Here is a 115,813-nt window from a genome sequence, read left to right as displayed (position 1 = left end):
AGCTGACTAAACCCTTCCACAGAGAGGAGTACCTTGTCTCCCTATTGGATGATGCCCACATGTCCTTCAAAATGACATTTTCTTGTGATCAGACCTTCAAAGCAGGATGAAGGTAACATGAAGAAAGTAGCACAAATTATTCTGTTTGTGTATACTTTTTTTTCCCCTATTTGGTTCTACATCACGTATATGCTGATTGCCTGTTTTCCAATTTTGGTACAATGAATTCCACATTATTTTTTGAAAAAGAAGAAAAATTAGCACAATATTTTTCCCCCAAAACAGTGATGTTACATGAAGTAAAACATACATGACAACAGTGTAGGGTACAGCAGAGCTAGTAACTCAAGAAAGCAAGATCTAGGGTGATAGGAGGCAACATTTGCATGACTCAAGAAGGTATAGAAATTTCTACAGGGCATGGATTCATGAACCAGAATTATATATATAAAATAAGCAATGGACAAATTTTGATTTATAGAGATATTATTCTGTTGAGAGTTCTAAGTGAACCATAAGCTATCTGAACTTCACTTCTGTGCTTTATAACGTCACCAAAACCTCTCGTTATATTCTGTGTCTTTATTTTCCCTCATATTCTCGCACACAAATGTAGGAGTCTGCAGGACCTGAAGGATTATTTAAATACTGAAAGGATGTAATTTATCACATTTCTAATTGCATCCCATTTAGAAGTATTTTAGTTCAAGACGTTATGTAAAGAAAAAAGTTCAAAAAACCAATCATAAAATAGTCCACTGGACAACACATAGCAGTTGTAGTAGGTTCTATGAAATCAGCTGATGGCTGAGAATAGGATTTACCAAATCCTCTAAGCACCAGATATGAACAAATAGAGGAAAAGCTAAATTAACCTGCTTAATTCTAAGTACAGTAGAATACAAATTGCCAGAATTATGCAAAGTACAAACACACGCGTGCATGCACACACACCCCACACAGAGGCAAACGCACATTCTTCCCCATTTCTGAACCTGGTACCTTGCTGAGTTGGGTTGCTTAGGAGACTCTGATCCAAAGTTATGTCAGCAGGATTATGTAAGCTCCCGACAGGTCTACCAAGGCTGGGTAAATCAAAGACAGAGGCCAGACAGAAATTTCTCTCTTGATTCTTCAATTCGATTCCTCAAGCTGGATGCAAGGCTGACCACCTTCCTCTTTAGAAATATTACTGGCTAAGCCTTCATTTTGTCTCTGTGACAATTTCCATCTCAGTTCCTTGGATCAGTGGATAGCCCCAAATGAATCTGTGCAACAAGCATCAGTCCAATCCCATCTCAGCAAGGAGCTCAAACCTTGAAGTAGCTGCTGCCCCATGTTATGTACAAGATCCTGGCATGTACATACAATGCTGCAAGCTGGAAAAATCAGCTCAAGTTATGAGGGAGACGGAAAATTACAGTATTGATATTCTCAGCATGAGTGGGTGCAGATGGTCGGGAACAGATTGTATCAAATTGAAGAACAATAATAAAATCATGAACTACTGAGGTTCCCCTGCTGGAGGAAAACAGAAGTTGAACTGATTGTGAGTGACATCACATAAAGAGCCCCGTGAGACTGATGAGGAGCCAATTAGCAGCAAGGCAGCAGGTATGCAGTTCAAGTAGGTGAGGATGAAAACCCTTCAAATGCTACCATGATACAAAACCACTTTCTAAAACATCTTACAGAACCTTTTTAGCAGCAGCATGCCCTCATTGACATGGCTGGGCAAAATGGGAAAGTAGGAAGAACTAATTATGGACTGAACATGACTTGGATATCTGGAATCTGTTCACACAGCAGCTCCAATAAAGACATTACCCAACTTTGGTAACTAAATTATCTCTTGATGGCAAGAACATCTTCTTCTGCCCACAAAATCACATCAGACTGGTTGTAATAAAATATGGGCACAACATGGTTTTAACCTATAGTAATTTTTATTTGTTCATCTGAATGTTTAGGCATGTAAGTTTTAGGTGCCAACGGTGAGTGTGACATATATGCTGCCATTGTGGAAAATAAATTTAAATTAAATACTTGCAAAAGAAGTGAATAAGAAAATAGCCACTGAAATGCATGGTGTTTAAATGTCTTTAAAAAGCAATTTTTCCATTGAAAGGCATAATTTTCAGGTTTCACAGAAATTAATTTTGAGTATCATCAGCAAAATACATTAGTAGAACTAAGACTTTTCTGGTATTTTTCAATAAAAAAAGGAGGGCTGGGTCACTGCAATGCTGTAGAGTGGCAGTGTCAGACAGGGACCAGCAAAGCAGAACTTCCCAAATTCTCAGGAAAAAATCCCATTAAAATGGAAAAAGGGAATAAACCTTTATGAAGAAAAGACAGTCACATTGTCAGGTAGCAAAAAGGGGGCTCCTGATTTCAATAATAGCTAGAATTAAGTAATAAAAAACAAAGGAGGAAATACCATTACCATAAAAGAAACCCTGCCCCAAATTAAAGAAGAGACTTCCACTTCATACTCAAACTGTCATATCAATCGAAAAATAATCTATTTGGCTAATTTAAATAAGACAATAACTGTGAGAAATTAATCTTGCATTAAGATGAAAATACCTTAAAAGTGGAGAACTGGAAGGCACGACACAATGTAGGGTAAAACAGATCAGGTCTGCTCAAAGGCAGCAAAAAGGATCACAAAATGATGCTCTAAGTCTTGAACTGAGCACAAGAGGATGAATTCACTTTAGAATAATGTAGAAGAAAAACTTACAAAACTACCTGAAAATTTTAGTGGCTGTAAGACTGACATAGCATCACAGTCCTCTCCAGAAAATTATTCTACATACTTACATTGAATTGGATTTGCAATATCCCTGCATCTTCAGCTACTTTAAGAACAACAGATTACTTCTGGCAGCTGATCTTGTGCTGACCATATTCTCAGGCTGTGCACTGTCACTGAACAACCAGTGCACAGCAGGACACATGGCACATACCAAACATACCTAGACTGTGTTGACTTTCAGAAAGCTTTCAAGAGGATCTCTGAATTTTTTTGGTGAATCTGTACAATACCCAAAAAATTGTTATGGTTTTCATTAGGATATCACAAGGACCAAGATCTCTAACCAGCTGTCTTGAAGTTAATACTGAATTTACTGTATTTTGGAGCTAACGCATCTTCAGGAAATTCTGTGATCAGATCACGCACGTGTAGGTCTGGACATTGCTGATGGTATCTGCTTCCTGGAGACATTGATAAAAAACATGCTGCTTAAGAACTGTCAGGACTGAATAAAATGTCCTGAAGTCAGAAAGTTAATAAAGGTGGTAAAAACCAGTGTGACCTCAGATAATTGTATTGGTCCATAAGAGGGAAGTCTTAAGTATTATTGCCTCACAAAAACAGCAACTTTTGCATGATTTCAACTGTGAGCAAATGACTCAAGTGGAAAGCTTTGCTTGGCCATGGCTGGCCTCCAGCAGGGAAATCTAACGCCCTCCGTGACAAGCTGAGAGTCTTTTGTTGCTATGCATTAAACATATCTGCAGGTCAGGAAGGAACGGATGGTAAACTGGCTACTCAGAAACAGTTGCACAGAGTAAAGCAGGCCCTGATCCTGGACTGGACATTGTGGCCCAAGACACCTGACCTTTGGCATCCCCAAAGACAAGAAAACCAGAGAGACATTTTCAGCAGAGTATTCACTAAAGCAGCAGTTTTGCAAGAAAATTTTGGAAATTGTGACGGCATTGGCTTCTGATAGTACTTCTTCAAGGCAGCTGAATTCTTATGCTTCTGGTGATATGAAAAGTAGGTTGAACTAAGACAGATAAATTGAGAACCTGACAGATTCGCAGCTTCTTCCTCCATTTATCTCTCACTGAAATATTTAACTCCTTAGTTTAACAATCCGCTGCATACTATTTTAGCTTTTCCTATCTTCTGAATAAAATCTTTGGTTACTAAACATTTTAACAAAACTCATTTTAATAGATTTTTTGAGAATTTAGTTCTGATCTGTTCTGCCACATTTTTCTGTGTCTGCTACTGTGACTGCATCCTTTAGTGTGACTATCAATTTAAATTTTGTCTTGGTCCAAAATTCACTATGACATTTCTTCAACATACAGAGTTCAGTCAAAATCTCTGTCTAGGGCTGTTCACACAAAAGACTCTCCACAGAATAAGGCACAAAACACATAAAGGTATTTGTCTTTTGAAGCAAATTACTACATATTGTCCATAATTTAAACAATTGTCACTGAGCCAGATTTCTGGTTTTATTCCTTTATTCCCAGGGGAAAAAAACCCTTTTCTGACTAAACCTTAGTTTCAAATCACATTTAGACACCCAATTACTGTATTAAGTTTATTCCACAGTTTGACATCAGTATCATAATCCAGTTACTTACCTCATGCTGCTTTAACTTGTGATAGTGAACATTTTCTGTTTGAGATATTGTACCGCAGCTACTGGACAGCCATAACTGATAGGATTATGTAAAAACAGCAGCTTATCATGAATGTCCTAACGTTTTCAGATGTTAAATACTCACTTGAGAATGACGCAACTGCAAATATTGCCAGTGGTTTTGTTTGCCAAGGTTATATTTTGCCTTAAGTGATGCAAAAGAACACAGGCTCTATTCCTGAAATAGCTGGTCTATAAATATGATACCTTTAGATACCCAGCTGAGCCAATGATTCTTTTGCGTTCAGACTTAAATGCTGGATTATCCCATTTGTGAGAAAAAAAAATAGGCATTTTAGATATTTCACCTTACATTCTTATAGCATAAGAGGGATTGAATTTTCCCTTTCGTCTTCATTCCAACTGAGCAAGAAAACTGCTGACATACTCCGTTCTTTCTGATCTGTGCCTTACAGCTCCCCCATCTCCTGCCACACCCAACTGCACCCCTTTGGCCAGTGTGCAATTATATTCTGGTAACAATCTTTCCTCTTTGGCTCTCCTGGCTTCTCATCCGCCAAACATTTTTGAGTCCAGGTTTCCTTTCCCTGAACACATCCCAAATACTATGCATACCATAGTGCAGGTTCGTAGGCATCTGCAAATTATTAAAGCAACCACAGGTCTTTAAAAGCTTAACAATCCTCATTTTTGTAGGGATTCAGGGTAATGTTGCCCCAGATATTATATGGTAGAAATAACCTTAAGAAAGAAGTATTTATATTTTCTGAATAGCAAAACCTAAGTCATACAGCCAAGTCAATGATGACCACTGAGAAAGCAAGAATTTCTGAAGTGCTATTTTGGGAAGCAGGGATGTGAAGAGAACAAAAACAGAAGAGAAAGAAAACCATAATGCTGGAAAATCTGGAATCCTCAGATCAAAACAGCTTTACAAATAGGAAGAAGTGATTTCATCCTCAGGTACTGTTCAATCTCTACCCTGGATCTCAAAGTGCAGAAAAACAGCAAACAGCTGTTCTCACAGGACAGAGTGAAAGGGAAATGAGTAATGACCAAATGCTGCTGCTTAGCTATGCAGGGATGTTTGCCCCAGATAGCAAAAGCAGGAGCACCCACACTGAGACTCTGCAGTTGTTGATAAGGATTGGCTCTGTCATGAACTAGTGGACTTGTTTCAGGCAGTTGTTTGATGCAATGGCCTCTCTTAGCAGGTGCAACAGATCCATTGCTACATCCCACAGTCCGCTTGTAGCTTATGCCACGACAGTTTTCATACACGGTTTTGTAAATGAATGACATTTTTCAGGTTGCTCAAAAAAATTGTCATATTCTACAATAAGGCTCTTAGAAAAAAAGCCGTATCTTCAAATAATTCCACTCTGACGGAATACAAGTTAGAGGCTTGGATGTCAGTATTGTAATAAATACATGAACCCAATATGTCTACCGAATCTATATTAAATCTGTGGGTTTCTATCATATTGTGGTTTTTAATCACATTTTTACAATGACAGTCAAAATACCATCTCCATCCATTTATCTTTTTAATAATCAGCAATGCTCTTTTGTCTGCTGAAAGATCTTTGGTTTTGCCCACACAAGCCATAAAAGTAGAAAACATGATGCAACATGCTATAAGCTCCTGATCATTTCCACCTACCCACCAAGCACACATTGTTTGCACCTACTGAAACTGCTCCAGCCCTGGACAAAATTAAATCATTACAGATACTAACATTCATTACTATAAGAAAAACTTTAAAACTTAAGATATTCCGCTATGTATTCTAAAAACCTCAGAGATCACAGATCAAACTTTGAAGGCACTGGAAAACAGCAGCTCTGCCTTAAGTTACTCTAACAGTAATTACTCATTACCTTTGAAAATAAGTCCCTAAATTTGCTTTGAACTATGTATCGACTACATCATCTTCAACTGAGAGGAAGTGTGTATTTTTTTCATTTAATATAGCAAGCAATGACACTTCCAGCAGTTTTTAGTTGGTGGTATTTGAACTGTGATCTTTGAGTTTGTCCTAGAATTCTTCACATACCTTCTAAAGCCCTTCTAAAGAAGTCCTAGGTGAGCACATCACAGTCTTTCTAATTAAAGTCCCTTTTCTTCAAACATCTTTCCATCTTTCTCTAGTTTAACACTGAGCTTGTTTCCCACAAACCATTATCCACAGAAATTTCTTTGTCCACAGTTACAAAACCTCATTCATCTCTCTTCAAACATTTTTAGACTTTTAGGTGCAGAATAGCAGAAGGTGCAGAAGGTATTCACTTGTCACTGGTTTTGCTCATCTTAAACCTAACTGCCTCTGTGTGCAAATCTGTCCAAACCTAGACAGATACTCGTAATTAGTCATATTTCACATCATAACATTAAGTATAAAAATAAACAAAGTTTTGACTAAAATATAAATGTCTGAAGCATGGGATAAACATCTCCTGAAATAAGTATTTACCTTGACCAAGTACAGATCAGGTATGCAAAGCTGTTCACTGGGCCTGCACTGTAGACATCTAAGGTCAAGCAAGATGAATTCTACTACCTCCACCCATTCTGCAGAGATCTTTCCATATAACCGAGCGTGCTACCTGACTAAGGGATAAGCAATTAAACTCAAAGCCACAACAAGGATCAGAACGATTAGCGAAAACCAAGTGCACAGACTCACCGATCTGAAAAACACGGAAGGGGAATGATACAGATGACTGCTCCTAGCACAAAACCCACTAAACAAATGTAGGAAACTCCCTAGGAAACTGAGGGATTACCTAAAGGTTGTAAGACTTCAAAGGAGTAAGAATTTAGGGACTGTGTAAAATTTATTAGAGGATTTTTTTTTGTGGATTGCAGCAATGTGCCAAACTTACTCTGGGATGTTTAAGGGAACTACCAGAAGTGTGTAAAGGGAGTGACTAAGGTAGACTGAAGAGAAAGAGGCATAGAAAAACCAAGGACAAAGAGGATAAGGGGGACCAGTCCCATGTAGACAGCTTACCAATTACACTCCACTGCTGCAGTCCATCCCATATTATTATTGCACCCTATTTCTAACTAGTCTAGTGTGCATGTACCTGTCAAGGCTAGCAAACTTCAAGTGGGACTAGCCCACAAGCACGACAATAAGAGTATGAGCCACTGGAGCAGGACCACATGTCTGAGGGACTTGAAGGTCCAGGGGCCTGCAAAGGGGAAACACGGGCTGGATGCCAGTCAGTGCCTGGAGCGTCTGACAGAGCAGCTACCAGAGCCCCACCCTGCAGCTGTGTGCACACCCACAGGAGAGGCTCGGCCCTGGAGAAGGAAGGGGGGAGAAGGAAGAGGGTGGAGCAGCAATACCCAGCACAGCCCCTGTTTACACAGGTGCCAGAACAGGCACTGCACTCTGCCCCTGTGGATTTGCAGCTGGCAGTGTGTTTGTTGTTCATATTGTAAGGTGTACACACAGGTGTTGTTTTATATTGTTACGAGCTTGATGGTACAGAATCACAACAGCCTGGGGTCCTTTGGCTTGGGAGGGGAAAATGTACAAAAATCCCTGGTCCCAAAAGTCAGGGAATTCTGTTACCATGAGCAAAGTGAAGAAGGGCCAAACGGACATTGGCAAAAAAACCTCCTGTTGAAATTTTTAGTTGGTCTAAAAGGTTTATATATTTTCACATACCTACGTGGCCATGTAGTTTGTGTTAGGTATCTGTAACGTATGGAGGGTAAAAGAAATTATTTTATTCAAATATCCGTTTCATTACATAGTCTGGCTATGATAAAATAGAAATAAAACATTGATGACTCCATAGCTGCTGTATCATGAAACAGCTAAAATTCACCAAGGCTATGAATACTGATTTAAGTATTTATGCAATAAAGAAATTCTTTTTCTTTCAAGCCACTTCTTAAGTATCTTCCCAAAGAAAGAACATATACAGAAGTTAACTTTTTTTTTTAATCACCAGGTCTGTAGGCAATGCATTGGTTTAGAAAATAATCTATCATCTTCCTTTTTTCCTCAATCGACACCACCAACATTTTGAAGGGAAACACTACCAGTTTCCTTAGATTTTCAGTATTTTATGTGGTGCTAAGGATTTTATTTTGCATACACTTGAGTACACATACATGCATGTATCCACAGTCTTTTTACATATAATCATTTTGATAAATCTAGGTAACTCCATTAAGGTGATTAAGGTCTGATTACACCTCTCAAATTACCAAGGGGGAAAAATAATAAAAAGCCCTGCCAAATAAAAAATTATTAAGGGCTTCAGCTCCTTTATTTTAATTTCTAAACCATTTCAGCAATGGCCTGTAACAGACTTACATGAGCACTTCTTGCAAGCACAGCTACCACTTGGCAACTACTACATTTAAATAAATTTGAAAACCCCTACTCTGAGTATTGTGGGATTATGTACTTTTGGTGGATGACCACAAAAAGTGTCAAACTGTAAGGGTTTCCAAAAGGGATAAATCAACAGTGTACAAATCCATGGCCAGGGATCCTCTGAACTGACGGACTGCAACTGCCACCTGCAAAATTCCAAATGACTGATTTCCAACCAGAAAGCCCCAGCTCAGACCTACACGGGTTTTACAACGCACATGTTTCTAGGAGTCACAGCAAGATTTGACTTTGGAAAACAGACTTTTTCCTGGAATGCTAAGAGGGTGCCCCGCTTGATGCCAAGACCAATCTCTGTGTAAAACTATACCTAATGATTTTGGAAAAGGAATTCATAACCAAATGCAGATTCCAAGTATCCTCCTAACTTTAAAATTCCTTTTTTTAGCATAGTTACAACCTTTCTAGCAATTTTTAGCCAACCCTGATCCGCTGAGTTGCACCACTCGGGTCCTCTCTGAAAGCAACAGTGCACAAAGGTGTTGGAACATGAGGAGATCCTTTGGACATGGCTCATACCGATTGCTCCACACCAATACCACACCACAAACTAACCAACTTCTGAACTGAACGTTCTTGTTACATTCACAGCTCTGCACAAAAGCTAATAAATTGCAAGCAGCAGGGCTTGTTCACACCAGAGGTTATCATGACTCAACAAATCAATAATCTACAACTTCAACTCAAGCTAAACTGACAAGGCCGAAAATTTTTAATCACATTTCAGGAGATTAGTCTGGTTTTGCAAATTGTGCAAGACTTGACTACAGCTGTGTCACGAGCCATACTTTGGACTGCATATTCTCCCTCAATTTTTTCAGTATTTCAGGAAGAAAATAAACTGTATTTGGCACAGAGTGCACTGTATTAGTACAACAGGCACACAGCCAGCATCAGCTATTCCGTGATCTGTTCCACTTCTTCTCATCATCCTACTGATAGCTCTTCAGCTCTGCTTCTCTTCCTGCATCACCCCATAACCTAAGTGATCCAGAGATTAAAAGAGACCTTATGGCCAAAGAGCCATAATTTTGCCATGATGATTCAGGAATCTTGCCTAGACAGCACTGCAAGAGACAAGTTAAGGAGTAAGAACCAGAAATGCATATGGATTAGTGTCAGTAGATACATTAAACAGGACATTACATGAAGGCAAGTGCTCCAAGTGCTCAATTTCCAGATTATAAAAAAAATTGAGTATTAAGTTTACTAATAGAGTTCATAATTTTTTTTTTTGGTGCATAAGCTCAGGGAAAGGGGAGTGTCATTACAGACTGTAGTGCTAAGACTTTAAAAGATCTTTTCGTACAGATGATGTTAAGCAACATAAGGGTTATTACATATCTCATAGCTCTCTTCAGTCTAGACAGCCTAGTTTAATTCCGGCATAGCTTTCTGATCACCTTGGTATCTTCAGTAAAAGGCTGTTTATCCCACTGGAAGAGAAGCAGGGCATTTCCCAGGCAAACTGTAAAGGAGCTTTGGGCTACATATACCTTGTGAAATGTGAAACTTCCATTTTTCTTCTATAAAGCTGAAATAGAAAGCGTATAATAAATCTCATCTAAAGGAGTTTCTGCGGTTTATACAATCTATATCATTTTTCATCCAGATTTTGTAAGTTTTAAAGAGAAAAAAATATTCAACTATGTCATTATCAATATTAGCAACTCAACAGTCAGAATTTTGGTCAAGTTATATAACAATAGTTAAGAAGCCAGAGAAAAATTATAAATACGTTTACAGATGCCTGAAAATCCTGATGAATTTCTTTTTTGATAAAAGAAAAATAATATATTGTGGTGTAAGAAGTATAATGCAAGATATTTGGAATAATCAGTTAGAATAATCAAAATCTAGTCTACTGCTTAAGGTCACTTGTTTATTAAATTTGTTTAAATAAAAATTAAAAACAGACAGCGTAAGGACAATAATTTTTGTAACTCTGTATGGAGCAGGATTTTTTGCTTTGACAAATACTAACCTATTTCATCCTTTTTTTGTAGTAACAGTACCAAGGAATAGAACTGGAATTACAGATATCCTCCACCAAGTAATCTGCTTCTATCAAAAGGGTCAAACTCCACTGCAATACGCAGTGTTGGGCCAGGAACGTCAGACAAATGGCAATAAAAGATTACTGGGGAAATTCCTGTAACTACTCAAAGCAAAGAATGACTTGAGAAGTCAGAGGATGCACAACCTTGGAAGAAAAGTCCTGTTTCTGGAACCATATGCTGTCTTACCAATGTCCATTAAATTTTCTACAGTGTATTCTCTCAATAGTGACATTTTTCTTTCATTGTGACATTTTGTACATGTGAAAACAATTATTTCACTACTGCCACAATATGCTTCTTCCTCTCTGACACAAATGGCACAGATCCCGGCTTGCTGTGCTTACGACGATTCAGTTCCCTAGAAACAAAAAAAAACAGAAAAATGAAACTCAGTAGTCAGCACAAATGTTTAAGAAATACTGGCTTCCTCCTCAAGCTACTAATGGAGTTATCCTACACAGAAAACCAAAAAAGTTTAGAATTTCTCTTTCTATTACTCAAAAGCCATGTACTCCTTTTGGAAGAAGGATCAGCCCTTTTAGAAGTAACTTTAAAGTTGGCTAATTTAGAAAGGTTTCAAATTGAGCCTTTCCTTGGGAGCTCAGCTTGGTTTTCATCTCAACAGGATCAGCTGCTCAAGTCTGTAGAGTTTTTTAGCTAATGACAATGACTAGGGCCCACCACTTTACTGTTAATTCAGTGGCACAGCAAAATATGGCACCTCCTGCTCCTAGAAATTCCAATATGGCAATGATCCAGGTGGCATAAAACATTCATTCTGGAATTTGACATTATTTAAAAAAACCAAAACCACAAACCCACAAAAAACCAAACGAAAACAAAAAACCCACCACACACCCAAAACAGCCCATCCTATTTCCAGTGCGATGGGGCATCATGTCATGCTTAACCAAGCACTGTGGCTCCTTACAACATGGTATCTGTTGCCATGTTCTCATTGTACTTTTGGGAAGCAGCCAGTCCTCACTGACGCTGGCACTTGTCTGCATTTTCCTTAGAATCAATCCAGTAGCTCATGGATCACTCATTCAGATGTTAGAAGGAGCTCTATCACTCCTATACGCTGCTGCTCAAGCAGCACTGCAGTGATGCATTTTATTAAGAGGAAGAGAAAGCAAAGCCAGAAGAGCACAAGAGGAACACGTACTTCCGCCGCCGAGCCTCCCTCATGATCCGCTGCTCCTTGATTTGGCAATAAATACTCTTGGGCAAGTGTCGGTGCTGAGCTATGCGCCGGATCTGAGGGTGAAACTGGAACTTCTCCTTCAGTTTCTGATTGTAATTCATAGCTGCCCTCTCTCGGGGTGCAAGCTACAGGGAGAACAACACAGACAAGCACATTATAGAAGAACAGAGATTTAACTGTCAGTCTTCTCTACAAATTTTAACTCTTCATTCAAATGGCTTCCTTCTAGCAAATTCCTTCAGAATAAGGGTAGGTAAGTATTAAAAAACCTAAAATTCCAACAATATCCCAATGCTCAAGCACAAAAATTTATCATCATTTTAAAGTTGAGTGAAGTAACCACATTTAATTCCCAAGAATTAGATTTTAATGTGCTGTCGAGAACAAAAGAGAACATAAATAGCTGACAGTAAACACTCTTTGATTAGTCTTTCCTAACCTCTGATGATGATCAACTTTCCCTGTAAAACTAAGATTTGCAGGCATTTTAATCACTAGGCAGTGTAATTATAAATGCTGTAGAGGAACTGTCTTCATTAACAGCTTTACAGACAGCTCTTCAGGTGGCCTAAATCTTACCCAGCACCTCGATCCCTTGGGAAGCACAATGCACGTATCAGATTTCAAGTATTACCTTGACTATACGGTACACAGGGAGTTCCAACTTTCATCAAGCAGCTAAAAAAAGTCTTAGTATCACAAACACATGAAATACAGGCGAGCTGATATTGCCACAAAAGACTAATTTTTAATTCACGTTTAAAATTCTGTCCGAGCCACCATTAACAACACTGAAAGTAAGAAACACCTTCTCCTCACAGCCAATCTACAGAAGATGGTTTTTTTCAATTAGGTTTTTTTCTTTTGGTCCTAATGTTTATTTATCAAAAGGAAAAAAACCTGTTTGCTATTACTCATGAAGCAATGCACACTTTAAACAAAAATGCAGCAATCTCTATGTATTTTGGATTTACTTGGATCTTTGGGAATTTCAGCTGCATTTCAGTCAAGTGATCTTTCACATAAACATAAAATCTGTTAGTATTAAATATGGGATGATGATAATCCCATCCTCTTTTTCCTACTCTACTGCCCAAACTCTGTAACTCCCATACTTCAAACATCTTAAAACCCTTCATATTTTCAATTAAACCATGGCACCAGTCTTGCGCCATTTCACATTTATGTCATAAACTACTATCTCCATTTAAAATATTAAAAGTAAAACAATAGTTCAGGAAACTTCTATATATTCAGCTTCGTAAACGACTCAGTGTCACTAATTTCTCACTTTCAAGAAAAGACAGAAACTGATGCTAACAAAAAAAGCAGTAAAAAACCCAACAACTTTATTACACACACACTTGGAAATTCCACTTAAAATATAATGAAATGTGTTTTCCCCCTGTGAAATCAGTAACTGGCTATTTATTCTCCACTCTGGAGATCACTTTTGTATGTGACTTCTGGTAGAATTTTTCATGAATTCTGAATAAATAAGTATCACACTCAGATGATTTTGGTCCAGACTACCATAAATGGTCTGAAAACAAGTATTGATAAAACATACCACAAAGGAGCTTCTGATTTGGGAAAATAAAGAAACCAGGTACAGAACTGCTCATGGCTCAGAAAATTCTTATTCAGACATCAGAAATACGTGATGCTCTTAACCTGGTCTCCACACCCTCTTCTTCGTAAAACCCAAATCCTTCTGCTTTACTTACATTCATTGTGGCCTCTGAAATTGAAATTGCATAAATTTTACGGTCTTAGCCCACTAAAGCTACCCTACCCCTTTTACTGAAATTCTTTCTTGTGAGCCAGCCTGTGAATAGCTGGTTCACTCTCAGTAAATCCCAGGTGTTCCCACTCTGCAGAAAACTGCCAACATAATCCAAATTAAAGAGCTTTATTTTAATTAAATGCAATGATTTTCCTTTAATTTTAGAAGAGCAAATTGCTGCCGATTTAGTATAACCTTGATGATTCTACAGACAAGAGGTGAATCTGTAAATTAAAGATAAATCCAGGACATCTTATTTAAATAATTAATATAGATTAAGAGGTGTTGGAGCCTGACTCCATTTTTAGGGGTAATGTGGTATAGAGGAAAGGCACACAGCTGGTGACTTTCCATCCAACTACCGGATGCCAGCGGCCAGTACACCCGGCTGTGCTAAGTGCACCCTCATCCACACAATTGTACAAGAAAATTCTGCAGTAATGACAAGTTTCCTTTATGAGAGATAGCAGATAGCTAAGAAAGCACACTGCAATAATGCACTGAATTCCAACTCTCTCTTGCAAGTCACTTTACAAAGGTCAGTGTGAACAGCTGAAGAGAACAGTGTTACTTCCCATTCTGTTTTGGACTGGAGAAGATGCACTACATGATTTGCAGTACTAGAGATTTCATTTATAGGGACTAATAAATTAGGATTTATGTCACATCATGAGGGGAAGACATGCTTAAAGGTGACATATGACTGTTTTTTCATATGTTCCAAAAATGAACTTGCAATTTCTTTCCTACTTGAGGAAAATGAAGATTATGTGGCAGAAACATAGCTGGTTTGTGTCACTGCCACAGAAGGACTTCACGGCAAATACTTAGGGTGAAAAAAGGGGAAAAAAAACTCTTTAAATGCAACAAAGTTGTCAGTAAATGCCTCCTCAAGGAAACTGCCCATGCCTCTTCTCCTCCCTCCTGATGACACTGACTGCTTATTTTTCCATCTAAGCAGAAGGAAAGTAAGCATTTTTGCAGAGCCCTGATTAAAAGCTAAAACCACCCTTAAAGAAAAAAATTCTCCTCTTCAAGAGGGCTGTATTTAAAACTCCACACTATTAAGACTTCTGTAATTCAGCATGAGAATACAAAACGAATGTTTATCTGTCCTCTTCAGGTTGCCCTTCTAGGTTAGGGCAGGCAACAGCACAGATGCAATATATTTTTAGAATGCAGATATATCCCAGCAGTTTTCTACACCATAGCTTGTATTTATTTATTTTTGTATTGCTCTGCTGAAAACACCTTCCTTAAATTTATTCCCATGAAGTTCATTATTCATTCTTTCCTGGACCAGAAATTTTGATCTCTTTACATCTAAATGGATGACAAAAGCAAAAAACAGAAAGGTAATATAAAGCAATGTAGATGCAAAGAGCATAAAATCATAGCTATAGGGCTGAAGTTACAGGTGCACTGAATCACGAGCCCAAAATCACTATGAAAAGAATGCCACGTCCTACACTATCTGGTAGTGCTTGTTATCAGGATTATCTCAGAAAATGGAACCACATACTAGAAACAGACTGAAAGGATAAACAATGGCTAAAGACAGTTTTGATGTGCTCCTGCTAACGCACTTTGTTAGATGAAAACCAAGATTTCTAACTGCACTTTCTCCTATCTCTACCAGCCCATACTCAAAATCTGCTATTTCTGCATTTAAGAAAGCAGTTAACCTATTATTTACTTATAAGCAGTAAACTGCTTTTTAAGAAAGCAGTAAACCTATTATGCTCCACTATTGTTCACTCACTCATCAGTAGTTTTACTAAAATACTAAGCATCCTAAGCCACTGCTCTGTTCTAATTCATAAAAGTAACAGAGATGAAATTTTGCAGCTGTTACTCCCAGAAGTAATGTTACTAAGAATTCACACTCTAAGAAGTGTAGTTTCTTTTTTAATGTGGCAGTAGACTGAAGAGCAATGCAGCTTTTACAAGTCTTACTGATGATTCATTGCTTTCAGTACAATTTAAAAAAACCTAGTCTATCCCTTTCTTTCTATTAATTACATTAACTGTACACGATTAACTGAAATCTGCTCTATCACTGCTGCTTTTTCAGCCTTTCCACTCAGATGAGGCTCTATTTTCCTCCTCAAAAGTCAAAATCATTTACCTTTTCATAAATCCCAAACTTCTTCAAAAGCACAGGTAAAAGCATCAAACATACTTAAGTCGTATTTTATGTATTTGAACAGTCTAGAGTTTCTCAAGTCTTAACTGAGTCTTTTGCTTCTGAGCATGCAGAGATAGATGTTTACTGCCTTAAAAATAACACCTGTTATGTCCTATTTAATAATACATTTTGATCAATTAAGGAAATTTCATTAAAACCTAAATGCTGAAAATTATTTTAAAGCAACCGCTGCAGTAGCTCCAACAGAGAGATTTGGGTTTTGTTACCCCTATGTAAAACCTGTGCAGACTTAATTGTCAGTGGATAGAGACACAAGATGCCTTGGGCTCCTCCAGAGACTTTTCTTCTTTCTTTCATGTTTCACTGATTTTGAATAATGAGTGCAGTGCCAAAGACATTAAAACCCAAAAGAAACATGCATGTCAGAACTGATGACTTCTCGGGTAGCTGCGGTTCAGAAAGTACAACATTCCAACTGGATAAATGTTCACCAGCCGTAGCATGAGTACTGTATATTCACTGTAACTTCTCTGGAACACAGCAATGCAAAAAACCAACTAAGTACTCACCAAAGGAAACAAAAAATGTTAGATGACTATTTTTCTTTCTTTTTCAGGATGTTGGTTTCTACGCACCCCAGCACAAAAATATCCATCTTAAAATACAATGTATTGCAAGATTTTAGCATTATAACAGAAATACAGTGACCTTTGGATGAGTCATTCAATCAAATCTTCTCAGCAAAGAAAAATAGCAGACCAAGCAACTAAGCATTTAAGACATACTTTGACACTTCTGACAGAATTACTGAATGTTCAGCTTTGAATATTCAAAACATTCAAAAAATAGCCACAGACTGTGGAAGAACTGGACATTCATAAAATGAGCAAGCATATGCCTGTGAAGATAAGAACACCAATACTCTAAAAAAGAAGCAGATACTGAAAAAAATCAGTGGAACCTGCTAAATAGCCATTAACAGTTGCAGTGTTAAGAATCACAGGAACTACCAGGTTGGATCAAACAGGGATTGGCACAGTTGCCTGAATCCAAGCAACATTTCCAAGATATATCCAAGAGCGTGATAAGCCATGAGGACTCCTGAGTCCTATTAGCTACAATTACTCTCTAAATATCTAAAAATTAAAATTTCATACTGCTTCTAAAAAAAAAACTTTTAACAACTATAGCCACTTCAGGCAGCTTCAAATTCTGAGTCTTGCTAAATGCATGGCTTCAACAAAACCATGCTTGAACACATTTCCATATAAGATACGGGGATGTGAAACGTTCTCTTCCCATTATAATGTAATTCTTCACAAGTTCATCACTGTCCTGTGAAGTGAGAGCAATTTTTCTATGTAATACACTATGTCCATTTTAAGTTCTTTCTCTATTTCTAAATAATTTTGCTTTCTTAAGTTGTGTTTTGATGTTGCGAGGTGTTTTTTCTAAGATAGGATGATAAATTCTGTATTCTAAATTATGGGAGGACTTTCACTTCTGAGAGTAAAAAAAATCCCCAACCAAAAAAAAATCCCCCCAAAAAAACCTCAAAAAATGGGGGGTGGGGGGGTGGGGGGAGGGGAAACAAACCACATGTCACTTGACCTGTGTCATAGATAGTTATTGATTTGCTTCTCTTGGGAGCCAAGAGCCAAAGCGCTTTGACAGAAATACACCCTTACACATGTTACAAAAGCTTTACTGGAAGAAGAGCAGAACTGAATCACGGGCACAGACTCCAAGGGGCAAAGCAAGCAACAACACGAAGGAAACAACAAAGGCTGTTTTGTGTAGGACTCCTGTCAGGTCAAAGAACACAAGAGTATTAATGTGCAGACCATATCCAATACCCAGTAGTCACAACTACTAGTGCCTTTTTTTAGGCCCATCCATGGCCAGTTTTCACTGACACAAATACTACAGAAAACAGCAGAATGTCACTTATCAGTCTACATTCTGAACACTTCAACAATAGCTAAGTTGTCCTTTTGGTATGCCATATTTCTGCAATGCAGGAGTAGCTGTGTTTGCCTATTACTTCCCAGAGACAATTATCCTTACTCTTTCACAAGAAAAGAAGCCAATGCCATCTAGTAGTCAATAAAGTCAACTTTTTATTCACATCTGAAAATATTAGGAACCCTTCTACATGAAAATGGTATTTGTGACATTCTTTTTACCCACTTGTCCTTCACGCAAAGGGCTCAGAGTAAAGATGAACATACCAGACAATTGTTACAGAACAGCATCTTAGAGAGAAACATCATGATCTCTCACTAAAAATATAGTGAGTAAATGGAGAAAGTTTCAGTTAATATCATAAAATCAGGTGAAAAGGGTGTTGCCATGAGCATATGGATATAACAGAAGGAAAACAGATAGTATTTCTATCCAACACTGCACTATCTAAACAAATTCAACACAAAAGTTAAATCCAAAAGTAAAGTCTCTAATGAGCTTTGTGGAATCCCCGAAATTAGCAACTATGGAACTGGTATTTAGGTGTTTGACCAAAGCACCACATGGGAAAATCCCAAGAACCAATGCAGAAGAAAAAAAAAAAAAAGAGGTATCCTTTAAAAAATTAAAATTTAAAAAATTCAACCTAAACAGTAGTTTGTGATCACAATTACTGCAGAGACCACAAAGCTGTGGGTTTCTTCATCTACTGCTCTATAGCAAAAATGAGAATAACAGATTTCCCAATACCTATGGTGGGTCATGGCTGAAGATATACATACATGTTATTTTAGCTGTGCTACTCCGTATCCAGTGTTTCACAGCGCACAGGAGTCCATCAATTATCCTGTTTCCAGTGTAGCCCTAAGAATTCCTATCACTCCCTCCACCTGCCAGCTCTTGCAGCTCTGCTTCACTTCCCTCCTACAGATACTTAAAGTTGATGGAGCTTCAGGTAATCATAAGCAGTTCCAGACATAAATATGCAACAGATCCATCATCTCAACTGTACCACATTCTTCCCTAAATCACAGCTTCCCTTTCATCTCTTCGCATCCTTTCATAAGATCAAGCAGAAATTCCCCCAGACATTATCTGACAGCTCTGCCAATGGGCTCAGAAAAGGTAGTGTAAGCACCTCCAAAATACCATAACAATATAAAGCCACATAAAGGGATTACTCCCAGCAGGCAAAGTGCCAAATTCATTCTCCTAAGTCACTCAATACTTTGATACAACTATGCATATGAATCTATGCAGCTGGTAACTGAAAGGGAACATTTGGGCTTCACCTGTACATAAACATTTGAACAAGTGTAACTGGAAAGACTTATTTAATGAGGCTGGTGATTGTTCACACTAGGAACACCTCAATCAAACAGACTTACATTGAATTAAGTGGACTTCAGATATCACACTAGTTTGCCCACTTGGTATCTGAGAGTTAGACAGGTAAATGACAATCTCAGTGTCAAACTACACATCAGTGCCAACAGTCTATTTTACAATACATATGCTTATCACAGCATGATTTTTTTTTTTACTTTTATACCTTTTTTTTTAAGCAAACAAACTGAATGAATGAACATGAACTAATCACATGCCAGTCAAAATCTCTGAAAGCAGAAACTCTAAACTTAAATAGAATTAATTAAATATGGCTAAACAGAATTTATTACCTTCTTTCCAGTGGTAAGGGATGGATTCTAACCATTAGCACACAGGTAAAAAATCTAGTTTAGATAGAACTGATGATTGTTGTTAACATTAAACAAGACCAAAAAAGGTCATCTTGTGTAGCAATCAGGAGGCATGTCATTTATTATTATTGTAAGCTGCAGTAAATGCAATGAGCTACACTGCACAGCAGTCTGCAAATTAAACACAAATGTCAAACATTTTACAGCCTCCCTTTAGAAACAAGTTTTCAAAAGTTGAAGAGGCTAACTGGTTGTAATAACAATGAAAAATCCCAAACATCTCATGATAACAAAAAGCAAAATGCAACTCTTACCACTCCCAGTTTTTCAGAAGCATTAGCTTTCCACAGGCGAATATTCATCTCATCTGAGCCACACAGAATGTATTTGTTATCTGAAGTCCATTTTACAGTGATGACATGCTGCATTCGTTTGGTATGATAAACCTCCCTAAAGCAAAGAGAAACATTTTAAAGTCATCTATCATCACTTTTCTCACCATTACCTTTCAAATAGCAGAAAGCATTCTGTTCAAGGCAAATTTTTTTTTTTACTTTTTCTTGCTGTTGTTTTTTAAAAAATCTGACTTTTTAAAACACTGTGCTGATCTTATCTTTCTACAGATAGAGATACAAATGAAGTGTGACAGACTGATAAAGGACCACCTAGGATAAGATGCTTTTTAAATAAGTGCTTTCATAGAAATTACAGTAAAGAGTTAAATAATAACACTCTTTGCAAAACATGCCAAAGGTATACAGTATGAAATGCATACCGTTCCTGAAATAATTTTGATTAATATGCTTTTACATTGAGAGTATTACAAAATGGGAATGCAGAAAAATAGATGCCAAAGAATCTGACACCACCCTAACAAATAAGAGAAAGAACACCAAAGAAACACCTCCCAGATGTCCATTTATGATACAGCAATGGATTTGCTACTCTTCATTGTGATTTCCCTCCTTTACCCAAAAATGGACTCCATTTCTTTTTTAATTTCTGCTGATCAGACTCCTGCTCAACAAGTGCTGTTGAAAAATGTTCCTGCATGCTACATTTAAACCAATATTTAAGTTAAACTCTTGTCTAATTTTCATTGAGTAGGTATCAAACAAATTTATTCTTTTATTTCTGCTATAAAAATAAAGGACTAAATACACTTTTCTGGGAATTTTAGCTATTTATTAGCATTCTGGAAGGAAAGAAAAAGTAAGGCCTATTTACTGTCCACCAATAAATAGATGCATCAGTCAGGCACTACAGCTTATTCTCTATCTTCCACTCAATTATTTTTGCAAGGAAAATCCAAGTAATAATGTAAAAGACACACAAAAACAGCATCTATTCAGGTGCTGTGGAGAAACTAGACAGGGGCTGAGCTAAAATGGTTGTGAGAAAAAGGAAAGTAATCAATATATCAGAATAAATAAGCTTTAATAAGCTTAATCACCTCTTGTAATTCACCAGCAAGCAATAATCTACAAGAACAATTATGTGGAAGAATTAGTACAAGTACCATCAGAAAACATTAATACTCACATCAGCTTTTCACTCTTTAATAGCATGTGTGCACATCTGCACTTTCACAAGAATTTCTATGTTTACTTTCCTTCTACTACATGAGTCAATAACAAACCTTTTCTTCACCCACCTTTGGGGAACTAAGTCCTTTTCCTTTCTATACTTTAAATTTGCAGCTGTTGCCTATTCTATGTCTGTGATCACAAGGTATTAAATATCATTTTTCAGGGACAGAAAAAAAAGAAAACATGGTGAAATAACCTGGATCTGTCATTTAAAAGTTCACACAGAAATACAGTTCTGTTTACTAAGCATTTACTAAATTTAATCAACTTCATAGTAACTCTTTATTTCTTAGGGCTGAACAATTTCATTATTTAAATTCTCATTTAAAAATCAAATAGAAAGCAATTGAATTAGGAGTTTTTCAGATTGGCAGGACATCAGAAGTTAAAACTAGACTAGCATCAGGATCTTTATTTACAGATATTCTTAACCACCCTCTCAGTTTTCCAAGTAGGATAAGATCTTCTATTTACAGACTTTTCTCCATTCCATGAGATTAATATGAACTATGCAATTCTAAAGAAGCCCAGCTTCTAAAGAATTTTAAGTGTACCAGAACACTGTAATCAGCTTACATGAAGCAAAATTTTTCATTTGTAAGGCTTCTCCTCACTAAATTTATGGCTACTACACAAAAAGGGGAAAAAGTGGGGACAAAGAGAAAAAACTCTTCCACAGGCCTTGGCAACAATCTGCTGAAATGTGAAATAAAGCCTTTTATTGTTGCATTATGGGGCCTGCAAACTTCTCCTCAGTGATGCGTGTTAATTTTGCATATCAGCACTTTTGTGAACATTGTTAATGCATACAAAGAAGCTGCTAACCATATTGTTTAATAATGCAAGAATCAGTAAAAGAACCAAAACAAACCTACAAAGGAACTGCACTACCTAATCACATTTAAAGTATTATTGCAAGAGAAAAAGAAAATGAAAACTATCTGTAGATTAGAGGAAATGTAAACAGCCCCTCCCACTTTTTAATGCAGCACAGGAGCACAGTTACACAGCATGCATAATTTCATCAATCAATAATAAAAATATACTCCTTCACCAACCAATATTTCAACATTTTTGCCCACAAACCACCTAGAACTTGACTAAGTAACAAATTTGTAGGGGGACAAGGTTGGAGAGAGGAAGTCAAGCAGAAGTAAAATAAAATTAAGAATAAAGTAAAAGGAGGGAGAAAGAATAACGAAGGCAGGTTTATGAAGATCAAATTATACCACAAAGATCAAATAACTTGCTTCAGTTTTCATCAAACTGAAAGAAAAATAAAAAATATTGGAGACAGAGTAGATTCAATCTGAACTCCAGCAAAATATTTAATATACTGACTTACGAAACCCTACATGAAAAATTAAATCCAAGTGAATTGTACTCAAAGCACTGTATTACAAATCAAAACCAGGTTAACCAAATATGAACAAAAGGTAGTAAGCGCACTGAAACAGAGCACAAAAGGGTCCCAAACTGATTCTCAGGAATTCACACAGCAGTCAATTTTACATAATGTCTTTAGCAATCATCCATATAAGATGAAGACAACCCCTCGGAAACCAAATGCTACAATGTTGTAATACACTGCAAACTTAAGTGGTGACAGAAACAGTATAAAGCAACCTAAAACCATTAAAGATGCATAGAGAGGGAGATCAAATGAGATTCACCTTGGTAAAATATGAATGACCTAAGCACAATAATCCACTCTAATTTTAATTCCATATTGTGGAAGTACTGCTACTTGTTAAGTAATTTCACTCTTGATCCATACCCCAGAGTTATGTCAACTACACAGCCTATCAGCTTCAAGCTACTGACAGCATAAGATTTCGACATTCACAGGAAGTGAATGCCCCAATGAAGATGTTAATGAATGAATCAGTAATTTTGAGGATTTGGGAGGAAGTTACTGGAATGAATGACAGCAAGAGAGAAAGGTGTAAAACTACTCACCTGCTGTGACCTTTGTCTACAGGAAAAATGCGGATGGACTTATCAAAGCTGGCAGACACAAATTCTTTCCCAGTGGGTGAATAATCCACATCAAGAACAGCAGACACATGATCCATATGCACCATCACAGGTGATTCAAGAAAGCGCATATCAAAAGTATATAAGCTTTAAAATAAATACATCAACATCTTAGTATCATAATAAGTCCTAAGTAAACAGCACATTTTTACAGAAACCACACTTGAGGATAGACCCATATTGCAGAGGGAACTCCTTAAAGCAGCTCATAGTTGAAAAGAAAGAAAACTGCACTGTTTAGGGTTTGAAAGGAGTTTGTTAACCACAAGGTTTAGTTATTGGATCAGACCTAGGTTTCTTGCTCACTATCAAAGGACAGACAGGCTCCACTATTCCCTTCATCATCTGTTCATGGGTCACTGACTCCAAGCATCACACTGGACTCCTTTACTCCATCTTCAGATGTTAAGTATGCACCCTGTACTTGTAGAAGCATCTCTGAATCATTACAGTAAGCCTACCAATTCTGGAAGGTTTCTAAATATTCCATATTGTGAACTCCTAGTAATTCAGAGTCTACTGTAAAGTTCCATTTGTTTGGCACCCTCTCTTACTGCCTATCTTAGGCCAGACAAGTGCAAGGAAAGCTTGGTGCAGCAAGTGTAGGAGTGCAGGGAAAGCTTGGTCCTTACACATGGAGATGCTAGCTCAGCAGAGCCCACTGTCCATAGAAAAGCATTATGTTAAAAAGTAAACACCCAGCTGCTGGACCACAGCTGGTTTGCTCTTAAGGACTTCAAAGCTCAGATAAAGTCTACCTCTACTCCCTTTGAATAAAGAAGCTAAGTGGCACAAGCTAGGAATAATCACTGTGTAGACCATCAAAAAAGCGTATGTGTTTTACAGACAATGCATTTATTGAAACCTGCTTAAGATATACTATTTAGTAGAACTATTATGTTAAAAAAATTTAATTCACCAGGTTTCTCCCCCTCCTTTCTGCAGATGAATGCATAACTGAAATTAAATGTATCTTACTGAACACTATAATAGTGATTATTGCTTTTTCCTTCTAAATTCCCCAAAAGAAAGCATGCAGCATCTTATTCAATACTGCTACTCCATATAATCAGCAAATACTTGCATATGCATTGTTGATATATGCATTTGCCTTTGCACACTAAGTGCTTCAGGCTGCAAGAGGACAGTTGTCCCTGACAGTAATTTTTTAGTTTAGCAAGAGGAAGAAAACAAAAAAAATTTAAAAACCCCAAGCCAACCAAAATGCAAATTCATAAACAAAAACCCCAAACTTATAAACAAATAGATTAGGTAGTCTAATAGTTTTACCATAACATAACACAAATACTAGAAAAACAGCACATTGAATATACTACTACTTTCAAGGTCTGAGTCAGATTCCATTTCCTTAGAAAAACAGCCTTAAGATAAGTGATAAAATGCTTATGTTCTAGAAGAAAACAGTGATCTATTGTTAGATCAGTGACTTCCTGGAAAAAAGGATATGGAGCACATTTGAAATGGCCTAGTTTTGAAGAGACAGCTTTTTCAATATCAGATTAGCTGTTCACATGAATAGTATTGTTCAAAAGTAAAAAACTGCTCCGAGACATCGAAAGGATAAGTACTGCAGTCTACAGAACTCAGAACTGTCTCACAAAAGATTAATCTGGGGTTTTTTTAAGAAATGTTCTCATCAAAGTAGCTGATCAGTACAATGCATCAAGCTTCACAAGAGCTGGCAAGAAAATGAACACTTGTATTGCCTCAGACTAGACCAACAGTATTTATTTTCGAGGTTTCAAGTTACACTTGCACTGGTTCAGCTGCATTTATTCTAAGTTACACTACTTTTTACCCCCCAAGTACTGAGACATACAGAAAGAGGTAGTTTACTGTCAATTAATATTTCTTAAAATCAGTATGCCTATAATTCTCTAGATTATTAAGCGATTCAAATTTAGAGTTTGAGTAGTGTTTAAAAAATTTATTTTAGCATGATCATAAATCACCAAGATAGAGGTTAAGAATATAGCATGTCCAGGATTATCAAAAAGCAAGGTTACACTTACTTGTAATCTTCATTTGCTGCAGTAAAAATAAAAGCTTCCATAGGGTTCCAACACAGTGTATTTGTCCTCATGTTCAAGATAACCTGAAATATATTTACACATTGCTACCTTGTTATAGGCAGTAAAATACTCACTATAGTTCAAAACTTCTTATACACAACTGCAGACAAGTACTTTGTAGATAGAGAATTATGGCAGAGGAATAGTACATGACAGAAGTTTCCCCAGCAGTGTTAGAAGTGAAACCCAAGAACCTCCTGTTTCTCATCGTATGCTTACTGCTTTGGGCTATACAACAATTAAGCTTTCCTCTGTAAACCACCTTAGAATCAAACTCTTCAAAGTGGTCATTTAACATAGCAACCTGCTAGTGGTCAACAAGTAAATCTGGAACTTCCAAAAAATTTCACTTCTCTATCCTATTTACAGGAACCTTTAGTTAAGTAATCGATAGACATACCTAATTAAATTATTATTTCAAGGGATATAGTCATTAATTGAAGCTGTGAACCAGCATTTGCAAAGCAGTTGTAGTATTTTTATGTTCTCCCAGTTATTACCCCTTCATTATTTGATGTCTGAAATTGTAGTTCATGAATTCTCCTGGACAGCTGCCATTTCTTGCAGAAGTGCCAGCAAAGCGCACAGAAGTTACTGTGTTGTCATCTACTCAGCACTATCACTGTAGCAGCAGTGAATCATCCTCACACATTTGTAAGATTTGCTTGCTGCTTGTAAGCATATGGCCAACAAAGAGGCCAGTTGGCCCTGAAGTGGGAGGAAGGCAGCTGACAGGAGACTAGTAAGACCCTTCTACTATGCTAACTGCAGACAAGAGGCATTAGGAAGACGTACGTTGGATGTCCCCACCCTGGAGGACAGCTAGGCCCCTGTGGGACAAGGCAAGGCAGGGAGGAGGTCACCTGACACACCAGACACAGCAGCTTTGGTTTGTGCCAAGCCTGAGAGGAACTTCCAACCATCTATTTAAAAATAAGAACTATACTCAGTATGCCTGACACAAAGTGGATGTGTAATTGCAGAGCAACTTATTAACAAACTGAAAAACTCTAAACAGGATTGTCTACAATGCTCCAGGCCAGCTATAATCCTACTTAAAAATCCTGAAATTTGGGTGTTTAACACTATGGTACTCAAATCTCATTTTTGTTCTTGGCTTACTAGACCAAACACCATAAATTTACACACATATTTCAGAATATACTTGTACAATTATAACCCTTACAGTAATGAACACAGTCTCAAAACAAATTAATAGTGATGACTTTACTGAACACCCCTCCAAAAGATTACAATGAACGTGTGCCTATGCTCATAACTCTCCCTAAGTCCTCAATTCCTAGGCGACACCACCCTGCTCATTATAAAGTCTGTGCTGCAGAACACCGCTCATTTTCAGGAACTACATTCAGCCAGCACTGAATGTAATCAGATGTCTAAAGTGATCTCTAGTTTAAGAAGTGGCCACTGAAATGCCTTGTTTACACTAATGTGACAACTAGAATTTGCTCAAGATTTCAGTATTGTTCTAGTTATAAATCTTGCACAAATCTGGGAAGTTAATAATCAAGGACTGTTCTTTATTCCTTCCTGTACAAGTTCATCAGCCACTGCAAAATAAGCACACAATTAATGTTAACCCCTCATACATATAATAAGTACTTTAAATCATGTCACAAAATAACTTCAATATTGCCAAAAAATCCAGCTCTTTCAAAAGGAGTCAAGTTCGGTCATGCTCCAAATCTTTTGGTTTTTCACCGAAATTTACAAGCCTTCAGTTCATTTCAGCAGCGGCTTTTGGAATTAAAACAGTGCCTAAGAAATGAGATTGTCTCTCATTTCTCATTTGTCTCACAGTTCTAGCATTAGGTTTAGTAACAACTATGTAAGGCAACCTGGGCTGGAAGTAATTTAAGTTGCTGTAAATACATCAATAATGGCATTTCAGAACTATCTAAACCCATACCAGAGCCATAATTTACTGTTACTTTTAATCTATTGTACGTCATCTTATAAAATGGGTAAGTTAAAGTCCTTATTAAGACCAGTCAAAATTGTCAAGTCCCTGACACTTGGTTCTCTTGGTTTATTTATTTTACCTGTGAACACTTGCTCACAAAGAGTGCCAGCCTGGAAATGTTGAGATTAACACAAAAACAGATTACCCAAATAATTAACCTGTCTTCCTTTACTACCTACAAGGTATTTGGTTGAGATGAACACCTAAGAATGTAACAAGCAAGAGAAAACACAGTTCCTGTCAGCTGTTTAAATGCTAAAGTCTATCTTTAAAACACCCTAAGCTTCCCTGATCCCACAGGTTGCACAAGAATGACTTTTAAAGTGCACCAACTCCTACCAAAACCTTTTCCTCGTCTTTCAACAGAATTGCTTTCATTCATGTTTTCCAGCTTTTTTAGACCAGTTCTTATCATGAACTTAGGTAGCATCTCACTATCTCATCCCTCCCTTTTTAAAACTTAAGGCTTCAAAACCCACACCCAGGACAAACAGGCAACAGAGCTACTGCTTCATGATGTGAGAAGCTGTACTCCTATTTCCATTAATGAAGGGACTCCCACTGACTTCCAGCTGCTTTGCTGATCAAATCCTAGGAACTCAGCAGTGCCAGAAACCAATGCCCATACATAAGTAAGGTACCTCTAATAAGCAAAACCTTTCTCTTCAGAGTTCCAGAGCTCTTGGCTCTCAATGCAGAAATGGACATTTCACTTCCTCTCCACAGCAGAATTACCCCTATCCCAGGAAGAAACCCAGTACTGTGTCCATGGAAGCAAGGAAGTACTAATCAGTGTTTTATTCCTAGAAGAGGAAATGCACCTCAGCACGCTGCTTACATGAGGTACACAAACACGTGCACACAGGTCTATATGCACATGTATGTACAGTCATATATTTAGCATATATCCATATGTAAAATTCTGTTAGATTTAAACTTAGTTCACAAAGGATCAAACTGCATCCTTTGACCTCGCAACTGCAGCTCTGCAGCACTAGCTGAGCTCATTTCAACATTCAGGTCTTCAGCTGGCATCTCTGACAAGTTTTTATAAGCACTGCTTCAGTAGTCCAAGTCAAACTTCACTGAAAATTCTTGGGGTACAGGGAGAGAAAGAAATATTGTTATGCCAACAGCATTCCTATTTTATAACTAAATACGATTATCCTGTTCTAGTGTGTATCAAATCAATGACACTGGAGACAGTATGTAACACACGAGAACACTGAGTGCATATTCACAAGCCAGAACATTGTATTTCAAGAAGAATATTGTTAAGATAGTTCTGGGGCTCAGAACTACTGAACTTGATAGAGATTTGATATGTGTGTATGAATTACCAGCTTCTTAGCTAAAATAAATACATATATTCTGTTAAATAGGAATCTATGTCATCGGTAAGTTCCACATATAAATACTATTTTGATTACACTGCAAAAGAGTTCTGAATGTTTATAGTAGGGAAGGGTTTAGCTCCCTACAAAGGAAAAACACATTTTCAAATGCAGAGCAAGGCTCTCCAGTAGTGAAGCTACTTTTTTTCCTTCTGGCAAGGAGAAGAAAAAAAAATTTTAAAAACATACATACATAGACAGAACACAATACAGGAACATAAAGTTCTTATTGTGAAATTGCTGTCAAGTCAGGCACTTGATCAAGAATTACAACAGAGAGAGCATGACAGCCCGTCTGAATGCAGAAAAAGGCCCTTCTAACTCTGCACTGTTTAAATCCCAACATTAATTCAAACTCAGAAGACTCAGACATTGAAAATTCAGTGAACTCACAGTTCAGAGCTTTCCGTTCTCTACTGTCACCAACAGTTACAGGCTATTAACATATTCAGGATGATTATTAGTGCCATTAATTACTCTTAAAAATATTACCTTCTTTAATGGAGTTGATTTTCTCATATCATACAGCACAATATTTCTGTCAGAAGCACAGCTTCCCAAAAGGTAAGTCTGAAAAAAAAAAAACCAAAACCAGTGTGTATGGTCTTTGAAATACTTCTGGAGAGTGGTTAACAGCTTACATTAGATACCTAAGCTATTTCACAAAGCTGGTCATCAGTTTCTTTTTCAGCCAATCAGTTTCTTTTTCTGTGCAGGTAATTACTCAGCACAAACATTATAAATAGCTTTTTCTGTAAGATTCAAAATACATGCAGTGCCCTCTACTTTAAAACTAACAGGCAAATCCTCATAAACACTTATTCTATGAACATAGCCCAGTCAAAGGGTGTAATAGGAAGTGCTGTAAAAGATCAAATGCAATTGTTTTGCCATGGAGAGGGTGAGAAGTCTCAGTCAGAGGTAGCAGAATACTGGAATAGACGAACTGGCAGCTCCACAGCCAGATAACTGCTACACTGTATGACTGAGGTACCAGATATGTATTGTTGTGGGCAGAATGGAGACTGCCCTGCTTTTGTTCCTCCTCTCCCCCACCAAAAGAGACAAAAGATAGGAAGATAAAATATATGGTACTACATTCCAAAATAATATAACCATAAAAATGTATGTATACCTCCCCCTAAATATTGCATTAAACATAAAATCTAAATTTAGAAGAAAAAAATTCAAGATGGTGTAAACAGAGTTTAGATCTCATACTGCTCAAGGAAAATACTGGTTTCCAACATGCAACACAAGCATTACCTCAATGGGATTAAATTTTACACTGCTTATGCTATCAAAACCCCAAGTCAGAGAACACTTGGGGCTTGTCCTCTGTTCATCCCAAATGTCCACTTGATGGCCACAGGTGGCGAAAACAGGTTCCTTCCAGTGGTGATCAATTCCTGTATACACTGTCTTTAAGGAAAAAAAAAAAACAAAAAACCAAACAAAAATTTAAAAACCCAATTGTATGCATAAATACTCAAGTATGTTCTGTTAGAAAAAAGATCAACAAATCATCGCATATGGAGTCTCACATGGTTTTACTCATTTATATTACTGAAAATTACGTCACCAGTGCTACCAGAAACTAAGTCTTATCAGACGTACCCCTACCAGTAGGCAAGCTTTCTTTTTCATTTAAGGTGCATGTATGCAGTTCTTGTTAATTTACAATGGAGTTGGCAATAAAGGCATATTTACAAAATCCTGGCTGTCTTTAAAGCAAATGAAAATTTTAAGAGTGCAACTGAATTTTCAGTGGGGACTTCAATGGATTCCGTAGACATTGCAATAACTAAAGAGTTTCAAACTATGTATTTGGAAAAAACTTTAATGTTTTTCCTAACAAAGCTTACCATAAATTCAAGGTGCCAAAGTATATATTTTTAGACTACTTTTGTCAAAAAGAAAGATGTAAAGTTAATATTTTGTATTGAATGGCTGCGAAGTATCAGCATGAAAAGAAAGTTATTTAATGCAGACTAAGCACTGACAACATGTCTGAGGAGACTACAAAGAAATGTGACCAGTTTGCAGGAAAGGGATAATTAGTACAGACAGAGCTAAGCAGTGTCTGATGGCATTTGAGGTAGTCCTTTCTGGTCACATGTAAAATAAATGTAATAAAAATGTGAAGATACTTTAAAAGTGCCATTATAAAATTTGATCCCATCACCTTACAACCCATAATGATAACAGGTGATATCACATTATTTCTCTCTCCTTCAAAAACTAGATAAAAAATGATTCAAACTTAATTCAAAAGAAGAGGTATGGGAAAATCAAAACCCAGATTTACTACCTTTCCAAGAATTGTGTGAATAGGTTCTTCTTCTTCTCCATATTCTGGGCTCTCCATTTTCCACTGCTTCACGGTTTTGTCATCGCCAACCTGGAAATATTGGAGAAATCAAGTACAGTTTTATGTAAATATATTCCCTTTTATTTTGCTAGATGTGCTTTGCAATTAAATACAGGCATCCTTTCAAAAAAAAAAAAACCAAAACATTCTGTGACATACACAAACGCTTCCTCCTGCCCGTTCACTGTTCCATTTTTTAACTCCAAGCTACAGATTAGCTTTCCTGGTCATAATATGTTGTTAAAACATGTACATGGTCTGGCTGGAGTGAACATTCTTCATAGCAGCCCACCTGGCAGTGTGTTTCTGATTTGTGGCTAAAACAGTGCTGATACAGCACCCAAGCCTTGGCTGTTGCTGAACAATGGTTGCACGGTGCTGAGGCATTTCCCCCTGCTCCCACTCTGTCTCCATCACCCCTGCCTCACCAACCAGCAAACAGGCTTGGTGTGGGCAGCAGACTGGGAGGGATGCAGGCATGACAGATGTCCTGAACTGGCCAAAGGAGGATTCCATACACAGAACAATGATCTGCAATAAAAACTGCGGTAGTGGGAGCAGAAAGAGGAGGTGGGGGCTGCTGCTCAGAGATTGTCTGGGGATCTGTCTGCTTCTGAGAGCAGGCTACTGATTCTCAGTTTGCCACTTGTTTCCCATCACCACCTTTCCTTCATCTATTCAACTGTCTATCTTCATCCACAAGGCTTTTCCACTTTCCAAAATAGACAGCTAAATAGGAAAAAGGTGAGCTGGAATGATGGCTATTTTGTAAGGCTACATTTTGTGATTTTTAATCAACTGGCACCTTAAACTGCAAATCATCTTCTGGAAGTCACTTTGATGAGCCTGTAATCAGTTAAAAGGCAACTTTTCCAGTTGCTCTGGTTGCATGTTCCAAATTTTGCACTAATGCCAGCACAAGCTTTTGCATGGCTGTGCAGTGACCCGGATCGTGCAAACAGGCCTAAAAAAATATTAGCTTTACAAGTTTATCTTCCCCTACCTGACTGCACTACTACTGTTTCTTCTCTCCCTCTCTCAATTTTCAGGCAGAGGGATCGTCAAAAGGGGAGTAACTAACCTGGAGTCACTTAGGATTTTTTATTGTGACTTTCCCTATATCGTAACTACTGTCCCAGTGACCTGGTATATACCTTAGAAAAGACAAATATAATGTAGTGAAAATGGCTCTTCTATGACCAGTTCAAATGAAGCACAACCTCAGGACACCTCAGTTTTCAAAAACAGTTCTTCTTGTTGTCTTATCTTAGAACTGTTTTAATGCCAACAGGAAGACATACTATTTCCAAGCAGTTTACATGCAACTGAATCTGTTGTGGTTGTTATGAATTAATAAAGCTTTATTCACATGAAATGATCTTGACTTAAACAGATTATTTTTAATCATAGTATATGCAAATGGTTACTTTTTTATATGCTTCTATGTCTTTCAATAAACACAATCCATTTACTACTTTAATGAAAACTAGTTTATTCGAGTCTTAATTACATGACCATCTGTTAGCTATTTTCTGGTAGTTATCCCTTGGATGGTCTTGAATGACATCCCTATCACAGCATCAGAAAAAATTTCATTGTAAATAGAACTGTCAAAACATTCAATAAGTGTATTCATACAGTATTTAAATATTTTACAGCAGAGAGCACGTTTCTCAGTGGAAAACAGATGGTGAACAGGTACTCTGTGCTGCTGCACTGGTAAGGAGACATATAATACTTACAGTGAAGAATGACGTACCACAGAAACGGGCACACATGCCTCGAACAAAGCCTTCGTGGGCTTGTATAGTGCGAACACACTGTCGTTTGGTCAAGTTCCAAATTTTAACCTGTTAAAAACAGAGGAGCAAATATTCTGTAAGCTTTCTACAGCCCACAGCTGCAGTTCACAATTCAAGTACAAGAGATCACACATGTGGCAATGAAATGGCAGAGCTGGCTTGGTGTCATAGGTTAGCAAGCATAGTCCCGGAAGGGATGTCCTTGCTAAGGGGTGCTTACAGTTTCCTCTGGGAACTGATAGAACCTATCAGCTGGCCAGTTTGAATATGGACAATTCTCTAAGCCACTTAAAGTTGTGAACACCTCTGTGATCCACATTTAAGAATAGGCAAACTCCCCCTCCAAGCTCTCTCTCGTTTCCGGTGCTGGCACAGGTGGCTGCGGGCCCCGTGTGGGGGCCAGCGGGCCCGGCCAGGCCCTGCTTGGGCCAGGCCGGGCCGGGCCACGGCCATCCTGGAGCCATGGACCTGTTCCAGCCATGGAACCCCCCCCACTGCCTTGCCGTGGGCAGCCGGAGCGGCTCGGCTCTCCCCCCTCTCCACTGCGATAAGAAAAATTCAACATTCCAGCTGCAAAGCTGCAAGGCCGAGGTGAGATTAACCCTTCTACTGCTGTGAAGAGCTGAAAACCTGAGGGAAGAGAAAGAGGAGATGCTTAAAGCTGAAATTCTGTTCTGAAGCTATGATATATCAGAGTACCCATTGTAATTTCATGAAGATATGGGGGATGGAGTGTTCAACTCGTGAGCAAAAGCACCTGCACTGAGATAGGCAGATGCTGACACAGCTGTAATTTCATGAGAAGTTTGGACAGGGAGAGATGAACCAGATGAGGACTTTTGCTCCAAATGGGAAAGGAGAAAACCTCAGTTCCTAGAGATGCTCCCAGAGATAGTCCTAACGATGAAGATGAGGAAGACCCTTTGCTCCCAGGGAAGGATAAGGGCCTCTGTTTTTGTTTCTGAACGGCTCAACCTTAAAATTGTACCCCAAAAAACTTCAAGAGTGGACCCTCGAAAGCAGTTGCGGGAAAAGCTGCAAGTTGAAGGAAGGGACTCACATGCGAGCAGAGAGACTCCTCTTCCTAAATGGACTGAACGATATTTGGAAGTGGGCGGCTGTCTCGTTGTGATAATGTTTTCATTCATAGCATGAGCAAGAAGAGACTTCTCCTTCTAAATGGACTGAACAAGGTTATTATGGAAGTGGTAAACAGACTGAACATCTTAAGAGTTGTCTTTTTACATTGTCAGTGGGAGAAGGGAGGAAGGTGGGGGGAGGAGGAGAGTTCTGAAGGTGGTATAATTTTTTTTCTTTTCTCCCTTCTTTTAGGTCTGTTAATAAACTTCTTTATATTCTTTCAAGTTTGGTGCCTGCTTTGCATTTCTCCTAATTCTTATCTCACAGCAGATAAACAGTAACGAGTATTTTGGACCAAACCACTACACTTGGACACTGGTCAGATTTTATAATGTTAAAAAACTATTTAATTATTCCTTTCTTGAAAAATAATTTTTCAAGTGAGGCTCTTTCCTTCTTATTCTCTCCCCTGACCTAAGCTGTATACTTTCTGCATTTTGCACTCCCCTATTTTTGAACTAGAATTTTTGCTAAAAAACAGCAGCAGTTATAAATTTAGCAAAAAAAATACCCCTTTAAAGACAAAAGCACAAAGAAATTTGAAACCAACAGAGTTTTTTCAGTCCAGTTGCTGTACTACATTGTCTATAGATGTCCAACTCTCACAGAGGTTTCTGTTTCAAAGCTTTTGGGCTCATTTAAAAAAAACAACAACAAAGAAATGGAGGTCAGTTTTTATATTTTTATGTATTTATAGCACCCAGTACTTTATTCGTTCTATCAGTGGATAAGAAATCTGGCTAAACTTTCATAGGAATTAGTTCCACTTCTCTCTGAAAAGGTAAACGTCCCTTATACTACTGCATGACATGCACTTTCTATAAAAAGCAGAAAGCAACCAACTGCCCAGAAGACACCTTTCAAGTACTATCAAACTAGCAATGTAAGGGTGAGAAAAGACAGGGAATTCAGAAAAGACAGGTATTTTTTTCTGCAACTAGTTCCAATTAAAGTGCCCTTGATTGCTACTTATAATTGTTATGTAAAATAATCAAATACATATAGGCTTAGCCTTTTTTAGGTAGTATGAAAAATTGTTATTCCAAAACGTTTTTGGTTGTGTGCCCATTCCCCCTAGCTAATCTGACAGTTTAACTTCTTTAGGGGGAGGAGTGGGGGTGATCATGTGGGCAGCGAAAAGCAATCACAACGTGTATAGGGTTTGCATGGCCAGGTTTTGGTAGTGGGAGTCTACAGGGGTGGCTTCCGTGAGAAGCTGCTGGAATCTTCTCCATGTCCAGCAGAGCCAATGCCAGACAGCTCCCACACAGACCCCCCACTGGCCAAGGCCAAGTTAATAAGAAATGGTGGTAACAACTCTGTGATAACACATTCAAGAAGGAACAAAAATTAGTGGGCAGATGTAACTGTGCTCAGAGAAGAGAGGAATGAGAATACATGAGAGCAATAACTCTGCAGACACCAAGGTGAGGAAAGGAGAGGGAAGAGCTGAGGTTCCCCTGCAGCCTGTCGTGAAGACCATGGTGAGGCAGCTGTGCCCCAGCAGCCCATGGAGGAAGTTAATGGGAGTGCAGAGATCCACCTGCAGCCTGTGGAGAAGACGAGGCCAGATGCACTCAAAGAACGCTGTGATCCATGGCAAGGCCTTACTAAAGTAGGCTCCTGGCAGGGACCTGTGGACCGATGCAGAGAGGAGCCCACAATGGAGCAGGTTTCCCAGCACTTGTGACCCTGTGGGGGACCTACACTGGAGCAGCTTGCTCTTGAAGGACTCCACAGTGTGGAAAAGTCACCCACACAGCAGCAATTTGTGAAAAGCTGCAGCCTGTAGGAACGACTCACGCTGGAGAAGTTAATGAAGAACTGTCTCCCATGGGAGGGGCCCATGGTGGAGCGGTGGAGGGACTCCTCTCTCTGCGTAGAGGCAGGAAAAACTTGTAATGAACTGACTGTAACCCCCTTTCCACATTTACCTATGCTGCTGGGGGGGAGGAAGGAGATCCCAGGAAGGAGGGAGGGGTGGGGGGAAGGTAGTTTTAAGGTTTTATTTTACTTCTCCTTATCCTGCTCTGATTTTGTTAATAATAAGTTCAATTAATATCCCCAAGTTCAGTTTGTTTTGTCTTTGATGGTAATAAGTGAGTTATGTCTCCCAGTCCTTATCTCAACCCATGAACCTTTCTTTACATTTTGTCTCCCCTGTCCAGTGGTAGAGTGACAGAGCAGCAGAAAGTTTCACCTTCTGAGTGAGGATAAAGGTAACATGCTGAACAAAGACAGAAAAGTGTGGCAAAACCAATCAAACCCAACAAAACACAAAAGAGAAAGAAAAAATAAAATAAGAAAGAAAGGTACCTTCTCTGTTGTGGTTTGTAAGCTTACCTCTCCATCACAAGCTCCAGACAGCACTGTAGATAAACTTTTTGGATGTTTGGCCATGCAATTAACTCCATCTCTGTGGCCATCAAGTGAACTAAGAAAGGGTTTTGCAAACACACGTTCCAGCTTTGTGGCATTCAGAGCTCTTACATACTCTCGAGCAACCTCAAATGGATGCAATGCAGGGTCATAGTTCCTTGGAACTGCAACAGAAAGAACATACATTAGAAGCCCATGTTGGAGCAGGTCCAGAGGAGAGACATGATCAGAAGGATGGACTACCCCTCCCATGAGGAAAGGCTGAGAGCTGGGGTTGTTCATTCTGGAGAAGAGAAGGCTCTGGGGAGACTTCATTGTGGCCTTTCAGTACTTAAAGGGGGGCTATGAGAAAGATGTGATATGACAATGAATAGTGGTTTTAAACTTAAAGAGGGTAAATTTAGACTAGATAGAAGTAAGAAATCTTTTACAATGAGATGGCACATGCCTCATCAAGGTTTTGAGCAACCTGATCTAACTGAAGGTGTCCCTGCTCACCGCAGGGGGGGGGGGGGGGGGCGTTGGACTAGATGACCTTTAGAGGTTCCTTCCAACCCACAAAACTCTATTATTCTGTGTGTAAAATCAGCACAATTTTTGGCAGTTTTAATAATGAATGTGCAAAAGCATAACGCGACGTACCAGGACTAAAACAGCATTAAGTGCAAAAAAATGCAAGCGCTAAGCCCGGAAATACTAAGGTCAGGCGCAATCTCGGGGTACCAGAACAGTGGTTAAACCCCCAGCCCCGCACTCCTGCTCTGACACCCCGAGATGCGGCTTCCGGCAGCCGCCCGGCCCCGGGGAGCGGCAAGGGAAGCTCTCCTCCGCAGACGGGCACCGCACGCAATTCCCCGCCGGGGACCGGCACCCGCGCGGGACAGCTCCCGGCGCTCGGAAGGAAGGAAGCCCAAAGCCCACTGCCGGGGCTCTCCGATTCCCGTCGCCGGCGAGCACCAGCCCAGCGGCGAAGGGGAGGGGACCGGGGCGGGGCGCGGCGCGGCCGACGGGAGCCCGAACGCCTTCCTGCCTCCCTCCGCCACGGGCCTCATCCCTTGCGGGCGGGCTGCACCGGGCCCGGCCGGGCCGATCCGATCCGAGGGCCGATCCGAGGGCCGCTCCGGGAGCCCCGCTCACCGCGCTGCAGGTCCAGCTTGGTGTCCCGGACGTAGTCATCGGGGTTGCGGCTCAGCACCTTCACCCGCATCCCGCCGCCCGCTCCGCCGGGAACCGCGCGCTCACGTGACCGGACACGCCGCGCGGGCTGTTCTCGCGCGAGGGGGCGAACCCCGCCCCGGCCCCGCGCCTGCGCGCGCGGCCGGCCATGGGTGGCGCGGGCCCCGCGTGTGCGGCGCGCGAGCCGCCGGCGCGCTCCGTGCTGCGGCACGTGCGGCTGGAGAACCTGGCGGCGGGAGTGAGCGGCGGCGTCCTGTCCACCCTGGTGCTGCACCCGCTGGACCTCGTCAAGATCCGCTTCGCAGGTGAGGCCGGACCGGCCGCCCCCCCGCCGTCCTGAGCTAAAGACGCACCGACGTGCCCGAGCTCGCCGTGCCCGGCCGGGACCTGCCGGGCTTTTTGCCCGAAGCCCGCGCTGCTCTGCCCGACCCCGTGTGCGGCTGCAGCAGCGCGGGTGCCGGCGGGGCAGCCCCGCGGCTTGGAATAAACTGGCCGTAAGCCGAAAGGGACGGTCTCCGATTCTCTTCCCTGCTATCCCAGAGCTTTTTCTTATCACTTCTAGGGACTGTAAAATGTGCTGTGTGCCACGAACTGTTTGCAGGTAGATTCGAGAGCTGGCCAGCCTCCTCCCCCGCTTTCATGACCACCAGTGCCAGGGGACACCGGAGGACTGCCTGCTTTTAACGTTCAAAGTTCATCTTTATTCCACAGATTTTCAACACTCAGAGCATAAGGCTAGCTTTGGAATAACCTTGGTTATTAACAGTAGTGTTATTGTTTCGCAGAAAACTCTTAACTAGTTTGTTTTTCCACAGGGAAACATGACGACTTCTCTTGACTTTTCTGCTAATTTGAGAAACTTGTCCACCATTTATCATACTGTCTTTTAGAGACATTGAACCATTTTACTATATCTTTGGATTCTTTTCTTAAGTAAATACGTGGGTGTTTTAAGATCTCAAAACCAAACCAAAAAATCAGAGAGACATTTTACAAAATTTAAAACGTTGAATGTCCTTGTTGGACGCATCCTGGGCTGCATTGTGAAAAGCATAGCCAGCAGAAGTGTTCTTTTCTCTCTATTTTCCATTTGTAAGACTATGTTGGAAGTACTGTGTCTAGTTTGGGGCTCTCCGGGACAAGAAAGGAAGACAGTTACAGTGGTGTGACTTCAGTGGAGGACACCAGACTGGTGAAGGGGCTGGAGCACATGGCACAGGAGAACAGGCTGACAGAACAGGATCGGTTTGGCCTCAGAAAGGAAAGGCTGAGGGGAGCTAAAATTGCAGTCTGTGACAATGTTATTGGAAAACACAGAGAAGGTAAAGCCAGATTCTTCTTGGAGATAGTTCATAGGCCAGAAAGGAACAGGCACAAGCATAAACATGGAAAATTCCAGTTATTTTTCTGTGAGAGTAGTCAAATACTGGAAAAGGTTGCCCAGGGGCTGTAATCTCTTCAGCCATGGAAACATTCAGGAGTCAACTGGTCATGTCCCTAGGTAACCACATCTAATTAGATCTGGTTTTAGTACGTTTGGATTAGGTGGCTTTTGGAGGTCACGTACTTTCACATGCTTGTTTGGGTTGAAAATAACAGTTCCTACGTTTTGTCTTCAACCAGGGAATAGGAGCTGATATCAGAAATGGATGTTGTGAAGATTCTTGGCAGCATCATTGACAGAAAGACTTGCATTCATGTCTCTGATTTCCCATGTTGTTTAATATGTTTATAAACTTGATCTAGTGGCTGTATGGCAAAAAAAATTGAGAAATGTCTTTGGGAAAGGTCTAGCAGCACTCATTCAGGAGGAAGAAAAGAGGTGTTTGTGTTCTAGTTTTGAGTGGTTGTCTAGGTGCTGAGGCCTTGTCACACTGTGCTCATCAAAAGCATTTTGTCTTTAATGCTGAAGTCTGTCACAATGTGCAGTACCGGACACAAAGTGCAAGGGGAATGAATAATAAATGTGTCACTGAACAGAAAATGCCTGTTTACCAGGGTTAATTTTGATGGGGACACGAAAGCTACAGTCATTGTAAAACTTGGAGATCAATTTTCAGTACAATTGCAGTCTAGCCATACGTCTGTATTAAGAATGAAAGCCGCTGCTATGTTGGCATCATAGAGTAATTTAGGTCCAAAGAGAGCTAAGGAGTTCACCCTCTACTCAGATAACCTCTGCTTAGATCAGTTTGCTCAGTCATGTGTGCTGGAGTTTTGAGTAGTGCCAAAGATGCTCTTCAGGCAGCTCGTTCAAGTATTTGGCCTCTCTGCTGGATAAAAGTTCTGGTCAGAATTCCCTGTGTTTCAGCTTGTGTCTGTTACCTCTTGTCATCTCACCATGCACCATATCACATGTTGTCAGTAATCAACTTACTCCCTTGCTGTTACAGTAGGAGCAATAGTAGTTACCACTCCAAGTTTGGTGGACATCCACGTTCTACATGATCTGTCAAACAAAAACTTGTGTGTTTTCTATATTTTTGAAGTGGCATTTTTTGAATATTTGGACAACCAGCTAACCAATTAGGTTATTAGGTGGGAGAAGAAACCTTTGAGTATTCTGGTAAAAACTGACTTGGGAATCAGTAAGATATGACCCATTGCTTTATAGAACATTTTAAAGAGAAAATTTGAATTTAAGAGTTGTTACTTGGGACTTGTCTAAACAACTTAGAGAAACATGTTGTCAAGGATCCCATTCATATCACTTGACATATGATGCAAAATTGCTGGAGTGCTAAAAAGAAGAGACAGAAAACTTCAAATCTGCTTCTCATCAAAAATGCACGAAAGTGCATTTGTTTAGCCCTGACAGATTGATAGGAACTTTCCTCTTACTGAGCTAAGGAATTATTTTTTTGTTTCTTTCCAACCCCCCCCCCCCCCCCTTTTTTTTCCTAAGTTCTTGAACTCCAGGCTGTAGCAGGTTTGGTTCTGTAACTGGGCGGAAACACCAATTCAGTGTAGTGGTTTCATCCAAAATACTCATTACTGTTTACCTTCTGTGAGATAAGAATTAGGAGAAACGCAAAGCAGGCACCAACTTGAAAGAATATAAAAAAGTTTATTAACAGACGTAAAAGAGGAAAAAAAAATTATACCACATGTTCAGAACTCTCCTCCTCCCCCCACCTTCCTCCCTTCTCCCACTGACAATATAAAAAGACAACCCTTAGGATGTTCAGTCTGTTTACCACTTCCATAATAACCTTGTTCAGTCCATTTAGAAGGAGAAGTCTCTTCTTGCTCGTGCTATGGAAACAGTATCACAACGAGCCAGCCGCCCACTTCCAAATAACTCTGTTCAGTCCATTTAGGAAGAGGAGTCTCTCTTCTCGCCATGTGAGTCACTTCCCCCAACTTGCAGCTTTTCCCACAACTGCTTTCGAGGGTCCACTCTTGAAGGTTTTTGGGGTACAATTTTAAGGTTGAGCCGTTCAGCAACAAAAGTTCTCTTCACCCATCTCTGGGAGCATTTCATCTCTAAGAACAGAGGCCCTTTTCCTTCCCTGGGAGCAAAGGGTCTTCCTCATCTTCATCTTTAGGACTATCTCTGGGAGCATCTCTAGGAACTGAGGTTTTCTCCTTTCCCGTTTGGAGCAAAAGTCCTCATCTGGTCCATCTCTCCCTGTCCAAACTTCTCATGAAATTACAGCTGCTTCAGCATCTGCCTATCTCAGTGCAGGTGCTTTTGCTTACGAGTTGAACACTCCACCCCCCATATCTTCATGAAATTACAACGGGTACTCTGATATATCATAGCTTCCCAGCAGACTTTCAGCTTTAAGCATCTCCTCTTTCTCTTCCCTCAGGTTTTCAGCTCTTCACAACACTAAAAGGGTTAATCTCACCTCGGCCTTGCAGCTGCAATGTGGTTTATCGCAGTGGAGAGGGGGGAGAGCCGAGCCGCTCCAGCTGCCCACAGCAGTGCTGAGGGGGGGGGGGGGTTCCACGGCTGGAACAGGTCCATGGCTCCAGGATGGCCGTGGCCCGGCCCGGCCTGGCCCAAGCAGGGGCTGGGCCCACTGGCCCCCACACGGGGCCCGCAGCCACCTGTGCCAGCACGGGAAATGAAACAGAGCTTGGGGGGGGGGTTTGTCTATTCTTAAGTGTGGATCACAGAGGCGGTCACAATTTTAAGTGGCTTAAAGAATTGTCCATATTCAAACTGGCCAGCTGATAGGTTCTATCAGATCATGGGGGAAGCTGTAAGCACTCCTTTGCAAGAACATCACTTCCGAGACTATGGTAGCTAACCCATGACACAGGCTTATAAAGCTATAAACCTCAACTCTTGCATACTTGTGAAATAATCCTTTTGTAACACAGTTGATCAGCTAGGTTTCGTGTTCATTTGTAGCTTGCTTTGGGCTTCTGTGTTGGCTTGGATGCAGTTAAATTTTATGCTTCCTGAAACGTTTTCCAGTATAATTTCTTTCTTTCTTTCTTTTGTAGTGAGCGATGGATTGGAGCTGAGGCCAAAGTACAATGGGATTCTCCACTGTATGACCACTGTCTGGAAGCATGAAGGACTACGAGGCTTGTATCAAGGGGTAACTCCAAACATGGTGGGAGCAGGGGCTTCCTGGGGACTTTACTTTTTCTTGTAAGTAGAACTGTAAAGTGTGTCATGCCCTGCACGATGTAGTGTTCGGATATACATTGCATCTTCTTTGTGGGTGTAGTGGTTTTGGTTCAAAGTATTCATTACTTACTCATTTTCTTTCTGTGAGATAAGAATTAGGAGAAAAGCAAAGCAGGCACAAACCTTAAACAGTTGCAGTACAATGAAAGAGTTTTATTACTAATAGAATTAAAAGTAAAGAGACAATAACAAAACAAAATTAAAGCAAATCCCCCCCCAGCACTTCTCTCCTTTTACCTAGCTCACACAAGGGATAACAGAACATGGGATGTTAGTCAGCGTTCCAGTTCTTGAAAAGTCTCTCTCTTACGCTTAAGGGAAAAAAGGGTTTTTCCTTCAGTTGCACGTGGTTCCCAAACTGCCACCAACAGCAGATCCGCCCGGAAACAATCAATCTGCTGTGTGTAGAACATCTCTCCCATGAAAAATCTCACAGTTCCTTCACACTGCAAAACATGGGCCATCACATGGGGTTATTCATCTTTTTAAGGATAAGTTCTTTTGGCCTGCACACAAAGGCTCTTCTTCGCCACAAGTCTCTAACAGCCTCTTACTACTATAAAGCCTGGCATCGGCATTCTTCACAATCTTCACAGGCACACGAAGATACTCCATCCCCCCATGTTCTTCAAATGGATTAAAGAGACAAACAGTTTGTGGTATTACAGTTTCTTACCACGGCATGCAAGAGGGTTTCTTTTAAGCTGCGCGCCAGAATCGCGGCACCGCCCTCTTTTCTCCCATCGCCATTTCCAGCTCCGTCCCACGTGACTCACTTCTCTTTCTCTCTGACTCTGACACCGCCATGCTGAAGGGTGTCCTTGTTCAGCCTTTACGGTGGGGAAAGCCTCGCTCCCTTTGTGCTGCTGGCTGCGTGGTGTCTTCTTCAGTTCAGCACGAAGTGTGCTGGCTGCAGACAGGAGGCTCTGCCGGCTCCCGTTGACTCCGCTGGCTCCACATGGAGAGGAGAGGGACCCGCCGGTCCCCAGAAGCCGCGCTGGATGGGTTTAGCTGTGAGCAGTCCATGGCTGGTTTTAGCTGCCTGTGGCTCTGAGGCAGTCCCCCCCAGCCACCCAGGGTCCGTGCCACAGCGTTGGGAAAGGGGGAAAGGGGCAGTGGCCCCGGCCTGGCCCGGCGGGGCCGGGAGGCTCCAGAGCCCCCACCTCCCAGCAGGCGAGCTCCGACCAAAGGGGAAGTCCCGCCTTTCTGTGCAGTTTAAATATGTAAATTGTGAGAAGCGTAATTGGTCTTAAAGACTGTCCATCAACTCAGGGTCAACCCAATACAGTGGGGTATAAAAATGTGCTAAGTGACTTACAAACTTGTGATTCTCTTAGCTAGTCCATGTCTGTTACCCTTTATTATGGTTTACTGTTTTAGAATTTAAGCAGTTTGAGTCAGAGACCTGTTCCTTTGTCGGGTATTACCGCAGGCCTGGTTCCTGTGGTATATCACTGTGTCCTGCAGCCATAGGGAGGAGGAGGAGAGAAGATCCAGCAGGCAGGAGTTGTGCAGCAAGATTGATTTAATTATTTTACAGATTCTTTTATAGACTTTTTTCTTCATAGTCTAATTGGACAAAGGACCAGCCACCCCTTGGGGGTGATTGGCTAAAATCCTAAAGCATCCATTGTCAAAATATTTTCTACTACACCATAAACAAGATTTTTCAAGGTTGCAGGTGGTTTGGTTGTTTACATAACTGCTACCTCTTCTGCGTGAGAGAAAAGTCTCTCACGGACTTAGAAAATAGCAAGAAAATCCTTGCTAGCAGCATTTTTGTATCTACAGTCGGGTACAGTGCATTCCCTTGATGCTGTGAAAGTACTATGGAACTTGAGAGGTGGTGATATTACCCATAAAGAATCCTCTAAAAGTGCCAATACACTGTGGTTAAAACCTCTCAAAAAGCAAGAACCTAAATTGATTTCCTAAGAATTAAAGAACATGACGTTTTCTACTAAAAACTAAATGTTTGATTTTTAATCATTTTAGTGACAATTCTTTCATTGTTTTTGTCTGTTGATGGACTTTGCTTATAAAGCCCATTTGTTAGTATTCTACTTTATTAATTCTGTTACTGGGACTTAATTTACTGCTTATCCCTATTAATTGAAACATTTTAGGGATCAGTTAGTTGGTATGCCTATGCAAAGCTCACATGTCAGTTGTATAGACTGTTATTGTTGTGCTTCAGTCCTTAAGCTTTGCTGTAGATTCCTATTGACAGTTCATCTTCTGTTGACCATTTCTTAATCCACAAAGATTGCAAACGGGATCAAGAGAAGAAAGCTCAGTGGATTTCTGAGCTAGAGGGTAGATACCTAGCACTGTGGCTCCCAATAAAAAAAGAGTTCCTTTAAAAGCTAATTCTTGCTATCTGGTAATTTTCAAGATGCAGTCCCAGCGATACTGACAGCTTAATAATGCAACTTAAATATATATTACCATAGTTCACTTTAAAGACCTAACTGCTCAGAGATCAATTAATCAATTAAACAAAGATAGTTTGGATACCTTTTCTTCAAAGGCTGTGTAGCACCATGATCTTAAGTCAGGTATGTCGTTCTGGGCTTGGGTTTTTTGTGATGTAGGTCTGTTTTCACCTTTACTAAATTGTGTTTTACGTTTTCCAGTTACAATGCCATCAAAGCTTACAAGAAGGAAGGGAAGATGGAAAGTCTCAGTGCAAGCGAACACCTAGTGTCAGCTGCAGAGGCTGGTGAGTTTAAATGCAAAGACTAATGTTCATTTCTAGCGTTTCCATATACTGCTAGCTGCCTTTCTGTGTCAGTGCACCTTTTTCTTAAAGTGGTAAGTGTAAGTGTTCCAGCCCAAATGCAGTCATTTATTGTCTGTACATAAAATGATGATGTCTAGCACATATAGGTCACTGTGGTCCTCAGTTTTGTGCAGAATTAGCAGTTGTCAAAATTTCTTCTGTCCTTGTTTTCATTCTGTTTAAGTGTTTTCCATATTTAGTGCTATACTGGGTCCCAAAATGTAACTATAGAAATCTGCTGCTGTCAGATTGTTAACTTGTTAAATGTTTAACACTTGAACCTGAAAAGGAGAAGGCCTGTTGAATTATGGAATGGTTTGGGTTGGAAGGGACCTTAAAAATAATCTAGTTCCAACCCCCTGTCATGGGCAGGATCACCTTTCACTAGACCAGGTTGATCAAAGCCCCATCCAGCCTGGCCTTGAACACTTCCAGAGATGGGGCATCCACAGCTTCTCTGGGCAAACTGTTCCGATGTCTCTCCACCCTCACAGTAAAGAATTTCTGCCTAATATCTAATCTAAACCTACTCTCTTTCAGTTTGAAGCCATCCACCCTTGTCTGTCACTACATGCTGTACAGGCAATTCAGAAGACTTTTTATTAGGATTTTGAAGCATTCATTTAATGTTGAAATATAAGGCATGTTGTTTGACATGATAAATAGTAATGGATTCTGTTACAATGGTATCTTCAGTAACCTATAAAGCTATAGCAGGTTGTTGCTATTAATTTGTCAATATTATTAAGCAAATTTCTCGTCACAGAGGTGTCCATTAAATTTTGAATTATTGTATACTGAAGAATAACTCGGATAGTCAGTGCTACATTAAGAAATTTCCTATATACAACAGATTGTACTACTAACTCTGCAAAGGTAAAGCAAGAAAGGGGCTGTCCTAGGAATATGCAAAAATACATGCGTTCTGCAAAAGTACCCCCAGCAGGAGTAAATTGGACTTGATTGTGAGCTTTGAAGGGAGAGAGAGGGAGCAATGGAGGGCATAAACTTTCCCTGTTTTAAACAATATGAGTACACTGGTAGGAAAGGTAGTTTTATCATTGTAGAAGCCTGTGTTACACTGGACTGAAAAAACTGGATAAAGCTTTTGGAGTTGGCATAACAGTCAGTGTAACTTCTGTCTGTTCTCAGGAGCCATGACTCTCTGCATTACAAACCCAATATGGGTAACAAAGACTCGACTTGTGCTACAATATAACGCTGGCGTGGATCCATCCAAGCGGCAGTACAGAGGAATGTGTGATGCTCTCATAAAGATATACAAGACAGAGGGCATACGTGGCTTATATAAGGTAACCACACTTAAGAAAAATTCCAGGATTGCCTGGCACCACTCAGTAGCATGGTGAGACTTGTAAATATTTGTCTACAAAAATAAAAAAAATTATAATAGCTCACTTTTATTCTGTGAGTCTTTCCCACTGAAGAACTGCAGCAAAAAGGCTTAATCAGAAGAAAAGCCATTATACTGTTGAAATATAGGAGATCCTGAGGAATACAATGTAAGCTTTATGTATGACTAAATCGTCTTCTGTTGGGTGATAGGAGAGTAAACTATAAAATGCTTTTTAATTTTTTTGAGTCTTCCTATAATTAGAATTTGGATAAGCAGGGCAGCAGTAACGTAACCTGTGTTGTTGGTAGTACTTCCTTCCATTTTATCCCTTATCTCTGTATTTCTAACATCTTCTGGAAGATAACATGACTAAAGTGCTTGCTAATTTTTTCTTCCGCAATGGAAAGTTTCACAACTGCTTATTTTCCCTCTGGTTATTGATGTCATTAATCTGTCAGGTCTAGATACATTAAATTTGCAGACTTCTAAATATGGTCTGCATATGTGTGGGTTTTTTGTTCCCTTTAATTTAGAGAAACATGGCAACTGGATTTAGACTTTTTGCCTCCTCCTCCCTTCAGGTCATGACATCAAGATGCATTCATCAGTGCCTGGAAGTTGTGAAGAAACCTATTTTAATTCAGTCTGGCTCCTCTCCTGCAAGTAATGCTGCAGAATCATAGAATCATAGAATGGCTTGGAAGGGATGTTAAAGATGATCCAGTTCCAATCCCCCTGCCATGGGCAGGGACACCTTCCACTAGACCAGGCTGCTCAGAGCCTCATCCAGCCTGGCCTTGAACACTGCCAGGGATAGGGAAGAAGACCACTTTCTCTTAGAAATTGTCCTGATTACTGAACATTAGCTTCTTTTATTTTCAGTGAAAAACGTGATCTCCCTTGTGCTGTAAGACTTGTGTGCTTCATGGCAATGAATGCCAAATTCTAACACCGGGAACAAGGCACCTTACTTATTCCTACATTGAAATTGTCAGGATTTCTGATTTGCCTGCCAGGATGTCTGCTCTGTTCCATCTCTAATTTCTTGTTCTAATTTCTAAGTTTCTAAGTTCTGTTTCTAAGTTCTAATTTCTTGGATCTGTTAGGTTTTAAGATGTCCTTCCACCCTTCTTCTCAGATTATTCATGCATGTAGCATGTGTTGCCTTTGGCACTAGACACTTCTTTGTAGTGTTAATCTGCAAGTGTGGGACTAAACCAGCTACTTCCTTTGAAAGAGCAAATTATTTGCTTAAATCTGCAAAGAAGGTGACCTAAATAGGTCCTGAGTGACCTACATAAGTATGCATACTGAGCAACTTCCATTTGACGTCAGGACTCTCTCAACCTTGTCTGTACTGGGGGAAAAGGCACCTCTTCAGTCGGCTCTTTGACTTGTACATACTTTAGCCTTCCTCCATTTCCGTGTTTGGGGGAGTTTTTATTTTTCTTGCTCTGCTTGAAATCGCACAGCTAAAGCTTTGTTAATTGCCCTGAGTCACAGGAGCTGTAGTACACACAAATGTCTTCTTTTCCCTCATAGTCTTCATTTTAGATAGCATTCCTTACAGCAAATACGGGGATCTCAGATAGTACCACCTTTTCGCAAATAAGGGGATCTCAGCTAGAACAACTGTCTCAGATAGAATTGGAAATAAAATCTGGAAGGAGGTTTTTTCTGTTTGAGATCTGTCTTCTGAAGAATGGTATTTCTGACCAAGCAGTTTGGTATTGCTCTTTATTGCACAGTCCTTTGAAGCACGAGACTGGTAAAGTCAGGATACATCAATCTTTCTAGCAGGGATCAAAGCTGTCTTTATTAGCTCTGCTGGGTCTTGATTGTTCATTAAATACAGTTCATCTGAATCTGGGTTCCTCAGTAAGTTGTTCCTCTTGAACTTGGCCTGGTTTTGAAAAGGCAGAAGTCTCCTTCACTCATTATCCCCGTAATCATCCAGTCAGTGATCTTCCACACCTTCCATCCATTAGGATTTGTCTTTTGGCCTCCATCCCCCAGATGACTGGGGACAGAGCTGCTCTGCTGCACACTGGGCTGAATTAAAAAACAGCTTGGAGTTATGTACTTTGAACACACCTATGGATCTGTTGGAGACCTGAGCTCTAAAAATTACTTTGCTGTTAAGTTGAATGTCATGCAACCATCTTCATGTTACAAGTGCTGTGTTCTTTTCAATCATAAGGTAGGAAAGACAAAACATGGTAAAATAATTATAACATTGTAGGATTGGTGCTTTTAGGAAAACATAAAATACATCTGAGCTATTGAGAAACTGTTAGATGTATAGTCTAAAGCGACTGACTACTAAGACGTCAGTCAGGAATGCAGCTAGCATCCTTCATGGCCTCCATATTTCTGTATGTGCTTTTTTTGTTCTCTTTTAGTGATGATATAGAAGCAGCAGTTGGAAATAGAGCAATGTTTAATAAACGACAGTAAAATATACAGGAAATGCAGAAAATTTAAAGAGATTAAAGTCCAGGTGCATCAAGACTGAGAATAATAATGTATGCTGACAAAAACAAAAGTCATAGCAGTAATGTGTGCTTGTTACCAAGTGAAATATATTTAGACACTTATGTGTTGTCATTTCACCCTTGGTAGGCAAGATTCTATGGAGAGTAAAGTACTTTTTCTGGTCCCTTAGTGGCTAAGGCACCGAGTTCTCTTTATTTTGCAATGCTTTTGCTTATGTAATTTTTCTTCTTATAAATATGAAGCTTGTAAGGTTTGTGTATCTTTGTACTTGAATGTAGCAAAATCCATTGAGATTTGGCCATCTTGATTTTAACTTAAGTTGCAGGCTCTACAGAGAGACATAAGTAGCTTTCACATAAAAGATGGTAACATTTTTCACCATGAAGGAATCAAGATGATAATGGCAACTTCAGTGTCTTGTCTGCACGAGTTGTTGAAGCAGGGCACTCAGTTAGTACAGGTCTTTGACATACTGAGAGACCAAATGAAGGCAACACTGAAGAGATTACAAGGGGTATTTGCTGCATTCTTCTGAAACATATAGCAGAGGCTGCTCTGGCTTGAGTGCTGTCAGGCAGCGATGTGAGTACCACATCACCAAATGAACCTTGTTCCTTTCTTTACTAAGAAGCACAGGCTTTCCAGTGTGTACATGTGCCTGTGTTTCTTTTTATTGTGATGTGTAACCTTTGAAACACTAACCAACAGGACATTTTCCTCTTGTCACAGATTTTCAGCACTTAAAACTCTTTAAGCCAACTTTAAAATACTTCTTTATTCCCACTGTCTGCTGCTCAGAATTATATGTTTTACCATTTAAATTTCTAATTACATATTTAATTCTGTCTATTGTTCTAGTCCTTTAAAAGAGAACTCAAACAGGACTTCTTTGAGAAACCGTTCATTTTGTCAAGCCCTCATGGCAAAAATCTCCTAAAGGTGTATTTCGAATATTAAAGTAAAAAATAACAAGAAATACATGAAGTTAAATTATTTTAAAATTTATCTTTACAGTCATATTATAGATCAAATAAATATTAAATTCTGTCAAATTTTGTGGCAAGAAGGAATTTTGTATTAAATTATTCTAAGAACAAGAAAATAGAATATGTTTCAAAAACTTCCTCAGCCGAGAAACTTCAGTGCTGCGAAGAAATCAGTTTTGCTTTGAAACATTTTTCCATAAGAATACATTGTTTTCTATGACCAATAGAAGCCTGGATCAGCTCTTATTTTACTGAGGCACGTTGGCTGACAGTCACCTCACTCCGTTCTTGCACTTTTTAATATTGGCCCAACATTAAAAGTCCCTTAGTCTTTGGAAGCTTTTTTCATCAGCACAAGACTTAAAGCATGCTGGTATTTATTTATGAAGTATCAATCAGTAGATGCTTTAGGACTCTTGGGTACAAGTTATCCAAATCTTCTGGCTTAAGTTTAAAAGTTTAGCCCTCTTAAAGGTTGTTCAACATTCTTCTTTTGTTGGCAGGGAAAATGTTGCCTCATTCTTCTATGATATAAATACATCATTCTAATTCTTTCCAAGTGGAGAACAATTGCTTCCACTGTCCTTTAGGAGCTTTACTGTCTAATCACAGGGAAATGTTTGTGAAAATTTTCCCTGCTCTGCCCGTAAGTTTCATACTGTTCCTTTTTCTGGTGACCCAGATAATTTTTTCTTTGACATTTTTCTTTTCTCTCCACCTTCTGTTTTTATATTACTTTTATTTTCTTCTGTGATCCAGGACTTCTGAAAACCAAAGTTGTCCTTTTCCCTCTTTTGGAGCCCTTTGGCTTCAAACTTCACTTCATGCTTACAGCTGACAAAATACAGATCTGTGGTTTAATTCCACTTGTTCTCATATGGGGAAGTGTTTTTCTGGGACTTTCACTAGCCCTTAATGCATTTCATCGGTTTGTGGTCACTGATAATGAGTTCATGACCATTGTTTCCTACTGTGAGAAGAAATTTATCCTCGTTTATCAAAGAAATGCTAAAAAATCATTTCCCAAATGACTGAAATACTTAAGGAATCTGTATGTAGCATTCAGAAAGCTGATCCCTGAAGTGGTATTTTGTGTATTATCTGTGCAATTTTTATGCCTGCTGTAGTTTTAGTTGTTGGGGGTTTTTCTGCAATTAGAAGGAGTTTTATTATTTTGTCTTGTTTTAACACTATTTCAGTGGACTCCTACAGGGATCCCTCTTTTTCTCCTTCTCCAGGCATTTAATCATATACTGATAGGTCTTTATTCAACATTTTGGGCTTCCTTCTTAGTCTAACGAAGAGTTTGGCATCTGGGCACATTTTTAAATTCCTTTTTCTTGCCTGAATGGATCATAGGAAATAAAACTGTTCAGTTTTTGGGTTTGTTGATTTTTTTTTTTTTTTTTTTTTTTTTTTTGAAACTTAGGTTCTTTGAGTGCTTTTAACCACATTTTGATCACTTACTCCATTATAGTTGTCCCCCAACAGTTTGCAGCAAGCTTTTCAGTCCCTTTCTGGCCAAGATGATTAATCCCCCATTTATTCGTTTTATTCAGTGTAGGTGACCAACTCTTCAAAAAGAGGATTAGTGCTTTTCAGAACCTATGCAGCTGGCAGCTCATTGTAGTGGAGCTAATCCTGCTCTTGGGGGAACTCCTGCCTTCTCTTTCTTGTGCAGACAGTTTAGAAAGTACCTGGTTCCCCTCGTCGTTTCAACTTTTTTGAAGCTAAAGGTTGATATATTTTCATGTGTTTGGGTGTGTAAGAAAGACAGTGCTGGAGCAGCTCGCTCTCTTCTCCCACAGGGCCATGGTGTGGTGCTGGATGTGGCAGTGTCAGGTTTATGGTTGGACTTGATAATCTCAAAGGTCTTTTCCAATCAAAATGATTCTATGATTCTATATTGACACAAACATTTTTAGTGTAGAAATATATATATGTATCTCATAGATACACATTTGTACAGAGACACACATGCAAACACATACCTATCTATTTCCAGGGCTCAATCACAATAATTTTGTACCTCTGCTCCTGATGGCCCTTCTCACTGAGTTGCCAGCATCTGTCATTGCCTTACCAGTCTCAGGTGGGAGCCAAACCCCTCAGTGCCAGGTCTCTGGAAAGGGGCAGGCACTGAGCTGCACATTTGCAAGACCACAGCTTGATTTGTGATCTTGCAGTCCTAATCTGCGTTGCCAGCTTGTGCTCTGTGAGGTGGAGTCCCTGGGCCACTTGTTTTATCTCAGTGACTCAGTAGGTGACTTTAGGCTGTATGCCAGAAAAGTAGCATTTATTAAATGTTTGTGTGACGCCTGTCCTTAAGAACACCAACCCAGAACTGGCTCTGAATCAGACTGCAACAGCGACAGCTGTGCGGGCACAGTCTGTACACTGAGGGAGGACAAATGTAGATGTGTGAGCTGTGTTCTGTTAAGGTGTTTAGGTTTTGTGCATTGCCCTTTAACCTTGTTTTATCCTTTTTTTAGGGATTTGTGCCTGGTCTGTTTGGAACATCACATGGAGCACTGCAGTTCATGGCCTATGAGGATTTGAAAGAGAGATACAACAAGTACAGAAACAGAGTATCAGATACAAAATTGGTATGGTGCTGGAGAAAAAAAAGTGTTGTGGCATATGAATAAATAGAAGTTGATTCCATTTGCTGGGTTATACAGCAGCCAAATGTACAAATGATACATTAATTATGATACATTAATTGAAATGCAGACTATATTGAAGGGAATAATACTTTCTCACCTTTTAGGAACAAGCAGCTGGTTTTCACTGTTTTTGAAAACCAACTTCTTATTGTGGCAAGTGTTTTGAGAATTTTAGAGGGAGGGATGAGAGTTTTCTCTTGCTTTGTGGAACCAGAGGGTATGGTACTAATCCCTGGAAAACTGGGTGCAAGTTGGGGAAAGGTAGCTACTTTTGGAAGAAGTGTTTCTCTTGATGGGAATGAGAAGGCACAACACGTGTGTTACAATCAGTTACCTGTAGCACTAATGTAATAAACATTGATGTTTCTTTCAATGTGTTGTATTGTAAGGGGGGGGGAAATCTTGAGTATTTTTAGCAGTACATTTAAAAATCAAATAAAATTTTGGTAAACTGGCTAATTTAAACCATACTTAAGGCAAGCCTGACAATTTTTGTTGCTTTTAGAACACTGTGGAATACATAATGATGGCAGCTGTATCCAAAATATTTGCTGTGTCAGCAACGTATCCCTATCAAGTTGTGCGAGCTCGTCTTCAAGACCAGCATAACACATATTCTGGGGTGTTTGATGTGATCCGCAGGACATGGAGGTAGGTGTGCAAAATTAAAAGCCTACATGTTGGAAACTGAGTTTTACAGAGTCAGAGCTACCTTTACTGGCTTCTGTGCTGACTTGCAGAACCAGTAGAGTTCAGAGCAAACAAAATGTTAGTTGTACAAAATCACACTGTGCAAGATGCCACCAACAGCAGTAAGCTGAGGACAAAGGAGGAGATAGGAGAGGGTCAATGCCCCCCTGCAGGTTTCTGTTGTTTATTCTGTCTCTCTTCTCCAGCAAATTTCACAGGCTAAAAAATAACATTGATATGGCAGGTTTGGGACACTAAATGAAGTCTCACTTGGGCTGTTTTAGCTTTTCCCATAGGACAGGAGCATTGTGCTTCTGGGAGTTGTGGCTAATCCAAATTCCAGGCAAGGTGAAGTGAGCTAGCCAGAGCTGATTATACTGATGTCCCTGGGTTACCCTGGGGCCTGACTGCTTTTGTAGTCTAGTCCCAGCTTCCTGTAGGACCTTGAGAGACCTGTGACCTCACACCTATTCATATCTTCTCACAAACCTTCCCTGAGCTCCACAGTGCAGGGGAGAGTTTTCACACAGAACTGTGTCATTACTAAGGGTGGCCACCTCTGCATGTGCGTCCTGTGCTTTCCTTGCTCTGGGCAGTGCTTCTGGGTTGCAGCATATTGCTGGAGAGATGGGAATGGAGTCGTGGGCTATGAAGAGGTGCCAGCTGAATGAATGGCTGAGGCTGTGTTGTTCCAGGAGCACCCCTGGTTCAGAGGCAGTTACGACCATTTCAGCTGGAGGCAGTTCAGAGCAAAAATAGCTCTGATGTCTCAGTGCTGTGCCCTTCAGTGCTGCAGTCTACAGGAAGGCTTATTAGTTCTGATAAAGTGTAATACAGCTGTTCTGGGGCCACTACTGTGCTCATGATGAAACAAATGCACCTTAGGGAGGGTAGTATAAACCACACCCAAGCACTTCCCAGGATCTCTGTTTACTCATCATTCCAGGTGTCCTAAGCCTGTGAAGCCTGCAACTAAGGAGCTAAGATTTTAATGTCTCTGAAACTTTTTAACAGCCCTAGCATGAACACTGATTCAAATTGGGACAAGTTAGATTCTCATTTATTGGCAAATAGAACCAAAATTCTGGAGAGGGTGCTTAAATTCTCAAAAAATGAATGCTGACTTTCCTTAGCTTTACAAGAACTTTACAAAGTTCTTGTAGCATGAAGAAAGATAGTAAATTGCCTTCTACTTAGACAATACCCACAAAAAACCACTCAAAGCCTAGGCTAAATAACTGATATTATAATACTATTATATGTTCACGAGAAAAAGGATGGGTTAATACTCGATGCACTTTAATCACTGTCTAAGATTGTCATTTGTAACCTGAAGTGAATCTCTCAATGGGAGTGAGAGAAATAAAATGCCAGCCTTTGGTTTATGTCTGATTTTTTCTATTAAAAGACATTAATTAAAACCGAATTTTTTTTGTCTTTAAAGGAAAGAAGGTATTCCTGGATTTTACAAAGGAATTATACCCAATGTGATCAGAGTGACTCCTGCCTGCTGTATTACCTTTGTAGTTTACGAAAATGTGTCTGGCTTTTTACTTGGTTTTAGAAAAGAAAGTAATTAAAGGTATGAACTTGTGTTCCTAGGAAGGAATCTATCCTTTATTTTTTATATTTATGATCTGGGAGAAATTTAGTTCAGCAGTCTTCTTTGACACTGTGAACTGATCTGGTATTTTGAGGAAAGAATGTAGAGACAGTGAAACCCTGCCAACATCTCTCCTGTTGAGTGTTCCTGCATTGCTGCCTTCCTCCCTGAATCAGCTGTGTCTGCTTGAAACAGATGTCTGCAACTGTGAAATAATAGTGCTGTGACTGCACAGCAATTCCATTCATCCTGGCCTGCCTGGAATAACCCTCTGAGCAGTTTCAGCAAGTCTCAAGATGACAGTTGGTGAGATTTTGCTCCTGCACAGGTGGAAAACTTCATATGAAAGCAACTCTGGAGCATGTTAAAACTTTCCTAAGTCTCTGAGTATCATTAAAACAAGGAATGTCATCTGAAGCCACCTCTGTGTTATTTGTCAGATTTTAGGATATGGAATGCTCCAGCCTCCATTGCTCATCCAACACAAAAATGCTGCCTCAGTGGGGTGCAATTTGGAAACCGAAATTGTTTTTTAAAACAGCTGTCCATTCTTGGGTTTGAAGAATTGCAAGTCTGATGAAACTCAGTTCTTGTCTCATACCAGGACAGACTTGCATTGTGGTTTTTGACTTGATTGTAGCACCAGACTGACATATGCTGTGTGCATTGCTGGCCACTTAATTACTTTTCTTTTTCTTCCATTCTCTCTTCCATTCTCTCTCCATCTCTCTCTATGCCAGAGTGTCTCCATTAATGATACATCTGACCAAATATTACTAAGTAAATGCATATTTGAAAGCGGGCTTACATTTTAAAAATGAGGATTTTTTTTCTAGTAATCCCAGAGTGATGCAGTGTTCAAACCAGTGTAATAACAAATAGGACCAAATACTTACTTTCAAGAATATTCTCTGGAAAAAGAAGTTTCTAGTCTAAAAAAATCCTGTGCACAGGACTTTATTCAAAAAAACCAGAACAATCCATTAATGTCTTCTGATTTGGTTTAAGGAAAAGATTGTTAATATATTGATTGCTAACTTAATGATAAATTATAGTCCATCTCAGTATATTTGTATAATAATTATGTTTTTTTCCATACCAATAATTGCCATCAAGGATATGTACTTTTTAGAGTTCTGGGTTTGATGGTTTTGGGTTTTTTTAGTTCTCTAAGAAAATACATTACTGACCATAACATCTGCCTTCTGCTCTTGGTAAGAAGATATTAAGTGGTATCTAGAAAGTATCATTTAACTAGGAAATAAATTAGCAAAGTCTATTCGACAGGTAGTTTCATAGGGAGCAGAATAATCACTTAGAGAAGTTTCCTGTTTACCAGACCAACCTAAAGCAGAAAGAACAATTTTTAATAAAAACTTGACTGATTAGGGGATTGGTTTAAATTTTAAATTAAAATCTGGAAAGCTACAGACACTACTCAGTATTTTGAATCCTCATTCGGCAATCCGCTTGCTTGTTTTTGTAGATACTATTGCCACATACCACATTTTGGGTATAACTAACTTTATTAATAATTTACACTTTCTCTTCCACAATCCCATCCCCTCTACTGATACAGTTGATAATCTCATCAGAAATAATAATCTCATCTGGGGCCTGTATGGCTGGCTTTGGTTTTTATTAAGGAAGGTTTGCGTGTATTTAGCTGAAGATAAATTTACTGGAAGTTTACCATGTATATTATGTAGATCCATAACAGCAACTTCTTCTGCCTTTGGAGGGTACTTCCTTGGGTTTGGGTGTTTTGTGGTACACAGAATGAATTTAATGGAACACTGAGTTAACTCTGCCACCCAGGGTCCAAAATATATTGTGAAGACAAATGCAAAAAGTATAAAAGAAAAAAAGCTGTGCACATACTACCCTGGATTAGTGTGCTCTAGGCCCAGAACAGCTTACTTGTGCTTCAGGATAAATGCAGACTGCGAGCATGGGCACAATCACTTACTGTATGTTAACTGACTTTCTGTAAATTCACACCATAGCTCAGTTCATAGTAACTTGTTTGTGTTCAGATACCTTAAAACCATCGTCCAAGCCAGTGAAAACATTACAGTTCTTCAGAGACAGAATACCAGCTGTGTAGCTTGCTGGCTTGCAGCAAATCTCACACACAGTCTTGCAGTTGGGCAAGCCCAAGTGCTCCCCTCACTGCAGGTGTGCTGCCCTGGTATCTGCAACAACAGCTACCAACAAGAGCTACCAAGCTGAGAGATGCCTGGGGGAGATGTTACAGCCTGTTCAGAAAAGAAGATGAGATTTAATCCTAAATAGCTGAAATAAATTCATTATCTCAGATTTATTGAGTTTTTTTTCCTTTTAATTTCTGGGAAGAATGGAGATTTTTGCATGTTGTACATGCTTTTCATGGGGTTTTTATTTCATTAATGTAAAATTGATTTTGTAATACAAACATGATTATGGTTTCTTTTTATAAAGTGTACAGTTTTAAAAAATATTTGAGTATATCTCTTGCAGCATTTGAAAAAAAATACTTAAAACACTGAAGCTAATGGTCTGTTGGAATGATTGCTGTTGTCACTTGTCAAACAGCTGTGACATCATTGTTTCACTTTACCAGTTCCCTTTTTTGAAAGCCTAGGCATTTGAACCTGCCTTATTTCTGTATCTTCTAAACTATTAACATATCTAGCTTTTAACCAATACCAAAGTGGTTCTATATATATGAAAGGCTAAATCCAGGAGAATTATTTTATTGGAGCAATGAAATTAAGTGCTGTAAGTGTAAAATTATTTTGTGTCTGCATCTTAGTAGCGGAGACCAGTCATAGGTGTTACACTGAAATCCATTCTATCAAGAAGCAAGCAAGGGGAGCTTAGATAGTCTGGTTTTGCTCAGTTGTTCATAGTGAGGTATTTAACATTTACCACATTGTCTAGTCACAGTTAAGTCACCAGGAGTTTGTTGAGAGCCAAGACTGTAACAGCAGTGCATCCTATTCTGCAGTCAGGTTTACAGGAGTGAATTTTATGTATGTTTTCCGAAGGCTAAAGCCAACACCTGATTTTACTTTCTTAGAACTTTATCTCTAAAGCCTTCTAATAAAATCGTGTATCATAACACTGTGTAAAATACCTTAAGCAGATTAATGATCAATAAAACAGCCTGGATTTTTTTTTTTGTAAAAGGTCTCATTTATTTGATACAAAAAGTTATGGTTAATTCTAAAATCAGTGGTGTATTACATCAAAAAAGAAATTTTTAAAGTTAATGAACTTGGTTTTGATATTTGTATTCTAAAATGGTTATTATAAAAAGCCTCTGCCATGGGCAAAACAAGACAAAGGCTACAGATGCAAGGCTTTGGTGCCTTTCAGTCCAGTACTTGCATCCAACTCTATTGAAATAAATTCTGAAGAAAATAGTACAATTTTTTTTTTTTTTTTTTAAAAAAAAGGTATTATAAAAAGGGAGGGAAGTTATTTTGGCAGTTCTTCAATGATGATTCGGGAGACTGAATTCCATCCAGTAGAAGCATCTCCCCGTGGATAATCTGAGCAAGTCCCAACCCAGATGGCAATATCCACCAAGCCAGCATTGATCCCTTCGCACAGACCTTCCACTGGTTAAAGACAAAAATCAGGTTACCTCAGCAGGCACAGTCCCTTTGTATGTCACAACTGAAGGTGGACACGAGTACTTAAGAACAGCAGTTCGTTTCAAGCTTGTACTATTTTGTAAATGTGAACAGTTTTTAGAATTCTAGAACAATTTCAGAAATAAAAACTACTACATAGAGATGTGGCAACATCAGTTACAGCCATGCAGTGCTTCTGACATGCTGCTGCTCGACACTCATTGCAATGCCTGAAGCAATCCACACAATCCACAGGGTAGCTAAATGGGAGGTATACCTGCAGCTTTAAATACCCAAATTTACACACTGGGAGCTGGAATATGGCTCCATACCCTTCCAGCCATCTTTCTAGCAGTGATGGGAGGGGGTGGGGGCACAGCCATACCTGGTTTACAGCTAAGCCCTGTAGAGGTGATTGCTACCCTGTAAGCTTTTCCACTCCTAATTCACTCCTCCTCTGTAAAGTTCCACTCCTGATGCCCCACTAGCACCACTGGTTGGAGGTTGGGTAATGAAGATCAGTCAGCTTTACCCCTATGCTGAAGAAATCCTATGATAGCTCTAGACATTAGATTTCATGTAGTCATGTGGTACAGGGAGGAAAATGGAGAAAGAGCACAGACTTTGCATTCCCTTTTCCTAGTGTCACATCCTTTCATGTTAAATGACTTCACTAATTTGCCTCAGTTTAGCAAATGAATAATTGCTCCTAGGTATTTCACTTTGGAGGTACTTTTGTGCCCCACCTGAAATCAGAGTAGAAATTGCAGGAGGAGCAAGTCTCATTTTGTGCACAGATAATGTGCAAATACCGGTATTTTAAGCCAGGATGACACTGTCTACTTGGCAGTAAGGCTGTTTCTCCATAGGCTAATAATGCACAGAATGTCTCTGTATTCATGTTGTAGCAGAGATCAGTAGAACTGTCTGGATAGAAGTGTTTTCCATTTCTTAATCTCTGGATATAAATACCATGAAAAATAGCACAGCCATAAAGTACCACTTAATAAATGATTATAATTCTGTTACTATCAATAGTCAACTCTGAGGCAGAAGAGTAAGAGGAAAAAGTGTTAGCTGGCCACTCTTCTGCCTCCTGTTTCAGTCCTCTGACCTTGTGAGGCAGATGGCACTCTCTGCCTTTGGTAACTGCTGCTGCTTTCCATCTCTGCTCTCCCGGCGTGCATACCTGAAGAAGTTCGGTGTATGTTAATAGTAGAATTCAGCTCCGGGCTTCCCTGGTCTAGGTAAATGATGGCTTCAATAGGAAGTGGCCCAGCACACTCTGCCCCATTGAAAGTGAAGTACCAGCGCTGGCAGCAGGCGTTCCTGCACTTGAGCCGCAGTGACCCGCTGAAGAGCACGCGCAGAGCGCTGTTCGACCGCATCTTGGTAAAGGTACACTCCTGACGGGAGACAAAACGCTTTGGGACAAACCTCTGGGCTTGAACCTATTCATTTTCTATGTATTTATATTTAGGACACATATTTAGGAATATATTTATTTCAAAATGCTTTGGCTATTCTCTTTAGTCCTCTCTGGGAAAAAAAAACAAAATGTGAGCCTGGCAAATGCCATATGGTGCAAAGATGCAAATCAGAACAGCACGTGCTAGATGGTAAAGCAGAAATGGATTATGGAAATTCTTAACTTTATTTAGATAACACCTGCTGTTAAGTTGGTAGCCTAGTTACCTTCTGGGATTTATGTAAAGGGGTATAAGCTCTCTCAAAGCTGCACTCAAGCCACAGAATCACACAATCATAAGGATTGGAAGGGACCTCTGAAGATCATCTAGTCCAATCCCCAAATCCTTGCATGACAAGACAGCAGTTTCTGTCTCTGCTACCAGAAATCCTGGAGTTAACAATTATCACAAGGCTTTTGAGTGGTTTATACCCTGATAAAAGCTCCACAACTGAAAAATTAGTATTTTCAGGTTTTTAAGTGGCTGTCTTCAAAATGTTGGATATCATGGGGAAAAAAAAGTCTACTAAAAAAGTTGATTCTCCCTCTAGCCACAGCACAGCAACTAAATTGTGTAACCACTCCAGGCTTTGCTTCATAGCTGGGATTGAGGAGGGATTTTTTCTAGGCTTGCACCAATGTGTTTGAAAGTTTTACAGCCAGGGCTTCAGTGGAGGACAGACTGTCAGTCTGGGTGACATTGGCAATTCTGCTCCTGAGCAATGCTGATCCTTTGCAGTGGCATCCTGCAACTGAGTTTCAGTGAACAACCACTTTGAAGCAAGAGTTATAAAGACAGGTACAATTAACAGATTAAAGATGTACAGATTAAACAGATTAAAAAGATGTACAGATTAAACAGAAGAGTTATAAAGTTGTACAATTAACAGATTAAAGATGTACCATTTCAATCCTAAAGATCCTCCTTAGGACTGAAATGGTAAAAACCTTGCCCTGTTTTGGGCAAGCCAGAGGTACTTTTTTGGTATTGTGACTTTCAGCCTTACAGTTACAGATCTGGTCTTCTAAATGTACTCTTACACCAGCCACAAAATTCTTCTGAAACCCTATTACAGAAATGAAACAGGCACATAGCTGAAACACAGCTGAGAGGAACCTGAAGTCACTAAACCTTTGAGAAGGTCACCCTCGCATGCAGAAAAAGGCCCCAGCAGGAAACCTGTATGGTTGGTGCTGCCCAGCTGACAGAGGCAGGCCAGAGGCTGCTGTGGTTGGTGCAGCAGCTCCGGGCAGAGCTGACTTACCGCGATCTTCCCAAGGTCGATGCCGTAATTTAACGCACTCCACGAACACTGCTTGAAGTTGGGTGTCCAGGACTCCTCGACGCTCTCCCGCATGCACTCGCCCTTCTCCCCTTTCAGCCCATCCCGTCCTGGGATCCCAGGTGTCCCAGGGATCCCATTGGCTCCTGGGTTTCCATCCCGTCCAGGAACGCCACTGGGGCCTTGTAAGCACATGCCATTATACTGAAACACAGAACAGATCTTGCTGCTTCCATCCCTTAACTCCAAGGGTAACCAAGTCACAAACACAAATGAATAACAACAAAACACAAAACCCCTGCTGTGCCACAAGTTAATGGGCTATTTCTGCATCTCTGAGAAAATGGTTCCACAGAAGAAAAAAAAAAGGAAGAGTAGATTTTGAAAGATAAGCAGTGCCAGCAGAATTTGCTGTAAAATAAGATGCCATTTTTTAAATGAAAAGATACATAAATCCTAGAATTAAAAATTTACCTAGTCCAAGAATTAAAACCTGTTGGAAAACCTCAGAAGAGTCAAAACATTTCAATACAGAAACAAAAAAAAGAAGTCACATTAGTAGTTACTTTCTCCTAACCCACCATTACTTGTATAACTGTGAAGAAAATTTTCCGTTTCATAGAGAGGAAAGGTTAACACCACTCTTCTTCTGTCACTGCTCCTCTGGGACAGAACCACATCATGATAATCAAGCCCAAGTCAGACTCCAGAATGCACACGGATGGTGATATGGACATGGGAAGCTGCACCCTGGAATAAATCTGAACCCAGGAACCCTGTTTGTAACAGTGGGAAGGCACACATGGGAGGATGGCACACTAATATCCTTGCTAACATCACAATATTAGGAAAGGTCAAATGTTGCTCTTCCAAACTCCATGTTAACACACTTTCACTTTATGAGACTTGGGATTTCCTGCCTTGGAGAGGAGGTTTGTGAAGCCCAGAGGTCCTTCCCCCGGCAGCCTGAGTGCCGGGATGTGGGAGGAACACTGGTGTCAGATGTTGAGCAGGAACCTGCAGGGGCTGGCCATGGCTTTTACTTCATATTCTCTTTCCCATCTGATGACTGACTGCTTCCTCCAGTCTTCATCCCAAATCCTCACAGATAGCTATATTCCGCTCTTCCACTTTCTCACATTTTTTCATCTTCATCTATTTTAAACCACCGAATCCCCACCTGTTCCAAAAAGAAACAGTGCTGTAACTATTCCCCCTCATGCCAGCCATGCCCCTGCCTGCACTGCAGGAGCTGTAAACTACAGCCTCTGCCCTCTCTCCTTTGTCAGACTGGTGACTTTTCTTCACTGAGGCTGTGCCTTTTCACAGGCTCTGGTGCAAAAGCCAGCATACCCATCGCAGGCTTAGCTGGAGCCACTCCAAAAATAAAATCAGTGATTAGATGGAGAGGTCTAGTAAGAAGTAAAATGAGGGTTCGACTACTGGTTTGCTAGCTTTCCCTTACTACCTTCACCACAGGAAACACTGCTGGCTAAAGGCGGTGGAAGTATTAGAATATTTTAATGAAGAAAGCCATGTTTTAGAAAAGTTAGCTGAAGAGAAGATTGGTTGGCAAAACACACACCAACCCAGGAGAACAATGCAAGGACATTTCTATTTCACACAGCACCAGTTATCTGGTTTGCTGTTGCTTTCCCACTGGAGTCTATTTGAAACAGTGACTGGCTCTGGCTTTTACATGTGGTTACTCACCACGGAAATCCTGAATGTGGAAATAGGCAAGAGCTGGGGGCAGGCCAAAGCTCTAGCCTATTGCCCCCCATCCCCAGAGACACTAAGAGGGGCTGGCCTGCCTTCACAGAGGAGCTGCTACCCACAGCCAGACAGGGAGAGGACCTCAGCCATGGCACATCCCAAAAAATAAAAGGGAGCACAAGAATTATCTGGGCTTTGGGCTCCACTCCAAATAAAATTGTCTGTCTTGCCAAATCAAGTCTTTTCATGATTTCTTAAGCTAGAAATGCATAAAACGTATTTTAAACATCCACTGAAGGCAGGATCCCCCCTCGGTCCTGCCTTCACTCTGCCCTGGCAAGGCTTTTGCTGAAGCAGTCTGTACAGCTGGGCTGTGCACGAGTCAGCTGCCACTGATTTACCTGCACTTCGTTGCTCACTCTGTTGCACCCAAAAAGCACCGAGCAATTTCAAAGAAATGAGGGAGCCTAAAATACTGCTCCAACAGAAAGTGTAAATTCATCCATGTGTACAGACCCCTTATTCTCAATGCAATTCAATTTCCACAATAAAAGTGAAAAGGCAATGAAGAAGTGAAAGGGAAGGAGCTTTGCTATCAGTGGTGCTTCCAGCACATCACTTTGGGCAATCTCTATGACGATCATGGAAGGAATGACCATACCACTGGTTTTCTATAGAAGGGGAACGGCAGTCCAGCAGCTCACACATTACCTTCACATCTGCTTTCTACATTCCAAGGAGTGGAAAATTTCCCTCCTGTCATGTATCCCTGAGATGGGATAGTCCCAATGCTTTCAGGTTTCTAGTAGCAATGGAATTACAAACAGTGGTGTGCAGTCCCTGCCGCTAGAGGGAATAATGCATTCATGCGACTCCAAGGAAAAGTGGGTTCGGTAAGCATGCAGATAGTTTTCAGATTATCTGCTGAAGAGCAGACTTTTTTTTTTTATCTTATGTACTTCTTTCATTACTGTTTATGCACTAGCCTTTTAGGAGCTAAACAACAGTTAACTGCTTATGTTGGAAGGAACTAAACAGCATTTACGACTTATGTTGGAAGGGCTCTCAGGTTTCGGGGTTGCCCCTGCGGTGCGCTGAGCGCAGGAACCAGCCCAGGGCGCTGCCTCGGGTCCCGCCGCGATGTCCCCCCGGCACCGGGCACGGCGGGGAGTGGGGGCTCCGCCGGCTCCGGCCGCCACCCCCGACCCTGGCCCGATGGGGAAAACACTAAAACACACACCAGGCCGCCGAATCCCTGAGGTTTCTGTCGAAGGCCGTCCAGTCCCTTCTCAGCAATTTCCTGATTCAGCACAACAAGGGCGTAATTAACTGAACCACGAGAGATGCCCAGCAGCGCGGGAGCGGCGCTGCCCTGCCTGCAGCGGCCGCGAGGTTTTCCGAAAGCCCCTGATTTATCGATTTTTTTCACATCTTTACAATAAAAAAGCGGCGGCAAGGCCCCTCCAGCCGCCCCCCGCCCGCACGGCTCCCCCAACACCCCCGCCCGCCCCGCTCCCGGCCCCTGGTCCCCGACCCCGCTCCCGGCCCCGCCGCTCTCACCACGTCCACCACCTCCCGCTGGCGGAGCGCCTTCTGCTTCCCCTTGGGGCTCTCGGAGCCGCCGTGCGGCGGGGCCGCCGCCAGCAGCAGCGCCAGCAGCAGCAGCAGCGGCGGGGCGGCGGCGGCCGGGGCGCGGGGCATCGTGCGGGGAGGCGCCGGGGCCGGGGATGCGCCGGGGCCGGGGCCGGGGATGCGCCGGGGCCGGCTGCAGCAGGAGCCCGGGTCCGCCGCTCTGGGCGGCAGCGCGGGGATAAATGAGCCTTTCAGAGCGCGCAGCCCGAGCTCCCTCCCCGGGGAGGCCGGGAATTTCCATCCTGTAACCGAGCGAGACGGCCGGGCAGAGCCACCCCCCCGCAGCCATTGGCACGGGGCCGGGGGCTCCCGCCCCCTCGGCCCGGCCCCGCCGAGCTTTCCCCGGGCGATGGAGCCCCCGGCCGCGCCGCGCCGAGCCGAGCCGAGCGGCAGCAGCGCTGCGGGCCCCTCCCGGCTCTCCCGCAGCCCCTCCCGGCTCTCCCGCAGCCCCAGGCAGTTCGCTTCCACGTTTTCAGGTGTTCGCTCGGCAGTCGGTAACTCCTTTCCGATGAAGGAGCTGCTGTCTCGGCAAGAAACCGCCTAACGCCACAACGGGATCCTGATGCACCGTGAGGGGAAACTGTGATAAAACATCAGCTGGACATCAATCACAGACTTAATTTTAACAGAAGTCAAGGTAAGGACACAAAATCCTTCTGAACAATAGGGGATTTTGGACTTTTTCGAAAACATTGCCAGACTGAACTTTGTCAATTTAGTAACAGAAGAAAAGCTCTTGGCTACTCATCTCATTCTGCTTTCATTTAAAATCGTACTTTACTTCTCATCATTCTAGAAATGAAAGCACTATAAAATAAAGGATGTGCTATATCCTTAATAATTCAAAATAAAAGTAACAGATGTTTGAGAGGTAGCTTCTGTATACTGCAAACTTCGTGGGATTTGTAGAGGTGGAGTTTCCAGAAGGGCAAGATAAGCTTCAACATTTTTTTTTCTGAAGTATTTAACAAAACCACACATTTCTCCTGCAGGAAAGAATGCTACAAGAAGTTGAGTCATTCAAATAGGCTGCACAGAACCACAGAAGACTGAACCCCTACATGTGGCTCTGCACTTTAAGCCACTCCTGCCTTTCTTCCCTTTCCATGTCTGTACTGGTGGAACAATAGCAGTGAAGTGAGATTTACAGCACAGGTCAGTCACACTGCTGTCATCAACCCCGTCACTCGCTGTCCTGAGAACTGGGACTGATGTCAGCCACATTGCTGAGGTGAGGGCTCCTACCTTGTGAAGAAGGGCAGCATTACACCTTGCCAACTTCAAAAAACAGCTGGTAAATAATAATGGTTCCCTAAACCAGTTGGGAAAATTTATGGAATTATGTAAATCCTTAATTGTAATATTGCTTTGGTGACAGCCTCAGTCAGCATCCACAAACACAGGCAGAAGCTTCATTGAGCAATTGTGAGTGCTGTCAGCAACCCCTGCTGCCTCTGGCCCGGGCTGATGGCAATACTGTGAAGGTGGTGATGTTTGATTTCTGTGTCACCTGCATGTTCACACAGGCATCCTTACCAAGGGCTGGGGATCCTCAGCATCAACACAGGCTGTTGCTAAGGTGTGTCCCTTCACAGGGTGCCAAACTTTTGCATTACAGAATTAATTTCCTCAGGCAAGGTGCAGCAGATGTAGCACACAGTGCAGCAGCACTAAGGCAACCAGGATTTTAGAGAACAAAATTTGCATGGACATTCATGATTATTTCCCCACCTGGCTTTGGTCACCATTAATTTGAGTGTGGATTAGAAGCTTTGAAGTTCCAAACGGCTTTGCCAGAGGAAGAAAACTTCAGAGCACTGTAAGAGAAGGTCTTAGCAAATAATGGTGGGACATCTGCTTTGAGCTCTGGTGAGTGCCTTGTGCAGTTCCTAGCACTCATTTGACTTGCAGTGTGCATTTCCATCTGGAAAACAGAAATGTCAACATCCTCCTTAACCTGCTTCAGTTCAAGCAAGCTTTGCCATCTGTTAGGCTTATGTTCTGTGGGCTTCTGATATATTTAAATGGTTCTGAGGGCACCAACCACTGCTGAATGCTGGTAAGATACTCAAACTGAATCAGAACTACTGACGTACTTTGCCTTAACTATTTTGCAGCTAAAAGGAGCTGTGGTAATAAAATTGCCTGAGCATCCACTGACCACGATCCATATTACATCAATTAGTGATTCCTTCCTTTTATCCATACTGCCATATGATATAGGCTTTATCTTTTATATGTGGCCTCACAAACATATCAGCAAACATTACTAGTTGCTACATCCACCACGTAAATGTCACTGAAATCTCTCAGATGGCCAGTCTGCTCCTGCACAGCCTGGGCAGGCTCACACAAGGTCACCGTGGCACAGTCAGTGCGTCTTGCACTGCAGATGCTCATATGATGAGGCTGATGCCATGAGTGCAGTCTCTCTGCTGCAGCTTGAGCTGCTTCCCCCCCTCACATAGCCTCTCAGCATCCCAAAAATCCAGACACACAAGTCTGGAGAGGAGGATGTTCCCATACACACATCTTTCCATTCACCTCAGCCATAACATGCTTAAATTCAAGAGTCTGCCCGTGGGGTCATTGGGTCTCTCTGCCTTTCCTGTGCAAACAATTCCAGTTTATGAATACTGTTTGTTAGCACACTGTTTTGAATTCAACCAGTAAATAATTGTTATTCAATTCAATGGTTATTCAATCCTTAGTCTTTACAGCATGAAATAACTGTAGGGAACCGGAAACACCAGACTTAGGTGTCTAAATATTACAGAAAGCTCAAGGCTGAGGATCCTGAGACAAAAGAGGCCCAGTAAGGTAAGTGCCAAGGCCTGGACTTTTCATCTGCCTTTAACTCTTACTGCTTTATACATTTCCCTGTTCTGGGGATGTCTTGGGGTTTTGACTTTTGCTGGCAGCCTGATCTCTGCATTGCTTTGGAGAGCATGTTATTATACACCAGGGTAACAGCAGAGCGCTCAAAGTTAGCACTGCAGTGCTCAGCATCACAACGCTCAGCACCGTTGCTGATCTGCCCTTGGTGCTCTTAATTGTGGGGCTCATAATTTAGATCTTGTTCCCTTTATTACTGATATTTTAGGGTGACTTGTAAGTTGGTGTAAAAGGCTGAGATCAGGGAAAACTTTGAGTTTTTCAAATGGCTCTTTGCAGGCTGCTGGTCTGATCAAGGAGACAAAGAGCTGTCTGTACTGCTGTAGAAGAAAACCAAACTAAGAGCTCTCGGGTAATTTATTACAGATTTAAGAAATGGATTCCAACTTCTTCCACAAAAAAACCCTTTGGAATTGCATAAAAATGAATGGGATTTTGGCCTTAGTCCCTTCTAAGACCTCTTAATTTAAATATATGATTCATATAGCATGTGTAATATTAAAAAAAAATCCAAAAATCTCTCCCTCTCTTTTATTGCTTTACTAGCACACATATACCTATTTTTAAAAAGTCTTCCAGTAGCTTCTACATAAAATGATCAAAGCATTACAGCCACAGCAGTGCTTTGCAGGTACATATATTAACATTTGAATCTTAAAATCTTATTTGGGGCATGTGCTCACCCTTCTGCAGAAGAGGATTCCTGTGTTCATATACAGGAGGACAGCATTTTATGAGTGTGAGGAAAAAAATATCCTAGAGTTAAGTGTTAATTCTTCACTTCTGAATAAGCTCACGTCAGTTCTTAATGTTACTATAGGAAATGTATTTTTACACAATAGAAAACATGAGAGAATCAATACTTTTTATTCCTCATATTAATTATGTTTTCTATGGAGATAAATCTTTAACATTGTCTCTGACAATTCAAGAGCAAGACATAGATACCAGTGAAAACTTATGGAAACAGTTTCTTCCACTGCCTGCTGCAGTTCCAGGCAGATCTGGTTTTTTCTGTCCAAGCCATCAGCTGATTTATAGTTGCATTTCCCCATAGCTGTGTTTTTACAATAATAATGATGACACTGAATATTTTAAACTAAACACTATTCACAAACAGTCAGAGAGAGATAAACTTTAATAAAACTATTTGGGAGAACTGTCTGCTTCACTGATAAAGAATAACTCTGGACACCCAGATAATTCCGTAGTGTAAACTTAATGATGAAAAGCCCATACAGTTTCTATTGACTGCTGGTTGCAAATTTCTGGTCTGTACCTCTGCAAGTCTGCACCCAAGAGCAGCTGGCACAATCCCAGCTGCAGTCATGGAAACATTTGGGTCTGCAGGGGGATCCGGAGCACATCTGAAGCAGGTCCACTTAGATTGGGTTGTTCAAGGACTTGCAGAATGGGAAAATTATTTCAGTCCAGTTTTAAATTAAATTCACTGGGTGTCCAGTGAATCATCATGTGCAAGGGGAGAGCTGAGTCTCAGGAGGAACATTTGCTCATTAGAGTGGCTGCGAATTAGTCAGTGGTAGAAAAATCACTTGGCTACCTCACGAAACCTCAGTGAATAGAAAGGCTTATACAGAACTGAAAAGTTAACTTTCCTTAAATCCTGTGCTAATAAATGGTTATTAGGATGTGAAATACAGTGCTCCATTCAGATAGGAAGGCTTCTTCCAATGAAGGGCACAATCTGTGTTTTTCTACACCATTCATCAAATGCATTGCCAGAAGTTTGTACTTCCAGTTTTGGAAAGTAGTGCCTCAAATTAGTGATAATCCCGAAATTAAAGGAATAGACTTGAACTCTGAAATGTTCTCTTTTATTTGTGTCCAGTGAGGCCTTTGAAAAGGAGTTCCTCAGGATAAGCAAGCTCTGAGCAGGGCTGAGGCAGTGCTCTGTAGCCCTTCAAGGTGGCTTACAGAAACAGATGCCTATAGCCACCATAACAGGCACATACAAAATGCACAGAAGCCTATGGATGCAAGAAGGTTTGATCAAAGAAACAAACTAATCAGCCCAGTTGCACAAAACTCAGGAGACAGACAAGCAGAGTCACAACAACGACAGATGGGAACGTGTGTGATTGCTGCAGCTCTGCTTCTTGGATGTAGTGGTGGAGCTTGAAGCCCGTGGCATTCCTGTGACCTGGCTCCTCACACCCACACTGACCTCAGTGAAAAAGTCCCATGCCTTGAGGCAAGCAGGGCTGTGGAGCTTCTGGGCAGCACCCCCAGCATCTGCTCACAGATGACTCACAGTCACTGAAATGGCAGTGGATGGACTGGGGCTGCTGGGTCAGGCACAGTGAGGTTTACAAGTGGTTCAGTGGGGTCATCCTTTAGCCCTGAGGATACTTCCACAGGTAAACTCTTGCATTAAAATTGTTTTATGTGCGTATATAGGAATCCTGTTTGACTTGCATCAACAACTGACTTGTGCAATGGCACTGGGAAGGATCAAGCACGCGAATCCCTGGCTCATGTGGAGATTGTATTCGGCCAGAATAGCAAAAGACCCACCAGGTTCCTGTGAAGGAAAATGTGGTTTTGAGCCCTCTTTAAGTTATATTTTTAGAGCAGGTGCTCATCTAACCATGCTTTTGTGAGCATAACTTAGTGTGGTTTCCTTGTAACTTTGCTGTAATTACAGGATCTCTTGATTGATTAAAGATCTTATTTATGAGTTCATAATTTCCCATTGTCAAGTAGAGGAACTTTCAGGATGTGTGCCCTAAAAATGCTGTTGAGGTTCTATTCATTTAAAAGGAAAAGTCCTCCCTCCTTTTTTTTTTGTGTTTGTGTGCTTTCTTGGGTTTTCCTGCTGGTTTGGTGACTGTCCAATTCTCTCCATATGGAATTTCCTCACAACTATCAGCATCTTTCGGTGTCTTTCTCAGGATAATCTTGCCTACTAAAAGTTTAAGAAAAATTTTAAGAAAAATAAATTAATTTCCATGGTGAGTCCTGACTTCAGCCAGCCCAACACATTCGCATTTCATCCACTCACTGGCACATCACACCTGTCAGTGCCATGTCTCCACATTCCACAGAATGACACGTGTCTGGATTATTTATCCCTGTAGTGCATCCACTTGTTCTTTACTTGGAAGTCTGGATCACAACCATGCCTGTAGGAATCTGGAAGGAGAGCAAGTCCCATATAGGACTGTGTTCAAAGGGCAACATCGGTGACTCAAACCCAGTGCCAAGGAACATATTCAGCTGTTTCAGCTTCCTCAAGGCCTCCATCTTCAATCATTCAAGAATTACATGCACTCTCGGATAGTAGGTATGATACTACCAGAATTGGGTCTGGAGAGAATGCTTTTTAGATAGCTTAAGCCTTCAACTAATAACTAATTTACTAGTAATTTCTTGTGATCCAGTTTCATGTGGTAAGGTAGAACATCAGGAAGATAAACTGGGACATACATTGTTATCTTAGTCCTTCATACATGACCAGCGTTGAGCATCCTTTTTCCTGTTAAGACCGCTTTGGTGGCCATGTCTAATCATCCCACACTCACCCCTCTGGCAAACCTACTCAACGGCAATAAATGTTTTCTTGCTATTTCTCTTCACCTTCTATGGAAAAAAAAGAGTCCTAAAATACCTTTCCCCTTAAAATACCTGATGTTCTCTCATGACTACGCTGCTGTACCTGAGTGTGCTCTCTGGGAGGGAGGTCAGTACCCCTCCACATCACCTCTGCCCAGTGCCAAGTCCCTGTTTAGCACTGCCCTTCCACAAAAAATGCTTTCTTCCAAACAGCAGGAACTATTCCCCTCTCCAGCTCCTGTCTCTGCTAAGAAACAAGCTGTGACCTATTTAATGAATGTAGATCATTTGTTTAAAGACCTCATTGGCCATTACTTTATTTCGACTAATAAAACCCGAAATAAAGCAAACTTTTATTTTACAGTTTGTTTCAGTGATCAAAGTTGAAACGCAGGGAATGAACATTAACAAAGAGCTTGGATATAAATGTCCTGGCATGTTTCAGTCTTTTAATCATACTTTTAATCTCAAGTGCTTTTTAATAGGAAGTAAAATCCAGTTAATAAACAGAAGTGGATTTCATAGATGTACATCAGAAAAACATTCTGAGCTCTACTTCTAGGTATACAAAGCAGAATGCTCATGAACACATGGTATAAGCTGCTTTAATTAAACTCTAGTCCATTAAAAAAAACAAGTATGATACCTGTAAAGGCATGAAAGAATCAGTGCAAAAAAAGGTAACGTGCAGGAAATAACATTTATACTCACGAGACTCTGAAATACCTTTGGTGCCAGCCATCCCAATTACTGCAAATACCACTGGTTAGTACTGTCAGTGAGCTTGACCAGTGAATGCAGGCAGAGAGCAGCCAGATGCCTTCAAAGACTGGTCCAACAAGTGGCCAGTGTGAAGGGAAGGATGCAGCATTTCTCCTTTGATGTGCAGCCTTTTGAAACAGCATGTTGAGACTGGGTGGTCAAACTTCACAGCAAAACAGGATTCCTCATCCTCTTCAGCTACTGCATTTTTCAGTGTTTTGCAGAATGCTGAACTTATTTTTATTAAAGAAGTTCAACTCTTCTTTTTTTTTTTATTTTGCTTCTGAATTTCAACTGTATTTGACTGTTTAAACCAAATATATTCTGTATCCTGTAAGGAAAAAGGAGCTACAGTTCTCTGTAAATCAGTTGAACAGTTGTCAAAGAAAATAGTGTGATACTTCAGCTTGTTAATGCTCCATCACTGAATTGTTGGGGTTTTTAATTTAAATAAACAGAAGGATTTAAAGAGGTTTTAAATACTGCAGGTATTTTTCTTCTTCTCTACTAAGAGCACTTTTTAAATGTTACAAACATTATTCTGTTTATAGTTTAAAACGTAAACAATTTATTTTTTCAAATATGTGCATAGATTTACACTCTAGGCAAAGTCTACTCTGGTTTTCACTAAACACATTTAGCAAAATGGAACAGTAAAATACAGTATAAACAACATGTACCATAAAAGTACCATATTGGTAATTTCAGGTGCTGTTTATTTCACAAATCAAGTATTATTTGATATGCTAAATTCATCTTGTCCTTTAAAAGATTTTATATGCAACCTGAAAACTCAGTGCAATGCATAATTTGAAGTGATTTATGACAGCTCTGTTCAGAGAAAGACTATTTGGTACACATAATTCCAGGTCTGGAGAAGCTGTCAGTATCCTATATTCTAGCTTCTTGCAAACAGTGGCACCAAACAAAAGTGGCACCAAACAAGACTAAAATGGCAGTATCAATGTAAATAGCTGGATTTACAGTACATCTTCCAGAAGATTGCCAGCCTCCATTAAACAACTTCGGCTGATGGAAATGTCCCAGGGAGAAGTTATTCTCACAGGTTCAGAACAGCCCTTTTAACATGAATGGTTTATTTTAACTTCATCCAGATAACAAGAGGAAAGCAAATAAATAAATACCTTTGGTTAGAGAAACTGTTTATGAGATTCTGCACTGCCCCTCAAGATAAGGCAGGCAGTCTTCCAGGCCCTGACTCATCTCTGTGCCCCTTTTCTTTCAGATTCTTTCCTCTCATCACTGTTGTGAGCATTCAAACAGCACTTTAACTTTCCATTTACTGCCTGGGTTCTTTGTGGTTAAAGCACCCAGAGAGGTCACAGCCTCTTTGGCTGTAAGGATCACCCTGGGATTTCAGAGTCTGTTTTTCCTGGTAGAGCTGCCCTGCAACACACAAAGCACTACAGTCTCAATCTACCACTGATGCATTTCACTGCCACTCAATGTTTTGATTATTGCTTCGTATTTCACACTTCTTTGATATTTTATCTATTTTTACGTCCACAGTAATTGCTATAACTTCAAAATGACTTTGCATTTATCTTTTTAGAGCAGTTACCACAAAAGCAATTTTTTTTCAGAAATTCCTAAAAAGAGGGAATAACATTAAAAAATTAAAAATCAATATTTTAAGAAAGTGGCAGCATGAGCAGTATGGAAATACATATTCTACATAATCTAAAGGAGGTCTTTAGAGGTCATGAAAGAAAAAATGCTGTAAACATTAGATGAAAGAACTTGTTCAAGTTCCTCACTCCTTCATAAGTCTGTATTCATGTGAACAATTCCCAACATTGTTCTGTCTCAGTTTCTCGCACAGGAGGAATAAAAACATTGCAATACTTATTAACTCACACAGCCCTACTAAAAATACTTGTGTTTTAGGTGCAAAAATACTACAGCAGTAGGTAGAGCAACAAACATGCCACATCTAGTTATTAAGAAATATCCACTCAGAAGCTCTTACTATACAACAGCGTATTTTATTACTAACAAATACAGTAATAACAAAAGTACTGAACATGTGTATAAAGTTACCCGGTTACAAACAGAACTAGAAAAATGAAGGGTATTTAGTCTGCCTTTTCACAGAAGATTTTTCATATCTTTCTTACTCTCCACTCAGTAGCAAGAATTCTGTGTACTTTTAATGGGAAAATTCTAAAAGAATGAGCATACCCCATTGAAGGCAATAAATTACAAATTACTAAAATGCAGATACTGTAATATAAAGAAATTTCAGTTTTAATGCATGATGGATAAAACAAACAACTTTGGTTTATCAGAACCGTTGTTCCTGCTCATCCAGCATTTACATGTCCTTTGTACCATGCAATTTTCATTGTTCAATGCATCACCACGAATGCTGCCCCAACTCACAGTAAATTCTCTGCATAATATCGAAACATTGAGAAATACTCCTAATAGTGGTCAAATGCAAGATGCTGGACAGTCTTACAAAATGCACCGACATTCAGGTTTAGAAAACAGCAAAATCTGTCTCCAAATTATCTCAAGTAATAAATCCCACTGGCTCTTAAAAAATCTTGATGCAAATGAAGTCAGACAATGAAACTGTTACCCACATCAGCAGTATTTGCTCTTGAGAACCACCTAGCATAAGAAAGGCTATATGTATTAAGGCCTTTTTGATTTAGAGAAAATATATTGCTGTAGCATAATAGAAAATCAGGCTTTGTAGGAAAAGTATTAAGGCTGTCTTCTCAGTAAACAGACTGTTAAAGAAGTCTGCATACTTATAACTCAACAGTTATTTGCAGCAGTTATCTGCAAGATATTTCTCTATAGCATTTAAAAAAAAATGAAGTTGCTCACATAGAAACAGCATGAGAAGAGCTTTCGCTGCAGCTCAGGACAAAAGCCCAAAGTCTGTACGTCAGACTGTGCCCACCGAGCCCAGGAGTCTGAGGCATTTCCTTTGGCACCGTGCCCTGGAACACCACACCAGGAGAGGCTCCAAGAGGCATTTTTCTGAGACAGTGCTGCATTTTCTGCATCATCCCTGCAGTAGGACACATCCCTGTAACAGGACCCATCTCACCCCAAATATCAGTGCATGTTATGGATAAAGGTCCAACCCGCTTTTCTCAGAACTGCATCACGGTGGCTGATCACCAGGGCACTGCTGGCTTCAGTAACACCCTAAGGAAAGCACATGAACTTTCCCAAGTTTGTACAATACATACAAAACAGTAGTTCTAAAGATTGACCTTATGCAGTCACTTATTTACAAAATTCATTTTACTGTACAAAATAAATTGCTGTAATTCCAGATTCCCTTTCATATTCAGTGTACAAGCTACCATAAACCAGTGCTATAATTGATACAGCATGATACATAATTCAGAGAGTATTTAGAAATTTGTGTATCACTTATTTAAGTGATACTGTTGTTTAAGAGACAGTAAAAAAGAGAAAAAATTAACAAGTTTTGAAAAATATCAGAGGCAGATGGAATTTTATACCTTGAGAAGTAACAGTGCTTTCTAAGCATTATTTTAATGCAATTCATTACAAAGTGTTCTTTATATAAGGAATAATATTAGTCTCTCATACTTTTCTTACATTATTGCCATGTCCTACAGAACTTCAATTTCCATTAGTCCTGGACAGGATTAAATACAGTACATTATGGCTAAAGAAACATACATTTTTTAAGTGCAAAGCAGGATATGTGTGTTTTTTAATAAGGCACAGAATATCCATTATTTCCAGTGTAACAAAGAATTCATGTCAGTTTTATACAATGCAAATGTTCATACAAATTTTCAATCTTTCAGGGATTAGAACTGTTTCCTGAATCCAACTCTCTCCTGGTGTCTGAAGCTGAATAGACGAGTAGTGATACGGAAGGTGACTGTGAGACATCAGGTATTTGGGAACAGCTCCTTTGTAGTGAAGGAGATTCACTAAAATCATTTTTAGGAGTTATTCTGTAAGTAATGAAAAATAAAACACAGAGAGTCAATTTTAAGCACAGTTTAATTTCCATTACACTGGGAAAAAAATTGAGTAGAGAAATTGTAATGTATCTTCAGCTGAATTCTTTTCAGAAGAATGCAATACAGTTCTGTACACTTTTCCAAGCCTATGGTCACCATCGTTCTTTTTCAGACCCATCACCTCTCAAAGTGATTGCAGTGCAGTCACAGTTTTCTTGAGAGTCACTGTTCAACAAGGCAAGAATATCCTACAAGCTGAAGCTCCAGCACACAGTGCTTAAAAGGAAAAGAAGAATCCTACAAAAATACAAAACAGCCCATATGCTAAAGATACATGGCCACAGTCTGCAAGTTCTCTTGACAGCTACTGAGGGTCAGCTGCATACTGAGAGAACCCTGATTCTTCACAGAGAAGGAACAGAAAACTAACAAAAGTAGTGGTAATACATATAAACAAAGAAAAGATTGAGTTCGGGAGCCTTACCTTCCTTCAGCTACTCTCTTCATACTCTCAGCCAAGCTACTCATATGACATGTGCTATCTGCTTTGTTTCTCCTTTCCACCTGATCCATGGTCAATTTAGAACTGGGTAACATTTGATCTCCGCTGTTTTCACCTTCCTCAACTCTTCGGGCTGATGCTCCATCTGCCTCTATCTCTTTCTCAGATGTCTCTGGAGAGGTTTTAATTTCTGCCACAGTTTCTTGGCTTAAGTAATCATGATTAGTGATGGCTACTGCAGAAGTTCCATGATTTGTTGTACCACCTGTACTGGTCCCCATTGACTTTGAAATTACTTTCAGTCTGTGTGAAGTTGACTTGTAGTGCTTCTTTTTATGTTTAACTTTGGAATTGTGCCTCAAGAAAAATTCACATGATTCTTGCAGCACTCTTCGACTCTCACTGATTGGACTGAAAGGAGTACAAGCACATAACTGAACAAAGAGGATAACCTTAGCTATAATATAATAAAGACTAGTACACAAAACCCTGAAAGAACAGCAACCAATGATGCAGTCTGAGATGGATGTTAATGAACACAGGGAAAAGAATTATATGTGAAAAGAGGAGAAAAAATCATAATGGCTCCAAAGGAATTGTCTGTGGAACAAATAAATAAAGCACATGTCTACATTTTGTACTTCTGCAAATAGGTCCAATGACTAAGTAGATTAATGATCTACTAGAGAGAAAAGAAGGATTAGCTCATAAGCAGCTGCATTACTAAGTTAACTTTACATAGTCAACCTCCTTCAACTGAAGAAAGGTAAGCATTATAAAAATGACTTCATTATTTTTAAATCCTTGTAGCTAAAAGCAATTAACACCTGAAACACAAGAAAAAATTATACAGGAAATGGAAAAAGAGGGGAGAGGGAAAGGAAGCTACAAATTCACCATCGAGGAATGTAGATGTAAAATAAAAAGAGCTTAGAGACTACTGCCTTGGGAAATCCAAAGAAACAAAATTATCTAAAACCACAGTATAATTAATAAGTAACAGATAATCTGAAAAGAAATAATCAAGGCATAAAAAATAATTGAAAAAATGACAACTACAAGAAATTGAGACAAAATTTACAAGCTGTTTAAATCCATAGATACAAATTTGCTAAAATTAGATAATAAAACTGAATTCTTCTGTTTCATTAAAAAGAAAAAAAAAAAAGCAAGACTAGATTAATGCAATAAAAGTGATACTAAGGAGGGTTCAATGAATATTAATTTTAAAATAAGACAAGCCTGGCAGAGGAGAAGAGAGGATATTATTATTGCATGACAGTAAACATAGTGTCTGTACTGTGTCAAATGAAGTGGTCACAACGCATGAAAAGGACTAAACTGATGGCTGAAATTATCTTCCCTCCTTCAGCTGGAAACCAGAGATGTATTAGCCAATGCTAAAACAGCAACACACCTTCTGCTCTACAAGAGAGAAATCAGCAGAGGAAAATATTTTCTGTATTCTGAGAATGTTGTCAAAAAGTCACTGCATATGTAAAACTTCCCCAGACTCCAATGGACTTCTGCTGATGCCCAAAGCAGCATTTAGGGTCTGAGGACAATATTTTGATTACCTGAGCTATATATAAAGAAACATGTCTGAAAGCCAAATTTAGGTATACACTTTAAAAAACAGAGAAAAAAAATTTCTTACTCTCTTTTGCGGTTTCTGTTGAAGAAATTGGCCCATTCGGAACAGGTCTTTTTACTTCCCACCCAGAACACTGGAGATATGCCAACAATTAATGTTAGCAAATATTTCATCAGAAACAAAAATATTTCCGGTCTTGCTAGTGCCTTTGCCTAGAAGATACCAAAGTTTAATAAATGTAAAGAAGAAAATATACTTGTTGATTTTTTTAAATGAGGAAAACAAATTTCTCAAATGAGAGACTTTCTCCTTATGACTGTTGTTCTTTGTTGAGGCTTGTACAGCGGACAAACATCAGACATGTAGTGTCAAGTCAGATGTGGTTCAGCTGAATATACACACAGAAGAGATCTGTCAGAAGGAAATGTTTTTCTTCTAAATTGAAAGGAAAGATAATTTGGGGAGTAATAGTATTAGTAAACATGTTCTCCAGAGGTAAGTGTCAAAGATTGATCCCTTCAACTTAAAAGAAACAGCAAGTGGCTCACAGAATCACAGAATGGTTTGGGTTGGAAGGGACCTTAAAGATCATCAAGTTCCACCCCAGCTGCCACAGGCAGGGACACTTCCCAGTAGACCAGGTTGATCAAGGCCCCATCCAGCCTGGCCTTGAACACTTCCAGGGATGAGGTGTCCGTAACTTCTCTGAGAAACCTGTTTCAGTGCCTCTCCACCTTTAAAGTAAAGGATTTCTTCCTAATATCTAATCTAAACTTACTCACTTTTCAGTTCAAAGCTATTCCCCCTTGTCCTGTTACTACATGCCCTCATAGAAAGTCTCTCTTCCTCTTTCTTGTAGGCTCCCTTCAGGTACTGGAAGGATTAGTTGGGAGTTAATCTGATTAGACAGCATCTTCAAGGAGCCGCAGAGAACTACACAGTAGCTTTCTGTTTATTGCAAAATTAATCCACCTATTTGCAGAACTGTATCATAGGAGCTCAGACATTTAACTCAGTGAGAGATCATTATCTTCTGCTCTCATGCTGCAAATTTAATTTATGCTACTTGTCTCATCTGCCAGACCCATCTATGAAAGTCACTATTTTTGTTGGCCAGGTAACATTAGCTACTTCAGTTTGTTTTCATTTGGTTTTCATCTGGCAAACGTAACAAAAGTCTACAAGCCAGCTCAGGTAAGTGAAGGCCAAGCACTTTAAGCTATTCCACAATTAGCACACACTGTCTCTTATAGGGACAGATCCCATAGAGTAGATCTTTGTGCAATATTTAATGTTGCTATTTCTTCCTTCCAATGGGCTAATTAAAGGCTAAAAACACATGCTTTGTGTTATTATGCCAAGCTGTTACAGTCAAGCACTACAAAACAAGTTTCTTGATTTTTTTTTTAAAGCATAAAAGTCTTGTTTTCAAACTTGTATATTCCAAAGCATTTAGGTTTATACAGAGCTCAGAATAAAACCCACTGAAGCCAAAATACACTTGCTAATAATTGGAAGCCAAAATAATTGTCTTGTCTGTGAGCTGTGCTATTCTCAGCCTACACTGACTTAAATCTAGAGGATAGTAAGTAATGTTTAAGAATGTAAAGAGATCAATCTTTATCATTCCATAATGCCTATGGTTTATTCCTCATTTTTAATGATAGTTTATTGCAGCAAAAACATAGATGGGAAGTGTGATGCAATGAAAGATGACATGAGACACTTGTATTTCTCTTGATGACCTTGTCTTCTTATATATTAGTTCTTAAATGGAAAGAAACAATACCTGTAAGTATGTAACACTCCCTGAAACTGCAACAGATTTAATGAACATAGGCAGATTTAATTTAAAAGTCTTTCCAAGGAAGTTTGATTTTAAGAGGCAAATGTTAAATACAACCACCTCCACAATTTTAAGTGTGGTTGAGGTTTTTTTTCCTTATTTGCTTTCTTTTTTTGGTTGGTTCCTTTATAAAGAATTCCTCACATTTCTGAAAATCAGCCTGCAAATGACAGCTATTGTGGAAAAAATCTATTGAAAATTTGTTCTGTAATTTCAAATGGTTTACACTTCCACACTTTAAAGAAAAGAAAAAAGTGATTTCAAATCTGTGGTTATAGGCAGCATTTAAAATCCAATTTACTCCCAATTTTCAAAAATCATTATTTTAGCTTCAACTGAAATTGATGAAAATTCAACTTACGCAGTTTGATACTGAACTTGGCACCCAAGTACTAAGCAAATACTTTTAGAAACAAATAGTGGGGAGAATGACCCTCCTCCATCACAATTTGTAACATGAAGTTCAAATACCATAAAAAAGTTATATATTCTGTTAGAGCTGGAATTTAATTGCTGAATGCTACCAACTAGATTAAAATTTTAAAAGCAAAAGTAACATTCCACTGATTTTGACTTACAGAGGAATTAATCACTCCATGATTTTGAACTGATTACTTTACATGAAAATAATTTACTCATTGCATGGCAGATACGCATAAGGGGTTTTGCTAATTAACATTATAGTATTATTTATAAAGGAAAATGTTACTTGCCTGATAAGGACAAGGAATATGGTACTGGTCACAGTGGTCAAACACCCAAGTAGTTTCCCAGATTTTCCGGTTCACCAGTTCATAAACGTAACATCCAAGAAGTGCCACGAGTGGCACCAAGTACAAACCACTAAAAACTCCAATTCGGATCATGAATTTCTTGAGCTTCTCCTGGTTCCTGCCATCATGCTGAATGACCTGCCGCACGTGGTTTAGAGAAATAATGCCAGCTAAAAGGAGAGAGAGACCAAAAAAAACACAAAGGCACAACGGCAAAAGCACGAAGTACAGAGAGGCGTCCAGGTCATAGAGACCCACAAAACAAACTCCACTGATATTGTCCCCTTCAACTTTGTTCATCGCAAGGAGCATAATGGTTAGAAAACCAGGTATTCCCCAGGCGACTGCATGGAACCACATGGCCTTTTGTGCAATAGCTTCACAGCTCCATTTTCTTCCTGCTGCAAGGAACCAAGTGATTGTCAGAATCACCCACCAGATAGTTCCTGCCATAGTGAAAAAGTACAAAACCATGAAAAGGACAGTACAGGCTTTGTTTTGGGAGCCAAGAACAACTGTTTCACCAATTTCTAACTTATCATCTGCCTCATTACAGGCAGTTCTGTTCCCAAGTAAAAATCCAATAAAGTACATTAGAGAGACTATGCTGTAACAGACAGAGTAATATATGATGGGTCTCTCTGGGTACCTAAACCTTTTAACATCAATCAAAAAAGTCAGGAACGTGAAAAGTGTAGCACAAAGACAAAAGATTGAAACTATTCCAATGAAGCTTTTTGCCACATCCAATTCATAATTTTTGAAGTACATATTGGGGCATGGGGGTGCACACTGATCAATTCCTAGAAACTTGTAGCCTTGTCCATTGCTAGTGTGTAGGTGCCGGGGACACCAGAATCCATAATCCCTTCGGATCTGGCTTGGGGTCTTCTGGGTTCCATGAATGTTTGTGGTTACAGCAGCAGTGGCAGGAACAGTCTCATCACAATTGATTAGTCTAAATAAATAAACAGAAGAGAAAATATCTCAATAGTCCTCATTCTCAACTAGAACTACTTCTTAGAAATATGAGAAAAATCTGATACTAAGCACTGTTAAAATTTTATAGATAATGCAAATATGCATTATATGAAAAAAAATCAGATGGCATTATAAAAGCCAAACTTCAAATATCTGCATTTTAGAAGATTTTAAATGTGTTTATTTAACTGTTGCTCTCTAGCTGTTGTTTTATAGTTTATGAAATACGACTCCAATTGCAACCATTCTACAATTTAAGATTCTACTAAACTTTTACATGTGTACATAAAATATTTACAGCAGTTTTTTCTTTAAATTTCGAACACAGAGTGTTGAAGACAGCAAAAAATCTTGTCCAAATGCGAGCTTCAATTAAGGAAGAAGACTGACATCATAACTGATAACTAGCACATGATTAATATAATTTTTTGTGCTGTACTGCTATTCATTGTCAACAACAATAAACTACCTAACTGAAAAAAACCACAGGCAGAAAATACAAGCACTGTAAAAAATTATTAATATCTTAGCAATTTTCTAGCTGTATGATGTTTATTGAAAAACTGCTCAAGATTTAATTGTTTAAGGCTTTAATTGGACACAAGATGCAATTTTATGTAGGTAATACCATATTTGCAGTGCTGGATGTATCTTCAAACAAGATTATATAACTCAAGTAGGTAAGCATTTACTCAAAATGGGATTTATGTTCATATGCATTCCAAGCTTATGTTAAAAAGGAACAAGTTCTGCATTCTAGCTGTTAAAGTCAAATTCTGTTATCTCAACAGTCTTTGTCAAACATTATTACAAGAGTCCCTCAATTCAGTATCCAAGCTCAGCTCAAGCTAAAAACTCCTTCAGTTCTCTGTTTTACTGCATTATCATGCTGTCCAAGTAAATCCAGACTAATTGTTAAGAAAACCGATTCTATGGCAGATTCTTTCATTAACCACAGTCTGGAGCAGTACATGTGGAAACTTCATGTGAAGAGTGAACTTCATTTAAGCATTGTCTTAATTGGCTTCATGTATGTCTGTAAGAATACAGAAGTGTGAACCTCAGTATTCCAGTTACTGTCCATGCTCATGCCAGCTCCTCTTCCATGGGCTCCAGCAGCAGGATCTCTGCTGCTCTAAGAACATCCTGGACTTCTCAGAACATGGACATGGACTTTTCAGTACTGGCTACCAGAGAGATATCAATTCACATATGAACAGGAAAGGTTCATTTTCAGTAAATGCTTGCAGTAATAAAATAATTTGGAGCTGTACTAAATCCTGCAAAAAAGATAATTTGGTTTAAAATGTCATTTAAAGATATATTGAATAATAGGATTCACTTGTAATTGTCCTATTTTTTCAAAACAGTCCTTGAAGATAGTTGCTGTGCTGAGGGACACTATTGTTGCATAGAACCTCACAGAAGATGGGAGAAGTTAATGCCTTCTTGTTGTAAAACCCTACAACTTCTGTTTTTCTGCATGGGGAATGGCATTAATGCCACTTGTCATATTCACTCCAATAGTGATTTCTATCAGAGGCCATGCACAGGACTACTGTCCCAGCTCTCCCTCAGCCTTATCACAGATTAGCAACTGCATGTGAGTTAGAAAAATTATTTGAGTTTCCAGTCTCTGCTCCTTTCCTGTACCTCTTGACCTGATGTGTGTTAACAAACAAACAAAAACAAAAAATCTGGCCTTAGTAATTTATAAATATCCACAGCTGGAGGTCAGAATCTCAAGAAGATTGCACTGGAGTGCTTCCAGTAGTTTCCACTTAAAATATATAGACATCTTTTCCCCAAATGAAGTATTAACTGTCCTCTATCTGAAACAGGAAACACTTTTGAGGAAAAGGTGACATTTCAAACAAGAGAGTTGGCAGGCAGTACAGGAAAAGCAACACAAGACTAGGTTTGCACATTTAAGCAGTTAGGAGCAAGATATGGTTTCTACTATTTAATGTTCTGTGTCTGTTCAAATACAGAATATTCTATATTTCATTATCTTATGATGATTACTTCTAAAACCCCTAGTATAGTAAGCATGATCATCCCTAGTTTAGAGATCAGATACCAAAGCAAAATCTATGCTGTAACATATAATATTTAAAACTTTTGGAAATTTATAGTAAAAAAGCTATTGCAGAGATCTGATTATTGAAAAGATGTGCTGCAGAAAATGCAGGTGACCATTTGAATAACAAAAAAGTTTTAATACAGAAATGGTCCCATGCATAAGCACTGCAGAGTCAGCATACTAAGGAAGTTACAGCTAGGTGATATTTAGCATTCTGTCCCAGATTTTCAACTCAGTCTAGGTCAAATATGAAAATACCACTCCCACCACCTGTCAATATGAAAAATACCTGCTGCATTCCAGCTCTTCAGGCCATGCAATTCCAAAAGTGTCCATCAACTGCTTACAGTCCGAATACACTTTCTCACAGAGGCTTCGACATGGGTGAATCACGTGAATCTGATCTAGGCAGGCAGGGACAAAGGCTCTGCACAGAAATGTGTGGACGTCTGGTGAACAGTGAAGATTCATAAGAATAAGAAAAGGCTACAGGGTAGAAAAAGGCTTTGGTTAGCAATTTTAAAAAGATAATTCAAAGCACCAAAACTAACTTTCATCATTAGGGCTCACATTTGATTCTATGTAGGTTTGAAAAGATACCAGAAAATAATGTTTGTTCAGCAGTTTTGAAAAAGCAAAACCCACTGGCCTGAGTGGCAAGAGGATCCATTAACACTTCAAGCCCAGCCCTTGCCCCAGGCTCTTGGAAAATCTCTGACTACCCAAACTTCATTTTTCCTATTTGACAACATTAGAAATCTGAAAGGTATTATGAATGTCCAACATATTTAAAAAATAGAGTAAAACACTGAGTTCCTTTGTACACCAGTCAGCTTCTAAACAAATGCCCTGAGGTTTTTCAAGGTGTGTCTGTTCCTGTAGTTCCTGTTAGATTACATTTTCACTCCTAAGTGGTGTGTTGTACTCATCTTCTCTCACTCTAAAGAAATTTGGGGTTTTCTTTGATTACTGAGAATCAAATATCATTATTTCTCATTTTTAAATATCTCATTTCAAATCTCGCTCAACATGACTGAGAATTTCTTTGCCTGTATTACCAAGTACCAGGCAGTGAGTAATTGATGACTGTTCTCACTAGAGAATTCACAGAACGAAGTTTAACTTTTTCTGCTCAATTCATTCAATTGATTATTCATGGTCAGGCTTTTAAGTAAAAAAACCCAGCCTTTCCTTTCTACATTTTCCCAGCTTTATTATTAGGGCAAATTTTTTTGGCCCTAGTACTACTGTGTGCGCAAATTTCAGACAAAGCAGGAGTTATCAGTCATTTTTGCAAGTGCTCTGCACTGATTTAAGCACAGCTTATGGAAGTGAGAGCTGCCACGCTGACAGCATCACTGGCACCCTCCTAATCCTACAGGGCCCAACGTCCACAGCATCGGGGCCCACAGGAGGGAGCAGAGGAGCTGGGGGGCTGTGGAAGCAGGGCCTCGCATGAGAGAGCACAGGCAGAAATAAAACTGAAGCAGCCAACCATGTGTTGGTGAGCTCTCGGTGACTGGGCATGGATACTCCATTCCAGACCAGGTAGGGCCACGAGGTGCCAGGCACTGCCAGGACACAAGGCACACACATGGTGTGACAACATCTGACCCACACAGAAGCACTGGGGTGGCAGGCAGGACGGATCAGTCAGCTCCAGCTCGCTCACCAGGCCTGCAAGGAGTCCCAGGGAAAAGGGAGGGAAGCAGAGCGCAGGGCAGCCCAGCTGGGGGGTGTGCCCGTGCTGGAAGGCTGCGATCCCGCTGCTGCTCCAACCGGCCCTAAGCTCTGGATGCACTGCAGGGTGCTGCTCACCGCAGTGCCTGCCACACCAGGTACCCTTCCTGCTCCAGCTTGTGAGACTGTAACAAGCTGATTTAAACACCACTGGGAGGGAACTAACCCATGGCTGAGGGTGAAATCCAGCTGCAGCATCACGTCAGCCTAAGTGCTTTTTAAGCTGTCTTTTTGTTTAAAGCTCTTGTATTTCAGGAATAAGGAACCTTCACACCACATGTAAATAGCAAAATTCATGCGTCAGGAAAGCTAAAACAGTATTTAACACACTGTGAAGTGTGATGTTAAACAGGGACACTGTATAGAATTTTCAAAGTAGGCCAAGCTTTAAGATTTTTATTTAGTAAGATCTTTTTTTAATTCTTTGCCACCAATATCTATGTCTTTCAAACATTCAACCAATGGCTGTAAAAGGAAGGATTAGGTTCTGAGTTCAGAACAGCATCCTTACTTCTTTCAGCTTTTAAGTAACCCAGATAGATATATGGTTTTTTATTATTTTATATATATATATCCTTGTCAAAGAGCAAGTCTTACTACTGAACATGCAGTTTAAAAGAGAAGACATTGATAAATAGATTTCCCTTACAAAATGGAGTATGTACAAGTCCTCAAGGGACCTTGGTAATAAATACAGGAATGTGTGGGGAGGAAGGAAGATGACAAGGCAGAGCAAAAATAACATAAAAGTGCTTTATGATAAACCAAAAAAACGTTGGCAGTACCCTTCAGAGCACTCCAGCTGTGTGCTGAATCTGCACATGCCATTACAACATGCACAAAGAAGTTCGATCCCCTCTCTGGATGCCTGCTCTGGAGCTGTCTTTGCTGGAACCCAAGATTTGAGTATTTCATGACAGGGAGAGAAAGGCAGTTCTGGTATACTGTGTTCCAGTTCCCTAAATTAGATTATTTCCTAAAGGCTGCACAGCTTCAGATGAAAAAAGTAGTCAGGAGCTTACCCTAAATGAATTAAATTCCCTTTGCATAATTATGATTTTTCTTTTCTTCTCAGATGTTAATTTACATTTGCTCTGTTCTTCCTGCAACTTAGGATAAAGACAATAGCCTGGGTAGTCATATTCAATTGTTACAGAAATTGAGTTTACTTTTGACATTTTGACATACAAATTCTTGTAGAATTTGTCTTGATTGTTGTGAATTCTTCCTTCTTGTCCCCCATAGCTCATCTCACTTGATAAAATGTAAAATTAATTTTCTAGAGCAAGTTTTGGACTACCTGCCAAAAACTTTTTCAGCAACCTCATCTAGAAAAGTAAAGATTTTAAAAAATCTCAATATTTATATCAATGAAACCAACTTTACCTACAGAGGTATTTTACCAACTATTTTGATAAGCAACTCAACAGTTTTTAAATAGCATTTTCCGACATAGCTAATAAGGTTACATATTTCAAGCTTGCTCCTTTGATACAGAAAATTAACATAAAGAAAACTTCCAGTGAAGAAAGTCAGGACATAAAAACAACCTTTACTACTCCAGCAGAGTTTCTGTTATATGAAGCTACTTAAAAGCTAGAATATCACAAGAATTACAATATCTACAATGATACTGTATATTAGAGGTAGATAATGAACAACAAGCAAAAATAAAATGTTTGCAAGAGTTTTACTAAAGCATATTGTCATTGTCTAAACACTCGTTTAAAGAGCATATTTTATTTAAATGCAAAACCACCCTAACCAATAAATTGAAAAATGCAAATTTTTTGGAAGAATGCTATATTTAGCCTATAAAGCAATCAGAGTAGAATTCCAAAGACTTGGCTGCCAAGAGTAACTGTTCTTACAGTATTTATTTTATTTATTTCAGCTTGCTAAAAATATTTACCTTCTGATACTTGAGAGTATGAGCACAAGAGCAAGAAGTTTGATGTTCTGAAAACACAAGCTGTCCTCCCGAGTTAGACCATTCAGCTGGACACCTCATTCCACCCTGGCTGGTAGCAAGGGGCTTTGTAATAAGACAACCCGATATCTCCCCCAGTTTCCTACAAACAAGGGTTTACGAAACAAGCTGCACGCTGTAACACAACCACTGTGTTGAAAAGACAGTGACAAACCTTTCTTCCTGAAACGCATCTTATCCCTTTTTCAATCACTTAAGCTTAAACCCTTTGTAAAATACTACAGCAGTGAGTTATCCTGCATAATTTAAGCCGGCATTGCTGAGAAAATACTGCATTTTATCTGTTTATTGTAACTTTGGGTTTTGCAGCCTAATGTGTGTTTTGACAAACAGCTAACAGATCGCACTACACTTTTTCCATGTCATTTTGTCCTCCTATTATCATTTATATATTTATATATTAGTATGGTAATGCTTTAAATTTTGATTTCTGTTCCTTTCATAACATACTTTGCCTTCTATTTGCCTTGACTACATTTGAACACTGACATCACATTTCCAGTGACAACAAAGACTTTCGGAGTGACAGTAACTGATAAAATATTGTGCCCACCCACTTGTATGGATAGTGGGTGTTATTTTCCCCCCATATTTATTACTCTGGGAGTTATTTTCCCCCACACTTATTACTCTGCATTTCCCTACCCTAAATCCCAGCTACCATTTTATTGTCTAGTTGCTTCTAGCACAAGATATTTCTGCAATTCTTTCAACCCATTTTGTTTTCTCAGCAAATTTAGTATGCACCCCTCTTTTAGGCGCATTTATGAATTAGTTGGGTATCAGAGGTTTCAGTACAAGTAACTAAGGGCAACCACTCTAGTAAATTATTTGGTATAGCATGAAACGATCAGCTCAGGATTTAATATCTCTTATTGGGAAAAAACATTTATTTATTTATTTCTACTTTTCTTCTTCTTATTTAGGCAGGCATTGGAAAACAAAGTCTCCAATGGGTTACCAGCAGAGTCTTAAAAAAACATAGGCTGTGACCAAGTTTTTGAAAACTGAAGTATATATAATATACCATCTGAATTATCCCTTTCAACAAAAGTATGGAGTCCCTCAAAAAACTCTAATAGATTTTGCAGCCAATGAGTTTTCTCAACCAAAAAAACTCTATACAGTGTAAAACTTTGCCTCAAGCACACACAAATGGGATTTGTAAAACACAGATTTATTTCAGCAACTGCCTACTTCTACCATTTAAGAACAGCAGAAGTGTTAGTGAATTGTGCCTGGAACTCTGCTAACAATGAGGTATTTTTAAATGTGGGCTTCATTTCCAGCTAGCCAAAACGGAAAAGTCTCCTCACAGAAAATAGTATGTCTGCATTTCCTGATGGACCATAAAAGCAAAATCTTACCAAAACCAAAATATTTGCTCCTCCAGCTGCACAGTCTGGAAGCAAAAAGTAAAGTCAAGATCACAAGCTCACTGACAGTTAAGATCCAGTGGCTTCAAGGGCACTTCATGTGAACCATGGATGTCCCAGCCACGAACCACTTTTTACCCAAGTGGTTAGCTGGGTAAGCTGCATGCATGCACATGCTGGTGTCCTAAGCATCCAAGTCTGGGATTAAACTCAGAATCTTATACCATTATCCTCCTCTCTTCAGGAAGTTCAGGGTCTGCATGTGGCACAAACTCACAAAATTTGCTCTTCCAGGAAACCAAGGCACTTGGCATTTCAAGCATTAGCAACCACTGTCCTGTCATATGAAGAAGAGATGAAAATCTGCACATTGAGTGACAAGAATGTTAAAAATGTTAGAATGGAACCAGACTCTTGAAAAAACAGAAATGGAGCCTCACACAGCCAATATAAATCCTGAAATATAAATTCTTATCTTCTTGACAACAGGAAGCAAAACTCAGTAAATATAAGGCAAGCTAGAATACAGTAACAATCTTAAAAAAACAACACCACAAATAAAAAAAAACAAACCAACAAACTAATAGCAACTGTAAAGTGAAAGATGATGCAGTCTGTAACAGCAAGAGGGGCACTGCCTCAAGCAGTATCAGTGAAGAACTGAGGACTGCAGTGGGATGAAAACTTTCCACTAACAAAACATGAACACCTTACTAAGTCCTAGATTCCTTATGAGGTGTGTCTATGTTATATTTTCTCCAGCTGTAAAGCCAAGCTACCTCAGAAATCCAGTTATGGTGTGGTTCTACAAACAGTAACACAACTGAGACAAGAGAAAACAAATGGTGCAAAACACGGAAATAAATGTCTAAATTCTTAAATGTGCTTTGCCAAGTAAATTGCAACCTAGAAGTATATGTGAATCCTGTGCTCAGCATGCTTCTCTGTTTTGTGCTTAGCAGGCTTACAACTCCAAGACACAAAAGAATCAAGTTCATTATTCCATGCAGACATTCCAAACACTCTGTTGTACCTCATCTCAGTCTGATCCTAGAGAAAAGCATTACCAGAGATGATCAGTCTCTGGGGCTCTGATGTATGATAACCACCAGCATATGCCAAAACAAGTAAGTGAAAATAGTCTCCTGTACCCTGCTGGTTAATGTCATAGAGATACCTAGATAATATAGAAAACTGTGGATTGAATTATCAAGGTCTCTGTTACAATCATCTATGGCAAACCTTTATTGTAAGAGACAGGAAATACCTTGAATTGCTGAGATACACAGAGGATTCGAGCTTTTGTTCAGCCACTGGAGTCAGATATCTAAGACAGCAACAACCTGTTCTCCTAACCACTGAGTTCTACCTACCATGTTAAAACATTTAGCTTCATTAATCTAGTTAACACTGAGGTTAACTAAGTTAAACAATCACAGACACCAACTGTCTCAGTGTTAAGCCATGTCACCCCTTTGATACAGATCTTGTGACTTAAAGCAATAACATTTCAACTTTGTTGCTTACATAACTGTATTTCAGTCACTGAAGCAAAGGCAGGCTTAAGTCTGTATTTCTACAATTATACTACACTGTGCACCTCAGATTCCTACCTACTATATCAAAGATACACATTGCAATTCATGTAACTATGTTACCTGCTTTACAGGAAATAACACCTACCTAAATAATGAATAATTAGAGTCATGGAATATCTCAAGTTGGAAGGGACCCAGAAGGATCGCCAACTCCCTTGCTTCTCACAGGGCACCTTAATGATTAATAATTAAAAATTAATTATTAATAATTTAAAGTACCATACAAACACACCTACTATCCAGTCACTACAGAATTAAGTACAGCCTCAAACCCTAAACCAAATATATTTATAAATATATAAGTTTTCAGATGTGATAGCCAGGAAATACAGCCACTGTCAATCACAGTGCACATAAATGATCTCAGAAGAGACAGTAATTACTCTTCACACTCATAGAGTTTTGCTAACAATCTTCACAGTATCTTTAGCCACTTTTACAATGACAATCTGTTTCAATTAAAAACAGCGGAGCAAGTATGGCACGGTTGATTTAATCCTACACTACTGTTACAATAGAGTTATTCTGGCCTGGATGCAAACAAGATTAGCATCACACCCAGAGAGGTTAATGCCTTCATGCAATTCCTAAATGGGCTGGCAAGGGTGGCAATTTGCCGATGGCCATAGTGAAGCAGCTGCCAAGAATCTCTGACTTCTAATTCATGCACAATTAACTAAGTCATGATAAATAAATGTCCCAACACATGAAACTGAATTAAGGATGAAATTTTCAAGTTCAATAGATTCAAAGAAAGGTTGAGAAAAGACTAGGTTCTTCCCACTGGAAGTTACATTGATGAATTTAGATCAAAGGCAAGTTAAATACACTTAATCTGGCATGTAAGGATTTTGCAGGAGGCCTAGGCAGTTTAAGTGTCAGTGTCTTGTTGCTACGTGCCTGCTAAAAGCTGCTACTTAACAGCAGAACTGCAAAACAGGAACATGGGAATGCTCAAAAAATGTTAGTGCAATGCCAACCATCCTTTAAACTACCAAGGAACATGGTATGAACTCATTCGAGGGCCCATATACTCCATGTCCCTACCTGAGTTGTGGGTAATAATCAGCTACTGCTGCCAGCAGGAAGTATCAGTTGTAATCTGTATTTTCTCAAGTCAGTTAAAATTACATGGGTAAAACAACAAAAGTTTTTCAGGACTGAAAGTCATCAATAGGAACAAAATATTTTAGCTATAAATGTATATAAGATATATATATTAGAAATATAAATACTTGTAAGCTCATTATGTATTTTTTGTGCATCCTGATTTAACAGAGGTAAAAGAAAACCATCAAACACACATGAATTTGATTTCTGTTTTAATAAGCTGCTTTTTAAAAAGCAGCATTACTTTCTGCAGCTTCCACAATAGACTAAAAGTATATGAAGTTGTTTTTAATCTAAAAGCTTTTCAAATATTTAAAAATGTAATCAATTTAACATTTACATAGATAAGAATGAACTATTTTGTCAGATTACAAAGTAGGTTGCCAAGTTGAAAAGACAATAGTTGAAGTTCCCTACTCCAGGAAAATCTGGAGTTCAAAGAGCTCGTAGAGGGTGGCGGTGGTGTAGAGAAAAGAAAAGGGTAGTAAACAAGCCAGCGGGACAAATGATGCTGTTCTGCTGTGAAAGATGTTTGCAAAGATAAAAGCTTATTTTTGTCCTTCAACCGAACAGCAAAGGCAACACATGCACCTAGACTGTCAAAGGGCTGCAAACAAAGCGTGGGGACAGCCCAGCGTGCAGCGGCTGAAAAGCTGGACTGTTCCCAGCAGTGCTCTTCCCACAGCCGTCCGGGCCAGGCGCTGCCTACCGGCCAGCGCCTGAACATCGGAGTTCAGAGGGCAAAGGTTGGCAGCTGATCCTAAAAACCCCTGCACTGTAAAGCTCCCAGGGACTGGCCGGCAGGCAGCCAGGTGCCCGTCGGGGCAGGCTCGGCGGGACTGAGCTTCATCACCCATCAGCTGAACTATCCAGGCAAGAGTTCAGATCCCGGGCTGTGCAACTGCTCAGGGAGCCAAGGCACTCAGCAGCTAAGCTAAATGTTCAATATATCTGCAACAAGAACGAATCTATCTGCAAATTCTTCACTGTCATTCACCCCAACACATGCAATATACATACACACACATATATATATATACACACACACATATATGTGTCCACATATATATATATGCATATATATATGTACACGTATAATGGCCTGAACTTTCATATTAGCTATTCAAAGGTTATGGGAATATTAATCAAAAATCCTGCCAGGGTAAGGATAAGGCACATGGGGGAATGTTTTCAAAGATCAACAGGACAGCAAGGCACTCATGCACTTAAAAAAAAAAAAAATAAATAAAACGAACTCCAAAAAACTACTCCAGCACCACACCTGGGCACTAACATTGCTATTGACAGTATAAATGGGCACAGACACAGAAAGACAAAGCAGGCTATTCTGCTTTTTTACTTTTATACACTCTGAATTGTTTTGCATTAACTATACAGAGCTACTAAATATTCTGAGTTGGAAGGGATTCACTAGGATTAAGTCCAACTCAAGTGAATGGCCCATACAGGAATCTAGCATAAGAATTTCTTTCTGTAGTAAAACAATTTAATTCCATATTTTCCCTTTAAGTATTTTCACATGCAAAATAAAAATACATATGTCCCTATATTTTTTAACTATGTCAAAGGTTATAAACAATATAAACAGGAATATTACATCTCACTATCTGAAGCAAATGAAAGTACAAGTATTTCCAATACTTTTCAAAACAGCTTATTACCAAAGTTCTCTGCATTTTTTGTTTCACCCTAAATTACAGCTTGACCTAAATTACAGATATTCCAGCCTCTGCAATTTTCAGTTCTTAACAAACATGAGAGCTTTTTCCCAAGCATTACAGAACTGATCTAGTTATATGAAGGTTTTCAATTATACATTGTATCTGGTTTAGGTTTTGTGTAAACTATACAGAGCTTAAAGGACAAACAAATATAAGTTAACTGAAGGAAAGTATATTGCAGGCTCTCAAACATCAGAAGTCTAGACAGAGCTTCATTACATCTGGACTGTGGTAGCATAAGAATTTCAAATTTTAAATTCTCCATGTATTTGCCATGTATTACAGGAGTAACTGGATTTATTGCTAAACTTTTTGTGCAGAATTCAATGTAAAGGGTTACCTGTAATAATGTTGATAGACCGTCTGTTATCTTTTAAAAAGCTCCCCATTTCAAGGAAATTCCAAGAGAAGTCATTACTGCCCTGGTTCCAAAAGTCATCCAGATTCGTGCTTCCCCCTCTCTCTGTGAGTGTGGAGCACAACAGCACCGCCCAAGTCACCAGAGTAGCAACCCTGCACCATTTCTTTCTTGCCTACTTCATGCATTTTTAAGCAGTCTTAAATGAAAACCTTAGTAGTCTCAAAACCCCCCAACTTTGTTACGATGTAGGAGATGTCAGGCAGGCATGCACAAGTCATCTGACCAAGCTGAAGCCCATGAAGCTGCAGTCACCTACCTCAGCATCTGCAATCATTACCTCTGCCTTCTGCTTTCACTATTTCCAGCTGGTCATACTTTGAGACACCCAGTGTTGAATGCCTGCATTAGACACTGTTTCCTTATTGTTACTCCACAGTGCTCGTTTTGGTGACTTTCCCCTCATTATCCTCCCAATTTCTCCTGTTCTAAAAACTCAAAGCCACCTTTCTTCCTCTCTGTCACATTATGATTTGTGGGCCATATTAAAACCTTCGGCATTTAATGTTCTGTTTGTAGCTCTAGGTATAATCCCCAGAGAGATCCCCCACCCAACTGGATTCTTAGAATGGTGCACCTTGTACCTTCCTTGCAAGAGCGTTAGCTCGTGTGAAACAATATGCAGCTGGGACACAACGTCCAGTAAACAGGTATTGCTAGGTCACCATGAGGCTGGATGGGTACAGTCCCTCTCCAAAAAACTGCTTTTAATTTTTGTATGCAGGACAATTGTGTGGAAAGTTCAGCCACTAAGTGCTTTGTGGCAGTAGCTACTGAGACTAAAGAAATCTGGTTATGCAGGCCCTCTGGGGAATACAGCATGAGCCAAACTTGGAAGGATGTGGTTATTCTCTGAAATAACTTGATCTACCTGAAGTTTAAGTACAGGAAAGATGGATTTATTTTTTTTTTTTTTTCTCCCAGGAAGCTCTTGTCTAGAGGAGAGGTATCTTTGGTAAGAGGTCATCCTTACTGTCCTACAAAGACTGATCATCCAGGCCTCTCTCCCCCCATCTACAGTACCTACTTACACAGCACTTACACAACCCCTGCACACTTCTTCCAATAGCTAAGCAGAACTCAACTAAGTCTCCACTCATCTACACTACATAGTTCAGAAGAAGAGGGGAGACATATGCATCTTTTCCTCTGGCAGGCAAATTACCAATGTGTTACAACAATCACAGATGCACACAAATACATGAAAAAGACCCAAAAAGGCAACCATGTGACCAAGGAACCGTGTTTGCCCCTAAAGGTTGGTGAATCAGCAGTCAACACTGAGAGACAAAAAAAGGCAGCAAGTTTTGTGGTGCAGATACTCCCGCCCCCTACTCTGGAATGCAATAGAGAACTAAAGAGATGACACAATAGTAGTTTTAGAAATCGACAGATTTAATCATTGCACTGTCAAACTAGAAAAGAAATCATGGACATTTGACCACACTCCTCATCCCATGTGGTTCTTTTCTGAACCATTTGCTTTTTGTGGTCTTTATCAATGAAGGCATAGGTAACATTTTGTAGCCAAGTTGTCACCCTGAACATCCATCTTGCAAATGGAAAACTAAACCTGCATCCCACATTCACCAGCAGGCAACAAAGGCTCGAGCTCCATCCAGCCTCCTGACCCATGCAGCACTGCGGACAAAGAGCATCTCACACCTAAACACCACAAAGCTCTCTTCAGAAAGACATCAGGATCCTCTGCCATTCTTAGGCTAGATTTGTAGAGATGACATAAACATCATGAGCCTTGCAAAGATGTCCACCAATGTACCTTAGTTCACCAAAGCCTTCAAGACAATCCAGTCGCTGTTGCCAGAGCTGCTGTGGGCCAATGCACTGGGCGTGAGCTGTTACTCAGTTTTGATCCCACACAGTCTGACAACTCAAGGACAGCAGAGGGCCACCAGCACACAACAGTATACAATTTTGTCCACTTTCTTACTATTCAGAGAAAGATATGTGAAGATGACCTTCAAAATCGTGGTCATCACATCACCCTCAGCAGACCTGTCCTACAAAACTGTGGTCACCACATCACCCTCAGCAGACCTGTCCTACCTAATCTAATGCTAGGTTTTGCTAATGACCAGGTAAAGTTCACAAAGTTCCACTGGGCAACAGTCACTTCCACGAAAACACTAAGACAATATGGAAATTGCACCTGTGTCTCAAAGCTTTGTACCCACTTCTTGCTTTCCCCAACTCCAAGAACGGTGTGTTCTCAGCAGACAGCTCAGCTCCCAAGCCTTAACTTCCTCCCATCAATGAAGGCAAAGTAGTTCCAAACTCAGTAGCTCTGTTCCTGTTTTCCTTCTCTATATAAATAGTTTCAGGGAAGCTGTTCCATTCATCCACAGGTGTCCTCTTGGAGTAGGCTACAGCTGCAGGACTAAGTCCGTCACTGCCTTAGTTTAGCCAATAACCACATTTCAGATTTGAGTGTGGAGAAGAAGGAATCAGAGGCAAGGCTGCACAGCGAGACTAAGCTTGCAGCTACACTTGAACATTAACCAGGGCACTGCAGAATGGACAGACATCTGCAGGAGACAAACAACAAGATATCACAGTATTTCTCAGAAGTCAGCTGTTGAGAAAGATCTGCAAGACTGCCTTCCTTAGGTCAGCTTCAGGCCTCATGCACAGTGAGACTAGCCAAAATATAGCCCAGAGTAAAACTCCTCCATCTCAGGCAGCACACAGGTAAGAAGTGTGCTGACAACTTCACCTTGTGATCCACTCTTGTAACACCAAATTATTTGCTAGTGTAGACATAGCCTCTGAACATGGATAAAGAGGAGGCTCTTGGAATCACACTGTCAACACCATCTCCAAGAACCTCAGCTATCATCTCTTTGTCAGGCATACATTACTTTGGACTCCCATGCATTCTAAATAGCATCCTTGCAGAACAAAGAGCAAGGCAGTGCTATTCATGTTATCAAGTGGACAAGTACTGCTGTTCAGAGAAAGCAGCAGCACTGTGGGGTATACCCAGCACCCCCCTGGAGGGACATCTGCTGAGATAAGGAGAGTGCTTAACCTCCCAGCAGAACTCCCCTGGAAAGGCAGCTACTTTGCAGTTACAGGGAGAAGAAGACAAACCCCGAATCCTCTGGGAGACCCTATGCAGATCCTTTGTAGCCCATTGGCCCTTACCCTCTGATACCCACCCCCTGTATCCCTATAAAGCCAGCCCCCTGTCCGTGCGAGGGGGAGAGTGTGCTCATCCCTAGCCTCCCTTCGTCGAGTGCGGACTAATAAAGCTGCCTCGTGTGGAACAGCTACACACGAGCCTCTCGTCTCTCTCTCCCTGGCCTGGCCTAGTGGCTGCCCTGCAGAGCTGAGCTGAAATCACGAGCTGACAATCACTAAAGAGCTGACAGCCTCTGCACGGGCCCTCCAGCCAGCAGCTGAGGGAAGACACCGGGCCCCGGGAAGACGATCTCTCTCGGGACCATCTCTCCAGACCGGTCACAGCTTCCTCGGTCAGAGATACTGACCCCACACCAGCAGCCATACAGCAGATTTTGTGGATGACTGATATGCTTAAATCCAGGGTAACAGGATTAAACACATTCGCCTGTCTGCTTTCAGTTAATCTGCACAAGCCAATCACACTTGAAGGACCTCAGTACTATAGGTAACAAACACTCTTTTAGTGGCTGTAGTTTACTGTACCCATAGGAATCAGCAAAAATGGTTTATGAATGTTGCTATAAGCACCAATCTAAGAACTAAAGATAATGTATGTTTCTTTGGAATACCTGAGAGCAAGAGAGCAGAAAAATGAACTTACACCCCAAATTTTTATGGTATTTTACAAAATTAAACAGATAACTCATGTTTTCGACCCCTTAGTCAATGCTTTTCTGCAAGTTCCACGGTGATGCTCAAAATTGAATTACTCACGTCCAACTATTTCTAGAGACATAACCAGCAGAGAAGTCAGTTATACTGCCTTGTATTTCCTTAGAGCCATATGAAGTATCCAAAAAAAATACTTTGGTATCTGCCAACTTCTATTTAACAAGCATCAATTCAACTGTTTCATCACCACAGTCTTTTGTGACCAACACTACATGCTGAGAAGCTAGTGAAGTTACCTTAGTTTGTACACAGTAACACATGATGTTCTACATTTACCACTTTTTACAAAAGCCTTCCCTGCTCCTTAGTACCGTGGTAAAGATACAACAAAAATGTTACAAACTAAATATGAATTAAAGAGTCCTTTGTGCTTGTTCCGTTGGGCCAACGTCCACACCTCTGCACACATTCTCCACTTTAGGGTCTACAGCAGCACCAGGGACAAAATGTAACTCCAAGTAGATTGAGAATATTGGCTGTTTTCCTAAGAGATGCTGAGATTTATGCTTTTAAGTACTAGTGGTTCATATATTACACCAAGCACTGCTCATGTGGAGTACAAGCGAGAAGCAAAGATGGCTGTCTCCAGAGATTAAGGAAACTCACACCTGTGCTACTTTGCAGGATATCCTAGTAATAACCTTTTCACAAAAGAGCACTTATCTTCCCAAAACTCCCAACCTACAATGGCAGACAGCTTTCTCCTTCCTGTGTGCACACACACACCAATTTAAGCTTGCAGACACCAAGTTTACAGGTTTTTTTTAAGTACTGTTCTATTGAATTAACTGTAAATTTGTATTTAGTGGAAGCAAATTATGCCATTACATTACAAATTTTAACTCATGCAACTTCAGTGTTAAAACTTTTACAGGTACTTTTTAACCCCCTCTAAATGGCTTTGTCTAAAGTGACCCCAGTTCTCTCACAATTTCTGTCTGCTGCAGCCAGCTGCACTTAACTCTCCACAGACACACACACACATACTCTGGCACATGGCCACGAACTCAGAAGTGAATGGAAAAATCACTACTGAATCATTTTTTCAGTCTCTCTGAGGTACTTTTTTGTTCTCTGTGCAACATTTTCCAGTGTTTTCTATAGTCTGCTCTAAAAACTCACTGGCAAGCCTTTTCCCTTTGTACTTCTACAGACCTGTGGATCTTGCACACATCAGGAACTCTTACAGGCTTGTTTCCTGTGGACACATTCCAGAACTGCAGCAGAACAGATTAAGAGATATGAATGTAAGTTACAGCACAGTTAACTCTCTGCCTTGCTGGAATAATGCCTTCAGTTAACAACCTATTCCAGGGTAGTTAAAGTAGGAATTACTCTGGAATTAGAAGTGACTTGTTTTTGTGGATGACCACAAGGGGGAGTTACACATACTTAAGTACAACTGTAATGAACCAGATCTTCTGCTATGTCCACTGATTTTCTTCATCAGACAAACCCTAGATCTTCCATCTCCCAACCTGAACCAGTAGTAACAAGAGCAGTGTTACTGTTAAACTGCTTTGAGATACAGAGATGGTAGGCATCTGCAACTAATCAGATTCCACAGTCATGCAGCTGTTTAGCAAACATGCACAAAACTTCACACCACAAAACCATGAGGTTTTACTTCCCTAAAATCACCATTTGTTGTGTAAACAAAACTAATCCAAATATAAAGTAAAACTCAAGAAGTCAAAGCTCAGTCTGCCAAGTTGAAAGCTCAGAATTAAACTAAATAAATAAATATGTGAATGGAGGGAACAACTGGAAATTATGTATTTTTTACTGCAGAAAACAAGATCCCAGAGGGACTATCCTCACCAGCCAGAACATCCATAACAGAGGCCCTAGGACTGAGTTAGTAATTTTCCTGCTCCAGTGCTTCAGTGTTCTGGTTTATAGCACATCATTATGAACAGCTGATACATGAGGCAGAATTGTAAGACCATGTATCAGCTGCTTTCCCAGAAGACAACCATTATCTGAGACAGTAGCTCCACATCATCCTCTCCTGGAGGATTACTATGAAGACACCATCCAGAAATACCAATTTAACACATTCCCAGAAATCAGAGGAACTGTACAGAAGACTCTGTGCACCAGCAGATGGAAAGCACAGCTCTTCTGGCTACACAACACTCCCTTGCAGCAGAACACACCTGTAGAGCCTTCAGCGTAGGACATTGTGAGTTACCACTGTTTTGGAGAGTGAGCTTCACCTTGAGGTGAGACTTATCCTCTTGACAAATCTTGGTCCTTTTGGAGAGTAAACACTTTCCAAAAGTTTTTAGAGGGGACAGAAACATAAAAATGGACTAACATTAAGGCTCTCTCTGCACAAAATATTTTTGATTTCTTCAAGACGTCTCTACCTTGTGCCTTAGGATTGCATGATTAAGCATCTTACTCAAAGTCAACTATGATACAGGGAGCAAAACACTGCAGGCCTCAACCTCAAAACCCAGTGAGACCTTACATGCAAAGATGTAAATCTCATGCCCAATCTTGAGAACAGGCAGGGGGAGGGGAGGGGGAAGAGCAAGGTAGAATTAAAAAAGAAAGCCTTTAAGCACTCCTACTGTGGATCAGAAGAAAGCACTTCCATGGAGTGCAAACATGCTATTAAAATTCTTTCTTTGGTATGAATGAAGTTTAGACTGAAAAATACAGAAAAATTCAAGCTTTTAAAACAACAGCAGTCTCCTCCACCTCCCAACCTGCTGCCTCTTTATGGCTGCAAAACGAAATGAAAACACTATTCCAGAAGTCAGTGACTCCTCCTCCCTTGCTGCAACACCAAGTTCCCTGAAAGGCAGAACCCTTTAACAATCCTGAGAAGGTTCTCTGTTACAACCAACTATGGACACACTGGCGCCATTACTGAATGACATGCAGAATGACATTAAAATGTGTAAGTGACATTGGTACACACTGGTCCCTCGCAGAAGGAAGGCCCAGCAATGAACCACCATAAGTTTTTACCATACTAATTCCAAATCTAACCGCTACCAGTGGATTCAACACTAGCTTCATACAGAACGGGAGCAAACTCCTTTTCACCTGTAAAGCAGCTGCCCTAAAAATTCACTTCGACCAAGCAATCCACCATCACTGCTGGACCACAAATAAAGGCAGGCAGACAACCACATAAGAGGCAGTTCAGAAATGTCTGCACAGCACCATAGTAGTAAGGAATACCAAATTAGAGGCCAGGCAGTGGGAATGACAGGAGACTAGGAAGCCAATCAAAGAGGGTAGGGAAACCAAATCCTAATAGACACTGTTGTTCCCCACAGCCACCCAGCCAGTTAGCTGAATAGTGATCAACCACTGTAGTAGTCAGGTTATAAGAGTGACAGGACAGAAAAAGAGAGAAAACAACAGAACTTCTCACTACCACACAATTTCTAATGAAGTAGCTATACAAGAAGGTAAATAGCTATACATAAGGTAAGCCATGAATCCTTTCCAGAAGGAACTCCCTCCACACATGCACTAGGCACAAGTTACTGACATTTGAGAAAAGTCAGACATAGCAACCTAATAAAACTGGCTCTGTGGTCTCTGTGCCCCAACAGCAGCATGACTGGAAGGCACAAATACTGACAAGCACTGGCTCAATGGCTGCAGTTAAGACACACCAAGTAAAAAGCAGCAGCGTACCTGCAGAGATAAAGTGGCAGACACTGCAGGAAGCATTCCTGACAAATGACAACTAGAGAAGAACTGCACAGTTCACAACTGAAGCCTACAGCCTGCCTTCCAACTTAAAAGCCCTCAATTTGTCAGAGATCTGCAGCTGAATTCAGTTGCTTGCTTACAGATGGCTTAATATTTGATACCAGAATTTCCCATACATCTACACCAGGCTGACAAAAACAATGTGAGACCAAAGCCTGTGCCATTCCAGGCTGGCAACTGGTGGCTAAACAGGGAATTGTGATTATCCCAAGCAACGCTAAAAACATGTTTTGGCAACTGAACCAAGCTCCTCCTCCAAGCTCAGTAAAGAGTATGCAAATAAGATTTTAGTAGCAGTACCTCCAACACCACACATAATTTTTTTAAATAGAAACTTAATCTTCACCTCACTTGTTTCACTCTCTGCATAGCACAAGACACTGAGCTTTTCAAGACCTGTGTTAAGATTTTCCCCCTCCTCTTACCACTGAAAAGCCATTATTAAAACAGGTTCAAAACTTGTTTTACAAGCCTCTCACCCAGAGAGGCTCTCGCCCTTTACAGGTATTGCTATGGGCAAAGCCTTTCCACAACATGGCATATTCTCAGGGGAGCCACACTTACAGCCAGTTCAGGTAAGAAAAGTGCTTATTTTCAGTTTAAAAGAGCAAAGTTGCCCTTTCAGTCAGAAGTTTCAGCATCTGGTCAGAAGACAACAGAATGGAAAATCCACAATGGAGAACAGGGCTAAGAATAACTGCAGGTGCTTCTCCTTAGTAGATGTAAGCTGAGAGAGGAGCAAAAAGCATCTTCTAAATATGACTTTTGCACTGAGTTCAGGCAGGCCAGGATAGCACAAACCATTTCCCCTGAGAATTTCAACAATTGCTCTGTATAACAGTAAGGTGCCTGAGCTATATGTGACCAGCTCTGCCAAAATGCTCTGAATAGCCACATTGCTGTGCTACACCCATTCCTCTTCCACTCTAATACAGGATCCAAGGCAGGGTGGAGGGAGGAAATCACTAGCTCCCTTACATAGTGTTTATGCAACCAAGAAGCTCTAGAACACTCTGTTTCAAGAAACATCTACTCACTAAACATTATCAGCGTCGTCATTCAGTGCAACAGGTATCCCAAATAATTTCTTAATGACAAATTTGTTACATACTATCATTGGTGGGGGGAGGGGGTGAGGGGGAGAACTTACGTCCATTTTGCGAGCAGCCGTGTCCTGATCATAGTGTCCCATGATGTTTGGGAAAAAAGTCATATTGTAAGGCATTCCTGAACATCTGGAAATAGTAATTGGCTCACATGTGAATAAGCTGTGTCCTTGCACCAGAGCTAGAAGTAAACTGCAGGTCGTAGAGAACATGAGTGCTCCCATTTTGTCAGGATCTCCAGCTTCAGCACATCGCTCTATTCAGTAGTTAGACAGACCGGCGTTGCACAAGGATAAAAACACGCATCTTCCTCTGCTGGCTCCAGCGCAAGGCAGTAAGGCACACAATCAGACTCGTCACAGCTGCTTTAGGTATTGCCCTATTTTAGCTGAGAGCGATTTTACTAAATCCCTTCTTCTTCGAACCTGTACGTGCGAAGACGGGACAGAGAAGTGAATACCAGAAACAACCCGACGGTGACCACCCGTCCGAAGGCCAAGTTCGGCCTCCCCCCCGGCCTGCAGGCAAGAGGGCAGCTCCGGCCGGGCCGGGTGCCCCGGGGCCTCTCCCTGGCCCCCCACACCCTGTCGGGGCCGCGGCTCGGCGCAGCCGCGCTCCGGGAGCGGCGCGTTCGCCCCCCGCTCCCGCCCGGGCCCCGGAGCCACCGCCGCTCCCAGCGCCCCGTTCCCAGCCCCGCCCTGGGAAGCGGCGCCCGCGGGCCCGGCAGTGCAGTCCGCCCAGGACCCGGGGCTCGCCGGGCGCGGCCCCGGCGCCGCATCCCCGCCACGCCCGGGCCGCGCCCCCGCCACCCCCTCACCGGGACCGCCTCCCGGCGGCCACCCGCAGCAACGCTCCGAGTTGGAGTCGCTGCTCCCCGGGACGAGACTGGACGGGGCCCGACTCGCTGCCCGCTGCACTCACCGGCGGCGGCCCCTCCGCGATGGCCGCCCCGCGGTACCTGCAGGATGTGGCGTCTGGCGGGCGGGGCGGGGCGGCCGCACCTTCCCGCCCCGGTGGGGGCCGGTGCCGGCGGGCGGGGCCCCGGCCGGGGCCGCGGGGCCGCGGGGAGCAGGAACCCGGCACCCGGCACCCGGCACCCGGCCTGTGTCGCCGCGGCCCCGGGCTGTCCGTGGGCCCCGGCCGAGAAGGGCTCCGGGACTGTAGCACACACACAAACGGCGTGAAAATCCCTTCAAACTGACTCGGCACTGGAGTTTTCATAAACATCTCTGTAATGCACTGTATAAATTCTGAAGGCAGCTTACAGACATTCAAGTGTCGGAACATGAACCTGTCCCGCTGTTGGAAGCGGTCTCGAGGACTGTTTCCAAACGCACCTCGGCCTCTGCGGGGCGGGAGGGCTCCGCCACAGAGGGCGCCCGGCCCCGCGCTGACACCTTCGCCGGTACCTTCGCTGACACTTTCACTGCCACCCTGGCTGCCACCTTCGCTGCCACCTTCACTGTCACCCTGGCTGCCCCCCTGGCTGCCACACCGTCCTGCAAAAGGCCCGAATCCTCGGGAGACAACGGGTGCAGACAACGCAGTAGATGAGGCTACAGCGGAGGAAGAGATTGATATTAGAAGTCGATGTTTAGCAGTTGAATTTAATGAAGGAAAGGGAAGTAATCTGAAGTATTTGCTGGGGAAAGAGACACTGTGGTGAGAAAAAAGGGAAATGACTGTTCAAGCGAAGAAGGAGCATTGTGGTGACTTGGGTGCTCAGACTACCACTGTCTTCCAGAGACTCGGCTCGAGCATGTGTGAACTGTCCTCCCCCCGCTCCCACACCTGCTGCTGGCTGAGACCACACATACCAGACAAGTACTGACCATGTTCACAAACACAGGCCTGAGCTAATGAGACCTAACTATAGAAATGCTGAAGGTTACTAAGCAGAGGTGACCAAATTTCTCAGCATGGAGCCACCCAAGGTCTCATCAGGCTGCTGTTCAGCCATGCAAGTTGCTCCACGCTCCAGGACTGGAACAGGAAACACCAGATGCTGAGACATGCAAACTAGATTTAGGAATGGTTTGATGATGTACAGGCAGCACTGCCTCTCTTCTAATGAGTCCCTAGATAGTCTGTGCAGTCTGGCACATTTATCTAGATAATCCGTCTATGGATTGTGGAGAGTGTGTACCTGCACATGGTTATTCAGAAGACAGTAAGCATCTAGAAGCTCTCTATTTATACAGATATTTTGTGTGTCATTGTCTGGGTCACCCTAAAGAAACACAAAACTCCAGATTCTCTTACAGCAAACCATTTTAGCACCTCTGTGAATCATAAGGAGGACCTGCTGCATATCCACATAGCTCTGCCACTTGAACACATGGAGCAACTTGATAGCTGGAATTAAATTTGCTGTACAAACAAGCAAATGATGTTAAATTAAATGTTATTTGCAGGTTGTGGAAGTTAATGTACTTTACTATATGATAACACCCATGTATATTATCCTTTGTCATTGCTCCACTTCTCATCTTCCAGCTGGCTTCTGTCCTAGTCTCTCTCAGTAGCTCTTCCCATCCTAGAAATATTACATTTTCTTTTCATGAGCTCTGAGAGGTCACATACTCTAGGGGTCTGGCAGTGAGAGCCCCAGGAGCATGCAAGGGACAGTTTCCCCACTCCACTTCTGCAGGAGTTTTTCTTGGGAAGTTCTTGCTCGGTCCTTGATGAAATTGCAGAGTTGCTCTCAGCTCTGGGAACACCATCAGACACACTGAAACCTTGCAGGGACAAAACGTGTTCAGTGCAGATGCACACTCCACCAGATTTCTAATGAACTCTGTTTCCATTCTAGATCCATCGACTAAGTCTACAGGCATTTCATGGAAATGGCAGGACAACTAACTAGGACCATCTATACCAAGGGAAAAGTCTCTGCTTCCCAGTATATAGGGTTGACAGATTCTCAGACAATCTTCTCTTACAATTTTAATATGGGAAAACCGGCATGTCTTGCATTATTTTAATGATTTTAACTTAATGTGAAATTTTGCTGAAAAGCCAAAGATCCAAGGTGGGGAAATTTCAACCAAACCACAGAAATTTGTCAAAGTAGCAAGCATCTGAAAATAGGATAGTGGGAATAGTTTTGCAGCCTTAGCTGTAAGCTCTAATATTACCATAATGTATAAATATGGCTTTATATAAGGTGATGGCTTAGTTTGTTCCATCAGAATCCATTTTTGTACATGAAACTCTGAAAAACAGATATGGCTAAGTAACATTATTTTCCATGCCTACAGACTCTCATGTTTTTGTTAGGTGACAGGAAAAGGCAGAGAACAGGAAGCATGAACCTTTCCTTCAATCACACTGTTGATATACTTTCTTTGCTCAGAACCTAGTTGCTAAGCAAGTTATTCCAGAGGTTGGTTCTCAGAGCCGTGATCTAAATATATTTGTTTCTGGCTCTATTAAGGTCTTGACTAACCAGAGTGGGGAATGTGAGCACTCTCACTGGTATCTAGCAAAGCACCTTCAAGTATGATTAGGTATTTTAAGCGTGTGTTCCGATACATTGCTGATTAGGGATGCAGCTACTCAGAACTGTAAATACTTTTCTCATCTGGCGCTGGAGATATTGTTAACATTCCAGTTAATATTGATTTGCTGATCTTTCCCTGGCACTGCCTCCCACAATTAGTTTAGCAATTTTTACTACAAAGAGTATAAGTGATTTAAAGCCTTATTTAAGTTCTAGGTCATCCTCAGATGTCTTTCAACATATTTAGCAGAAGGGGATTCAGCAGTGGCACACAGCAGGTCCCTTCCAAGCTCTGCTTGCTCCCACCATCTTTGCAATGTCTCTCAGTTTGAGACAAGTTTAGGGGGAAATGCTCTGGAAGGAACATCTCCTCCCCTGAAGGCAGGTTTCAGCACTCCCTCCCCACCAATTCCCGAAGGAATTTCTTGGACGAAAGTGAAAAAAACTATTTATTTAACAAGCAGAGTACCGGCAAGGCACAGGAAACAAACGAGTAGTGTTAGAGAATTAACCTCCTCGATGCGGAGAAAGCTGTTGGACTCAGAGTTCTTTGCTGTAGCTGGCTCGGCCCCTCCCGAGGTCCGAGGCTGGGATGCGATGTCCCTGCAGCCTTCCTGCCTGTCCACGGGGTCCGATGATCTGGTTCTCGCATCACAGCTAGGCTGAATAGTTCCAGAAGAAGAGGAAGAAGTTACCAGAGGATTTCGGTATGCCGATATGGGAAAATTTCTTGCCTCAGCTAACAGGCTGGCTAAAAGCAGGGAGGTGCTCCCTCGGCTCTGCAGCGGTGAGAACGCGGGGGAGTGTGTGTGAGTCCTTGAACACAAACCGTGCTGAAGAATTTGCCTGGCTTCTCTTCCCCCTCTCCTGGACCCAGTGTGTGTGAGTCCTTGAACACAAACCGTGCTGAAGAATTTGCCTGGCTTCTCTTCCCCCTCTCCTGGACCCAATTTAAAGCATGGGACCCATTCCTGGACATAAAGCAGAGGATAGGGAAATACAGTATTACCATAAAATCACCCCAAGACTCAATGGATGTGGTGGAACAGGCTGTGTGCCACCCCTTCCATGCCCGTGCTCCATCCAGCTTGCTTAAACCCACCCTCAGCAGAAACATTCACAACTTGCCTGGGCTATGAGCTGAAGTGCCATTTTCTCCATTAAATTTTTTGTGGGGACATCTCTCCAGCAAAGGCAAACAGCAAGGTGACCGTGTTTACCTGCTGCATGAACATGTTAGTGCCCCACATGCACATGCTTTATGGAGGAGGGATCTCAAATGGTTGGCAATTGTCAGGAAAAAACCTTCCTCTAGCACAGAAGAAGGATGTGTGGTGTTACGAGTACTTGTACTCTGGCTTGAGCTTTCTCCTCTTGGCACATCTAGAAGCTTCATAATTGACTTGCACTGTTGGAACATTGTACCAGAGTTTGACTTAATGTAATTTAAATGTTACAGATTTGCCAATTACATAGTTTGATGTTGGCTGCTTCAGTTATAAGGCTCACAGTGTTCTTATTATTCTGCATTTAAAACACATTATTCATAATTTGTGGGAATTTAAAAGGACTAAATAGCCAGTAGATGGCACCAATAAATCCTGTTTTGAGACTTAGAATTGAAAAATGTAGTTCTTGTCTTTTTCTCAAATGCATTTTGGAAATGAAAAAAACTAGACAAAACATTGTTATTGGCATAATTTATACTTTTTAGTTTACAGTATGAGTTTATGAACAGAATGTTTTTCCAAAGTCAAGACTACCATGTAATTGAACACATAAACTCGTGAGGAAGATCACAAAGATATGTTACAGTAATTTCCCAGTTATTTAGAAAATCCAGTTGTTGATGAGTTAGTGCCTCCTGAATACTTCTGCAGTCTCATGGAGCTGTGCCAGCTTATACCTTGTTTATAACACATTTTCTTCTGTAAAGCCTTTAAACTGTAACTCACCCACCTCGACTCACTACAGCGATGAAGACTGGAGATGGAATCATATCGAGAAAGCCAGAATGTCGATGCACTGCTGTGTATTTACTGCGTTACTGGGTGCTTGGAACCCGTGTCGTGTTCCTCCATGAACAAGGTATGTTATTTAGACTTTAGTCCTTCAAAATATTACAGCTGTGTGGGTTGTGGCACCCACACACAAGAAGATGTTAATTACTTTGATGTAAGAAAGATCTCATCTTTCATTTGTCTGTAGATGACAACACTGTGCCTCCACAGCATTGCTTTAATAAAACAGTGATTATGCTAATAGTATTTCTTTCCAAACAGGTTACCTCACCTAGCCTCGGATATTAAGCACGATGCAAACTAAACAGGAAATACCCTCACAAAGGGTAAACTGTCCTAACAGTTTAAGGCCAAGGACACTTCATTCCTTGTGGACTTTCAGCAGCTGCCTTCACTCCTGATAAATCTGCAGCCTGTCTGCTTGGGTGACAGTAACAGTAGCAGAAACAGTGAGCACTTTTCCTGACAGAGCCCCTCTTATCTCATTGTTTCTGTGGCTGGGGTGGTACTTTAGACAATGTCACAAAGCTGGGGGAAGAGAAATCTGTTTCAGGTCATGAGTCATTTCCAATGGAAAACACTGGTACAAACCAAGCACTCTGTTAAGTGGACAGGCAAGGTATAGGTGATTCCAACAGCAAAGCAGCAAGTCCTGACTTAAGGGGGTATATTGTATCTTTGGGTTTTGCTCCCTCCAATACATCGACCCATTTCCTGAGTTGAACTGTCCCTTTCAATACAATGTGCAATTATCAAAGCAGGAGTGACTTCACACACATTTCAAATGCTGTTCTTTAAGTTGGTAGTTCGAGATATTTATTGAAACATGAGGATGCTAAATATGCAAGAAAACAATAGTTTTGGAAGTTTATAGGCAACTACTAGAAGGTGATTAATGTCAACCTGTTAAAGGCAAACTAATGAGCATTCACAGTGGTGTTTCAGGACATTGGTAATTATATCCATCCCATAACCAGTTAATGCATCATTTCTCCTCATCATAACAATCCTGTGCTGCAGGGATTTCCCAGGTTCTGATGAGCTACCTAACACAGTACCTTGTATGAAAAAACCCAGATCTGCCTATAAGTACCTCCTCTCAACACCTCCTCCCAGTGGGATTGCTGGAGTGGCAGATTCACTATTTTCTAAAATGTGAAGGAAAAAATTCAGATAAGAAGCACAAATTTTTCATTATCATTGCTTCACAATTTCTTTACTAGCATTTCTTTTAAATCCTGTAAAGTTATTGTTAATGTGTAAAAAATTAATTAGAAAGTGTCATGATCACTGTATCCATTATCTTTACAAGTAGAACAGCAAGTCATTTCCTGTCATTTTTTGGTCACTGTTTATGATAACGAAAACTTATTTTAATAATGGTTTTAATGCTCAGAAATAATGCTTTTCCTAAGCCTGTTTGCAGGTGCTCCTGAGCTATTATAAATGGAAGCATCATGCAGAATACTAAGGATGTTTTCAGCTGAGACATACAGTTTTGCCTGAGATCAATGCAGAATACAAAAATGAGTCATGCTTTAGATCTTACAGTAAGTATAACCACATAAAAACTCATTTCTCAGGTTAATAAAACCTGCTACACTCCAGGACTTGTGTCAGCATTACTGTTTTAAATTAGGATTTGCAAAACAGGGTTCTGGAACCAGTTATACCATGTCCTAGGAGATAGCGCTGACCACTGTTAAGACATCCAAATTATATAAACCTCATTTTCTTAGTCTTCTTCCATGTTGTTTCATCCTTGATTTTTAAGATCAACCAGTGTATAACCAGTCAATGTCTGGAAATAAAGCCCTTCCATCCAGGGATTTACAGTCAAATTACAGAGACAAGAGTGTGAGTGTGACATCATCTCAAATACAAATTATGGAAGAAGAATAAAATCATAGCATTATAGAATGGTTTGGGTTGTAAGTGGATCTTAAAGATCATCTAGTTTCAACTTCCCTGCCTTGTGGCAGGGACATCTTCAACAAGACCAGGTTGCTTAGACCCCCATCCAACCTGGCTTTGAACACCTGCAGGGATGGGGCAAATGGAACATGGAATATGTCAGACAAAAAAATTAAAATAGACAACGCCAGTAATGAATGAGATAAGAAAGGTTTTAGCATGTGTCAATAGTAATCTCAGCAGGTCATAAACAGAAAAAATACTTCATTAGCAAGGGATTGAGTTTAACCATAAAAATGCATTTTTTTGGCTACATCTAGTTAACATTCAAATTTGTCTTCCCACCTGGCATGCCAGAGTTTCAGTAATTCACAGATAGCATCAACTATGACAACAGACAGTTTGAGACACAAGGAGGCAGACAAGGGGCTAACCACTACTCTCATGTATTTTTACATTATTTTTGTACAAAGTGCACTGATTTCATGTTTCTGCCTTCATTTCCCTTCTTGGGCTTTCTGACACATAACTGAGTGTATTCAACTTGAAGGTGAAAGAGGAGGTCAAAAGCCAAAAATTAAAGCTTCAGATAGAGAAGGAAGGCCAGAAGCCAATGGGGGAGGGACAGAGGGGCAGGATTCTCCAAGGCATAGGGATGAGAAGCAGAGGAGGAAGGCCAGGGGGCTCTTTGCTTCTCTAAGTGGAGTGTACAGGAGGCTGGGTGAGAGTTTACTTGCTGGATGGGGATGGAAATTATAAAGCTCAGCTATGGACAATTGCTAAGGATCTAACAAAGCATCCAAAATGGCAAAGCAAAGTAAAAATGTGGCAAATAAGCAGCAAGAAAAGGGAAGCCTGAGATACTAGGTGGGATTTATGCCTCTCTGTGACATAGGAATCCTAATCCACCTTTCTCAGAGCACTGGGTTGTTGTAAAGTATTTGAACCTTGGTACTGTGCCCCAGCCAAACCATTTTTAGTTATTTTTACCAGAGCCCTCAGAGTGAGACCAGGCTGGAATTACCCTCACTGGCTTCACCTGGCATTTCCACCTTCAGATGCAGCACATCTGTGCCAAGAGGGTTTTTAAGCTCCAGTCTGAAGGCTCAAGGAGAGAGATGAGACAGGTTTATATTTGTTCTATGTCCTTTGCTGGCTTGTTGTTTGGATTTCCTGGGCTAACTTGGCTGCTGATCACTGGATAGGTTTTGTTGCTGTCATCATCTTGGCACTTGCCTGGATGCCCCACCTGTTAGAGCCCTCAGGAATTCGTCAAAGACTGAAAGGTAAACTGTGCTGAATTGGGAAAGAAGAAGCTGAAAAACTAAATACCAAGACAGCAAGGAATATATAAAAAAAGGACTGTGCTGTACTGGATTGAAACCAATCATATATTCAGAAATTGCATGCAGAGCTCATGGACAAAATAGAGAGACCAATCAAACAATGTGGGATCTCATGCACAGCAGTTGCAAAATGTATATGTACTGTATTATGGATAAGTTGTAAAGTGTATAGGTAGAGTAACGTGTATAAGCAGTATAAGATAAGCAAGTGTAATGTATAAGTAGTGTATTATGTAAGTGAACTGTATAAGGTATGTATGAGTAGGTAGAACGTGTAAGTAAGCAAAGTATGTAAGTAGGGTATTATGTCAAAGTTGTGAGATGTGTGAATGCAGGGGTATTTTAAACAATAAGAAGCTTCTGTGTAATCATGTTGATCTGTTGATCAGAAGGCAGGAGTTCCCGCACTGGGTCATAAAGGCCTGTGGTCTTCTTTTCCAAACAGGGAACATGGCAGAGAAGCATCCAGAAAGCTAAGTATCCCTATTACAAAGAGACAGTGAAAGGCACTTATGCCATCAGCTCCTGGATCCTAGAGACCTTCTGAGACAAAGAGACACTTAGGGTTCATGGGAAACTTCTCAGGTCTTCCTTACCAACAGCAGCCTAATCATCACAGTTTTCTTTTTCCTCAGAGGACCCAAACTGCCCTTGAATGATAGAGATGTCTACATTTCCTTCCATGGAGACACTCTTGTGCATGATGCGATGCCCTTGTCCTGCAACAGAACACAAATCAGAGCCTCCCAGTAGCAGAGGACAATGATGTAGCCATGGATAACTGTTCATTGTTGTATTTAATTGTTTTAAAAGTCTGACTTAGGGCTTTAATTTTAGTCCTGCACTGCAGTAAGTTGCATTTCTACCTGTGCTGGGCCTTATGGGTGTAAAAGATCACAGCGATCACCCTCTGCCACCAGTTGTCACCTCATGCACTGATGATCCTTTACTCAAACTTTCAAGCACTTTAAGAACCATCCAAAAGGTTCAATTTGGATCATGATATGCTGAAAGTACACATTCTCCTGGAACATTGCTTTTCATGGTTGCATTTAGGGGTAAGTTTGGAACTACATTCTATGTCTGGTCTAATTTCACAGTAGTATCATTCTGCAGAACCAATACTTTTGTGGTGAAAAGTGAAGATAGGCAAAACAATCTCAGCGTAGTAGTAGAGGCCATGGGTCTGCTGAGCAGCTAGATGGAGAGGCTGATCATGGCTGGTAGCCACTCCAGACCTAAGGACACTGACAACATTTAAGGGAATAGGCCAACCAATCCATGTAAAGAGGAGCACGGACATCCAGAGATGGCAACCCTGTTTACAGAGGTGAGAAAGAAATTCCATACCAAAGGTATTGTAATACACCTCCTGGGACCTTTTCAAAATGTCAGTAGAGCAAAATGGATAGACAAGTAAAAAACCAATTTAGCTCCCCCAATTCAATTTTTGATGGAACTGCAACTCGAATAATGTTACTAGGATTTGTTAGTCTGGCCCTTGGATTCATAAATCCTTTGTAAATCCAATTTTACTGTCTCTGTGCATCAGATATCACAACAGCTAGCATAAGTACTTAGAAACTTTGGTCTTCACCACTTGAGCAGTTATTTGCCCTTGAACAAAGGGACTGAAATTAAATAACAGACAAAGACAGCACTTTTTTTTCTCTTCTCCTGTTATACTAACACATGCCTCATTATATTTTGTACCAAATTAATTCAACTTCCTTTGAAAAACTCAGGTGAAACTGTTTAAGCAAGTGTTGTGGAGTAATTTATTCTAAAAACAGACACTAACAATTTTAATAGAAGTCAACAAGTTCTGTTATGGCATCAAAAATTTTAATGTATTCATAGATTTACACAGATATAACTATCATAGGATTTAATCCAATGGACTGATAGTTCCATAATTTCCTAATTTGTATGTTTCCCTCATTCCATTCTCCTCTCTGTGCCTTTTCTGGCAAGATATACATATTTCTGTATCTCTGCCAATTGCATTTTGTCTTTTGCTCAGCCACTAGCAAATACAAGGTTTCTACACTCCTGGGAGTAAAGTGAATAATTTAGCTAAGCTTTTGTTTGACTTCTACAAGAACTGTGTGAGTGAAACTGTTGAATGCCAGGAATGAGTTCTCAAATTTCTACCAATTTGGAAAAATCTAAAATTGCTTTATATTTAGGAGCTCTAGCTGTGTCAGTTCAAGTGCTAGTTTTAACCTGTTCCTGAATTTGAAAGCAATAAAAAGGGAAGAAAATCAAACCTGCATTACTAGAGCTTTTTACTTTCATATTAATTTGGTGTAAGGTAACATGGTTTCTTCTATGTTGTGTACTATTGTAGGAGAGCAGCAGCAGCATGTTGAATGAATGAAGCCAGAGCTTCACTAATGAACACAGAAAAGTAATTTTTTTTTAATAAAAAAAGTTTATAAAATATTGTCTAAAATTATAGAAATGTTATTTTTATGTTGTATAAAGTTGTATAAACAAAACCATAGGAAAAAATACAAACCTGCTGAATTTGGCCCACACTTAAGGCATTTTATATCACAATGCCAATATAAAGTGTATAGAGTGTGCAAGCCATACTCACTTTAAAGTTTTTATGCTAACAAAGTAAACAATGCGGTATGCAATGGTCTTAGTAGTAGTGAAAATCAGTGTTTCTTGAATAAAAACTTATCTTTGCTAAGTGCAACCAAAATGGTCAGTTAATGGAAGGAGAAAGATGTCACACAGACCTATCCCCACTGAGTTTTAAACTGCTATTTTAGATATATGGAAGAAAATCAGAGTAGAAAAAATTTATAATAAATGCTGCACTTCTGTAGCTAAGTAAAGCTTAAACTTGTCCATCGTGTGAAGACGGAAATCATTATTTCTTTTGACATCAAAGACTTCCAGCAGAGGTGGAAGGTGCTATTACTTTTCTAAGACTACAACAGGCAGTCTGAGAGCACTGTCAAGATATATTTTATTATACCACACATGTCAAAAAAGTGGTCACCTGGACTTGCTCAAGCAAATCTCCAACAGGTTCTTGAGAGCACAGGAATATGTCTGAGTGTCACTGACTGTTCAAGTATGTGGGGTAAACTCCACACGAATTTGAAGATAAACAGCTCAAAGAACTGAGCAGACATAAATGAGGATATCCTGAATTAATAAGAAAAGATCATAAATTTGCAACCGAATAGGTCCTGGACCAGCATGGTTTTATTGCAGAGGGAGCTGGTTGTTTTGCTCCTGTGTGTTCACCAGGAGTGAACGTGCACATGTGCCATGTGTACAGCGCAGATGGTCTGGGACTAGGATCCAGGAACGGGTAGTGGAGCTAAGGGATTTGGCAGCATGAATTCACCCTGTGAGAAAAATGCATTTGTAACATGAAATACCAGCGAGGGCTTATTAGACAGAAATGAAAAATACCTATATGGTGAAGGCATGAGAAATTGTTTCTCACCATGGATGCAAGTAATTACTATGTTGTAAGAAAAGACAGCATACAGACAGATGAGTAGCAATGATAACAGCAGTTTTGTGCTGGAAAAATTAAAAAATATATATACCAGCATATATTCTGGAAGTTATTCCGTTTTATTTGTTAATTATTCATCTAAATTGTCAAAAGATATCAGGGACAGAAAATTCTTATCAGGTATGAAAACCCAGCTAGAGCAGGAATGGGTATAAAGTGTTTGCCTCCACAATGATTTTAAACATGTTAGTTCATCTGAAAGATGGGTTTGAATCAGAAATATGAATAATAAATACCATTTGCATAGGACACTCTACATGTACATTAATTTTGAACTCCCTACATCCTGACAGTTCCCAGAGGAGATGATACTCCTTGGGTGGAGTTGTGGCTGTTCAGTGAATTAATGAGGACTAATTTTGCTCCTGTGCTTGGCAGTTGTGATCATGAGCCTTAGTTTTGCCAGGCCCATGTCTGAATTGGTAAAATTATGCTCTCAATAATACAACAATGTGTCTAATAATTAGCTGCAAAACATATGTTGTATTAATAGTTTGAATGAAGTGGAAAAAGGTGTTCTGGGAGGGGACTAATTTGAGAGCAAAGGAGATGCTACTGCACTGCAGAAGGGCTGGTTTAGGGACATGGACAGGCCCCAACACCAAACATTTTAGGTTCAAGTCAGCCCTTGAGTCAGGCAAATTGAACATTAAGCCACTTACTAAGTGTGACCTGTAAGGTTCTACCTGCCTTGCACGAACAAGCCCAATATTTAATTTACTGGTAAAACCAGATACAGAAGAACATACATCATTTCATGCCTTCTGTATTTGACAGCTCTTCACAGCTGATAAAGAATAGGCTGCTGCTTAGCTATGGTGCCTTTTCTTAAGCTGCTGTTTGACCATGGGCAAACTGTTGTTTCTATCCATGCAGTAATACCCTAGATGTATTTCCCTGTATCCAAACACGTAGAGAACCTTTTGCAGAGGTTAATGGAAATTAAATTAAAGCTGAATAATACTGATTATAATGCAGGAGTGTGCAAGCAAAGCTAATTAATACAACTGGCAGCACAGCTGAGTCCTGCCCTGTGACACCACTCTCTTACTCTCTCTCTCCCTCAATCCCATTTTTTTCCTAAGGAGGTACCCACAGCAACCTAAAACTACATGTTTTATACAGTCTTGAATGGATAGATTTGCAGCAGCATCCCACTTTTTGCACTCAGAACTTAAATGA

The 115,813-nt window shown here is 40.4% G+C and overlaps 4 protein-coding genes across 6 annotated transcripts; 1 reads left to right on the top strand and 3 right to left on the bottom strand.

Annotated features, from left to right (window-relative positions):
* Nucleotides 1-10,692: 10,692 nt before the first annotated feature.
* Nucleotides 10,693-37,753, bottom strand: DCAF13 (DDB1 and CUL4 associated factor 13). Its single transcript, XM_082302674.1, has 11 exons — nt 37,624-37,753; nt 36,451-36,650; nt 32,908-33,015; nt 31,106-31,195; nt 30,061-30,216; nt 29,287-29,364; nt 25,357-25,439; nt 23,246-23,410; nt 20,012-20,147; nt 12,059-12,222; nt 10,693-11,248 (listed from the first exon to the last, which is right to left on the bottom strand). Exons 1-11 carry the CDS (start codon nt 37,691-37,693, stop codon nt 11,161-11,163), a joined length of 1,338 nt encoding a protein of 445 aa, XP_082158800.1. The 5' UTR covers nt 37,694-37,753; the 3' UTR covers nt 10,693-11,160.
* A 35-nt stretch (nt 37,754-37,788) lies between these two features.
* SLC25A32 (solute carrier family 25 member 32) lies at nt 37,789-57,961 on the top strand. Its single transcript, XM_082302684.1, has 7 exons — nt 37,789-37,967; nt 42,121-42,271; nt 44,947-45,032; nt 46,245-46,405; nt 52,424-52,537; nt 53,103-53,248; nt 54,732-57,961. The coding sequence occupies exons 1-7, from the start codon at nt 37,811-37,813 to the stop codon at nt 54,865-54,867; spliced, it is 951 nt and encodes a 316-aa protein (XP_082158810.1). The 5' UTR covers nt 37,789-37,810; the 3' UTR covers nt 54,868-57,961.
* Nucleotides 57,962-58,352: 391 nt separating this feature from the next.
* Nucleotides 58,353-64,850, bottom strand: CTHRC1 (collagen triple helix repeat containing 1; the record flags this gene model as incomplete). The annotated part of the gene is given in 5 exon segments (XM_082283244.1): nt 58,353-58,495; nt 59,700-59,916; nt 61,244-61,465; nt 64,538-64,702; nt 64,704-64,850. Coding segments are annotated over 5 exon segments (894 nt in total).
* An 8,965-nt stretch (nt 64,851-73,815) lies between these two features.
* On the bottom strand, nt 73,816-103,255 carry FZD6 (frizzled class receptor 6). Of its 3 annotated transcripts, XM_082285325.1 has the most exons (7): nt 103,223-103,255; nt 102,346-102,726; nt 83,894-84,090; nt 80,481-81,498; nt 77,985-78,133; nt 76,310-76,738; nt 73,816-75,816 (listed from the first exon to the last, which is right to left on the bottom strand). In XM_082285325.1, the coding sequence occupies exons 2-7, from the start codon at nt 102,523-102,525 to the stop codon at nt 75,660-75,662; spliced, it is 2,130 nt and encodes a 709-aa protein (XP_082141451.1). In that variant the 5' UTR covers nt 102,526-102,726; nt 103,223-103,255; the 3' UTR covers nt 73,816-75,659. The 3 variants fall into 3 exon arrangements, with proteins under 3 accessions (XP_082141451.1, XP_082141450.1, XP_082141452.1); XM_082285324.1 differs by lacking the exon at nt 103,223-103,255 and having other exon boundaries at nt 102,346-102,955; XM_082285326.1 differs by lacking the exons at nt 102,346-102,726; nt 103,223-103,255 and adding an exon at nt 93,838-93,927.
* Between the last annotated feature and the right edge of the window lie 12,558 nt (nt 103,256-115,813).

Source organism: Coloeus monedula (assembly GCF_965178545.1).
Source record: "Coloeus monedula genome assembly, chromosome: 1".
In the NCBI taxonomy this organism is placed as follows: Eukaryota; Metazoa; Chordata; class Aves; order Passeriformes; family Corvidae; genus Coloeus; species Coloeus monedula.
This window is presented reverse-complemented; position numbering and strand designations above follow the sequence as displayed.

Coding starts and splice junctions, on each gene's coding strand:
- DCAF13 (XM_082302674.1), bottom strand. CDS start 37,693: ATGCGGGTGAAGGTGCTGAGCCGCAACCCCGATGACTACGTCCGGGAC. Junction 36,651..37,623: donor CAAGCTGGACCTGCAGCGCG/GTGAGCGGGGCT, acceptor TTTCTGTTGCAG/TTCCAAGGAACTATGACCCT. Junction 31,196..32,907: donor GTGGTACGTCATTCTTCACT/GTAAGTATTATA, acceptor CAATATTTCCAG/GTTGGCGATGACAAAACCGT.
- SLC25A32 (XM_082302684.1), top strand. CDS start 37,811: ATGGGTGGCGCGGGCCCCGCGTGTGCGGCGCGCGAGCCGCCGGCGCGC. Junction 37,968..42,120: donor CGTCAAGATCCGCTTCGCAG/GTGAGGCCGGAC, acceptor TTTCTTTTGTAG/TGAGCGATGGATTGGAGCTG. Junction 45,033..46,244: donor AGTGTCAGCTGCAGAGGCTG/GTGAGTTTAAAT, acceptor GTCTGTTCTCAG/GAGCCATGACTCTCTGCATT.
- FZD6 (XM_082285325.1), bottom strand. CDS start 102,525: ATGGGAGCACTCATGTTCTCTACGACCTGCAGTTTACTTCTAGCTCTG. Junction 84,091..102,345: donor CGGCTGCTCGCAAAATGGAC/GTAAGTTCTCCC, acceptor TCTACCCTGTAG/CCTTTTCTTATTCTTATGAA. Junction 81,499..83,893: donor GAAGAGCTGGAATGCAGCAG/GTATTTTTCATA, acceptor TTATTTATTTAG/ACTAATCAATTGTGATGAGA.